At 47.3% G+C, this 141860-nt stretch overlaps 7 protein-coding genes across 10 annotated transcripts; 6 read left to right on the top strand and 1 right to left on the bottom strand.

Annotated features, from left to right (window-relative positions):
• Positions 1 to 1682: 1682 nt before the first annotated feature.
• LOC126533252 (xaa-Arg dipeptidase-like) lies at positions 1683 to 19829 on the top strand. The gene is made up of 7 exons (XM_050180526.3): positions 1683 to 2866; positions 3318 to 3578; positions 11836 to 11981; positions 13027 to 13176; positions 13497 to 13638; positions 14770 to 15012; positions 19295 to 19829. Exons 2-7 carry the CDS (start codon positions 3350 to 3352, stop codon positions 19615 to 19617), a joined length of 1233 nt encoding a protein of 410 aa, XP_050036483.1. The 5' UTR covers positions 1683 to 2866; positions 3318 to 3349; the 3' UTR covers positions 19618 to 19829.
• Positions 19830 to 37114: 17285 nt separating this feature from the next.
• Positions 37115 to 42946, top strand: LOC126533244 (probable chitinase 10). The gene is made up of 4 exons (XM_050180518.2): positions 37115 to 37467; positions 38534 to 38790; positions 39604 to 39718; positions 42605 to 42946. The coding sequence occupies exons 1-4, from the start codon at positions 37186 to 37188 to the stop codon at positions 42944 to 42946; spliced, it is 996 nt and encodes a 331-aa protein (XP_050036475.2). The 5' UTR covers positions 37115 to 37185.
• Positions 42947 to 52241: 9295 nt separating this feature from the next.
• On the top strand, positions 52242 to 64828 carry LOC129380091 (uncharacterized). Its single transcript, XM_050180484.2, has 5 exons — positions 52242 to 53054; positions 57463 to 57835; positions 59934 to 60193; positions 63758 to 63872; positions 64454 to 64828. Exons 1-5 carry the CDS (start codon positions 52618 to 52620, stop codon positions 64826 to 64828), a joined length of 1560 nt encoding a protein of 519 aa, XP_050036441.2. The 5' UTR covers positions 52242 to 52617.
• Positions 64829 to 69296: 4468 nt separating this feature from the next.
• LOC126533210 (xaa-Arg dipeptidase-like) lies at positions 69297 to 88797 on the top strand. 2 transcript variants are annotated; one of them, XM_055071834.2, is made up of 5 exons: positions 69297 to 70364; positions 71714 to 71863; positions 76192 to 76333; positions 77870 to 78112; positions 88430 to 88797. In XM_055071834.2, the coding sequence occupies exons 1-5, from the start codon at positions 70236 to 70238 to the stop codon at positions 88450 to 88452; spliced, it is 687 nt and encodes a 228-aa protein (XP_054927809.1). In that variant the 5' UTR covers positions 69297 to 70235; the 3' UTR covers positions 88453 to 88797. The 2 variants fall into 2 exon arrangements, with proteins under 2 accessions (XP_054927809.1, XP_050036442.2); XM_050180485.3 differs by lacking the exon at positions 88430 to 88797 and adding an exon at positions 82586 to 83042.
• On the top strand, positions 88476 to 107036 carry LOC126533310 (peptidase M20 domain-containing protein 2-like). Its single transcript, XM_072289549.1, has 6 exons — positions 88476 to 88704; positions 91154 to 91299; positions 93542 to 93691; positions 98591 to 98726; positions 103415 to 103657; positions 106481 to 107036. The coding sequence occupies exons 1-6, from the start codon at positions 88476 to 88478 to the stop codon at positions 106780 to 106782; spliced, it is 1206 nt and encodes a 401-aa protein (XP_072145650.1). The 3' UTR covers positions 106783 to 107036.
• Positions 107037 to 114344: 7308 nt separating this feature from the next.
• LOC126533232 (ribonuclease Oy-like) lies at positions 114345 to 129098 on the top strand. Of its 2 annotated transcripts, XM_055071835.2 has the most exons (10): positions 114345 to 114433; positions 116033 to 116243; positions 117819 to 118059; positions 120900 to 120946; positions 121694 to 121760; positions 122052 to 122122; positions 122927 to 123040; positions 123728 to 123776; positions 126071 to 126145; positions 128576 to 129098. In XM_055071835.2, the coding sequence occupies exons 2-10, from the start codon at positions 116173 to 116175 to the stop codon at positions 128699 to 128701; spliced, it is 861 nt and encodes a 286-aa protein (XP_054927810.1). In that variant the 5' UTR covers positions 114345 to 114433; positions 116033 to 116172; the 3' UTR covers positions 128702 to 129098. The 2 variants fall into 2 exon arrangements, with proteins under 2 accessions (XP_054927810.1, XP_050036464.1); XM_050180507.3 differs by lacking the exon at positions 114345 to 114433 and having other exon boundaries at positions 115055 to 116243.
• A 1359-nt stretch (positions 129099 to 130457) lies between these two features.
• On the bottom strand, positions 130458 to 138945 carry LOC126533250 (xaa-Arg dipeptidase-like). 2 transcript variants are annotated; one of them, XM_050180525.3, is made up of 3 exons: positions 138659 to 138945; positions 134417 to 134601; positions 130458 to 132538 (listed from the first exon to the last, which is right to left on the bottom strand). In XM_050180525.3, exons 2-3 carry the CDS (start codon positions 134582 to 134584, stop codon positions 132383 to 132385), a joined length of 324 nt encoding a protein of 107 aa, XP_050036482.1. In that variant the 5' UTR covers positions 134585 to 134601; positions 138659 to 138945; the 3' UTR covers positions 130458 to 132382. The 2 variants fall into 2 exon arrangements, with proteins under 2 accessions (XP_050036482.1, XP_072145236.1); XM_072289135.1 differs by lacking the exon at positions 138659 to 138945 and having other exon boundaries at positions 134417 to 134632.
• Between the last annotated feature and the right edge of the window lie 2915 nt (positions 138946 to 141860).

Genomic DNA, 141860 nt, shown 5'->3' with positions numbered 1-141860 from the left:
TGTTAAAGAACCCGAGGGGTCGAAATTATTCCGAAGTCCCCCAGTACGGCGTGCCTCATGATGAGATCATGGTTTCTGCACGTAAAACCCCATAGTTTATAATTTTTAGCATGCGGTGTGCGGCGACGATGTTGTCGCCCTGATACGGAAAATCACAGCGACGACGACGGCGGAAATGCGCCTGGAACGTCGATATAGTTGCTATCGGAATAAAGTTCAAGAAATGGGCACCATCTCCTCTGAACATACGTGCATGGCACGACGATATATCCTCGCGAAGGTACTTGGAACAGCCCCATTGAAAATTGGCCAGTTTGACATTAGGCCCGATGGTTTATGCACAAGTTTTACGAGTCATGGGGACGTTTTCACCAGCGATGGCGAGAACTTCTTCTCTGAACTGTCGCACGGGAGTACAGAGCCATGCACTGCAGCTTCTGCAATGCTTTTGCGCAGGTGTTCACACGCAATTACCACAGCCCAGAGGGCATTATGGCGATATTCGCTGAAAATATCCATAGTCTCAACGAAGCACACACTCGAAGTATTCATCAAGTTTTTCAACTTTTCTTGCACTGGCCCATAGCGAATTATGTGTCATACTTACGTAGAAACCACCGCCAATAACCAAATCGCTTAACCTGAGAATGGCCATCCTTCCAAGCAATGGTCCGAGAGTACAGCGGTCTCATTTTACCGTAGTTGGCTCTGAACAGAAATGCATTTTACGGGCCACATATAAGCTTTAGATTCGGTTCTAGCGTTCACCATGAAGCGCGGCTTGGACAGACTAACGAGCCTAGCACTTGGGCATTCATCCCCGCCTTCTTCTGAAGGCTACCAGACGGAGCGACCATGTGTGATTCCTTGCAGAGAATTTTTACTACGTCAGCGAGATCAACACCAAACTTTCTCACCAGTTATTTGCCTCCCTTTCCCCAGCGCTGGATAGCCAACCAGTCTTAGTCCTAATTAACCTCTCTGTCTTTCATTTATCATTCTCTCCTCTCCCCACCTTTTTGTCTTTCAATTTATCCTCAGTAAAGGAAGATTTAGCTCCAGGGCTCTTATGTCCCAATACTTGGGAACGGACAATTCATTTTTCTAATAAACCACTGCACCGATTTTGATGAAATTTGCTGCATTTAAAGAAAAAAGTTAAATTCTTGTTACGGTATTTAGTATATTTCTTATTTGCTCCGTCAATTTCAAAATAATGTCTTGAAAATCGGACAATTGCAAGCAATACTAAAACGTACAGTTTACAACTTTTCAGCTTATCATTCAAAAAGAATATCGCAAATTTATAAACTGCGTCTAGTGCATCAAAAGCGGATAAAATTCATGCGTTAGAGACAGCTCTAAAATATACCACTATTTTGATAACAGAATTTTTCAGAACAGAACTGTCTCTCGTACAGTGCCTAAATTTGTCAGACGGCCTTGCCCATTTGCCAGTGCTGCTCACCGACGAATTGTAACACAGGGGACCGGGCTTCGTCAAGCTGCAGTCAAGCAGGTTTTTCTTGCCACCTCCATGTTCTTCTTGAGATGAATAAGGTTTGATTGATTTGTAAAACCCTCGTAGACAATGTAACATTGTGACGTAAGCTTGTAAATTTATAAATCACATATGTCCGCATTAGATGCTCTAAGAGTGGCAGTTTATAGAACTGCGATGTGTATACTTTGTGCAGAGTTAGGGCATTTGTAAACTTCGTGGTTCAATTGTTTCGAACGTTAGCAATTTCCGGGAATTTTTGTAAAAACTGCCACGCCTAAGTAATACCTTTGCTTCTGACAGTCACTAGAAATTACCTTGTCACTCAAGTGCAATAAATTTAAATCAGATCTCTACTGTAGTTGTCTGATCAAAACGTTTCTGCCTTTTACATGAATTTAATTATGGATATCCTAGTTCACCCCGAGCTAAAGCTTCCTTTTAAAGCACAAGCTAACATGACTTCCGAACAAATATTTTCAACAATTAATATTTCCAGTGCTATTTTACTACGTTCGTTTTTTTTTTTTTTTTTTGCTTGAGACAAGGCCGCGCTCCACCTTTGACGGATCTGACAGATCATCAGGATCTGTGATGCGTGATGGTCGAGCTAGATTAGCCCCACCAAGCTCATACTGCCATGGTTGACATGCTCACTCTGATAGTTCAAAATGTTGGTTTAAGTGCGGGAAACCTATGTAAGACCCATATGAGCGTTTTTGACACGTTGGAGTGGAGTTTCATTCGTGGATTGCACAGCTAGCCATTTACTCTTCAGTATATTCCTTCGTGCATGGAGTTATTTATACCACAGATAACATTTTCTTGTTGTTGTTTTTTTCTTTCTTCTGCGAATGAACTTTCCATGGCCAGAAATAACGGTGATAAGTTGTTTCGATTTTCCTTCACAGGGAATCGGGCTTTCTGGGTTAAATGGAAAATACCACTGCGTAACAGCCGTCTGTGCTTCTAATGCCTGAATAGGTCACAGGAACTGACCCGAATCAGCGCTCTCGCGAACCTTCCGGCCCGTACGCAAGAACGCTGCACGCGGTTACGAGCCTCGCGAGCTTTCGAGCGATAGCAGAACAAGAAAACGCAGCCTCGGGGACAGACGGCAGTTTCCACTGCGGACACACGCTCGGCTCTGCGGCCAATGGACGTGCCAAGCCATGTTCTCCTCCGCTGTTGTCTGCTCGGCAAGCACCGGCGTTCCCACGTTGGAAGAAGGAAAAGGAAGGCATAACGAAGGCCCTTTCGCGTCTTCGCCGCCTCCTCAGCGCAGCTGCAGCCATCAAGCGACGCGTCTTGGCGGCTGTATATATATACCGCGCTCGTTGGCACTGTCGCGTGCTCGTTTTACAAGTGAGTATTGCATCGCTTCCGCCGTTGTAAGGCCGCACCAGATGTGTGGCCCACTTGCAGCGACGCTTCGTGCCAAGCGCAAGGTCGTGCGAGCCTGTTTGCTTGCGACGAACTGATGCCGTTGTTGTTTCTGCGAGATAACGTATCCAATTGAGGGCAATTAAGTTTTTTTTTTTTTTTTTGTATTCCACAGCTGCCTTGCATGGAAGGCCCCTCACAACCGTACTGGGAGGTCTCTAGGCTCTGGAAGTCGCTTAACGCGTCTCTCACTGCTTCATAACAGACGACCGTTCTAAACGCGCCAGACGCTCATCGCGTCATTCTCTGATGTTATTTCGTATGCTGTCCAACGCTTCGCGTAGCTGCAAACGCTGTCCGCGCACAACGGGAAATTGTTTCACGCAGCTTCTTTTAGAACGTAGTCAGTCGCTTCGCATCTACCTGCTCCCAGTTGCTTGAAACGGCGCACACTGAGGCGAGACCATGGACGGGGACTTCAGCAAAATCGTGAACAACGTAATCGAAGGAAAGTCCGTGGACTTCTGGACGCTGGCGCGGTTCATCTGGGAGCACCCGGAACTGGCCCTCAGCGAGGAGACGGCGCATGCCAAGCTGTCTGACTTCCTGGAAGAGCGAGGGTTCAAGGTCCAGAGGAAATATCTCCTGAGCACGGCGTTCAGGGCAGAGTTCAGCGCGCCCGGAGGAACCGATGGTGAGCAGAACATCAGCGCTTGCATGATGGAAACTATTGCATCGAAACCTCGTCTACTGTCAAATATCGACTAATTAGCCCCGATGTTGTGACTAGAATGAATTCTTGGGGCACGCAGGAAAAAACGCAGTGAGGTTCAGCGCAAGAAGTCAGTATAGGAGAACAACCCACCGTAAAAGGACACGAGTCGCACGTAGATAGACTTGGAGCAGTAAGATCTTTTCTTTTCAGCACAAACATTTCTCTATGTAGCGACTACTCTGCGACTTCGAAATGCTGTTACGTTCAAGCACAAAACCTTTAAGAATTAGTTCGGTTACATTTCTCGCATGTAACCGATGACTATGGCAGATGGCACTAACTTCAACACTGCCAGCCGTCAGCAAAGTGCTCAAGTTGTTTGCTTCCTGACACAAAATTTGGTTGCCAGCGAAGCTATAGCATAATGGTAACTGGCTTCGCGGAAAATTGCAGACAAAGAGTCGTGAGTGGGGAACGTGCTTTGTAGGCGCATTCTGCTTCGACATTAAGAACGTCCTCTTAATCTAGTTGCTCAGTCTGTAGCGCAGTGCTAAGGCACATATCTATAATGTGCAGAACATTCGTTGCATTGGCTCTATCTTCTTAAGGCCTACAACAACGTAAACTATCCAGTTGAAAAACACTGTTATGATGAAGACCTGCCCCAGCCATTATTTTTCTATGTACGGCAATACAAACCTGCGATGCCGCTTAGTGCTACTTGTTCTTACGAGTAGCATTTAGAAACCCGTGCGTCTGTTTTCGTGCCTTCCTGACTTCGCCGGGTCACACGACGGGTGTTATTGGCCCTTTAGCATCTGCGTTATACATTCATGACTCATGAACTCTAAGGGGTTCTCAAATAAGTGGCAAAAAGAAAATCAGCCGTTAAGCACAGAAAAGCCACCACGCTATAGACGTCACGGTCCGCTGGAACGCGAGAGACCATGCGCTTTCCAACCTACTCTTGATCCGTTTGACGAATGGTACAGCGGTTTGAAAGTGGTAGGCTGAAGGCGGTCATTAGAACACTGCCAGAAGGATAGGCGCACATCGACGAAGCTCACAATGGCAAATGTCAGAGAATGGAAGCACTGTTCAAGTAATCATGTCTACTGCTAAAATTACTAGAGGGAGCTTTGGCGCTGTGATCCCTCAGGTACCGTAGAAATTGTAGTTGGTACATGCATTCGTCTAATCATGGATTCAACATGGCTTCGCACTTTTGGCACCAAGCGTCCTTATGACGTTATTTCTTACACTCTTTATCTTTCTAAGTTTGCAAGCCCTCATATTTGCCTATGCGAAGCAAGGCAGTTAGCCTCTGCGCACGTACACGCATAATCGTGGCGAATTGCTCAATTCAAAACGCAAGAGTTCATTGAAAAGTGTACATTTTCGAAGTCGCAAAGCCGTTCGCAGCGAGAAGGATGAAGTTTAGGCAAATCCATCTACTGCCTATCACGCCGATGCTGGCCGAACCGTCATGCTTACAGCTTCTATTGATTGATTGATTGATTGATTGATTGATTGATTGATTGATTGATTGATTGATTGATTGATTGATTGATTGATTGATTGATTGATTGATTGATTGATTGATTGATTGATCCATCAATCGATAATTTCTATGTGCCGTATACTACGGATACGAGGACGAGCATTCAAGTGGGAGCCAATTAAAAAGGATGGTTATTTGATGCGCGCCGTTCTCCCGCGCGCCCCTGCTGGCTGCGTTCCTCACCAAGCCACCGTTAAGACAGCGAGCTAGTGCTCGCGGTCATCGAGTGAGATTTGCACGTGTTTTTTTCTATGTGCGTGTGACATGTCTGTTCAGTAAGTACGCGAATGCTTAAAAAGCTATTTTGTGTGGCTTAAGGAACCAAGAACCTAATTTCGCGTAATTTTCTAATACTTTGCTATCACTATCAGTGCTTCGCCTTTCGGGTGAAACAGCGACTTTTCATGACACTGCATACACTGCTTTGTTTCGCTGCTTTGTAGTGAAATGAGCAGCGTAGCAACGAGCATGAATGTGTCCTGTAGCGCTGTCAGAGCTAATTGAAAAGGAAAACCCTTGAAAGTATAACTGCGCAAATCTTTGATAGGCACAGCTTATGCACAGCTGCCCGGCAAGTCTGAAGCACGCCTCACCGGTCAGCCAGGTCACAAAAGGAGGAATTAATTGTTCGGCTACTTGGTCTTGCATTGCAGACGAGGAAGATTTCCGCAAAAATACAACTTTCGTGTGAGCTCTCTTTTTTATTTGTGCAAATTTTCCACGTCAGCAGAAAAGGATGATACTCGGAAGCACAGTATCCACAAGCGCGCATCTGTTAGCCATACACTGTACTACTTATGAAGGAATTAGGCAGGTTGTGCGACACGGAGTGACAATGCACGCGAGTGGCCGTTTTGCCTGCATTGATGCTTCTCGATTACTCTGTGAGGGCTTCACAACACATGTGTTCTCTCCGAACAACGCATGTAATGCTGAAACATGTTCTGTTATACAGTGAGGATATTGATGGTCACTGACGCGTGTGACGTATAGCTAGAGATACGCTGCCATCACCTACAGGGGTGTTTCTCCATTAGACACTACACTACATACTCGGACGCCGAATCATCGACGAATTACATTCCCTTATGAACCACCGAGAGAGAGAGAAATAAATCTATTGTGAGAAAGGCGGAGGCGCCCCGGATGAGCTTTGTGAGGAGTGGGCCAATATAGGACTTCCACAGGCGGCGTTAACCAATGTCTACGTCTACAGCATTGGGGATTGGGAAAGCATCAAGTACTAAATTGGCTACATGTAGGTGTTCGCTAGCGGAACGTGTAGCACGTAGGCATACTGCCTTCGCTGGCGGCATGTAGAAGCTTCCGTTAGGCTCGAAAAAAAAAAAGAATTCACATGTAGATTTCCTTCGTCATAACCACTTCGCTAATGCACAATTCTGATACATTTGTTTGCGGCATGAGATTCGTGATACGATCTCTGTTTCGTACCAAAGCATTTTGAAACTTCGTTAAAAAGCAGCCTGGGGTAACTGCGCTGACGAAGAAACTTATCAGACATATATTCTGTGCCAGGGCCCGCAGTCCTGTGCTCAGAGACTCTCACTCACGGCGATGCCCAAGAAGTTGGACAACCTGCCTTTGTCAAAGGAGATAATACTACTACAACGACATAACTTATCATCGCATCAGAAAGCCGTGCAGTAGATCGTGGTGGTGTTCCTTTCGATTTACCAGCGTATGTCAATATCTATGCAGTATACTTCTTGCTTGGTACTTGAGAGAGGTATTGTAAGTAAAAAAAAAGAGTAGAACAATTTATTTTGACGATACGGCGAGTACAAACTTTGCGTGATTGAAGATTATTAGACTGCTTTACACAAAATTTCGTAAACTCATCGACCACGTAGTCCTGGGGTGTGTGGACGCAGTGAGAAGAAAGATTACGTTGTGTCCGTTTCGCTCAGGTACAGTCGCTCAGCAGGCCCAAACTGATCGTGCCAGATGCCGCGATAAGCGCCAACGATGGTCGACCGCCAAGAAAACGCATCAGTGAGAAGCGGAATGTGCGCCTGGAATGGTAGGGGGAAATGAAAAAAGAAAGAAAGAAAGCTAAAGGATTGACAATTCAGTATCGCAGCCAGAGGTTGCAAATTTAGCGAAGTAAGAAAGACCCTGCTTGCGACAATTGAGTTGTCTACATATTATGTATAAACTCCCAAGAGCGTTTATGAGATTATTGTAATGTGCCAATTCAGAAAAAACAATCCACAGAGGAGGTGCCGGATTTGAGACATAATTGCCGCTAAATGGACAGAGACGAAACATAGACGCACATACAAAAAAAAAATATCTACGACATGGTCGGCAATAATGACACGGTTGGCAGTGGCAGATTTCCTTCGCGTCTGTGGTTCGTGTGCGTTCTTTTAACGACAATTATCTCCCAAGCAAGTACCAACTAGGTCAACAACAAGATCTTCCGCAGGTGCCGGTGTTGGGGTCAAAGCGGCGGCCGGAACTGCGAGAGAAAAACCCTCTGTCCCGAATAAAAGTGGGCCAGATGTCGGCTCTACACGCAGCTGCCCTCCTGACTGACTACGGGCTGGTTCCTTTTACGTAGAACTCAGCAACTGTGCGTTTAGGAGCAGCACATGTGTTGCAAGCAGAAGTGCACAGCTTGAATGCACTCATTCTGTCACGCGGCAAGAAGGACAGGGCGTACGCAGGGCCCGTACTGCGTAGGACAGGTGTCAACAAACTCGGCAGCACACGCATCCCTATAGCGAGATGGTTTTCTCACTTTGTTTTGCGTTTCTGCTTGAACAAGAGAGAGAGAGAGAGAGAAAATTCTGTGCTGAAAAGCAGAAAATTCTGCAGGCATATACATAAGGGCCTACTGCTACTCTGCAAATAGGGAAGGGTTTCGGGACTGAAAGTCTCTTCGAGGAGGAGGGGTTGGAAACCAACAAAAAGTTTCTCTAGTTGTGGTATGTATATATAGTTGAGGCAAAGGTGGTGGTGTTGACGTGAACAGGCTAGAGCTTGCCGATTAAGGCAATGTCATCAAGAAATAACAAAAGAATTTTTAAACCTTACCGTTGCTTTTAACAAGAAGGCATGGGACCTAGTATTCTTTCCTAGATCTATATAGTCTTTCTTGGGAAGCAGAACCCGTCCTATTGAAATAACAAGATCTCTCGTCTCTGTAACCTGGAACTTGTTACAAAATTTGTTCCACAGTCCCTAACGCACCACAGTTATCACAATACGGTTTGGCGGTCACTCCAAGGCGGTACAGGTAACTATTGGTGAATGTGGAATTGAGACGAATTCGATTATGTATCGCCTCTATGGGACCGAGAATCCGATGTGGAAGTCTTGATTTCAGGAAGGGATCTATTGAGCGTACATTGCCGCTAAAGCGACAGTATTTGCAGGCGATTCCTTTCCGCGTGCTTATATTTTTTGCCGTTGAGAATGCTTCGGATTTTCTCAAATGCATTCGCCGGAAATTTCCTAATTCTTGGCCTCTTCAGGCAGCTATATCCGCTGTTTTCTTCTGTATGTACCATGGTCTCCGGGAATCCACTGGAATAGAGTTCTTTGGCCAGCGACAGTGGCCATATGATGAATCCAACCAATGTATCAAGTCACTGCATGTGGGTTACGAGCCCTGGTCCCATTGCGCACGTTCTATAGGGCCGTGTTTGCGTCCGTGAAGATGACCCAGCACCCTGGTGATTGCCGAAGGATTTGAAGAACGGCTTTGTATTGTGCCGTGAAGTTCATCCTACATGAACGGTGCGCGTAGCCGGGCTACTTGGTGATGCACGACGCAAGTTGACATTGCGAAAACTAGACAAGGACGAGAAGCGCGTAAAACGAGGGCAACCGCTGACTTCCAACTGAATTTTATTTCTTGAAAGTACAAGAAATCTTTACGCTAACACACACGTTGGAACGAGCAAGATAAAAAGCAGCCGCGCCCCGTGAGTATTGCTTTTCGCAAAATCGTGTTGACAGCGGCGTGCGGGCGTGCATGCTTGCAAGCGCTTTGTTCCGAGCACTTCAAAGCCACCACATTTTATCAAGCACTGAATCTCTGCGGTTATTTCTTCAGAGTAATCTGATCAGTCCAACCATTCTTTCAACTGCAGCGTGAGTCAGACAGGGACACGATGATGTAAAAACGCAAGAACACAAGAAAGAATAACAGCGCCCCTGGTTTGTATCTTTAGCACTAAGCATGTCCCTTGTTTTTAAGAAATACACATAATATCGCTGACTAACAACTGAGGACTGAGAAGCAACATGCCGAAGCACGTGTAAGAACACTGAGAAAAAGATAGAGCAGCCGCCACCTCGACACAGACGTGACCGCAGCACGAATCATACAACGAATACATGTGCGGGAGATGAAGTTCCTTCTCCGATAAAGCCCGCGAAGACGGCGCTAACGCAAGGGCTTTGTAATCTTCTACTCTCAGTTCAATAAATAACATCGTCACTGTTGTAAGTGGTCATTGAACTATATTCTACAAGCTCTCGCTTTATTATTCAAGCGCTCCGAGCCTACACAAACATGCCGTTTCTCTTCTCTACTCGGCGAAAAACACGGCCTTTACGACGGCTCTTTCCTTACTTTCTCCCTTTTTACAACGTGGCTATTTACGCGATCAGCTTTCCTCTTGCTTCTTATCGCTTGTTTGCCAAACCAGTCGGCAGCGAGTATTTTTTTTCTCTCTCTCGTACCTTGCTTGGTTCAACCTGAGAACTTACTTGCATGAACTAACTTACTGTTGAATGCGGGAATACTCTCACTTTACTGCCATTGAATATATTTTAATCGAACAAGAAATACAGAGAAGTCAGGCTCTCGCAACTGTAAGAAATAAATATTGTATATTTGTTCAGGTTGTGTTGTTACGAAAGCTTCAGTTTATAAATGTTCTTCACTTCTCTTAATAACAAAAGTTGTCCATAACTATTGCATTCAAAAGAGGTTGAATCCAGTTTACAACATCGTTAACTCTGCCACTAAAAACAAACACCACCTATTTGTTTGCCGCATACAAAATTAGCTCTGAATGTTTAGTGGAATTTGTCGCGACTGGATTCTCCTTTTCTCGTTGCAAGGGCTTGTTTCACAATTCGTGAAGGTGATGATGATGTGACGCTTGTTCGGGGAACATTCTGTAGTTTCGTTATCTCCACAGTGTGGCAACATTAGCTTTATTAGCCATAGTAAAAAAAATAAACAGAGGCTTCCGCCATGCAAGAACAGTTAATCCCTGGCACCTCGTTCGCCCTCTCGCCATACAGTTTTGAAGAAGGTGAGGACCTCAGAGTTCGCGTTTGCATACGGGAGTGCGTCCGGCTTTAGTGCCTTGGGTGGCGGCAGAGTTCTTGGGTGCAATAATAAGCACAGACTTTAGACTGAACAGTGAGACAGATAAGAGACAGGCGTTAATCCTCTCAGGCATCAGTTACGATTAAAACCTTACTTTCACCACATTTCTCGCATCTTCGGGATCGTAACAAAGCTTACAGCTGCAGAACCGACTCGTTCATGTACCCTAAAGGCCCTTTTACAGGCTGTGTATCTTCAATCTTTTAGTGAGTTTTGTCAAGCTTAGGGAATGTGGCACCCGTGCGAAAACTCGCTGCAAGGACATCAGATATGAGAACATCAACAACTCAATCTCTCTATTAGGGTTGAAAAGTACTTGTCTAGCCACTTAAAAATTATGCTTCGAGAAACACATTGTCAAAACTAAGAAGTACATTAACCGGCTGTATACAACGACAAACTGTCATTGAGCTAAAAGAAGCACACAGTCGTCTACATTTCCACTCATTTTACTACAGCATTGTGCACATATTATTCAACCTTTCAGCCTAAGTTCAATGAGAAGTGTTTCAAGATACATGCGACACATTTTGAATGGGATTACTTTCTTCATTATTTATCCTGTTCATGCAACATCCTGTCGTACACAATTCTGTTCATGCGCCTGAACGGGTTAAATCGCAAATGCGAGTCAGCGCGTCTCCCTTGCCTGTCTCGCTGTCTCGTGAAAAAGCTGGCGCTTAATATACCACACGAGAATGAACCAACTAGCCTAACAACATATTCTATTGTTGATGGAGTTCACTGCACCTGAGAGATGCACGATATGTGGTGACGAAGCGACCGCCGGGAAACACTGTGTGGCAGGCAATGTGCAACATGAGCAACAAGTAAGCGCGAACGTATAATCAAATAACGTATCGCATCGAATAATTCTAATGGCTAGCAGTGCAGATCGCCACCGCCACAAACCGTTTCGTGGCATAGCTGGTCCGACCGCCATCGCCAGAGGAAAGGGAGAGGCGTGGGGATGACAGCACAGGTAAACGCCCGCGCAATGGTACCGCAGCGTACCTCAATCCCCAAAAATTAGAACAGCGCTAAATATTGGCGGAAAAAATGAGTAGAGGACAGTGAAAGTGATTTCGGTCTTTTCATTTCCGCCAACATTTCGCACCGCTTCAAGCCCTGAAGGTCGCATATAAATCAATTCGCATTAACAGCAGCATGTAAAGAAGAGTGCTACCATACGTTTATGTTCTTTTTCTGTATACGTTCTCGAACAAAAAAGAAAAATGCAGATTTGTGCATCTCTCTTGATACGCTGCATTTAATTCCTTCGATGTGCGTGGTCTTCGCAGGCCCGACGGTAGCGTTTTTGTGTGAGTATGACGCCCTGCCCGAGATCGGCCACGCGTGCGGCCACAACCTGATCGCCGAACTGGCCGTGGCAGCCGCCATCGCCGTCAGAGACGCCATGAAGTTCTCGCCCACGCTGCGCGGAAAGGTGAGCGCTCGCACGAGGGGGCGCGCGACAGCAGCCACTGCTATTCGCGGTCTCTCGAAACAAAATAATGAAGCAAGAAAGTTGGGTCATTATAGCGAAATAAAATGTACTGACGCCCCGTAGCATAGATAGTATACATTTTGCTTGGTTCATGATAATCTTAGCAATATGGACTTCAAATTAGTACGCCGCTACGATGACAGAGTTTCCTTGCGTCCCGTGCTGCGGAACAGGTGGCGGGTTCGGTTCCCAACCGCTGCGGCTGCATTATAATGAGGGTGGGATGCAGCAGCTCTCGTGTGCCCATGATGTGCATGCGCATTCAAGAGCCCCCAGCTGGACGAAATTTATCCGGAGGGTTTTTCTACCGCAACTCTCAGAGCCTGTCGATCGCTGGCGTTAGAACAGCGAAGCTACTGGCAACTCGTAACATTTCGTCAATTTTGTAATTGCCAATTATACTTACAAAATTTCATGTCTGCGCTGATCAAATGAATCCGGAATACAGTTGGCGCTAATAATACAGTAAGCCTTCATTAGCAAGTTGTAACGACTCCTGGTGTTTTGTATCAAAAACTAGTTACCACGTTCTTCCTGCTTTTCTCGCAGCAAATATACACGGCCAATACAAAACACACCTACTCAATTGTCGGTTACTGACTAAGATTATGTTCACCACATACCTTCGAAAAACAATGTACATGTGTGCACGGGGCTAACAGCCGCCATGCGCTTCTTTGTTCTTTCCGCCTTCATGTCCCCGTTTTGAGGTTCGCTGTTCTTACTCTATCACCCTTTTCCATGTGCTCGACTGAAAAAAACATTGGACCATGCTTCAATGGTTAGCGTGCCCGGTACGTGCACGAGTCCATAGCATCAGGTCAGCGTGGACATAGAACCAGGGTTACGAGTCCTATGCGACGTCGCATTTAGCAAAAGTGTCAATGTTTGTATGAGTACACAAGGCACTGTCCACGTGGTTGCATGCGCAGTGCTAGCTATGTAATGAAGCACCGTTGGGATTGCTTGCCTTGCTGTGATGCAGGTAGTCGTGCTGGGCACTCCCGGTGAAGAGAACTGCGGTGGAAAGCAGATACTCATCGACAAGGGTGCCTTCAGGGACATCGACATCGCACTCATGTCGCACCCTTTCCCGTATGAGGCCCTCCGGACAGGCTTCACTGCAAGGCAGCAGGCGAGCTATAGTACCGTTACATACGCTGTCATTTTCAGCGAGCTACCGTCATTCAAACTAGACAGATGTTCACGAGGAAGATTGATGCTTGCAGTGATCAGTAGAGCTAACTACTGTCGCTGGAACCAACGTTACGGCTAGGGGAGTTGTCTCTGTCAGGGAACCAACTGCTCTGACGAACACAATTCCCCCTTGCCTTCCTTCGACAGTAGGTTGAAGTAGTGCCGTTGATGCCTCAAAGACGTGGTCTCTAAGGTAGTTACGTATCAGCGCGGTGTTAAGCGTATGTGGTCCTTCCATCTCTGCCGCTGGCACTGCAGGTGACCGTCCGCTTTCGCGGCAGGTCAGCCCACGCCGCCGAGTCCCCGTACAAGGGTCTCAACGCTCTGGACGCGGCGGTGGCCTCCTACATGAACATCTCCCTGCTGCGTCAGCAGATCAGCCCCACCAGCAGGGTTCACGGTATGGACATTTCTTCGTACTTCGTTACTTGCTTTTACACCTTTCCATGCGAAGCCCGTTAGAACGCAAGGGTCTCAAAGTAGATAGAAGTGTGTGTGAAGCCGGTCACGTGGAGGAGGTAAACAGGGAATCCTTTCTCTACCTCTTCCGCGTGAGCGTTTTTCCATACTTCAGGCACTTTTTCGTCCTCTTTCATTATATATATATATATATATATATATATATATATATATATATATATATATATATATATATATATATATATATATCAGTAGTGTCAGTACCACTTTACTCCTCGAAGAGGGGCAGGACGTGTCTTGCGTGAGCTCTTGAACAACACTTTTCAATGTGGGGAACGTGGTTTAAATTATGGATCAGGGAGGTACGACGTCAGGCTAACGTATTTATCTCGCATTGTATGCCGCTATATTGCCACTCAATTTTTGTTCGTTCCAATGGTTCACGGGCATCAGCGCCCATACATAATGACAAAGAGCACAAGACCAGTAATAGCATAATAATCAGAAATCACAACATTTTACGCACGCATCTTAACAAGTCACTGTACAAGTGTGCTCAACAAGAAATCAACTGGTTATGCGCATCAACTAATCGGGACAGGAACTAGTGAAGATGTAGTAATTTACTGCACAAAATCTACAAAAACAAATATATAAGCTTTTCACAAATACAGACAAGGAGTAAAAATATGATTACATACAACCACCCTCAATATATATACAGCAGACAGTATATTCTTGAAAAAAGGGGCGTTCTGAAACCGGGGCAAAATTGACTTGAGCATCATCAAACCCTGATTGGTTCAGCTTTTATTCTTCTTATTTTTTATCTCTATTCTGTTGGAAGGTGTTGAGGAAGCGAGAAGAATTGCAACTTTGAACATTGCAATGCGAAGGATGAGGTATATGTGTTGCCCTGCTAAGGCGAAAAAATAAGTCATCTTCGGAGGTTGTGCGCTTAAAAATTAAAAGTGAATCTGTAATGAAAAAAAGAGCTACGTTACGCAGCGTCCAGCTGACTCCCACCGAGAGAGGGCTCTAGGCGTCTCGTGCGCCTCGTGCCCCGCATTTCTAGCGATGCAAGTTCCAGAACAAACTGAAAACTGCGCAGGCGTGATCATCCGGGCGGGCACCTACCCCAATCTGATTCCGGAATTGAGCGAGCTGAGCTACCACATCCGCGCTGTGAACATCACCGAGCTGGAGGAGCTGGTGGCCCGCGTCGAAGGCTGCTTCCGCGCCGCCGCCTTGGCCACCGGCTGCGTCATGAGCCTCGAGTGGGGCATCCGCTACAAGAACCTGGTGCACAATGTGGCGCTCACCGAGGTGTACCGAAAGCATGGACAGGCACTAGGTACGCCGAGCCTGGCACTCTGGGCCAGTAACGTGGCCAGCTTGGGCAATTTGGTTTTGCATTTTAAGGCGACTGACGCAGGAAAGGGGCGATGACGACAGCGCGATTTATTGTGAGCATGTGCGTCGCGTTATCTTATGTATTTATATCTCTTAACGTCCTTAAGCGGCATTCTGACTTGAAAGGAAGCTTGGAGGCTCCTATCAAAGTACATTGGAAAGGAGAAATATTTTTTTCTCGGAAACGAATGAGCCAGTTTCATTGGTATTGTTGCATTTAAAAAAAGAAGTTACAATCTAGTGACTTCTAAGCGGAGATCTTTTTTATTTAGGCCGTCGGTGGATTTATAAAAAATCTTGAAAATTCGTAAACTTCAGAAAACGAAACTATAAAGTGTACAACTCTGTAACTCAGCAACGTAAAAGGGTATCACAATTCCGACTATAAATGCAAGTAAGGAAACACTTTACAAAGCAGACACCGTCAAATGCCATGACGTCACGGCGGCATGCTGCGAGGACATCAAACCGGTCGCCACCCGTCCTGCGTTAGTTCGTTTGTTCTGCCTTATACTCTTTCTTTCCTCTTTCCTCCCCCCCCCCCCCGTCCTCTCTTCCATTCCTATGTTTCTGTCTCCTCCTGCCTGAAAAGTAGGCAGGCGTTGTGCCCCTTCCGGTGGCAGTTGCCAGCCAGCTCCTCGCTTTCCCTTTCCTGTCAAATGTGCATATGTTTTGAAAACAAATAAATTAATAAACAAATTACCCTACTCTTCTAACGGTAAGGGTGGATAGGACGGTAATTTACTAACACAGCTCAAAACTATGTTTCTTTTCGGTGTCCCTTCAAGATTCTCACGATGGTCGCACAAAGAAATAATGGGGTGTAAAAGGAGACCAATGCGAACAACGGAACGAATGAGAGCGGACAAATAACGGCGCGACTTGCAAATGATTTTTTTCGCTACCCTTAGTTGCCCGACTCGACCATTCGCCTGGACCCGCTGTTGGCGTCGTTTTTTGTTGCACATTTCATTCACGTATCCACTACTTTTGGCGCTCGTTTTTTCATGTGTCCTTGCTGCGCCTATTTCGGTGCGTACTGAAAGAGACAAAGTTTCACCTGAAAGGCGAAGTGTCGATTGCGATAGAAAATTATTAGCCAGCTATACGAATTAAGGATAATAGTTTTACCGGCCGTATGAACTTGCAACCACTGGCTTACAAACTTAACAACCATGGTGTTACGCGCCCACAGGCAAACATGAACACATCTCATTCAATGACCGCGGAAACCCTGTCAAAACACTTGCATGAGGAAGGCTGGCAGCAGCAACGTACGAATCCGCCTTTTTTTATTTTCCTGTGCTGCCCTCTGCCGCACGCCGCTGGAAACGTTTTGGAAGGGTGCCAAGGCTTTGGCCGGTTGATTTGCGTACCTGCGCCCACGTTGAGTGCGCGTTAGTTGTGCGTTTCAGGGATCGTGAATCATTGTTAATGGCTTCTCTGGGGCAGCATGTCGTTCCTGGAAGCCATGTAGCACTCAATGACTACTGGGGGAGCAGGCTTGAGTACGCTGTTGTGCAAACAGTGCGGCCGATACAGGCACGCTGAGTTGCCTTTGCAGACACGGCTGCCTTGGTGTTTGTTGTCGCCGATTTCTGCACTTGGAGCTCGCGTTTTGTATTCTTTTTGAACATTATTTTGACATTTCGCACATTCAAGAAGTATTCGAGCGCAGCCTTCCACGCTGGATTTATCAAAGCGGTGCACTTGTTTACATCGAAATCTACAGACGCAGATCGTTGTGAGCGTCAAATATTGTTGAAGAGGTGCATCGCTGATATGAAATAATGTCAAAACGTAGCAAAACCTACATGTCTACGCATTACGAGCTCTTAATTTATTTCTGATTCTCACTTTTCCTTAACTCCATCATACTTACATTTTGCGCGTGCCATGAAACATTGTTAGAGAAAACTGTGCTGGCATAAATTAACTGCTAATTCATAGACCGTGTTGTCCTTTCGCGAAAACGCTGGTACCATCACTGACACCGTTGGTGTAACTGAGCGAGACGGCTGCCCTGCTGAATACCGAATGCACCGTCTCTTGTTTCCCGTTTGACGCAGAGGTAAACAGTACGTCTCTGGAATTGATAAATGTGTCAGCATAACAACACGTACAGACTCACCCATCTACGTAGTGAATGCGACCGGCAGCCTACGGGTACGGTGACGTACAGATGTTGGCACAGCGCTGTGTCGCCGCTTTCCGCTTATTGTGTACATGCCGTGCGAAGCGAACTGTAGTTGATTTCAAATCGCTAAGGACTGAACTGAACTATAAAAGTAGCTTCATTCGTTCTAACTGCTTACATTTCACTTGAAGTCCGACGGTAGTGGGTGCACAAACATGACGGCGCCAGGCCTAACCTTCGCTGAACAGGATCAACATTGGCTCAAACCTCATGTGCAGGGCTTGAGAGGGTTGAAGCTTGTGCATTTCAACTTCGTAGGCATTTTTACTGACTTTGAGCGTGATGAAATATATATGCAAGCGGAGGTGCTGTCGCTATGTCGCGTTGTCAGTTCGATAGCCTATCGCGCAGGGTTCGGTGGATCGATGGTCGTCATGCTGATTTCGGTGCCGTTGACAAGAAAGCCCGTCGCAGTGCGACAGCTCGCGCTTGTCGGTTGCATCGTTGGCGGCCTGGTATGGTAAAATGCTTTCAGTGACGCACTGTACTGAATAGTTGGTCAATCGTTAACGTGAGCGTCTTGCTGGTCTCGTATCGGCCCAGTGTTACGGCGCCTTAAACAAGTACGTGAAGCCTATTGGCATGCGCTGCCACCACCAGCAAGTGAGGGCGGAGGCTACAAGAAGACTTCATCGACAACCTGATTTTTTTTAGTGTCGCCCAAGTGTAACGCAAGGGTTTTTCGTTAAACTTGCTAGCCATCAGTGAAAGGCGGCAACTACCTGGCTCACGGTGCAGTCCGAACCACTCGGACGAAGCCCTGGCCGCTTTCTGTTTTAAAGTGTAGTGACAGTCTTACGCTACGCACGCTTTCGGCACCTCAAAGACGTCGAGCTACTAGTGGAGTTTCAACGCGGTACATAGCACGAGTGTTTGCACCAGCGTGCGTCCGAGCACTTTTTTTTTTTTCGAGGGACTTGCCTGCGCGTGGCGACGCACACGGCCTTTCCAAAACGTCTCGCGACTAATCTGCTGGGGCAGGGTGCATGCGCCGTCCCGCCGCGAGAAAGGCGGAGTGACCTTTCGTTCTGTCTCTCGCTTCAACGCAACTAAGCGGCGAGAACGCAGCGCACTCGAAGCAATCAGCTCTCGGTGCGATTATAATATGTCCCCCATCGCATATCGCTTTCAAAATAGGGCCTGCGCGGCCGCTCTCAGTCACGCTATACGCCGCCGCCGCCGCCAGACTAGAACGGCCACCCGGCGGTGTCTTGTGTGCGATTGAAGACGGCGCGCTTCTTTCCCGCCTACCCTCGCCCACTTTCGCTCGCACGCACAGCGTACGGCACGCGGCCGTGATGTTATCGCTCGTGCACTCGATACAGGACATCACGGCGTATCACGGACACATCACGACAACATCACGGATATCACGGCGTACATGAACACGTGCATCGGCCCCTTAAATATAAGTAAATGCATATTGTTAATCGTTCCGCACGCAGATGGCAGCGACGACGGCATAAATGCGCCTGGGGTATCCATATAATGCGCCGCTTGTTTATCATGGTTATCCCCTCAGATACGTTGTGTGCTGCCAAATATGAGGGATAGGTACATCGAGCGCATATTGTTGAGCTAATGCTTGCAAAATTCATTGGCTCATCATAACGGTTTTCGGTTGCGCTGTTCGGCGGTTCATGGCACGACAAATTCAGCAGCTGACACGAACAGAGACTGCAGAAAAAAACGTGCACAGCATAGCGTTATCTAGTAAATGGACGACTATTTAACGCATCATGCATAGCACAGGCAAAACAAGAAAGGTCGCTGGAAGCCACGTTTAGGCAAGCGGACTAGCCTTCGCCCTGACGAAGTCGAGTGCCATTGTCGAAACATTGGCTCAAGCGACGTATTCCTCGTTCGACCATTCTTAAACCACGTTAAGCCTACATCATCCTGTGAACCATTCTTTTGTTTTCAGTTTTTGTTTCTTGTTCAAAGCATCGACACGAGACACATCAACACGTGCAATGGCCCCATACAAAAATAAGCAAATGCTCATTGTTAATCGTTCCGCTATCAGGTGTCGTGTTCGAGGACGCTGACATGAAGGAGGTGGTGCCCACCGGTGCAGCGACTGACGCCGGCAACGTTTCGCACTGCATACCGACGCTGCACACTGTGTACGCGGTGGGCGGCGGCGTTCGGAATCACACCCGTGGCTTCGCCGAGATGGCGGGCACCATCGACGCCCAAGGCCCGACGCGACGAACGGCCAAGGTGCTGGCGCACACGGCCATCGAGCTGTTCTCCGACCCCGCGCTGGTGCAGAAGGTCAAGGCCGAGTTCGCCGACTGGCGCTGCCGCACGTCGTCACCCCCGACGGGCGCGAAAGCCAAGAAATGAACGGTGCAAGTGACGGGTGCTCCTCTTGTGTCTCCGGAAACAAAACCGTCGTGTGTGCACCTCACCGACATTGCACGGGGATGAGGACTGCACTTACGGATTACAGGGCTATGTATATTTTGAGCGTCGCGTTTGCTAGTTTCTTGCTTCTTTGTTTTTCTTTTTTGGCACAGTAAAGCGGCGGCGCATGGTCGGTCGCAGTATGTTACGCACCTGTTTTGTCTGACAGTGTGAATTCTCGTGACAGGTCCCGCCGGGGAAAGAGCCACGCGTGAAGTGTCACTCCGATGTTCCAAACCTGGCATGTTATTTTAGTTGCTTCAGTCTTTGTTGAGGAAACTGTGTCATCTTCCACGTATACTAAATGCCCTACCTTTCACTGTTCTTCGCGCAGATCATGCGCTACAAGTTGAAGCTAAATGTGCCGACCTTTTAGGACGTTCCCAGACGGACGACTGCTTGACCGGAGCTGCTTTTCTGTTCCAGAGCAACACGTATATATCTCAAAGGCCTGTGAGCTTTCGACCATGACGTCACGTGAGAAGGGGTATTACTTCCGATGCTGCATTCAAACAATGGACCAAATTATGTGCAAGAGCATTACAAGGTTCAGTGCCGCTCAATTACGCTGCACGCAAGGACGAAACAGATAAGCAGCTAGCGGTGCAATTTGTTGCGGTGAAGCCACATCAGGCTTGTTCGCGGTGGGAGAAAGGGGGAGAGAGGGAGACACATGAACACGTGCATCGGCGCCTTGAATATAAGTAAATGCTTATTGTTAATCGTTCCGTAGGCAGGAGAGGAGAGGGGGGGGGGGGCAAGCCTTTTATTAAATGTTTGTGGGGAGGCCCAGCTCCACAAACCACCCTCCATTCTCCGTCCTAGCACGCCCACAAATTGCCTCAATAAGAAACGTCACGGCTCGACTAGGGCGTCTTATGCCGAGCGAAAAATCGATAGCAGTGATAAACCGGCGAAAAACAATCATAGTCAAAAAGCAAAACGATGTATACGCATTAATATGATGCATTGACGTCATCACGCCCGCCATTTTCGGTAATAGTGTAGAATATGTTACTCTCTCACAACTATTCAGAGCAAGCGCACTCGATCACATGCGCCAGCCTTCAGCACGGCCCGTGCTGGGATGGCTCTTTAAAGGAGGTCTTGAATCAACCCTCTAGCTTAGTGAAAGAACAGTCCGCGGATAGCACAGGCTACTGTGAACATGTCAGCGAAACCTTGCAGCTTTGAGCAGCGCGAAGTCACCTTTCTCAAGCGAAGCTTGTATTGCCTCGCTCGTGTCGGCGTTGGTGTTGGTATTACCGTATGAAAAAAGCCCAAACCGCGCGAAAATAGTAATTGCTTGTCAGGCTGCGGATTCAAACCACCGGCCTACCTCCAGATTGCAAGACCGTCGCGTTAACCGATTCAGCCACTGTCGGCTCATCATACGTGCCTTTAAAGCGGGGTTTTAAATGCATGTAGAAGTAGACGCAGCGCAAGGCGCGAGCCAGTCACAGGCGTCCCCTCCCTGCAGAGTAGGGAAAGGGTGTGATCGCGTATTCGCTCGCCTCGCGCCCGTCGTTTCCCGCTAGTTCAGGCCCAGCAGTCAGATGGGGTGACCGCATTTTGTTCGTTCTGCCGAAGAGCAGGCTGCGTTGAAGGAACGGCAGCAGGAGCGGGCCGCGCGTCGTGCGTTCTGCTGAAGAACAGGCAGTGTTTGCTGAACGCCGCCTGTAACTCGCTCGAGAAAGGCCTCGTCGTGGACATGCCGACCTCCCAGTGAGGGAGCGCGAAGCTGAGGCGTTACGACAACGAAGAGTCGAAGATACCGAGCTTCGCTTGCACCCCTCTTCACAGTAGCGGAAAGACGATGACCTTTCTTCTTTTTTTTGAACACACTCCTTTCGACAGAAGCGGCGAATCAATCCATCCCTTGCAGGTGGATTCACCGAGCTTCACTCTCGGCCTGACCTGCTAGCGTTTACATGAACACAACGATCGGCCCGACTCCCTTCAAACCGACTTCGTTGCGTTCATTTAAACGTAGGTATTTTGGCGCACAATCTCTTAAAAATTTGATCAACAAGCAGCGTCGAAGGAACTGCAGAATGCTGAACGGTTTGACATAGAGAAGGCACATTGGATACAAAGCTGTTCATTGATAAAATGTTAGAGCTTCGTCTTGCTGACTGAACGTTCTTCATATTAGCAGAAACAGCACACATGAAGGGCACAATGAATACGCTTCGTGCTGACACCCGAGAAAGCTAAGAAAGAAAGCTATATTTAAATATAAGGACCACTTATGAGCAGATAGGTACCACCTCGCAAGAAAAGTAAATCGATCGCCTTCAATTAGCGATGAACCTGCCATTCGTTCAAAGATGCCATGACTTCATCGGAAGCGCCATTCAAACTGTAATGGCCTTAGTTGCCTTTGTGCCATTAAACTCAAGTTAACCAACCAACCAAACTCTAATGAATCACTAGTGACGCCATGCATGAGTGCCCAAGGGACATATTTCTCATGGCTTCCCATCAGTTTCCTCACTGCACTGAAAAGGTAAATGGTATCAAGAGAGCTGCAAGCACTCTCTTCGCAGCAAGAAATTTTATTTTCGCCCACAATTTGAGGGCATGCTGACGGGTCATGCTTCTTCATATGACCTTATAGTGCGCACATGAGGCTTAACACTACCCTTCCACCGAGGTAAGCGTGCAACAGCGGAGTGGCATACAGAACTTAACCTCCTCACTCTTCTCCTACAATCTGGAAGTCTGCCTGAAAACTCGCATGGGATTGAGGTTGTCGCACATATTCGACGGGTGCTTCTCAAAATGTGCGAAGGCCTTACTCTATGGCCGAGCAACCGTATTGACTGCATTCCTGTGCTTGGCTTATTTCAGCCAGATAGGGGAGGAACTATTCTCTTAAATCCCGGCTGACTTCTGTCCGCTGAGCGTTACGGGCATTTTCTTGATCACGTGTGTTTGTGTTTGCGTGCGTTTGTGTTTGACTAAGTGTGCGGGTGCACGAGCATGAGTATCTGTCTGTGCGTGTGTATCTGTGAAAGTGCGCCCGTCGGGAACGACGCGCAAATTAAATGCGGAAAACTTCCCTCGATATGTCGAAGCGCGTGCCTAACTTTTCTAGCGTGAACCAGACTGAGGAGCGTGAGACGGCGTGAAACGGCGTGAGCCAGCATGAGCATGCGCAGTCATGGCGCAGTGACGAGCTATTGAGCCCAGATCAGAAAGGGGGCAGTTTGGATGAATTGGTGCCAAATTCTGCCCCTTCGTGTTTCCCACTGCCGCAGGTATACAGTCGACCACAAAAGCTTGCAGACCACGGGATCTCATGAAACGTTGAATTTTCGAGCACCCTCTTGCAGTAGCCAGTAACACCATACACCGCAATGTTCTTATACTAGTAGAGGCTGGGCTTTGAGGACGTGGAGATATTCCGTTCTTTTTTTTTTTTTCTTCTTCTTAGATCGCATGGTCAGGAAACACTTACGGTCGACTGTGAATTGAACATAGAGCCGCAGCAGGCGTGCATCAAGCAAAACTGAAATTACGTTCACCGTTAAATTGAACTGAATAATGCGATGAGGCGGCCACATTACTTCTACGAAAAATAAGTACGCGGAATTTAATAATTACCATAACAATAATAACCTTCAATTAATTACATTATGACGCATTCGCTACGCGTATCCACCTGGAACGAATTATGAGGACTACACAAGTCTTGGGATATCAATTTTCAATGTGTCGAAGGAAATGCATTAGCGTTCCAGTTACTTCAGTGCTTCAATGCAGAAAACTTCGTTTTCTTAAAAAAGTAAGTGGAACAGGGCACATTTGCCGCAAGTTTGACGGCGTATATCTCGAAACCGGTACCCTCCTAAGAATTCGTTCCAAGTCGATATGCATTGTAAGCTCGCTAGCTGCAATTCTTAGATGGAAATATGCGGCGTAAAGTAATTACTTAGAAATGTAATTAGTGCAAATATGGTACTTATTTAATTAAGCACTTTCATTTCTCGTCGAAGTAATGGCGACCGCCTCGAGTAACTTAGCTCCAAGATTGGGATGGTGCTGTCTACCGCAGGCAATTTTTTAATTTTGCGTTGAATTCAATGGAATTCTTGTGCTTTACGTGCCAGAACCACGATTTGATTATGATGCGCGCCGTAATGGGAGACTGCAGAATAATTTTGACCACCAGGGGATCTTTAACGTGCTCCCAGTGCAGGGAATACGGGCATTCTTGCGTTTCACCCCCATCAAAATGCGGCCGCCGCGACCGGGATTTGATCCCGCTACCTCGTGCTTAGCAGTGCTACACCATACCCACTAAGCCACCGCGGCGGGTCATAAAAGTTTGGTGCAACTATAAAAATGACACGTGGTAACATGATGGAATGTTATCTATTCAAGAACAAAGATTCTTTTTCATGCAGCGCAATCCAAAGAAAAATACGCGTGCGTGTCATCCATCAACGTTTTGCCTGTTTCTGATTAACGTTTCAGTTGAGAGTCGGCGCTTGCGTCCACCACGTCTACGTTTGCTGTCTTCGTTTACATTGCGTAGCCCCATTGCACTGGTTCTGAAGTTAAACCGGCCTCCGTTGATGTCGTCCTCCGGCGGGAGTTGTGTGTTTTTTACCCCCGCCCTTTGTGCTTTCGGGCCCCATCCGAAAGAGCCCTTCGACTCCGGGCATCGCAACGAGGTTCTAGCAGTTAGCCGCCTACCACACCGGTGCACACTAATCGTGAGTGGCTGTGACACCCTGCGCCTCTCGCAGAAGATTGGTTGTGGCAGTATTTCCTACTTTTCATGGTCGCCATTACGCTTACGTTCTGCTTGTAGTTAGTCATGTAGTGCAGTCAATAAGAGCATACTAATTTTATCTTTTTCCGCAAGGCAATGTGCGATAAACGGTAATTAAACACTGCTTTCATTTTTTTTCCTGAGCGTTTTCCCTAAACCGTGAGCGGTCATTGATGCCACTCTTTATTTTTCTGTGTAGCACTTCTGTAAGGGGGCCGCCTGGTCATTACCGTTAATATTTCCTTCTAATCTGCTAAATAGCATCCATTTTGTTAACGACGCCCTGGTATTTGTAAAGAACAGGCAGTAGGCACATGATGCGGAACGTCCCGCTCAAAGGTTATCTTAAAAACACGTCGTTGTTGTTTATCATGTATATGTATTTTCACTCTGGTTTTATTCCAGTAAGCTAGCTTACATTGGATAATGTGTACACCACTGTTTTAATTCGTGAGCTTACGTTTATTCAGTTTGTGCAAATGTTGTAGATGCTTATGCCAGCAGTGACAGGTATCGGTAAGGCAAGAACTTGGGTCACTTAGTGTGGCGTAATTCACCTATTGTACGACTAGCGATTATTAGAACCACACGAAAAGGGACACACACATTGCGCGGTGTGTCTAGAGAAATTGTTCAGCCCAATGTGCGTGTCTTTTTTGCGTATGCTCCGTCTAAGTCCTGGCCCTAAAGCATCTGAACTGTAACAGGCAGTTCGCCGCATGTTTGTATACCATGACGACGACGCAGTAAAACGCGAACAGCGGACCGCGTGGTTGTCAGTACAGTGCCGTCCACTCCTGTGTAGAGCGCGCGAATGGCTGGCTTTGCTCTGCGGGACGACACCTGGCGCCGGTCGCTGGGCCCCAGATAGCGTGCCCAGGAGCATGCGCGCCCTGATAAAGATGCAAACTTGCGCGTAGTGCGTTTAACCAGCGGTCATGTCCGTATAAGCGTCTTAGTTATCTCGGAGCGCGTTTCATTCGTTGCGGAAGGACCGGCGCCCGTTATAAGTCCATACGCTTCATTCTATGGTATTTGCCCTGCCGCAAGCGCCCTCAGATCGAGTGAAGATTAGGGTAAACAAAGGCGCTTTTCAACGTCGCCACTCATCGAAAGCACTTCTGCATGTCTGATAGGCCGCACATGCTCGAGGGCACACTATCTCGGACCCAGGTACTGCCGCCAGATGTCGCCCTGGAGAGCAAAGCCGGCTGCTCGCGCGCTCTACACAGCAGCGCATGGCACTGTACATGCAGCGCCGTCTAACGTGGCCCGCGATGAACTATACACACGCGCAGTTAATTTACGGTGTTCGTGACTTGGCGGCCCGATCTCATCATCGCGACTGTAGCTCACATTATCACAAGTTCATCATCCTCCCCCACGGGGCCACGGCATGCTTCTCCTTTCTGTACCAATTCGTATACAATACCCATCGGTGGATGCGAACGGACAGAGATAGTGTATGAAAGCCGAGGCTTGCAGCGCTCTGGAAGCACGATTTCGAAATTTCGACAAGGTCAGCCAAGTTGAATAGGTGATGGTGTGGCGCCTTATCGCGAACACCGGGAGCCAAATGCACATGGACAGAGTTTGTCCGGGGCCGAGGTTAGACAGCGCTGAATGTACGGATAGCCACGCAGTCCGCGTTTCCCGTTTCACTGCGTCGCGATACGACAGTCCGAAGAAGCTCTATGGAAGTAAACGCGGAAGTGCGTGCCCCTCGGGGTACAGGCAAAGCAACGTGGCGAGCAGGCTGGCACAGTTTCGTAGGTTTGCCGGATACAACCCCTAGTTGCAGATATTCTACATCGTAATAAGTAATAATAAATATTACTAACATTAAAAAGGCATTTGATAACGTTAAACACGAAGCAATCTTAAAAACAATTAGAAAATTAGAACTTGGCCAAAGAACGTATAATTACGTTAGAGATTTCCTCGCGTGCAGGCGTGCATGCATCGTCGTTGGCGACGAGGAATCAACGAAATTTGAGACGGGTCCGTCCGGCACGCCGCGAGGATCCGTCATATCACCATTACTCTTTAATTTAGGTCTACTCGGTCTACCTGAGAAATTAACAGAAGTAGAAGGATTGCATCATAGTCTATACGCGGATGACATCACCCTCTGGGTTCCCGGGGGAGGATGTGACGGTCACGTCGAGCGAACGCTACAGGCAGGAGTAGATGCGGTCCAGAATTAGTTGCGTGGAACGGGCCTCGAGTGCTCGGCTACCAAGTCCGAACTGTTAATCTACAGACCCACTAGGAGAGGTCGTAAAATACTGCGCGACGAAGAACGGGAATACTCCAAAGTATGTATTATATTGTCAGATGATACTCCCGTACCGCACGTAGACAAAATTAGAATCCTGGGGTTACACCTGCAGGCAAATGGCCATAACGGAGAGACGGTGTAAAGACTTCGTCGTTCGGTAGATGACACGATCCGACTCTTGCGTAGCATCACGAATAGAGGCAATGGTATGCGTGAAGACTGCGCGATCCGTCTCGTGCAGGCGTACGCGATAAGCCGCATAACGTATGTTGCCCCCTACCTTAAGTGGATAGGGTGCGAAAAAAACAAGGTCGAATGCATGATACGAAAGGCTTTTAAGAGGGCGGTCGGCGTTCCACTCAACGCGAGCACCGACAAGTTTCTGGAGCTCGGGCTTCACAACTCACTTGACGAGTTAATCGAGGCGCACGACATTGCGCAGTACGAACGATTATCGAGGTCAAAGGCAGGTCGATGCATCCTCGAGTCGCTCGGCATCGCGTACCACACTCAGCAGGGAGAAAAGACGGCGGTTCCCGCCCCTGTTCGCGACCGCCTGATCATCCCGCCGCTTCCCAAGAACATGCACCCGATGCACCACGCCGGGAGACGCAACAAAAGAGCAAGCGACCTTCAGAAGAAATTTGGTATGAGCAACGAGGCGGTGTACGTAGACGCGGCGCGATATGGAGGAGGGAGAAGCGCACACGCGATAGCGGTTGTAGACCGCACGAGTAAGTGCCTCGCGAGCGCTGCAGTGACCACGGGACACACGGAGGCGGCCGAAGAAGCCGCAATAGCCCTAGCACTGGCCACGGTGCCAAGCGCTGCGATCGTGATCAGCGACTCGCAGGCGGCAATCCGCGGCTTCGCGCGCGGTCGCGTCTCGCGGGAAGCGGTCCGCATACTCCAAATTTGTGACGACGGCGACTCGTCATCGCCCTCGCAACCCCAAAATTCTACAGTCTTCTTCCTCTGGACCCCGGCACACACCGATGTCCCGCTCGCGGGCAACGAGGCGGCCCACGCCACGGCTCGAGGTCTCGCACGCCGAGCCGCCGCAGATTATGTGACCGCCGCCCCCGCCCCCGAGAGCGGGGCATCGGATCTGCCTGATCGGGACACTACAACAGAAATGCGGCAACAAGAATCACAATGGTCGTGGGGCGATCGCCTGACCACGTTCAGAGACCTCACCCAACACTACAGACTCCAAAGACGCACATTCCCGCCACCACACGACAAGTTAAACAGGAATGAGGCCGTAACTTTACGCTTGCTCCAGCCACACAGCTACCCTATCCCCGCGGTCCTACATTACTTCTACCCAGGTTTATATCCAACAGATGCCTGTAAAGCTTGCGGACAACGAGCAACGCTGCGACACATGCTCTGGGAATGTGCCGGCAACCACGGTAATGGGACCACATCCGTTCGCGACGCGTCCGTAATCGCGGCCGTTACCACAGTACGGGAAGCCTCGAGCTCGCTTCTCCCCGACGCCGCCCCACCTGCGGGGGCCGCCGGGGCCTTCTCCATCGGCATCGCCGCCGCTGGGAGGCGGCTCTCAAAAGTTCAGAGTTGGCAGACCAGCTCTGGGCCGTCCGGCAAGCCAAAGGTGCCGCCCGAGTCCAAGGACTTCGAGCCGCCACCTGAGGCCACCACAACGAAACTGCCGGCCATTCATTAATAAAGTTTCTTCTCTCTCTCTCTCTAATATGTTTATTACCTCCTTTTATGTATCCGTTGAACTTCTATCTGTTGAATATTGCAATAGTTCAACGCATCTTTTTCTTACCTTTCTTTTCATTTTTTTGGTCTCCTGTACTTGGTTGCGTCTATTTACGTGAGACCTACCGGCCAAACAAGCGACTGCTTCTTTTCCTTTTCCTTTTCCAGCATTGAAATTCCTTCTGTTCGCCGCCACCGCCCAGCCCCCCCCCCCCCCCCCCCCCCCACCGCAGACTGGATACTAAACAGGTTCTTCTTATTATCCCTCTATGTTTAAGTAAATCTTCTTGTAAAATAATATTATTACTTTTGTCACGCTTCTTTATTTTCATTCTATCACTACTATTTCTCTGCCCCGCATCTTCTCTTATTGTTGGCAAATCGCTATCGCCCCCTGTGGGAGCGTACCTTTCATTGTGGCAGAAAAGCCTTGGCCACACGTAGGCAGTTGTCAAGACATTCGAAGCGAAATATGCCTTGTTCGTACGTGCGCCTGCCTGTGTGGCCTTGTACAACTCATGTGACCTCCTGAATTAACCCGTTTCCTTTCTACAACGAGCAGTGCCTATCGCGATGTCGAATACATTATTGATCGACCATCCGCGTCTTGGAATGTTCGCGCCTGAAGAACACTACCACCGCCACATAATGCCCCCCCCCCCCCCCTACCCCCCGCAAGAGGAAGCCGGAGTACGACGGAGACTCCAAAGATATATCCACACTTCAGTCTGTACCACCATATATATATATGTATACAACCGTGTGTTGCATCCTTAAATATGCCCACACTACCGCGAATGCGCAACGCTCTACCACATGGTATGCGCGTGCACATCAGAGCTCACCCCACCACACGGCAATCGGAGGAAGCGCTGTCCAGCTCCGATTCGACTAACCAGGTCAAACTGTTGAGCCCGAGAGCGAAGGGCAGTTGAGGCCGCTGGACTGAAGGGGCCACTCACTGCAGAGCGGAAGAGTTACGTACTCCCTCACTTCGCTCACGTGCTTTTCTGTATAAAGCTTATTCTCTCTCTATCTCTATCTCTACATATATACGTCTTAGACAAACCCCATTAGTGGGGACGTGCCAGTATCTAGAGTCAGTATCACCATCAGCAACTCACGCGCCACGGTTCCGCTCGAGCAGACCCGGGTGCGGCCAACCGATCTCGTCGATCGCAGCCTCATTTCTCCCTAGAAACCTGCGCTCTTGTCTAGCAGCGCGCTTCTTACCGACTCGTCCGTCGGACCCAGTCTCGCTAGGGTTCGGAAACGAAGACGACCTAAGCCTCGCGCCAACCAGTGCAGCGATGGCCTGGAGCGGCTTTCCCTTCCTGGACTTGAAGAAGTGGTACCGTTACTCGCCGAGCCGGAATGACGAGCCCGCCTTTTCCACCACCATCGAAAAAAGGAGCGCCACACCGAAGAAGCTCAAGAAACGGCCCCCGAAACGGAATTCGACGAAGCCGGCCTCCAATCCGGCGGCCCGCGCCGCGTCACTGGGAACAGCGCAGGAAAAGCAGCCGCGTGCAGGGGGATTGCAGGTACGGACATACATGCACCTCGCAGTTCCAGGTGACAGCGAAGAAACAGCACAGACAGCAAGCAAAGTAGCACAGATCTTTAGACGGGACACGGATGTATCTATAAGCTCGACATAGCAACCGCGAACGGTAACGTCTATACATGCAAAAACATGGCAATTTCGTGTGTTCATGCGTTGCTGCTGGTCTAAGCGACAATGTTATTGGCGGAATTGTAATCGTGGATTACCCACATTTGGGCAGGATCCGGGCATTGTGTAAAGTTCCGCTACGTAGAGACGATTTGATTATTCTTACTTGTGGTTGCGTAAGGTTCGATGAGCGTACACGCAAGGTCTTAGACGTGTTTGGAAACTGCTTTGCTCGGCTAAAGCAGTGACGCATAAAATTCCGTGTGGTAGCTTCATTGGCTGTTCTGGATTTCAGGCTGTCTCTCGCAAACAGCAAAGCAGGCGTGTCGCAAGGGCTGTTTCGCATGGCGCGATTTTCGCTCGGCGACGCAGCGATTTCCCTTCCTCTGAGACCGTCAAGACCCTCGCAGCTCCCCGCGACTAGATCCCACCAAGTTGTGCGCTACCACCGAGCCGTAGCGATCGGCGAAATTTTTTTATTTTTTTTTTTGGGGGGGGGGGGGGGCAGTTGATGGCAAACGCCGTCGAAATGGGGTCCTTTCTACCAACGTCTACAGGGTTTTTCAAGGAACACTTTCAAAAATTTTTTAAGGGTTGCCTGTTGCAGATATCACAATTTAGTTCATGAACTGGTCTAATCGAAGAGGCGTACATTACTTGCACAAAAGATTGTAACCTATAATCGACTAATTAGGCTTTTAACTAGTTACCTTGCGGCCCATATTGCGATTTACAAACTCTAGCTGTTGAGTACGCAAGGCGGATCCACTTGGAACGAATTCTCAGGATGACACCAGTTTCGAAATTAGTTCCCGAACTTTGCGGAGAGATGCATTGGCGTTCCAGTTACTTTTGTGATCGCATGTATAAAAGGACGTTTTGTTCAGAAAGATGGAGATATGTTCGTGCTGGAAAAATAAAGCCCCGGGAACTACTCGTTGTATTCGAATGGAATGCCAAGATATTCACCAAGCAAGATCCGTAGGTAACGTCCACTGTCCACAAGCGCCGGGATTCAACGCGGCAGGAAGGATTATCTGATCAGCAGTCAAAATAAGACTTGTTTAGAGTATTGGTTGAAGAAAAGCACGGAAGTGATTGATAGAAATGAAGTTGTTACAAGCCTAAATAATAGTACGCTATCGAGATAGAGGATTTAATGAAGAAAGAAAAGATCAAAAATGATTCCCAAAATGCTAGACTGTGGTATTTTTGAAGTAAAACCTGATTTGCTCAAGCAGGCTAGGATACTAATTGTCGCAGCCCCATTTTAAAGGGGGTGCCAATAAACGTCATCATCGTCACTGAAACCGAAACTCTGAACTAGCCATTACACCCCAAAAGAAGCAACGGGACCGGTACTGGACTGTCTGTTTACGCTGTCGTTTCTGAAAATGTACCTACTGGCCCAAATTTCGATTCTGTTATAGTAGGCGGGATCGAATAGCGAGGTTTTCAAATGGAATAGTCAAGAAAAATGCGGTGTTGCACTGTCGAATCAAATGTCGGAAGTGGTACGACCTACCTTCGTCATTACGTCTTCCACATGTATTTCTACAAGGAGACTACAATGACACCGTGTTATGCACACGGATGTATAGTGACACGTATGATCCACACAGGTTGACAACCAAGAACGGAATACGTTACCGGGACATAGAACCAGGCCCGGCATGTATTGTTTCATGACAAGACGGCGCCAGCATTCAGAAGCCATTTACAATGCACAGCAGTATTTGTAAAGGCAAGGGTGTCTGTGTTGACCTAAAGACAAGTATCCTTGACCAGGCAAACATAAGCCTCCGTGTCGAAATTTTGGCTCTGGTTCCCTTATTCGACCACTGTTGATCAAATCAACTCTCCGACTTCCGGTGATTGCATTTGTGTCGTAGCAAATACAGAATGCGCTATGGCATTTAAACTTAAAGATGTAATGCGAGACGTGCCGACTAACGCAGCCTTGCGTAAAACGAAACTTTGTGAATTCGGCTCCAGATTTAGTACTCTCGTTTCACATCAAGATTGAGCGACCAGCACTACTGCCCACGCGCTTCAGTGGTAATGTTGAAACGTTTAATTTCAGCGTCGCATTGCAAAACGAGCGGAAACAAGCTCGGAAAAATTTTTAAGATGACTGCTAGAAGTCATTTCTCCCGTCGCACATTAAGCGCTGGTAGCTGTCCTGACGAAAGCAACATGACGGCCACGTCACGGCGACTCGCGTGCCCGGGAACGAATTCACAGGAGCGAGGAACATCGGAGCTTTCTTTCTAAACTGACGCTGGGGTGAAAGTTATGATGGTGGCTGTGCCATACGCCATAAATATGCATGACGTGCTTTACGACACTGAAAACTCAGTGGTGATTTAGCGGTATATGCTACGTCGTACCTCTCAGTTCCCGAACCGTGTCCACGACATTGCTCAGTGTTGTTTCGGGAGCTCACTCGATGAACGTCCTGCCTCTTCGAGGAGCGGAGTGCAAATGAAGGTGGTCCACAGCACACGACCATCTGTTGCACTAATATATATATATATATATATATATATATATATATATATATATATATATATATATATATATATATATATATATATACTTCCAGTTGCATCCGTATATTGTTCTTGTGTCTTCTCCAGCTTAACAATATTCTTCTCGTGATAAGACGGGATTTTTAATGAGTTAGCATCGGGAGTTTCAAAGTGGGAAAAAGTGCATGTCTGTGAATTGTGGAAATATATATCTTATCGTCTTATCGCGAGAGGAATATTGTTAAGCTGGAGAAGACACAAGAACAATATACGGATGGCAACGCCACAATCAAGTTTTCGCACTATGTCATCGTGGCGTAATCGATGTTGACGGCGTCCACTGCTACTTTGCTAACTTGTTTACCTGTTAAGACGGCACTATATGTATTGTATTCTATATGAGCCAAATACTGAACTTGGGAAGTTTAGAAATCTTTTCCTGCGCCAAAGCTGGTCCAAGTACGAGAACATACTTCGAAATTCGTGTACGTACTTTACAATTACGTGCCGGAGCTGTGGTTTTAATTTTAAATTTAAAAAATAAATGGGAGTGCCACCTTTTTTTTTTTTTCCTAGCAGTTAACCTCTCGCCACTACATACCTAAAAACGAGCTTTAAATACAAACTTGTTTAGCGTTTCTTTTTAGTGTCCCTCTAACCGTGTAATAAAAGGCGAATTTCCGACAGTAAGAAAAGCTATTCGCAAACTTTCTTCACTGACTGCACTCTGGTATAACGTGTGCTGCCTCCAACACGCAGGCCGAGAATGTTGCCGCCCAAGGGCCGAAGCAAGCACAACCGCAAGCTCAGGCTTTTCCCTGGATTCCCTTACAAGCGCCTGACCCTGCCGCGGTGCCAGAGCGCGTCGACGAGCAGCAGGAATGGCCCGCCCAAGCCGCGTTCTACCAGGAGTCGCGCTTCGCATTTAATCAGGTGGGTGGACACCGTTGCGGTGGCAGAGTGAAGGAATGGATGAAGGTATTATTCAGTGGAAATATACGGTGGACTCTTCGCTTACCGCAACCTCAAGGGACCAGGGAAATAATTTCCGTTTCTCTGGAATCACAATTACCGAGATATTGAGCTCGGGGGTACACAAGATGAGATTTCGAAACGGGCAGCTACTTTGTTGCTAACAGCTGATAATAGATGCAGCGTATCTTATTGCAAAGCTGCTTCTTACAATGTTGTTACTTGCACGCAGCCGCTGACTCTAGCGGCACAAAGCGCATATGCACAAAAAGAATAACCGAGTCGTTTAGCCAGGAAAAAAAAATAACCGCGTGCCTCGTAATCAACTAGATTGTGCTATTTTAATAAATTTTATCTGGTTCTTTTAAGGCGCATGAAAAGTTTTTGATTTCCTTTATTGGAATCGGAATACCATTCTATACAACATAATATGGTATAATGTAGGCGGGCAAAAGCATTCGAGACGTTCGAATAACAAATTGAACATTCTGCTATTGAATTCGGTCGTTGAATTGAACGGTCACAGTTCGTAAATTCGAAGATCGTTTGAATAGCTTTTGAAGTTTTCAGCTCTGCAACTGGACGAAATGACGCCTGAGATTGAAGCAAAATTTTGATTAGTTTCATCTCGGTAGCCGTATTAGACATAAAACGTAAGGAGTTGCGTAGTGGGGCACTCTACGTCACTCAGGCAGCCACACATTTTCGGCTAAACCGCAGTTGTTCACCCACACCGATGCGTCTTGATTATGGGAATAAACTGCTTATCGGCTCCTAATACTGCATTTGTGCTATTCATAAGGAACGCTTCATACCGCGAAATGTAGTGACAATATTACTAGCGTAGTGTATATGCCAGGATGTGAAGATCGTTTTAAGTGAATACTAAAAACAGCTGCTTACTGTTCGAAAAGCATTAGGTATTCGCATCGCTTCTGACACTATTCGGTCAGTATTCAATTCCGCCTCAAATATTACTATACGCGCAACCTTAGAATAAAGACGCCCTCGCATGCAGGGAGTTCCCCTCAAAGCCTTGCTTACACTATCACCTCTTAAAAATTGGCGCCACTGTCAATGCGAGTTATCTGTTGGGTGCTCTGCCACAATTTGCATGCCAGTATGCGGGTGCCGTTCTGGACATCCGCGAGTTCCGCCATATTGTCATATTCTGTAGCGCTGGCATTTGGAGCCAATCGGAGCGGCTGTAACAGCTCTTTGGGCCTGTTCGAGCTGACAAGATGGCTTATTCGACAATATGGCGAAATTCGCCAATGTCCGGAATAGCCCGCTGTGTATCGATTGTGTGAGGCTTGCCTTAAAACGCAGTCATTCTACCCAGATTAAGCTTTCTTTTTTTAGAATGAAATGATCGTATAATGTCAGCTTTGCCCGTAATGCATATTTGGTCATTGTTTACTTCAATACATTCAATGCAACATCTAAGTGAACGAAACACAAATACACGACAAATGTTGGCGCACCGCGAGAACTGTCCTTGTAGTTTTGCCTCCAACTTCAGCCTCTGCGGTACTGTTCACGTTTGATTTAATTGCTCGGCCAAGCGCAAGCTCTCAAGGCTTAATATCTATTGACAGACGAAACTATACGGACATGCACGCTTACTGCGCTAGCCAGACGCGTCTTCAGGCTGTCTCGTCTCTGCGATAGAGAGATGCCAGTCTGAAGCCGCCACATGCCGGCATTCCGATGCGTACAACAGCGCGGCAGCGCCAGTTTTTTCGTATGGGTAGTTTAATATACTCTATGAAATTTCCGACTAAATTCACAAGACGGAAAACCTGGCGCTGCGATCGTTTAGCTATCGTGGAAACGACGAACAGTGCATGGATTATTGTAACCTTCCCGCTTGCGGGTTTTGGCTTTATTTTGGGGCGTTGTAGTAGCGAAGTGGGACGCCCGTCCAAACGGATGCAACGCGCGTGCGCGTGAGTCGCATGGGTCACGTGGGTGACATGGTTGGGAGAACATGGGTAAGGCTCAGCACGCAACAAACCCGCACTGCTAATCTGTCAATGCGTCGACGGTCAGGATAAACTGCGATATCCTCTGCTGTTCTTGTCGTCGTCGTCTTTGCTGTTTCGTATCTTGGAGCATTCTCTGTGTTTTTTTCGATCGGGAACGAACTCTGCTCTACGATTCCAGGACGCCGGCACCCTCGGCCAGGTCCCCGACACCGCTTACCTCGAGGTTGACTGGGAGCAGATGCAAGAGCAGCAGCGATCTTCCCAAAAAGAAACGTTCCCTGAAGCGGACGGAGGCGAACCGCAGTGCATCCGGGCCTGCACGCTGGTCGCCCTCTTTCTGATTAACGCAAGCATCGTGGTATCGATCATGGTGCTGATCTTGAGCGACGTCGTGCTTTCCTGGACGTCTGTATTGTCGACGGAGCCGACGGACACCGAGACGATCGTGCACAAGCTTTACGTCACATCGTCGACCAATGCGACCGCACTACCAGCGGGGAACCAGTGGCACGAGGCACGTGTGAAAAATGCTCGACGCGCCCTTGTGTTGGCTCGCCGAAATGACTTGTCAGAAGGGAGTTTTTGGCTGTAAACATATTACCGTTTGCGGAATACCGTGTCTAAGGAATATTTCATGTCAGGTACAACGCTGGTATCGACATCATGTGACGCAGAGGGCACATAAAGCTAATTAATACTGCAGTTACCTAGCACATTCTACTGAAGCGCTGGTGTGAAACGTCGACCACGCCATAATTTTCTGACGTTTGCAGTCGTACCGTGCGTTTCAGAGCCAAGAATGTTAGTGAATCATTTTCGCACACCAAAAAATAATAATAAAGACTGGTAAGCGTGACACAAGAAATTATCCACCGTAAAAGGTCTGGTGGAAGATCATTTATAGCTTATATTCACAAAAAAGTAAGAAAACGTTTTGAACTAGAAATATAAAGCCTAAACTATACAAATAAATCATAAAACAATAATCCGCAGATGCATGCCCACCTGAGCAATTGATACATCAAGCACGGTGAAGCTGTATAAGCCACTTCTCATACTTTTCAAAAGCGCTACGCGTTGGTTTGTGGGTTCAAAAAAATAATGGATTTCTGGTTAAGGAACCGCGTATATAAGGTGCTGTCTATTCGAATCAAATACACACAAGGTAACTTTTATGCTTTCATCATTGACCATTAAATTTCAACGCAAATTCTGGGCTCCGACACACGTTGAGTGGCATGTATGCTTGACATAGACCAAGCTGTCGCGCGCTCACCTTCGCCGCTGCCGCGAGAACTGTTGCAGAACTTTCGGGATCGCTTGTTTGGGCAGTGCGGTGAACTTCGACAAATTTGTCACGATGTCGCACAACATGACCGAATTTCACGCTTTGAGAGAGAATCTTGAGCCGAGCCGTCGCAGACGGTTACATTCTGTAAAGACACCGTCGCCATTGTGCCACGTTCCAGGGGGTGGACGACAGCGACACCCGATACACGGACCCCCACCACCAGACGGCCTGCGTGTTCCACGCATCTGCCGACGGGATGGCCAGCGACCCCCGCGTCCGCTTCGGCGTCTCCGGGTTTCCGTTCGGGCTGTGCCGCTTGGCGCTGTTCTGCTGCCCGCCGCTGGCCGCCAACCTGGAGCCGCGTCGCACCGACGCCCGGATGTCGGAGTTCGCCACCCGAGCCCGGCGGGTCAACCGGTTCGTGCAGCCCCTCATGATGCTGGGCGACGGATCGGCCGCCAGCTGGACGCCAATCATCGCTCTGCTGAGCGACGTAGCCGCGGGAAGACTGGCTCGCGACGTGGGCGACTGGTACAAGGTTCGCGTTTCCCACGTTGTCCTTCGAAAAAAAATCTATGAGCACTTCGCTGAGCTAAACTGCAATAGGCGAAAGCCTATCTATGACTGCCTCTGTTGCTGTTGTCTGAAATGTTCAGCGAACGGACGCCGCCGTGATTGATCACCGCTTTCCTGCGTCCACTACGGACCGTGCACGGACACTGATGAGCCACTAAAGGCGTACGCCTTTAAAGAAAATTGTTTGGCGCTGAGGGCACTACATTCCTTCTTTGGAGATGATTGGCCATTTTAATGCGATTAGTAATATATCTTCCGATGGGTTTGCGATTGATGTTTTACGCGATGATTGTCATAAAAACGGCACAGACCACATGACGCACACTCAATGGCAGTATTTGGCCCGACGTTTAGTTTTGAGCACAATCCGTCAGCGCAGCAGCCCGGTGCCCTAACCCATTTGACCATGGAATACCCAGTCATCCAAATTGGCGTGAAGAAGGTTAGGCGCGGAAAATCGATCTCCGAATAGCTTAAGCGCTACGTTTAAGCGCCTTGCGGTCTCTTTCAATGCGTCCTCTTTCGGGCGAAACGGCAAGCTTACTTCTTCGTGCAGTTACGAATTTGTGCAGCTCCACATTTCGGAAATTTCTGTAAAACGAAATGAGATCCTATATCAAAATTCTGGTACAATCAGATGGTCTGATTCGGCTTTCTCTCTTCATTTCAGAAATGTTATGCAAACTAGTTCTGCAGTTGTTTAACGAAACGTCATCACGTGTATTTGAAACGGAAAATTCGAAGTTTGTCCCGAGTTTTTATTCTGGAATGTCACGAATTGCCCGCGGACATGCGGCCTTACACTTTGTTTTAAACTCGTGTAAAATTGTTTTAAACTTCGTGTTACCCTGATTGGACTAGAGAAATATGCTTGTTGACGATTTCCCATGAACCCGCGCAAGCTCACGCTGCGGCATGCGTTTCGCGGTTCGTGACGTTCTTTTACATTCCGCTACGTCCGTTGAATCGAAATGAAGCGACCAGCTTGGCCACAGAGCTTCGTAATCGCCGAGCTACCGCGTTTCTAGGCTCACAACTACACGGGCGTTGTCCTGCGCTGGCCAGAGGCCACGCTCACCACCCCGTGGCGCATCGTGGCACCGCTGCTGCGAGGGCTTGCACAGCGACTCGACTCGGCGAGGCGCCACATTCGCCTGGGAGTCGCGCTGCGCCAGGACAGCTACGGACCGGACTTGAAGCACATCGTCTCCAGCCTTGGCAAGGTGTCCATCTTCCTTTTGCCGCCCGCCATGCCCCAGAACAAGTTTTACGGGCACACGATACGGTACGTGCTCTCTGTCATCGCAGCAAAGTAGTAGTAAGAGTAGTAGTGCAATTAACAGTAGTGTGCAGTGGTGTTGGCGGTCAGGGTATAGTAGTGTAGCAGTTGCGGTAGGATAGCAGCAGTGTAGTAGTCATGAACAGTGCTAGTGCAATGAATGTCGCTGTCGCCGAGTAGTAGTAGTAGTTTAGCGATGATGTAGTTGTAGTGCATTACTAGCGTAGTAGTACGTGTAGAATTAATACACTAGTATAGTAGTAGTAATTGTTGTTAATACGCTATAAGGAAAGAGAAAAAATGAAAATTACAGGCTACCACGATGCAACGGTCTACATCACTCTGCTAACACGTCTATGGTGGTCACCAGAGAGGAGCTGGAATGGGGGTAGCGGAGTAAAAGAATCTGGAGGGAGGAGATAAAGAAACGCAAGGAAAGTATTTACCTGAATATAAAATACAATGACTAGGTTGGTCTGTATCCATCGTTCGCTTGGAAAGTCATTTCCTAAAGAGTCACCCGGCCCCTCGCTCCTGCATTGTTTATAGTTCACGTAGAGCACCTGGGTTGCCAAGCCTGACTGCTCGAGGAACTAGCACGGCGTTTTGCGAGCTATCTCCACTGCACAAGAGAGACTACATTGGCCATAGAAGCACCTCGACGCTACCGGCCGATAGCCGGTGCGCCTCCAGGGCCGGATCAAGGTCGCCATTAGCGTCAATAGATCAATAGTCGCCATTAGCGTCAATAGATTTCCTCTGTATTATAAGCTAAGCCGGGGCTTGCCATATTGTGTTTCCATTGTTTCCTTTCCGCAGCTTCTACAGCCAGACAACATTGGACACCTTGTATAGCCTCAACCTTCGCTTCCTCAGCCGTAACGTCGCCGACCACCTGTGTTACCTGTTCCCGGCCGACACTTACACTTACCGGGTAAGGCGCAGCAATATCGCGGCTGCCATCAATGTTTAGGTTATCTGACTAAGACATTTAAATCCATGGAGGAAGGTCAAACTGGGAGGGAGGTGTAGCAGGATAAATTGAAGCCAGAAAAAAATCGACCTGACAGGTGCTCGGGTCGCGGTAAGATTTAGTGTCTTCCACCGCCGCGCCAGCCGCGCTCAGCGCACGCTCTTCAGGGTGTTACGATCGGCCTTCGAGCGTGGGCGATCTTCGGAGAAGCGACATCCGAACTCTTCCCAGCCCACTGCGACGACTCGCTTTGTAAAGACAACAATGCGCCGCCTCAACAGCCCGACGGCGCCGGCATGTCTAGTCGCGTTCGGCGGGCTTTGTATTGTTAGTCGATTCGCTGTCGCCTTCACGGTTTGCTTGGAGCGGGGGAACTCCTGGAAGGGGATGTTTTGCGGTGCTTTCCCACGGGCCCCAAGAGTCTTCACAGTCAATGGAGAGACGCGGCGGCCACTGACTGCGAGGTCAGCTCTGGGATCAGGAGGCGTCTGCTCGGGTCAAGACCTCTGTCTACGAGAACCCTCAGTGAAACCAAAGTGCGGAAGTGAGTGTGTGAACCCTCCCCCTCAAAGGCGGGTCGGCTGCGATGACTTTGGACGCTCCCATTGGTCGAAGTTGAACGGCAGTTTTCCCTCACCTAGGGATCTAGGGAGGACAGTGTTTTTAAGCAGCCGTTTGCGGCTGCTTGGGGTGCATTCTCTTTCAGTCATGCTAGACTGATGAAATGTAACGTTCTCCACCCTTCATGTAGATATTGTAAAGAAATACGATATTCCTCGTTCTCAATGAGAACAAGTCTCTCCCTTCAACAACGTCCTCAGCGTGGATGAGTCGGGCGACGACATGGGCCAGCTGCTATTTCATGCCCGACCCCAATCCTTACGCGGGAAGAAAACGGGTGTGGCAGCGACATACCGCTGCCAAAGCCACACGTTGCGACGAATACGGTAAACGTACACGCTACAATAAACGACCCGAAGTATACACAAACATATCGGGCGAAAATGTGCTCAGAGTGTTTGGCACAGCGCCCAAACCAAGTAGGCATCGGTTACAAGCTACCGGAAACCAGCACATGCTGGCTCGAGGCCGCCGAGCGCAGGGTTACGTTTTAAGGCAATTTTGTAGTTTGTGGAGCAAGGAAAAGCGAATGAGAGTGCTTCATGGAGAGTTGGCTTACGGCTGATTTCGTGACGTCATGATACCTCTTGTTCTCTTTCCTTCCTAAATTAAGAAATTCACTTTTCCGCCCGAGACACGTCGTCAATGCAGCACATCACCGGAACCGTACTCCCTCTTGTCCTACTGGAAATGAAAATATCTAGCCAGCGTACTGCACGATCTCTGGGTCTGCCCCATTACCCCATCACGTTCCTTGCAGCAGGCTAGAGACACGCTTTCTAGGCCGACCCCTCCTCCTTTCTCTTCATTAAAATCTACTCTTGTGGCTGTTTATGCTACATAGAAACTGCGATGTTCTGCCAATTCCATTATCACCCAAGTTAATCATGTCTTAAAATTTATTTGCTGGAGGACAAATGTCATCGTCATTTTAACGTATACGCCCAAGTGACATAATCATAGGTACGTATTACTGTGTGACTCGTATTTTTGTTGGTGACGCCGCGATCGGTGTTTCTCTCGCTCACGCTCGTCCGCTATCAACGTAGAACCCAACAATCGTCATGACGTAAGCTCGCGGCTGGCGCGTCTGGCGTAGATTTGACGCGGCTGGCGTAGATTACGAGTAATCTACGATTCGTCGACCAGCTGTCGTTACACACACGCAGGTACGCTCGCTACCCACGCACACACACACGCAGCTACTTAATTTACCCGAACACGTTGTTTCACCTGGCAACGGTTTGCAGAATCCGAAACAATGCTGGATAGCCACGTACCTGCTAAATGCCTCGCGTAACATCGTTTCCCACAGTCCGCGGGATCTGCACTTCTTTTTTCTCTTCATGTCAACCACAGTATCAACTACCCATGTTTGCTTTCTAATACACACCGCTCTCTTCCTATCTCTTTAATTTTCCGCGTAACATTTTTGGTTCCATCGCTAGTTGCGTGGTCATTAATTTCTTCTCAAGCTCATTAGTCAACCTCCCAATTTGTGCTCCGTATGTTCACACCGGTAGGATGCAATAAATATATGGTTTTTATTTCAAGGATAGAGCTAAGCTGCCGGTTATGTCTTGTTAATGCCTGCTGTAGCGCTCTAACCCATTTTTATACTTCTGTAAAGTTACTTCTCAAGTTCCGAGTGACCAATGACTCATAGGTCTCGATGTATATGTACTCTTTCACCGATTCCCGAGGCCGACTGTCAATTGCGAATTGTCATTCTCTTGAAAGGCTATTGCACATTACCTAAGTGTTTGGAATTTTAATCTTCAAACCTAGCGTTCCACTTTGCAGGCTGAGGTTCTCAGTAATTTTTTTTCTTTGCAAGTCATATGTCACGTTACCGAACAGGACAATGCCATCTGCGAACCGCAAGGTATTTACCGCTGATCCTCAATCTTAATCATTCCCACTGTAACAGCTTTAATACATCGGAGCATGCACTGGATATTATTGGATGTATTGTCTCCTTGCCAGACCCCTATCTTGGTCGGTAATTTTTCCTGTTTTTCTTGTAGAAAATCAAGATAGCTCTAGAGAGCCTTCATAGATACTTGCTTAGTTATTCACGTATGCTTCCTGTACTCCTGGGCAATGCGATTGGTATCTCTGCTGAATGAATTTCTTTTTTAGAAAGGCAGTGTTTTTGACTCCACCATTACGCGTTTGTTTTGGTTTTTTTTACCGATAACGCACCGTCGCGTTCCCTGCTGGCAGGTGAAGCCGCCCGACACGACTCAATCTCTCGGTCCCGGCATCCAAGGTGACGTGACCAAGCACGCCGGACGCATTGCGTACTTCGAGACGTGCCTCATTGCGAGCACGTACTCGAAACACGTCACCGACTACGGCGTCGAGGCACTCCGGGCCGATTCCTTTCTGGCGTACACGGAACCGCAGCTGCTGGGGCGCTTCGTCGACGACATGCACAAGAAGGCGTCGGCCACTTGCGTGGGCATCTGGAATCCGCAGATGGACGACTTTGGCGGCCTCTGTGGTTTAGGGAAATACCCGCTCACTAGCGCCACCTTCCGCTTCTACAACGACACCCATCACTAGCTTTGGGGCCCACCACGATGCCAGGACGGGGCTTTCTCGTTGCCACCGTTAATTTTATTTGATCCTTTGTTTAGCTTTTGCGACGCGTGGCACAGCTTTTTTAAAGCATGTCCTATTGAGCATGTCGCCGTCGGGTAGTATCTCCACCGAGCTTCGGCCGACGAAACGACGCTGGAGGCTACAAAGCCCGGTTCGCTTTCGGGCCTTGGCTTACGTTGCACGTAATATTGTTTAGAAATATTGATGTTTAAATTTGGCTTTTTTCTTTGCGAACCTCTTGCCCTACCTAATGCTTGTTTGTACTTCTGGGCAATGTCCTTGAGATGCGTTGGCTACGATACGCATGCAGTATGCTTGAGTTAACGTTAGATTCGTTTGCATGCATGGCAATAGAAAGCCTATCTTCAAGGCTATCTCATTGCTGCCATTGATTTTTTTCTCTTTCTCACGTACGTGCCAAGGTGTCGCTGTGCTCTTCGAAACCATCTACAGTACCGATATAGACCACATTCACCATTGGCATCTCTTGCCGTCCTCGGGAAGCCATCTGTGTATACAAGCAGAACTCGCCCGTTATGAATTTAGCACCAGAATGGTGACGAAGTCTTTGTGCGTAAAACTGTCCGCTTCGCTACCGCATTACGGTCGTTTGCCTCACCACTGTCGCTCGGGCATCCCATACTGATGCTCAGAAAGACAACGGGGGCATTCGGTCGTGTGGAATAGTCCACCGATTGTTTCAGGCGAAGAAAGTAGCTTCGAGTCAACTCGAAGCGGGCATTAAGTTGTTGGCGAATTTCATCCGGGAGCAAACCTATGAAACACCACTACTAGGTTCTTTATTTCAATATTTTAAATAGCCGACGCCGGAGTCTTCACATGAATCACTGAATTTTGTGAATTTTGTACATGGTCGGCCGTTCGAAACTTTCTGAGGAGGCTCTTCGCCCGCTCCACACTCTATCATGTCACATGGGAATGTAAACACAATCATTCCACCAACACAATAACCCGAGTGCGGAGCAATGGGAGAGTCTGCTTACCAGCTACAAGCTCACGGCCCAAAGGGCCTTAGTGCAGCACGCTAGTGAGGTAGCTAGGCTCAGTGGAGCCTTAGGGTAGGGGCCCACCCTTGTCGGAAGAGGCTCCAAGTCGCCTGCGCCCAAGAAGACGACGCAGACCGAGACGCTAAATCCTTGAAAGAACCAAATAAAGTTTTTTTTTTCTCTCTCTCTCGCCCGCTGTAGCAAAGATCATCGCGAGTTTGGTAAACGCTCCTTTGAGAAGAACGAACCTCGTAAAGCTGGCATGGATTTTGAAGAGGCATATAAAGTCAGAAACTCAGTCATTTAAGGCTGACGAGAAAATCTTTCTAAGCTATACTTCAAAGTGCACTGCAGTCTACAGACAAGGACTCACAACTATGGGCCGTCCAGCAGGCCCGGGGTGCGCTCGAAAAGCACAAGCCTCGTGACCCACTACGAACGGGCCCAACGGGGCTAGTGCAGAGTAGAGTATAACCCCGGGTCGACGCTTGGCCAGCGTCACGACTCGTTAAATCGTCGTTTGCCGGCACTTTATTAAAGTTATTCTTATCCTTATCCTTAAGCTATACTTTTCTTAATCATGCGGCAATGGGTCATCAGAAAACAAATGGTAAAGTTCCATTTTATTTTTATTTTTTGCGGAAATTTCTCTGCCGGTCCATCAGTGTGACGTCACAAACTTCAAGGTATGTTTTGCGTTGTAGATCGGTGAAATTTTTGAAACTTGAACGAGCAAACGCCGGTATAATCCATGACGTCGTCACCGTCGCATCACCACCACGTTTAAAGCAGCTGTTCTTTTTCTAATAGAAAGGTGGAGCTAACATTCGGAATTTCAGATACAAATCGAATAGTCTTCGCAATTGTATTCGAGAATTCACTGTTCGAAATTGTTGAACATTTATTTCGTTCGAATAGTATATGTAAGGGACAACAACAGTTCTTGCAGTATACTGCGAGAACTATACATTCAATTCGAGGCTCTTCTGTATGATTGTGCTGCAGGATACCGGCGGTGGTTCTTCAGATGATTCAGTTCCTGAACAAACACATGGACGACTTAGAACGATAGTTACCAGTCATTGAGTAAGCATGTGTAGCCACCCACCGGCATCCACAACCCTTTCCTCATACTATAAACGTTCAAATAGGTAGCGTAAGTACTCGCTGTTAGAATTTACAGTGGTCAACCTATTTTTGCCACTATCACCAGGTTTCGATTCTTTGAAAACTGTGTGGTGCTTTAGAATTGCAGTAGATATGTCAACCGGCACTCCACTCCACTAAATACGTCCGGTTGAGGTGTGCGTGTGTTTTTATTTTTCGATAGCAAGTATACGGACACTCCAGGCAGGCTGGGCTGTCCAGAGAGACCACGATGCGGCGGTTAGGCTCGGCCTACCAGTCCCCACGTGGGAGCGGCCCGCAGCTCTGCTCTAGGGCAAAGCTTCTCAGGACCTTGTAATTAAACTTCTTTGTCGGTCGGTCGGTCGGTCACATTTCCGCTGACTCGTCGTCGCCGTCGACGTCTACGTGGTGTTCGGTATCAAGCCCAAGTGCCATAACATCGTGGGCGCGCGCCGTATGCTATGGGTGCGAGTGAAAGCGCGTGAGGATGAGCCGAGCATGGTAGCTCGATCTCACGCACGCAAGGGAGGAAGGAGAGGAGTAAGAGCACAGTCTTTCATCGCGCGCAAGGCACCTTGGGAGCAAGGAGGATGTGGGGGGGGGGGGGGGGGGCGGCTTCGTACGGCGTGGCTGAGCACGGCCGCGTGAGCCCTAAGTTGAAAGCGATCTGCGATGAGTGCAGAGTTAAGCAGGAGACACACGGTACGATTCGGCGTCCGATCCGACGAGCGACGCCGCATGCTCCGGCATGCGGCATACGACGATTGGGGGCACACGATGCGTGCATCCGAAAGATTGAGCGGCGCTTAAGCTCCGCCCAGATCCAGCCCCCCAGCTTGACTTCATAGCCACGTCGAGAAACGCTATATAAACAACTCTGCACAACACTGCTACGCTTTACACGAACACTGTCAATAAAATCGTGCCCCTGCAACTGACAGAACACTTCACGACGGCGCGTTGTCCACTGACGACTCCGCTAACAGCCAGCGATAGGGCCGGTAGGCCTAGCTAGGCAGACGGCGCTTACGATCCAACCCGAGCTCATCAAAGAGCGCTTATGTTTGTCAAAACAATTAAGACTGTACACTTAGGTTGCCCGTAATTAACTACAATTGGTTTACTCGACGCAGTCGTTGCGAAGGGCAAACGTGCAAGCGAAGCGAGCAGCCTCGCTCGGACGGTCGGTGTGGGATGTCTGCCCGTGAAATGCTCTCGCGTCGCGGCTCCCGATCTCGCCAGTAGCTTAGTGCTAGTGTACTAGGCGCTGCTTTGGATAACAGGCACACGTTCGAGATAATTTTACTGAACTGGTAACTATTTCTTGTCGGAAACAAACTGCAGCAGGCAAGGAAGAAAAAGAACACTGCGAGAAACCGGCCAGCCAGCGCCGCCTCCGTGGAGGGAACGTCGCAGAACGTCACATGCCAGCCGCGCTGTCATTGGCTGCGGCCAGACGACGATGCGGTTGCCGGACGCGTCGGACGATGAAAATCTGCCCGGCTTGCCGCACGCCGAACGTCCGATCTGGCGCTTCGGCATGGCAAAACACCTCGATTCCGGCTGCCGTTCCGGCGCGTCGGACGCCGGATCGGACACCGAATCGGACCGTGTGTCTCCCGCTTTAAGGTGCACCCACGGCTTATGGCGTCGTGTAAGCTGTGTTCTACCCGCTTAGCTCGCGTTGGAGGGAAATGCAGCACGAAGGTCAATTCGCTCGCTGCTTCTGCCACTCTTACTCATGTCAGCGTTTTGACAGCGACTGTCCACGGTCATTGAGTGAGATGTGGTTATGCTTTCCTCTACGAGCGTAACACCATGCTTGTTTAGTTAGTAAACCAATGTCTAGAAGTTTATACGGCCGATAACACTTCTCTCCTTAATTCGCATACCTGTCCGTGATTTGCTATTGATGCTTTGCCTTTAGGGCGAAAGTGTGACTTCTTATTTTCTTTCGTGGCTGTCATTGTCCTGGAGCACCACATATGACAGCACTTTCTTTTTTTTTGTCATTGATAAACATTTAAGTTGACCTGAAATGTAGTTCACGACGGCGTTACAAGCATCAAACAAAGCAAACAATCCCTTTGACGACAAACACACTCTATGGAACTTTTATTAACATTTTCTTTAGAAATTTTGAATATTCATTTAGAATATTCATATGTTTCTCGAATGGCCTTATTTAGATAGATTGAATAATTTCTCTATCTGAACCCGAATTTAATATTACAGCTCAATTTTCTTTTTCTGGTCAGTGGCCCTTTTTTGTGCAATGTCAGACTTGGACAGTCCGCCTGCCAATGCTTCTCTCTGCCATTTGTCAGTTTGCCAAATCAATTTTCCAGAGGAAACACAAGAAAAGTGCGCGGGATTATGTCACATGTTTCTAAAATTTAAACAAGACACCAAGCATATATTTCTTTCCCGACAAGAGAGAGAAACAAAAGAGGGGAGATGTACGGAGGTTCAGATAACTAGTAAAGACTCAAAGGCGAGGTCGCAGAAAAAAGGTGAACGGAGCAGCGGTGTCCAGGCTGCTAGCTATTGAGACCCTTGACAAATGCGACGATATTGAGGTCGAGTTATTACGTGTATCTTTGCACGAAATCAGACCTCCAGCGTTTATCCGCGGCATATGCATCGCGATATCCATCATCGAATTTGCGACCTCGCTGATCATGATCATGATTTCTATTGACATCCGTTTCTATTGACAAACGTGACGGAGGCAAGTAGTCGCCTTACCTGCTTGAGCTAATCAGGTTATACTACATCTACTGCAGCCTAGCATATTGCTTTTTCGTTGTACTTTAAGTCCTTTCTCTTCCTAAAATCATCTTTCTGTATATTTGTAATGTTGCCTATTCCTGTAGCGACCCCAGCTCCATTCTTCCGCGGATTTTCTAATGTTATTGGCATTCTTAGGATACCCTACGCATTTTCCGGTATCTGTGCCGGTATCTCAGAGTTTTCTTCACGCCAACTTGTGTCACTGGATTTCTGTTACTCGATGTGTGCCGCTCTTGAATGACGAAAAGATCATTTAACATTTATCGCATGGGCATAGGTATGGGTAAGGTTACGTGAATGAGTGAAGAATTTGGCAGAGCGGAGTGTACTACATTGCTTCAGTGGTCATCGCATTAACGTCGACAAGCATGCCGAGATGGTTCTTACCGGTTTTTTTTTTTTTTTTCTCAGCGACACTACATACGTTCCTCCTTATCTCGATCGCTAACCAGTTAACGATCATGGTAAAACTGCAGCGCCCGCCCAAATAACGAAATAGGCGGGTAGTGTTTTACCATGATTAAAAACCAACTCGAGAGGCCTTCAGTTCCTTTGCAGCTTTGAACCGTAACGTTTCTGGAAAGGGAATATCCCCAGCAGTTGTGTCTCGGGTGACTACCTTGAATCCCATTACCATTCGGCTGAGTCACCTCCCGATTTTGCGTTCTGCCGCAGACACGTGACTCGTGCTTCGCACGTGGACGACGTAGGGTCATCGCGATCGGTACGTGAAGAGGGGCAGAGTATATGTATAGGTACTCACAAAATCGGTGTTATCAGCTAATTGCCAAATGACTCGTTCTAAATATTCGCCCTTAGCCCTTTCGGTATGTTGTCAGGTGCTCGCTTCATTCTATACAGGGTGGCCAATCCCCCTCGTGGGTACGAGCCATGTTTTGAGGCAACAAAAACAACAACAGAGTGAGGCGAGGAGGAGAAAGAAGAACTTTGCTTCGGCCTGTCCGCCCATACCTATGCCCACATAAATTTAATTAGATTGCTTTGGGTGCCTGGACATAAAGGATTAGTCATGAACGAAATGGCTGACAGTCTCGCGAGAGAGGCCCTCAGTGGCCCTGTATTACCATTACTTCCTACAATAGCTTACCTGACGACTACAAGATTCCGGAGATATACAATTACTCAAGACTTTTTGAACCCAGCTGTAGCTAATTTTTCAGAATATCGACACCTCCTATTCCCTTGGCCCAAAAATTCCTTTCACACCAGAAAAACTGAAGTCATCTTTACCCGATTACGTTGTCGAATACCAAAATTAAACTTCTATCGTCACAGGGCTGGTCTGGTGCCCTCCCCTCTGTGCCCAGTCTGTGGAGAAGATGAAACAATAGATCATTTTTTTCATATTCTGCCGCCGTTTCACTTCTTTAAGAAAAAATCTAGAATCAAGATTTACGCAGCTTGGTTTGAGCTTTTCAATTATAAATATCCTTTCTCTAGGAGCCTCCTCTCTTGGAAAGTGCCACAGGGATATTTGCTCAACCGTGGAGGATTTTATAAGTGCTACAAAGAGATTGTCTTGAATTCTTAAACATTTTCTTTTGTTCATTTTCTCCAGTTAGCTTTACCAATTTCAGTCTTTTAATGAAGATAGCCTAATTTCACCCAATTCTTGGCCAATCCCCCACAGTGGGTGTGCGCCATCGCATAAGGACTACCATACCATACCATACCTGTCCGCCGCGGTCGATTCGCTCGATGTGTACTATGGACAGGTCTCGGTGCCCAGACCCACGTAAGCGCCACAGAACAGCGTCCGCTTTCGAAAATGCAGAGCTCGGTGACGACAAAGCTGCAGACGTAACGACGTACACGGCCAGATCGAACAAGATGATGCCACGAGACACACATTGTGTTTCCACGCCCGCTGCGACCGATGCTGGGACGTTCGACGCCGTCATGCAGACGGAGCACCCGGAATCGCCGCCTCGCCAACCACCGTCTGCGCCTGTACGGGACGCGTCTGGTCCGATCCAAAAAGAAGGTAACGCCGTGACTCGCAGTGGCATTCATTCCTGTACCTTCGATTTTTTATAACAGCAAGTGGGGCGCCCTCGAAAGGAAGGGAGCGCTAGCTTTCCTTGGAAACCTGAGCTGTTTTCGGGCCGCGCAACGAATTGATAGTTTGCAAATACAGTCGTCAGTGTGCGTGCTATGCACCGCGCTTGTCTGTTTACAATGCTCAAGCCAGAAGACGGATGCTTTACCATTCACGTCTCGTACTCGCAAACATACTTCCTGATTCCTCAGCGGATTGATACTTTGCAAACGCAATCGTCAATGTACGTTCTACGTTGAAACCAGGTGACGAATAATTAACGCAGAAAGTTGGGCTAGTTGGTGTTGATAGTTGCTAGCGCTAACAAGACCAAAGGAAAGAAAAGGTGGGACAGGACACTAGCGCTCTGTCCTGTCCGACCTTTTTTTTTTTTTTAGTTAGCCTTGTTAGCACTAGCAACGATGTCACAGCAAGGAGACGAGTGCTTCAGCACCCATTTTTCGTACTTCAGTACATACTTCCGTACTTCCTGAGTGGATTAGTACATTGTAGACACAATCGTCAATGTGCCTTCTACGCACCGCGCTTGTCTTTTCACAATGCTCTAAGCGCGTAACGGGTGCTTTACCGACCATGTCTCGAACTTCAGGACATACTTCTATACTTCCGCAACGGATTGATACTCTACAGACACAAACGTCGATGCGCATTCTACGCACTGCGCTTGTCTGTTTCCAATGCTCGCACCAGGTGACGGGTGCTCTACCGACCGTATCTCGTAAATACCTGCGTATATCCACTGCGGATTGATACTTTGCTGACACCATCGTGAATGCGCCTTCTACGCACCGCGCTTGTTTATTTACAAGGCTGAAACCAGGTGACGGGTGGTTTGCCGACCATGTCTCCTACTTCTGGGCGTGCTTCTGTACTTCCGCAGTGGAGTGATACTTTACAAACGCAATCATCAATGCGCCTTCTACGCAAAGCGGTCGCCTGTTCACAGTGCTCAAACCAGGCGAGGGGTCCTTCAACGATCATGTGTCGCACTTGCACGTTCATTGCAGAACCGCAGAACGCCGCTCTCCAAGTCGCCGACCCTGCGCGTAACAGGCACCACTGGCACCACCATCACCACCGATACCTTTCGCCAGCCAAGTCCAGGCGCGGCCATCATCACGCCCTGTGTGGTAGCAGCAGGCAAACATCAGCAGCGCCTGCAGCGCCACCGTACCCTTCGGCCTGTCATGATCGCCAGCAGTACCCAGTAGCGACACGGGGAATGCCCCGGATGACAAAGTTCGGCAGGCCACCCATGCCCTGCGGACGTGTGCAGACTGCGGCTGGCGCCATGCACCAACCACCCAGAGTGATCGGTCCTCGTCTCTACAACTCAAGGGTAACGAATGAGTTCTATAATCAGCAATAGTCATTCAATTAATGTGAAAGTGCGTTTTAGTTGGTTATTCCAACGTTCATGCGTTCTGGCAGCTAGCGTGAAAGAAGTACTAGAGATGCAAGTAAACCGTATACCAGATACATCTGGAAGTAAACCAGGTATTTTCATCCCAAAGTGGAAAAAAAAAGGAAGTCGCAGTCTGCAGAACCGATTACATGCGATTTTCTGTCAGACCGTTAGCCTATGTGAAGGTTTTTGTGAAGGTGACTTGTCATTTGGTGCGCTCATTTCTCTGTATAACATTTGGAGGAAGCGCATGGCCTTGAATAATGCAGGTGTTGATATTCAATTCATCTATCGGTATTTCTAACTTATCACAACAATTGTTTTAAATTTGAAGAACATTGCAAGAACCTCTGCCATAATGGTTCAACCAGTTGGATCCGCTAGAATTTCTGATGGAATGGTAAGATTTGCGCCGTGTCCAATCACTGACTGTCAATCTTGAACGTCTTATCAAATTTTACATATTTCTGCATTCTATATAAAAACAGACGATAAAGAAAAAAAATTTGGCCCAGCGGCTACAGCATCGGTTTGTTGTGCTGGGAGGTACGATCCCACCACTAGGGCAAATCAACGTCTTATTTTCTCTCAATAAGGCATTTCGGCAAGACAGTAACAGCAGCTCCCAGTAACAGCAGCAGCCGCATGCAGCTACAGCCAATCAGCAAAATTTTGGGAGGGTTTGCTAAGACCATTTCGTTTTAAATGTCACAGCGTACTTGGCCAAATATACCGCACTCAGCTAAAATGAAGAATACCGTATTTATTAGAATATAGGTCGACCTTTTTCTTTTTCAAAAATATTTCCAAATATAAGTTATCAACCTATAGTTCTGACCAAGCATTTCAAACGATATTCCAGAACAAAACCAAAATAAGTACCAAGCTAACGGACTTCCTCCGATGCGCCCGCCGTAAGACCAATCTGGAGATTATCGAGACTGACTTTAAGAAATGCAACATATCAAACGCATTCGACGACACGGAGTACGACGTTGTTTGGGGTGCCGAGGACGACTGTGAAGCACCTGTAGAGGATGAATTCTTTGAAAGTTCCGAGGAGGATCCACTGTCTAGCGAGATTTAGTAGCCGAGCTTACGGTAAATAGAGATTCTTTATGTTCAAAGGTTTTCGTTTTTCTAAAGAAAATAGGAGTCCTCCTGTACCGAATTAATTTCCTCATTTTTTTTTTTTTTTGCTTTTTGGTGAATTCAAGGTATGGGGTGTTATTTAAATTCGGGGTCGACTTATGCTCGAACAAGTACGGTAGCGCTTGAATTCGCACGCAACAGCAGTTCAAGGTTCCGTAACCCCCCCCCCCCCTTATTACGGGGTCTCTACCCTCTCCGCAAAAGCAACATGCGGTGGCGATCATTTGCGAACCCCTGCCGCAACGCTCCACAGATGGCGCTACTCTGGCAACAGGATGACTATGGAAAAGGACAGCCAGATGGGGCCGAGGGGTGCTGCAACCGGCCCTGCGTCATGGTAACCATGATGGTGATGGTGGCGTTCATCGCAGTGGGCCTAGTCATATCCTCGGAAGGCTTCTACAAATTTCTCAGCTCCGACACCACCTCTCCGCCGAAAGTCGTACCCTGGGCACTCCCAGAGTTCAGGCCATGGACGGCGCCTGCCAACGCTGTCCTGCCTTGGTATGTCCACTGGAGCTTGTTTTGGTGACCGCCTTTCCGCCAATTTTTACAGCGAAGCTGTATATTTCTACTGTCCAAGGAAATTTTCGTGCCGTAAGCAAAATCTCCCTATACGTGGGCGGATCCCGAAGATAGTGCAATGCCGTGTGGACCCGCGGTGGAGGTGCAGTTCGCCATTAAGGGGCCCACATACACAGCTTCGCTGAGCATCCTTCTTCACCCAGTGGAAGGGCACTGACATTTTTTTTATTTATTTATTTACGTTGTACCCATAGGGCCTCGCGGCATTACAGTGGGGGGAAAGGAGAAAACAATTACAAAACATACAGGGTGGTAACAAGCACAGGCAGCATAAGTAACAGATCGTATGCATCATCATCATCATCAGCAGCAGCAGCAGTAGCAGCCCATCTTATGTCCACTGCAGGACGAAGGCCTCTGCCTGCGATCTCCAATTATCCCTGTCCTGCGCCAACCATTTCCAACTAGCACCCACAAATTTCCTATTTCATCGCACCACCTAGTCTTTGGCCGTCCTCTACGGCGCTTGCCTTCTCTTGGTACCCATTTTGTCCCCCTAATGGTCCAACGGTTATCTAATCTACGCATTACGTGACCTGCCAAGCGGCATTTTTTTTTCGATTAATGTCAATTAGACTTGTAGTGTTATCGGTTCTCTGATCTGACTCAGCACTCATGTGCGCAGGCTGTGACGTCATTGAGCAAAAGGGATAAAAAGCGGCTGTCTAATAAACACGGGGCTTTTTGGGTTCGTGGCTACATCGGAGGGGCGTCAGTCTTTTGCTTGCATCACCGCTCCGGCAGCGGACACGACAAGAATATCGTCTATACCCGTTTTATCTCCGATCCAAACCGCTCTCTTTCTGTCTCTTAAAGTTATACCTAGCATTGTTCGTTCCATCGCTTCTTGCGCGATCCTTAACTTGTTCTCAAGCTTCTTTGTCAGTCTGCAAGTCTCTGCCCTATATGTCAGCACAGATAAAGTGCACTGATTGTATAACTTCCTTTTCACTGATAACGGTAAGCTTCCAGTCAGGAACTCACGATGTCTGTCGTATGCGATCCAACGCATTCTTATTCTTCTGTGAATTTCCTTTTCATTGTCAGGGTTCCGTGTGATTAGTTGACCTAGGTAAACGTACTCCTTCACAGACTAACATTGGAGAAAAGCATCTTCACAATCGATCAAGACGGGTGAATATACTCTAGTGCTTTAATAATATGTATACAGCAATAAACGTGCAATAAACTCACTAATTTAGAAGGAAAGTGTAAATTAGTGCTGAACAAAAGTTTACTGTGTACCAGCAGCTATAAACACAAATAAATCACAAGAAAAAAACCTAATAAATAGAGTAGGGATCACGAGGAGCAGCACAAATGCTCACTTAATCAAAATCAGGCAGAATTATTTCACAAGTGCAAAAAAAGACATTTCATTAGACGATGTAATTGCCACAGACTTATCTAATCGATTCCATTCACGCATTCTTTTATGAAGAAAAGCGCATGCGAAATAAGTCAGTTCTGCACGCGAATTCCAATACCTTATACTCGTGGTCTACTCTGTGAGAATGATAGTTAGGTTCCTGCATGTAAATATGCCTGTCAATACCAACTTTTCCATGATACATATTGTGAAAAATGTTCAATCAAAGTCTGCGTTGTTGATAATCTAGTGTTTTCCATTGGAATTATTCTCTCATGCGCGTAGGACTGAAGTTTCTATCATAACGTCCAGAAACAAACTGAACAGCTAAGTTCTGTACCTTTTCAAGTTTTACTCTGTCGCACGCACACGCATACTCAAGAACAGAACGCACATATTTTTATAAGGCAATTCTTTAGTTAGCATATTAAAGTTCTTGGCATTCCGGCGAAGGAACCCTAGTGTCTGCCCTGCCTTGCCAGTTAGATAATCAACGAGTCGCTGCCAATTTAAAGTAGACGTAAAATAAACTCCTAAATATTTGTATTTAGTAACCTTAATTATATTGGCATTGTTAATCGTGTATGAAGTTTCAAAGCGTAGCTTTTTAAGAGGGATTTCCAAGTAAACTCTCTTCTTTACGTTCAACTGCATGTGCCAACGGGCGCACGAACCGCTGATTTTAGCCAAGTCTCCGAATAAAAAGTTTGTACTGTGCAACACCAACTTCCCTGCACAAAACGCAATCATCCGCAAACAGCCGTATGTGAGATTTCATACCTTCAGTTATGTCAGTTATATATTTTAGGAATAAAATCGGTCTGCAACGCCGAGCCTTTGGTGATCCCCGACGTTACCTGCGCTGAACAGCACCGGGTACCCTTAACAATAACGAACTTCTGGCGCAATGTTAAGTAATCGGCGACCCATGAAATGGATCGAGGATTAATGCTGTACGTGGTCATTTCTTCAAGAAATAAGCAGTGTGGTTCAGTGTCGAACGCCTTTTGAAATTAAAAAAAAATGCGATCTATTGTTTCTCTTTTGTCTAACGCGTACGCTATAGTCATGCGCAAATTCGTTCAATTCTGTAGTACATGAGAATCACCGGCGAAACGCATGTTGCCGTGGCGTAAATAATGAATTCTTAGTAATGAGTTCAACTATACTAGCATATATAATACATGTTCAAGAATTTTGTATGCTACAAGTGAGGGATGTTGGCCGGTAATTAAAAACATCGCTCCGTGGGCCAGATGTATGAATTGGAACTACCATTGCTTCTTTCCAGTCTGAGGGAAAAGGCTGATTTGTCGAAAAGTACTCTTAAGTAATGTGTCACTGTTGGTGCGCAAAGCTTCAGAAACGCATCGATGAAACCGTCAGGACCGCACTTATTTGAGTTATCTAACCTTTGCAGGTATACCTGAATGCCCCACGTGCTGATACTAATACTTTCTGTAGTGTTAAGTCCTGGTCTAACTGGTCTAACTGGTGACTCGTCTAACTGATGACGGTCGTCTCTGAGTGCGATCAAAGGTGTAAAAACAGAACTGAAATACCGATTAAGACGCTCTGCTTTATCGATGTCGTCGTGGAATACGCCATCACCTAAAACAAGCGATGTGATAGACACGCTGCCTTTACGGTTTCTTTTAACGTGTTTCCAAAACTCTGTTAGTTTATCTTTGAGACAGGGTTGTAAAAATTCAGTGTAACCATCTTTTGTTTTACGGGTGCATGTTCTGACTTCTTGATTTTTTAGTCGTCGTGAACGGTGCAGGGCCTGTGACATGCCCATCTCCTTCATCGTGGAAGTGTCGTTGGGCTGCACCGACTCGGCCAACAACACGTCTATCTCCCCGCAGCATGTCTATCTATTTGTTGTATAGAGCGTGTCAAGAAAAAACAGCAGACGTGAACTTTCCTGTCTTTTTCTGTTGCTGGTAAAATACTATCTAAAATAATCACAGTGCATTTGCAACCAATCATATCAACACAAAACAATACATTCACGAGACAAATACACAGACGTTAGACTCCAGTCCGTAATGTCTAAACGTTAAGTTTGTTACACGACTCATTTGACCTTACCAATATAACGGACCTTAAGCTCAAGTCATAACTAGTTTCGACAAATGCGTGCCAGTGATACCAAATTTCATCCCGCCCTCTGTTTCCACTCAGTGTCAAAGATTTCAAAACACTTCTCTTAGCTAGCGGAAAAGCCGCTATCTTCGTTAGAGCAAGTTAGGCGTGTGGGAATGTCTGCTTGCAGAGGTTTGCGTGTAATCCATTGTGCGCGCTTTCCCAGTTTTTGTGCTTTTGTTTAACCACGACAGGGCCAACAAACAATATTTTCCAGATAGGGCCAAGATGCGCCGGCTTGTGGACATTGACTGAAAGGGACGAGGAGAAAGACTTAATCACTTTATATTGATAAAGTATTCTTGAATACGTCTACTTTCATTGAGTTTGCCTTAATCAGTTCATTATTGGAAGGGAAAATGACGGTCAACGTTTTGCACTTGAATTTCGCGACGGTATCTTCGGGTCGGTACATCAGTGTGACGTCACGCATTCCACAATTGCTTTCGTTTTTTTGCATTTTGGTTGTTGTGGTTGTGTAAACATTCGTGAAGCTTCCCAAGTTGAGCCTTTCGCTCTTTTAGAATACAGTGTAGCGTATTATTACCGATAAACTTTTCTAAATATAGCTACGCCTTAGCAGAGGCGCCATGATCCGCGACGTCACGTCGGGCTGGTGCGAGAAGTTGAAACCGGCGTCGCTGACCGTCTTTCGCTGCTGCGTCTTTTCTGAAGCACCAAGCGTGATCTCGCGATAAGAGTGACTTTTTTGGCTACTGTAGCAGGGCAATATCCAAGCACAGCTGAGACCATTTGTTTTTCTCGTTGGTGTTCCTTCAAATAGCCGCCCTCGCAACCTACGCACCGCAGGTACCAGGTCGTGAACGCCAACGACACCCTGTTCACGGACCACCGGCATCGGTTCGCATGCGTCTTCCACGCCGACTCGGAGGGTCTCGTCGCCCCCTACGCAGCTGCTTCGTTCAGCCTGGCGCGCTTCCCGTTCGCCCTGTGCACCGCGGTGTTGTTCTGCTGCCCATCGCTGGCCGCCAACATGGAGCCCGGCACCGACTATCCGGAGATTCTGGAGCAGGAATTTCTCAGACGCGTGCTGAAAAACCGGTTCCCGCGCCCTCTCCTTATGCTGGGCAACGGCTCTGGCTTAGACTCGCCGCAATTTGATGACTTGATCAGACAGGCGGAAGGCGGAGACCTGCCTCCTACGATCGGGGCCTGGTACCAGGTAAGTGCTTATATTGACATTTTAAAGGAGTATGCTGGCATGATATTTTAGACGGTATCTTTCTGTTTTTTTTATTGCGATAGCAATTATTTGGACGCGCCAGGGTAATTTCTGCCGTCGTCGTCGTCGTCACCGTCGGCATCGCCGTAACGTTCCGTATAAGGTCCAATGGTGATAACATCGTAGCCACGCGCCGTATGCTGTACGTGCGAGTAAAAGCATGTTAGGGCGAGCCGACGGTGGGCTCTCAGTCAAGCGCGCGCAAGGGAGGAAAGCGGGTAGGAAGCGTGCCGTCTTCTGTGGCACTCAAGGCACGGGCAGGAGGAAGCGGAGGATAGGAGGCGTTCTACTCCGGCGGCGGCTGCGTATGGCGCGGCGGCCACACGCGGCCACGCGGGCCCTATCGTAAGAGCGATCTGCCATGGGGCAGTGCGCCGACTGCTGCTAGCTTCGCGTGCGCTGTGTTTTCGCAGCTTAGTACACGTTGAAGCGAAGCGAGAGGCAGCACGAAGGTCAATTCGCTCGCTGCTGCTACCGCGGTTCCTCGCTCGAGCATTCTGACAGCGAGTTTCCGCGGTCATCGAGCTCATGCGCGCGTGACACCACCCTTGTTAATTTTGTTAGTAAGCAAATGTTTACGAGTTTAAATGGCCGATAAAACTGCTATCCTTACTTCATTAGCTGTCCACTAATGCGCTATCGCAATCGATGATTCGCCTTGCGGGCGAAACTGCGAATGTTTTGTTAAATGGTGGTCCTTCTCGAAACGTTAAATAAAATGCTTGCAATTAGCATCACAGCAACTTACACAGCGTATCGCAGTGTACTATAGCAGCATTTCTACGAACTAGATTCGGTTTCCTTTTCCTAGGTGCGGCATCTGGTGCGGCACTAGGTGCGGCATCTGTGTCCTTACTTCATTTTGAAGAATGGGGTCGCGTAAGGGGTGGGACATCATTGCTCTCTGACTCTCACTCTTGCTTTCTAGGTCGTCGGCTACGCTGCTACTCATCGCACGGTCTGATATGGCCATATAAAAGGTCGCAGAGCTTCAAAAAGGAAGCTAGAGAGAACTCTGGCGCTAGTATTTACGGGAGCTACAAGCATGGTGGTTAGGCCAGTATGGGAATGATGGCTATTGGTTAGTGCAATGACTTGCCCATACTTCGTCTTTCGGGCTTGTAATGGCATTCTGACTTTGCAAACTGATTCTTTTCAGCAATATACTGTATTATAAAAGCCACAATTCGAAGCGCCGTTTATGGATGTGCGCCTATTTTTATTGCCTTCCGCGTTAATGAAAATTGGATTGCTTTGAAATTTGGGCCCAAAAATCAAATAAAGCATATTAAATAAAGTCCCAAGAACGTCTGATGCCACAAGCACGAAGACCAGACAAATCCATGTAGTAACCGTTGTCCGCATTAAATGATGGTTGGCATCATGGAACTCTATAGAAACTCCATAAAACTCAATAGAAGTTTCAAACATGAATTTCAACGAACTAGACCGGCTCTCCATCTTGCGGCATTCTATGGCACCGAGCTAGCTGCAGCGAGACCACCTACTGTGTCATGCATGAATACGCGATACATGCACCCCCAAGGGAACGAAATCGAAGCTGGTTTGTAGAAAAGCTTTTACATGGAATTATTTAAGCCTTTCTGAGGTTTGCTTATATACATGTGTACGGTTTCATATCCAGGAGCTTAATTTAATGAAAATTTTTTTGAATATTGCCTGCCACTACTTATTTAATGATTTGACACTTTACGTGTTGACTGGTGGACGTCGAGCGAGCAATAACACGGATGTTAATGTGCGTGTGAAATGCATGCCCAGAATTGCGTATGTATTCTCAATAAAGAAGATGCATATAGCGAGAGGATGGGGAAGGGGTGGAGGGTAAGTCAGGAAGAGCACCCGGACACCTACGCAAGATGTAATCAGCATACCGTAGGCTTACCAGTTCGTCAGCACAATGCGAAAACTAGTACCTCATTTTACAATAAAGTGAGGTCAACTGATGACGAGAATGAAAACGCATCCAGTACCCTCCCAACTGACCTACAGGTGCTCTGCCTTCACTCTGTTGTAGGATCGGGCATTCGATGGCGTAGTTCTTCATTGGCCCGACTCCGCGTTGACTCCGTCGACCTGGTCAAAGCTTCCTGGGGCGTTGATCCAGCTGCGCGCGCACTTATCAAGCGTCCGCCACCTGAGCCTCGCTGTTGCCATGGGCCAACACGTGGCCAGCGGGACACGCTTGCGCTCGCTGGCAGCGGCACTGGGTGCGGCCTCTGTGTACCTGCTGCCACCAGTACTCGAGCCCGCCGACTACTTTGGCCTCACCTTCAGGTCGGTGAGCACGTGTGGGAACGCACAGATGCAATCAAAGTTATGTTGAGCACTGGAGTAATACACCGAAGAGCTTCTTGGCAGAATCTACCCCTCGCAGTGCCTCTATGTACGCGGCGCTTGCATGCGCAGTGCTGTTAAGCGTCCTGTTGCTCCACACGATCTCGTTTAGGGGCTGCTGAAGGATCGAACAGCTGCCGCGACTTTCCCTTTTCGGTAGCAGTAAAAAAAGGCATGGGGGAGATAGAGAGAATTAGAAGACGCAGAAGAAATTGTGAATAATTTCACATGATTAGATGCCGGAGTAGAATTCGTACTTGGCTTCAAAAACGTAACTCTGCGAAGAGAACACCATGTCTTCACTCGGTGTTTTTCAAGTGTTGCACCAACTGGCCCGAATCCAACTCCTCCTTCATACTTGCAGAAGATAGGTGGCGCTGGGCGAAACATGTAGCACGGTAGGCAGCAATTGGTCATCGGCTCTGTAAATGTTACGGGTCACGCTTGCACATATATATATAGGCCTTGTACGCTACGCACCTTGCGTGGTTTATTTCGAAGATTTGGCTATCGGATGAAATGCAGTACTTTGAACAATTTCAGCAAGGCGGTTACTGGAGCCAAGTAGAGGGTCCGAAGAAAACCAAAATGCTGCAAAATATAAACAGGCGCAACACATCGCTCTGCTGAAAACAACCGTTCGCTCACATTCATAGGGTGTAGCATGTTTTCATTTCGCGTAGGTGGTTTTAACCTTCATGCCCATTCGGAAGTTGAAATAAATTGGAGGACGCTTAAACTTCGCCTTTAAGAGTTGAACGCGATAGCATTCAAAGATTCCTGACTGCTTCTCTCACTTCCCGGCAACTGGAGCGTATGTAACCATAACATTTACCGGAAAACGCAGGTCGCGAACGCTAAGCGCGAAGGCCGGCTTTGCGATAGAAACACGGCCTCTTAGTGGGCCGCGATGCGGCGGAGGCGAGCACCAGCTGGAGGTATTGCAAGGAACCGGGCGTGCCGCTCCGTGGCCCCCGAGACGTCTACGCGCCGGCATGCGCAAATGGTGGATGCCGCGGTCGGTGTGCGACTTGTGGAAACGCTAGAAAAGGTTTTTTTTTTTTTAGTTTTCGAGTAACAGAATTATGTTTTCTCGTATAGTCAAATTACATTACAAGAGCCATCACATTTGTAGGTTCTGTGTATGTCGTAGTTTACTATTTTTCCATGTATTTGAGCTTGAGAAATTCAATTCTTTCAGTAAATTCCTTGCGTCACATGGACGGCCTGGGTATGGGTGGTTCAAAAAATCTTTTTGGTGGAACGACGTCGGACGCCGACGCCGGATTTCTGCGACACGGGTTCCGTAACGCTACCGCATCAATAAATGGAGTAGCGGGAATCAGTTTTCCGAAATCCCCACCTTGTCGCCACCGGCACATGAACTTTACCGGAGGCCGTGAAACTTTCCTTTTCGGATTGCAACATTCTTACAAATTTACAACAATGTATGCGGTTTTGTTAATATAAAAACACGTGTATTTGTATTCATTGTGAGCGTCATATAGACCGTTTTTTCGTAGGCGCCGCCATATTGTGAGCGCAGTGGCGCCGCCTATGAGCAGCGCCATACTGGCTTGGGTGAAAGCGGTCTTTTGCATGGCAGGTGTACGCTCGGCGGTAGGTTTTGGCGTTTGTTTTCGCGGTCGTGCGGTCTGTTGAGTATGACGTGCGTCTTCTACGTGGTAAACGGTTCTGTGAGACGTGCTGAAGTGGTTTTAGGCGTGATGGCCGGAATTTCTGCTGGCGTTGAGGTGGACGGAACACGCAGCGCAATGTGTGCGCGCATATTTGAGCCTACGATCAGCTTAGATCAATTGTGTATTTCTGAATATTCCAATCACTAATGTTACCTTATTGAAGTATTATCCTGTATTTCTAAGCTGCGGTTTAGGAGCCATGAAACATACGCGACGATCGTTCTGTTACAATAGGAGCTGTGCTGTTATACTTTGACAAGCGTTCAAACTGTTCGCTGTAGGTTACATTGCGTGACTACTTGCATGGTTGGATGGATGAGGTTTCCACCCATGAATAAAATAGTTTTGTCTGGTAATAGCAGCATACCTTACAGTCTGAATTAAGCTTGTCCAGCAAAGCGACCGTTTACGAACTGCGCGAGCGTCCTAAGCAGTAGTAGGTGCTGGATTACAGATATCTCTGTTCTATATAGCGCATGGTGCAAGCATACGGCATCAGCGGGTATATATTTATAAACGTTGTGCGGCGTTAGCCCGTTTTCTCTTGCTTTTTAGAGAAAGAGGATGATAACCGAATTTTTTTTTCGGTTATGTTCGTTAATTTCTCTACCACGCACTGACACTTATTACGGAAATTTTGCGCTCAAAAATAGCCATCGCATTTTTTTTATGCGAGCCCTCTCATATATTATGGCTGTATATAGGCCAAAAAGGCAATGCCGAAGCACACAGCTTATATATGTATCGTGCTGGCTCACCAACCGCAGTGATCGCTATGTTGAGCAGCGCCATGGGCCTCATGCAGCAAGGCTAGCGTAGACATAATTTCAAGCATACTAGACTTGAAATGCGTGAGAACGATGCCAGTGTACCACAAATATTTGATAGCGCCTGCCGCTCAGCTCTTTCGTGGTTGCCTCAGGTTGGCCGTGCAGGAGCATGCGCTCTTATGTTTTATGTTTTACTCCCTACGCCAATCGATCAGACAGTGAGCTGATTTACCATTTAATGCTGGTGATACAGAGACGCCGGTTTTCTTTGTTTAATTAAAATCGATATAAGCAAAATAGTAAACAACACATACACGTACCGCGACTGATAATGCGCGTACACCGCGGCTGATTATGCGCGTCACATTTTTACGCCCCCAAGACATATTTCTGCCCACAGTAGTTACCGATGCACTGAAAGGCTTCCCTGACGACCTTATATGAACGAACATGGCGTAAATTTCACAAAGTACGATCTAAAACATCTCGAAATCGTTCCGCAGCACGCGACAGCAATACTTTCAAGCAGCGCCACGCCGGATCGCCCAAGCCAGAGAGGAGGAAAGGCTCTCCACGCGCCCTATCCTCCTCGCCCGATGAAACGGTCTATACTCAGGACCTTCGAAAATTCTAAAAATTTATACTGTGTTAAGCGTCAAATGGGCAACACATCCAGGTGCTCCCTCTTGCGGTGGAACCGAAGACACCTGACAGCGGCAGTAGAGCGTTACACGTGACGCCGCAATCCCACCGTGTCACGTGGCTTGTTCCACGTAGCTCCATAGTCCTAATGCGCTGCGATGTTACCCTTTAAATTCTCTTTGGTCGCATCCCGCTATTTACAAGCGGTGGGCGGGCAAGCGAAGCCTCAGTCCAGATTAGATTCAAAAAGACAACCTGTCTTCCTCGTCGCAACAGCTGTTGCACAGCTGTCTGAGCTGTGTTATTTGTTGCTCTAACAAAGAGAAGTTTTCCTTTTGGAACTGCTAATCAATTCCACGTCTGCATCTCTCTGAGGGTCCCGTCGCATGCAGCTACTATGACGAATCAACCCTGGAAATGCTGTGGCGCCACGTCGGTGCGTTTCTCGGCCAAGAGGAGCAGGGCAGCATCTGCTACATGCTGCCCGCGGATGTACTGAGCTTCCGGGTAAGCGCCCGACACCCAAGTATAGGCGTACCGAAATTACAATAAATGTATGTTGTGACTCGGAACGCATGTTCTCACACTCAAGTATAGGCTGCCGGAAAGTTTTCCTTGACCTGTATAGTTCGGCATTGCTGTACTGCTAAATTACTGCCAATAGACTGCACAACACAGGTGCACGAGGTGGTGGTCACAAGCGTTCGGCTCTTCCTCTCACCTCTCCTAAACCGTCGTTCCTTGTCACGCGACTAAATACCCGTCGCTCTCTACTAAAGCCCACCCGCTTGAAATGTACAGCGTCAATTTGTGTTCCGTAAATTTAACCTGTACGGCGATCTATGAGTTTACGACCGCAGTTATCATGCGAAGGCTAATGCGCTACATCTACATTCTGACCCAGACGGGTAAAACGCTGCGGCTTAATTTGTCTGCACAAGGTACATTGGTACAAGGAGTCGCAACCATCGCGAGAGACATCATGCACGTCGACGAAAGCACATGACACTAATTACGATTCGGTAAATATATGACGTGACTTCTGCCGCCTCGCAAACGCGGTGGTGCTCGTGTTTCGTTTGCATCAGGTGGCTCGAGGTTATGACGGGAACGTCTCGGACTCTGTGCTTCCAAGCGAGGAAGGCCTCGGTTTCGGCCCCGCCGGAAACGCGACGGGCTTGCCAGGCCGCATGGCCTACTTCGAGGCTTGCCGCTTGGTCCGGGACGGCTTCAGCGTGCTCGACCTCGAGTACGGCGTCGTGGCGTCTCGAGACGACGTCTGGCTGTCGTACACGACTCCACGGCAGATGGCGCGCTTCGCCGACGCCCTACGCGACAACCTGACGGCGGGGTGTCTCGGTCTGTGGAACCCGCAGTGGGACGATTTCGCGGCTGCCTGCGGCGGCCTTGAATACCCACTCGTCAGGGCTCTCTTTCGCCGCCGAAATGGCACACTCCCATAATTTTTGAAGCCCGCGCAACAAACGCGGTTTGAGCCGCGTTTGTTCGACACGGGGTATACTTGACCGGAGCCCGAATGCGGCACCGTAATTAATGGAAGAAAGTCGTAACCACGACCCCACGAAAACAATGGTTCTCATAACTTCAATTCCAATTTCTGCCGCTTTGATGCTAACATTGTACTTTGAACGCTGTTGGAACAATTAAAGAACACAGCCCTTGGACATTGCATTTCAACACATTTTCAGCCATGACCGACTTTGCGTGTTACTTTTGTTTGTCCAATAATGGTGGCTTCTATGCATCTTCTGTGCACTAGTGTGTGAGCTTGTGACAATGTAAAGGCTAGCATCCAGTCAAACTACACGAGTATTTTACCAGGGAGTTAGCGGTTATCAACAAGAGTAATCAATCAATCACTCAGAAAGTTCAGAACAGTGTACAGAAGTCTATGTCGTTGAAAGTCGTCAAAGACTGCAACATGATCAGTTTGATTGGCCAAATAAAATCTACTTTTACTCGATAAGTACGCCCAGCATGGATTTCCCTACATTTACAAGCTTGTAGAGTACGTTTACGCGTGTGGAAAAACATTATTGTAGTCCTTCCTGCCCTTTTCCACGCTCGCAACAACGCATAGAAGTTTCCGTATATCAGTTTCCGCAAAACAAGTGATGTTTCGAGCGCCCATGGCCCGCCGATATAAAACATGGCCCGCCCTTTTTTGCAAGACGCATGCAATAGAGTTTTTCTGTTGTTTGTACTCGCGGCTACATGTAGGAGCGGTGGATATCAAAGTAGACGCGCAGCCCGACAACAAACCCGGCGGACGAAAGTTAAATATCCGGCGGGGTAGCCATGGTTTACGGAGAATGTGTAAGAAGCAGGCTAACTGAGGCGCGGCTTCCGCTATTTGGTTCGCGGAAGCAGCGTCGTTGCTTTGAAGTCTCCCCATCGCCTCTTGACCGCACCCCTGCCGAAACTTTCCGCGAACGGTCCAGATGCTCCACTGAGCGTGAAAGTGTTTTTCTTCGGTGTCTGCGTCTTCCGAGGTGGTGAGACAAGAGGCCCATTGCGTAGCAAGGATGTGTGGCAATGACATTGGGAACTGCGGATTGTGTCACCCTGGAGGGTCGTTGTGTGCGCACTGCAGTGCGCGCAGTGTCATTGCACGAACAGTGGGGTGAGGGTGATGTCGGTGAAGCTTTTTGAGTGCGTGCAGGGCTGTCGGAACGGATTCGGTGGAGATTCGACTAAGATTGAAAGAAGGCCAAAATTGTAACATCATTGTAACTCGTAATCCTTTGATGTCTGTGTAAACAGTTACTATTCTATCGCTTGCACATTCCGTCTTGCCAAACAGTTAACCCTTTGCAATCAGCGTCACAGCCTTGCATATACTGTAATGTGACTCCGCAACATCCACAGTCCCTTCAAGTTTTCCTCACCGACACCGAGATGAATATCAACTCATGCCATTATAGAACCTAATGGCATCAAGGCGCGAAAGTCAATATGTGCAATTATTTATGAAATTGCGTACATTTTTACCAAGCTTTCCCATCGGATGCATTTATGTTCTATTGTTCTATTTCTTTGGCCCTATAGTGAACCAAGTTTGATCAAGGCGTCCAACGTATTTAACTTTTTCTTATTACCACTGAACTTGGTTTTTCGTACACAGTCAGGGGCGCGCACCCTCTTTCAATCAGCCGAAGACAACGCCGCTCGCGAGAGCTCCAGAGCGCTCGGCAACGACCAGCCGAAAATGGCATTAGATTCTGCAACCGTTTCGAACTGGCTACACTTATTTCGGTGAGTTGCAGAGCTAGTTCTTGGTGCAGCTAATAATGCGTGCCTCACAGGGACGTGGTGGTATAGCTTCACTTAATCACGGTTCCACCGATAGTCGGTTCACAGTACACCACAGGGTTTCGAACCCGCCGCCACCAAAGGAAGAAGCGTTCATTGCGTCTGGCCCCGAAGCTGGTGACTGCGCATTAGCTTACGGAGATGCATGTGCTGTTCGATGTGTCATCGGCATCATAGAAAACGACAGTGCATTGCGACAGCAGCAGTGGTCCCTCACCCTGGCTGCACAACAGCTAAGCTGCGCCTGTACAACTAGTGACCTGGGTCGGCCGAACGCAAATGGTAGACAAATGTGTAGGCATGCTACATTGAAGGGGGCTACGTCACGACTCTTGAACGAGGTGACAATACATTTTAATGCGAAAACATTATATGGCCCAGGACGTGGAAAACACGGCGTTGGCGTCGCCGCACAATGATTCAAAGAGGCTACGAAGCCTCGATGATTGGTGGAATTACAACCCACGACCTTTGGTGTTAAGACGCAGTAAGACGATGGAAAGATCATATCCATCGCCGCAAGGGTTTCTGATTCAACCACATAGAGATAAATAAGTGCCTCTTCAATTGTTTATTTTTTATACACTCGTGACGTGACGCCTCCTCCTGCACATTGCCTGAGCCGTCGCGTGCTCAATGACGCGCGCACTATGCCATACGTTTAATCGGCCAGGTGGCTGCGACGTGGCGTGTGTACGGACGCACGCACTATAGGCACACCTTTAGTCGATCAGAACCGTGCAGCTGCCGTGGCGTCGGAGAAGCGTGCTTGTCTCGGACCCCGGATTTCCGGGCTCGATTCTCACCCAGGCCGAAATTTAGCAAATTGTATTTACTTCGTTTACAGGAACCCCCCTGAGAAATTTGACGTCATTCGGAGCACTTTCTGACGTGTTTTTACTCTTTGCGCCGTCAGCCGTGTTTGGTGCCATCATTCGATCACGCCGCCGACGAGGACTGATTTTCGCGTAATGGGGCATTTAATGCTTTCGCCTTAATAGGTCGCCACAGGTACACAGGTGAGCATAAATCTCACATGTAGGGTAGCCGATTCCGACGCCCCCAGGCCACGGCAGTAGTCGAGGAAATGCACGGGCGTCTCTTCACGATTCGAAACAATTGTCTTGAAACAAAACTATACGTCGGCACATCTGCGGTTTTATGCTCTTGCCAAAGCACTTGCGCATGTGAGATGCTTTGTTACGCTTTGCTACGCAGGCACAAACGAACCGCGTTGGCGCCTGGCAAGCTTAAACCCAGTAAGCAAGATTGGAGATGAAGAAACGAATATTTAATTAAAAGAAACAAGCGCGAGCGCTGTCGAGACACTTCTATACTTTTGTTATGCAGCTCGCTCAGGTGCCGCTGCATAGTAAAATGAACAATAACAATACAATCAGGAGCGCGGTGTATGAAATCTGATCTAGCCTTCTTTTTTTTTTTTTTTTGCTAGACTCGACCATATATGGTTTTCTGGGTTCGTGACTTGAGCAGAAACAGCAGGAAAATTCAAGTCGTAAGAAAGCGACAGACAACGGCGCCACCGAACAACCACGTTTATTTTTTGAAGCAGCATATCCAGAGTAGTGATTTGCTAGAACGCAAAAGGCGGTACAAGAGCGCGCGTGATCGTAACATCCAACAAAAGCAAGCCAGAGGACGTTCTCTACGAGTCTTTGCTCACAGTATGTATGAGCCACGGTTGAGATGAAAAAAATATAAAAACAAACACTTTGTGACGTGTTTTTGTGCAAGGCAGACCACTGTATTGCTCAATATTTTATTTGGTTTTTAACAAGTTCCTTTAACATTTTCATTTATGTGTTGGCTATTCAAATACCACCTGGTTCCTATTCTCGCTCCCCCCTGCAGTGGGTCTGTGTCATTGTTCAAAGAATCGCCATCATCGCCATTTGACACGATCCTTTTCCTGTCAGCACTCTCGGCTTTTCTCGCATTCTGATTCCAGTCTCTAAAATATCATCGCTAATCGATCAACGCTCCTCGACATGGCCAGCTCAGAGTTCTCACCGACTGTCCACAAAGCTATCGAAGAAAACGCCACCCAACTGTGCGAGCTGAGCAAGGGCATCTGGATGAATCCCGAGTTGGCGTACAAGGAGGTGAAGGCTCACGATCTCCTGACGCGCTTCCTTGAAGAGCGAGGATTTGATGTTCAGAGGAAGTACCTTCTGGACACGGCGTTTAGGGCAGAGGCTCTCGCGCCTGGTGGCAGCGATGGTAAGTTGGAGCGGCGGTCTTACTGACGTGCGCAGCACGATAACGTTAAGCGAAAGTCTAAACGCTTTAGAAGTTGGGAAAACGAAAATATGTTTCGGCTCGTAGTAGCAGCGCGGCATGAGCTCCGTTTCTTCGAGAACTGCGCAGGCCATGGCTTGTTGATATGGTATTACTGAAAGTCTTAGCTTCATAAATCAATTAGGCAATGTAAAAGAAAAGAAGTAGCTGCCGCGTACTTGTACAGAGTGTTGATTGGTATCGCTTGATGCAGAAATGTGCAACGTAAAAAAAAAACACCTTGTTTTTTTCTTTTTTTTCCCTTTCTTTCCTTCCTTCTTGTCCTTCTTTTGCATTGCTTGGAGGCAAGCAATGTGGTTAGAGTATATATATTAGAGTGATATGACAAAACGGTGGCAATTAGTCACCAGCATCCACTCGATGTCTCCCTCACAATATGCGACGGGCGCCTAATCAACTGATTCATCATTTTACATCTCGTTGTGAACGAGGCTCAGGTGTCGGAGCCAAAACATTAACCTTTCACTTTTCTTTTTGTCGGCCTTTGTCTTGATATTTCAGCGTTATCCATAGTGACCCGACGGGATCCCGTCATACTCTTGATAACATTTTGAGAGCGATCCTCTTTTCAATATTTGTCGACACCAGTGTCGTGTCAAAATTCCCCCCGAATTCACCAGTACGGTTGCTAGCAAACGCACGTGTGTGCTGTCTGCTTTATGCCTCGTAGAAATGCGCTTCTTTATTTATTACCTTAGGTACCTATAGTTTCGTTTGCCTGTAAAAACTGGCCAGCAGTACTCGGATTCGGAACGGAGGCTAAATGCCATAGAGATGCCGTAGACCGTAGACGTAGAAAAATACCTGAGGCGGACTTTTTCACAAAGCGTCCCGCATTGCTTGCTAAAGAGGTGCAATTTCAGGGACTATGATGGGCGCGGCGACTTTTCCTGTTTAGGCCTTTGTGCAAGCAAGTCACACGCTCGTTGTACGAACGAACGCATCAAAATATTTGCATCGATCCGTAGGTTACTAGGGTTGCGATGTGTTTATTGTTTGTCATGGTCTCATTTTGTTATTCCTTGTTTTTTCTTACCCACTGATCCGTTTCTCGTTTGGTGTCACGTTTTCTTTTTTTCGTTAAGCTAAAAATAAATTTTAGCTCGTTGCCACCTTCGTTTACTCCGCTGTCTTATGCTCGGAAACAGAGGCATCTCATAGTCTATTTTTCTTGCTCCTTCACCGGGCGCCGTCGTCTAAGGTCCCACAGTTTGCCTGATGGCCGAGTACGACGCACTTCCGGACATCGGCCACGGCTGCGGCCACAACCTGATAGCAGAGGCGGCCATGGGCGCTGCAGTGGCCGCCCTGGAGGCTATGAAAAAGTTCGGCACCGTCCGGGGCAAGGTATATATAGGCTCCCTGGTTAAGAGAGATGGCCTGCGGCGAAGTCGCAGTCGGTGTGTTTGCTTAATAAGCGCGCCAACGTAATGCAGTCTGCAATAACAGTTCAGTGCGTTCGCTAGCGCTGCTCACCTGTGCGGCTTTTGGATTAACCACGCTATGTGAGGGTTCTGAATTTGACTGTCTGGCTTACATGCAACAAAGCGTACAGCACGTGTGACCAGACAGCTACGTCATGCGAACAGGACACCTGTGCTAGCCATCAGCTGATCTTTTTTTTTTTTTATACGGAGTCGTCCGCTATTAAATCTTACTACACAAAAAGCACAACGCTGGAAGTTGCCCGGCCGGCCGTAAAGAAAACACATCAAAACCAACATATAGAGGGTGAGGGGAAAAATTGTATGAATGACGACTTGACTGACGTAAAGCTGAGTCAATTGACTATCCTTGTCTAGTTTTGCAGCACTTGCGGCGTGAGTTGCCAACGAGCCTGCATTTCTAACGAATGTCCAATGAGCCTGCATTCCCAACGCGACGGAGTGTCCAGCAAGAGGGACTGTGTCCAATATATATATATAGCAGACACTCGACTCGGAGGTGTCCCACCTTCGCCGGGACACCTCCTTTGTGAAAATGAAGTTTTCATCCATTCATTCATTCGACTCGTGAGACATTTCGTTTTGCCTCGGACGTGAGCCGTTCGACGTTCGGTCTCGTTCGACAATCACGTTCTGAATCGTTCTACGCCTGGTTAATTGTGATTCCCTCCTCTGGGGGACCTTGGCCCCTGAATATTTTGTTTTCGCTTCGTTTACTTGCCGGCCAGTCGAGCGGCTTAATTATGGCGCCGTGCTTTTATGTCATGTGCCTTATATACTGTGAGACTGAATTCACTAGCTAGTCAACGTATCTGTCCTGTTCGTGTCGCTTGCCTTGTGCGCGCCGTTCACCGGGTTCACTGTGGCGTACATCTACAGTAAAGCGTAGCCATCGCGATAAATTGTTCTGTTTGGTCCTTGACAAAGTGACCGCTCAACGAGTCATGGAGCGAAAAACGATAGGTGTAACGTTAAGAGACACAAAGACAGCGATGTGCATTAAGAAGTAGAAATGGAGCTGTACAGCACAAGTGACGCGTTAGGCAGGTAACCAGTGGTCTGAGATACAGATTATGTGCCAAGGGAATGGAAGCATAATCATGAAATGGTAGAGAAACAGAGTAGGCAAGGGGTAATTTGATATCGCTTGGAGAGGCCTTCTTCCTGCAAAGGACATAAAGATGATGATGACGTTGATAACGATGACGACGATAGTGAAAACGACCCTGCGGAAATGCTTTCGCTTCCTAGCTGGTCGTGTTGGGAACGCCGGCCGAAGAAGGCGCTGGTGGAAAGGTGCTGCTGCTCGAGAAGGGAGCCTTCAAGGACGTCGACGCGGCCCTCATGGCGCACCCTAGTTGCCAGGATACGCTCAAGCTGCGCGTCAACGCACGGCGTCAAGTGAGGATCAGCGTGTCTCGCATACCTAGCTAGTGGTGGCTGGTTGATTACGCGACCGATTACTCGTCCCTACAGTAAGATTCTGAGTCGCGGAAGGATGACTAATGATTTAAATGAACAGTCGTGTAAGTATATGTTATTGATGATGGCGTTAGGATGGTGTTTCCTTACAAGCCACAGCCGCAAAAATGCTCCTACTGCGACAACAATTAACCTATTCCAATCAAGGCTGTAACATCCTAAATACAAGTTCACTTCTCGTGACTGTTAGAAAAAAATGCTTAATTCGGGTCACCAATTTTTACTTGCGAAATTGCAAAAAAAAAAAGAATCAACTTGTTTCAATTACGTATCAAGCTTGCATCTCTTCAAATCCGTGATGAACATAGATATCACAATACTGTCAACTACGTGATTTGGGACGTTCGATAAAAATAATGCCGCAAGAACATCTCTGGGAGTTGTCTAAGTATGTGTAAGCATTGTACCGCTTGGTCATCTCAACGCCACCGGGTGACAGTGCCAGTGTTACGACACTTGGTATGACCAGCATAAACGACAGGGCTGCCGCGACACGAACTGCTGCGGACGGCGGCGCAAGGTGAATTGATGACGCAATCAAACTACTGTAGGCGGCGGCGCCAGGTGCGCTGATCATGTTCCTGTTGTCGCGTAGTAGCGAAGCTGAAGAAGACAGCAAAACTGTGATTAACGAAACTGGCGTTTTACTGGGCGAACTCGTGCCCTCAGAAGCAACGATAGCGGCGAACACACTCGGTGGTCGTAGAAAATCTGATCAGCGGGTCAAGCGCGTCGGCTTTTATACATCAGTCGTCGAACGCTCCAGAGTAATCGCTGGCACCCGCGTGTCTTCCACAAAGTTCTTCATTATTCGCGTCGCGCGCACATGCAATCAGATTACAGAAGGTTCGGTCACAGACAGCGGATGGAACCATCGATAAGATTCCAGAAACTTCCTCTACATGCAGGCGCGTCCTGCGCTGTGCGATAATATTTGTTAGGCGCGGTGAAAGGTGGTCACCCGATATAGATGTACATGTGTCACTATTGTAAGCTGTTATCACTTTTTAGCGCCTTACGCATCCGCATCAAAACATTATCAATCGTGATCAACCATACTCCGGCGGCGGCTGCGTATGGCGCGTCCCCGCGGACTTACGTTCTCGCCGCTTATTTCGCGTTGAAGCTAGGCGCGCGAGCCCGATCGGGAAAGCGACATGCGATGAGGACACAGTACGCCGAGTGCTCGTAGCTTCATATGCTCCGTGTTCTCGGCATTCAGTTCGTGTTGAAGCGAGAGGCATCACGAAGCTGAATTCGCTCGCTGCTTTGAGCTCTATCTTGAAGGTAGGGCCCACGTCTTACGTGACGGACGGATGGGTTTTCTCGCTGGGTAGGCGTAGAAATGCTTAAAGGGACACTAAAGCGAAACCATAGATCAGTTTAGACTAATGAAGCATTGTTTGAGAACCCTGCAGGCAGTCATTTCAAAAATATAGTTCATTAGATGAGAAAATGAAGGTCCCAGTATCAGTATTGAATTTTGCGCCGAAACCCCAGCGCCGGTACGTCAGCGTGACGTCAGTGATTCCAAAGTATGTTTTCGCAATTGGGCTGCGTTGGCTGAATAAAGGTTCTCGAAACTTGCCATGTTTAATATTTGGTTCCTTTAGAACAATATGTAGTCAATCGGTACCGCTATATCGCTATATATAATTAGTAGGCCTTAGAAGATGCCATCAATATCCAAGGCGTCACAGCCCCCAGGTGCGGGAACTTAAGTAGGCGTCGCCACCCGTATTTCGTTCTTGCGCTTTTTTTGGCTTACCAAACTTCTTAGCGTTGCAAGAGTGGTGTTTTTGGTGTTGTAGAACGGTAATTTACTGATGCAGAAGAAATCATTTTTCACTTTAGTGTCCCTATAAGCATTTGAAATAAATTTGGCAGATTGTGTATTGTTATGAAACGAATCGCAGTAACTTGAAAGGTTTTTGCAACGCTCTCGTAAGCCATATGAAGCCGTGTTTACATTCGCTGTAAACCAGTGCATCATAGTCGTCGCGGTAGACGCTCCAATAGGGGCATATCACGTGATTTTAATGTCAGTTTCCTGTAGTACCTGTTTTTGGAGCAAAGTTACGTCGTCGTAAAAGTGACGCTTCAAATTTCTTCTCACCCATTTAGAGCCGTTTCTGTAAACATTTTAGGCAAAAATTCAGGATTGCGCTTCCAGAAGCCATCTGAATCTGCCTTTATTTTGCCGTATGCAATTCATTTCAACTGAATCGGCTGTGTGGTCGCCCGAAGTGAGAAGAAAACTATAGTGTAATTTTTTATCCCTAGAAACTATATTCCGTGTCCTTACTAGCGCGTATCCTCACTGCGGGCAGTTGTGCCGTATCATACGGTAAGTAACGACAACAGTGAAAGGATGCTTGCATAGTCCCACAGCCATGGTCATACGCTAGAGCCAGTAGAAGCGCTGGAGATTTTCAGCCCTAAAGGTTTGTAGAGTGTTTATAAACTTTTAGTTTGCCATTCGGCTTTACGAAGTTCATGTGTTGCCTACAGGGAAACGCATAGCTGACGTTTATTTTCTTTTGTTTAAGTTAACCGACTGACTTCCGCACGAGCTGCCTGCTGCGAAGTTATGGACACGAGGCGAGAAAAATTTAAGGCTGTAATAGGCAGGCAACTGACAAACATTAGAAACTTCCCAGAAAAATTATGGATACATTTTTTGGACTGTCTAAATTTTTTGAACGGATGACGCAACCTTACGCATAGTGTCGGCTGTATTGCGCACGGTCGGTTGAGAAATATGTAAAATTCTTACTTCTGTAGGTTTTCGGATTTTCTTTGACAAAACCATTATTACTGGCGGTTTGCACTCAGAGCACGACTGCAGACCGTCTGCAAAAGGCTGCTTGTGTGCTCGCAGCAACCGACACTTCTCGGAACACTGCGATGCTTAGCGCCAAAAAGTACTTCGGCGCACATGTCTCGTAACAGCAGATAGCTTTTTGCCATGTCCCTACTATTCAATATCTGCCGTCACAGTGGTGATGTGCCCGTGATCTGTTTTCAGGGCCATTGTAAAGCGCATCCCTTTGTTCCCTTTGCTACAGTCGGTTTCTTTCTGAACTTGCAGGAAACATAACACCCGGATATGCTGGCACATTTGCGAATTATGGCGCCAAATGCTTCCCAGGTGTTTGCTATCTCTGCGATCATAGAGTTTCATACAATAATTACTAGAGCGAACTATAGTAATCACAGCGGTTGTACCAGCATGGGAATTATGGGAAATGCATGGATTTGCCTAAACTTCGTCCTTCTGGCTTCAAACGGCTTTGTGACTTTGAAAACTCGTCATTTTCAACAATGTACTGCGTAATAAATAATTAAATATGCAGTATTAAAATTGTCCGACGGCAGGATTCGAGTACAGGACCTCTAGCACAGAAGCCTGATATTGAAACCATTAAGCCACAGACGCATGTATCGACAAGTTATGTGAAACGCCCTTATGAATTTATGGCGGGCATGCCAGTGCCTTGAGACGCGTGGTGCGTTTCGATTTCGCTACCTCGATAAGCTCCATCGCTGCAATTAGTAGTGAGTGCGCGTGTTCGCGGAGACTTCTGTACTTCGAAGAGTATAGATTGCTCTGAAATTCACGACAGTAAGATTTATATAGTGTAATAAACAACGCCACAACAACGTCTGAATCCACAAGCACGAAGGTCAGACACACCCATGTACTTCTCATCATTCCCACGTTGGGCCAACGACTACAGCGCCAGAGTTCCCTCTAGGACATTGTAGGAAACTGCATGTCTGCGATCGCTTCCAAAGGAATACGTTAAGCCGCAATTGTTAGCCTGCTATTTGCATACATATGTTACTTAGTTTGATAGTTGGTTATGTGTTTTATTAATAGTATGGTGTCTCTTTAGCAAACATAAGTGCAGTTCATGTGACGCCTCTTAAGACACTTGGTTTTCACTTCCTTGTTGTTTTCCTGAAATTAAATAATGCGGTTACTGCTCGTGATGTATGTGCCTCTTTCGTGTTTCTGTGTATAACGCACGACCTACGCTTAATGCGCACTTCCTGTACCACCGTCTAAAGGGCGTCATCACGTGCAATGCCGTGTGCACTTTCGCACGGTATTAAACGAAATGGGAGCCGCGGCCGTGTCAGACTGGCAAGCCATCAGTCCCTGCTTCTTCGTTTCGGAGAAGCACGATAAACTTCGCTTCCCTTCAAATGCAAATTTCCAACGCGACTCTCTCTCCTCTCAGGTGAACGTCCGGTACGAAGGTAAGGCAGCGCACGCCGCCCACTCGCCGTGGAAAGGCGTGAACGCCCAGGACGCGGCGGTCGCCGCGTACATCAACCTGGCCCTGATGCGTCAGCACATCAACCCAGCCGCCAGGGTTCTTGGTGAGCACTGGATTGCCGGAGCGGGGTGCATTGCGGTGTCGAACGTTCCTAAGCGATTCAGTGGCTACGAGACGCACCGTAGTGTGTCGCAACCTTAATACGCACACAGTGAAGCCAGAGAAGCCGTAGAACAATCGACCCTTATATTATATCGGAATGTGAAAATGAGGGCACTTGAAATGAAACTGGCTGGAAAAAACAATTTGCCTCTGGTGGAAGCTGAACCGCGCTATTAGAGGCCGGCTGCAACGAAATTTTCGACCGCGAAAAAAGTCTAGGCTGAATATTAACCAACTCACCCAAATCAAAGATTTACTTCTTTCGAAACAACAATGTGCGAGTAGTGCAAAGTAATTTAGCGCCTGCTTTTCCTATCTACTAAATCATGCCTTAAATGGCTATGTTTGCGGTTCATTCTGCTCGGCAGCCATTTGGTCCTAAACACTACGGGACTCTCCGGGCGAAATAAATGAATGGTGACTAAGCGGTAACTGCGAGACAACTGCGTTAGCAGTAAAAGGTGAGGCGTGCAGACAGGACACATGAAAAGAGAAGTGGACAACACGAACACTTCTCTTGTGTCCTGTCTGCACGCCTCACGTTTTCTTGCATAATGAATCCTTACCAACTAGCTCAGCTTTCTGTCGTTCTATGCGTTAGCAGTATGTTGCACCTCTCTGAGGTCCTGCATCTATGATTTAAACCGCGTTCACCACATTGCAAATTGCTGCTCAGGAGCTCACTCGACGTGAAGTGTGGAACTTAGTGTGGTCCGGAGCAGGCTGCTGTCAGTTGTGTGTGTGTGTGTGTGTGTGCGCATATATATATATATATATATATATATATATATATATATATACACATATACATACATAGCACTCTAAGACGACCACCTGAATATGTTTTTGTGCCGTCCTCACGTGTTTCTACTGTCACCCTCAGCCACGTCTTGTCCTGCTCAGACCATTCCGACGCTATCCGCTCACTTGAACCTGGGTCGCCCTCTGACACGTGTATATAAATGATCGCAACTCTGCAGTACACACTTTTTCCCCAATGCAATAGTTGACTGGAATCATTTGCAAGACTATGTTATTTGCATCGACAGCGAAGCTTTCGCTGAGGAACTAGCTACTCATTGTATGAACATATTCACTGCCGCCTCAACTCTGGCCGCGCTTCTGCTACGCATATTCACGTTTTCTTCCACGTATACCGCTTCAACTTTTTTTTTTCGATTGCCAATTATGAACACCGTTTGTTTTACGCTGTACAGTGCTGTATAGAGGCAATGTAAATTTTTGTTTGTTAGTGTTGTTGTCGTGGGCTATTTCTGAACCACTGCTGATTTTTGAATGTTCTATTGTTCTCTAAACCATACATAATGATTACTACGCAACTTGCTTGCGTGCTCCCCTCCCTCCCCTTACTTAATGCCTCTGGGCGCCTAAGGGTTTAATAAATCAAATGAAATATATGATACTGACGTCACAACTTGATAAGATAGTAATTCATTTGACTCGCGACACGACGCAGGCGTGGTGAAACAATGTGGCGGGCAAGCAAACGTGATTTCCGAGTCCAGCAGCCTCGTCTGCCACATCCGGGCTCCCGACGATGCCGAGAAGCACTCGCTCGTTGCACGAGCGGAGAAGGGCTTCCAGGCGGCCGCCAAGGCCACGGGCTGCGGTATCGACCTCGAGTTGGGCCTGGAATACAAAGAGGTCATCCACAACGAGGCTCTCGTCGAGACCTACAGGAAGCACAGCGAGGCTCTCGGTAAGAAGCGTTCACCTCCGCGCAATGCCGGCCGGCCCGTTAAAAGAGGAAACGGTCGCCGTAAATTGCGCGTTTAACGGCAGCGATGCTTCAGCGCTTCGAGAGGGATTTCTGGAACTGGCGGAAGTCACATTCATGAAACGCTCAGTGTCCAGGTAGACAATTTAAAATAAGCAAGAGTCGTTTAGTTCAGGTTATCGGTGGGGAAAAAAGTGGGGAAGAAATGGATGGAGCGTCGCAACAGGCGTGGTTAATTTTACAAGTACAGATAGGCAAAATGCCAGACTGCAATATAAAGCCTGGCTAGCGTCAACGAGGCTAGGTGGCTATTTGTTGCCGCCCCGTACCGAAGGAAATATCATTAGAAATCATTATTCAACATCAATAAAATAATGCCACCTGGTGTTATCAGCCAGCGACCATTCAGCATTGCGTACCCAGCAAAACGGCGAAGAAGACGACGAGGTCAAGGATCCCGCGCCAGCTGGAGAACCGTCGCTTAGTGCTTGGCATTTTTCGTCTCTGGCTGCTCGTACTGTCACTTACTCCTGTGTTAGCGCGTGACAAACTGGTGGAGGTGCGGGGTAATCTAATCTATGCACAACACCCCTCCGAGCAGCAGGAGCTCCAGCCCCGTACCGGTGGTTACGCCTGTACACCGCGCCAGCAGAAGGATCCGTGGACAATTCGAACATTTGCTGAACGTTCGCGTAGGGAGCGTATTGCGTTGCCGCCGCCGAGTTTAGGGTGCTTCGACCGCACCGGAGCACCCTGGTCGACTCTGAAGCGCATGGTCCCTATAAGGAGGCAAAATTGTCTGCGAAAGAAAAGGTAGAGTCGGCGTTAATGTTGTTGCCAAGTGGAAGTTGAGCAAAGTCACGTCTGCTTAGAACGAATTCTACATCTTAAGAATTGCGTCGCTTTCCAAATATTCTTTCTGAAGATGTGGTTTCGAAATAAATGTTGACGGTTCTAGCTAAACGTTTCCAAAACGCGTAACCCTTGCAGTTCGTGGTGGTTTTAACTGGAACACCGGCGCACTCCCTTCAGCAGATTTCAGGGAAGGGTAACACGAGAGTGTGGTGCCATTGTTAACATTTCTGGTGAGCAAGCGTGACTTCACCGCTCTTCTGCGTGTATTAATTTCGCAATTGCAACGTAAAGCATAACAAGAATAATCAAGTTAATTAGATAATGTTCTGATGTTCTAGCCTGAAAATTGCGTTTTGTCGCGAAGGTAATGCCCACCTCTTTCAGTAATCCAGGTAAACCAGCTAAATTTCACTATATGCACCTGGTCGGTGGTGGTACAATTTTCACCGCGGTTATACACCAACGCAAAGGACGTGTGCTCTGGAACATGCGAGTTGCGAGGCACGTTTCACCTCCTGTCGCCAACTATGATGGCCCTCTGAGACGCACGTGCTGCCTCGTGAGAGCTTTGCGGCGTCTGAAGATTTGTACTTGCAGTGACGCTGTGGTGAACCGCTCAGCAAGGACAGCATTCTCCCACCGCCCACTTCCCCTGTGGTGTCTGCGGGAGAGTGAGAGAGTTGTGGCTCTAAAAAACATCGCTGTCTCCCACACTGGTGGAAACCTCAACCGTAGTGTTTGGGGAAGGGAAATGGGAGGGGAAAAAAAGAGAGAAAGTAGAAGGAGGAGGCTAAATGTAAGTGCATGCGCGTGGCATGTTCGACAACAGGGAACGTAACGGACAGGAATAGTTATTGCTCGTGCAGCACCGCGGTTTTGGGCGAGTCTACGGACCATGTATGCTCAGACGTCGCCGTGGGGGTCGGTGTCCTCCGCAAAGCCTTGTGGAACCTATAATGCACTGCTGCGCAGTGCCCGTGGCCTCGGAGGAAACGCTAGAGGTCCTGAAGGCTCGCCTTCCGGAAGTTGAGACGTCGGCACGTAGACATCATACGGGTGTCCATTCGTCGTTGTGAGTTCAACATTCTAGGAGAATGTGAGCTACGGTCTCATCTGCCTGACACTCTAGCGGCAGAGGGCTGCGACGGCGGGAGAGGAGGATTGCAGTCGCCTTCCACGCCGGCGCTCGCGCTGCTGTAGGCAACACACATGTAAGGAGTAGGCTTATGTGTACAGCCGCCTCTCATACACCGCTAGGGAGAGCGAAATCACGTTATGCTACGATAAAAAATAAATGCATTAGTGCCCTCAGTCCAGGGACTTGCTTGTGGCTTGCTTTAGCGCTAGGTCAATAAAGTCCGCAAGGAATTGTTGGTCCTGAAGGGTGGTTGTGGCGGTCAGCCACTCGGCGGAAAGGATAGGTGGGACAGATGAGGGTTTGGTAAAGGAGGTAGTTTTTGATGGCATTGCCATAGGATGTGCGACATCTTGGGAGGATGCACCCACAGTGGCTACAGCGAGGGAGGTATTCAGTAAGCGGGCCTTGGAAGAGATGTTTCCGTGCTGGAATGAGCAGGGTGTTCGTCTGAGCTTGTCGGATGAGTGTGCCCGGTGGCCTTGTAATTTATTGGCGTAGCTTAAGGTATACGCTGCGCTCTTCCCTAAATGGGGGTTATAGTAGTTGGTGAGGCGAATAGATTTGGTCGCGGGATGTTGGGAGTCTGGAGTATCATATCGCAGGCAAGCTGGTTAGCTCTTTCGTTGCCCAACATCCCCTCATGACCTGTAATTCGGACAACCTCTACTTATCGATGGACATATTCTTGCACCTCTTTTATGCTATGTTTAGGTAAGTAGTCGTGTGTGAGGTTTCTGCATACTGACATTGAATGAGTAAATATGATGGGTGTAGCGATAAGCGTCACTCACTTGGAGTTGTATCGCTGCTATTACAGCTTGTAGTTCTGCTGTGGTCGTATTAGTGTTTGAAATTAATTCACTGTATATCGTCGGAAGGGTGTGATCCACCACCGCTATAGCAGTGCCTTTGTCTTAGACGCTAGCATACGGGTAGTAATATGTCCCATGTGGATAGCGCCCTATGTGTATTTGAAGATATCCTACCCTCCGTGTCCGCCTAGCCTTATTTATCGCAAGGTACATGTGCATGGGGAGTGGTGCGATTTTGAGGAGTCACCTTTGCGGTGCAAGTAATAAGGTGGCTGGTACGGGTGTAGGCGATGGTTGAAAGTATACACTATGAAGCATGTGCCTACCCTGCGCAGTCTGTTGGAATCTTTGTTCTTGCATCCGTTTTTCCGTGGTAATTATTTCGGTGATGGTATTGTGAAATCCCGTGTCGACAAGCAGTAGTGTGCTTGCTCTGACGGGGAGTCCCATTGCTAGCTTGGTAGCCTTGCGAATTAACGCATCGATGCGTGCCGTTTCTTGTTTGCGGAGATTGGTATAAAGCAACTGGTATCTGAGTCTGGATATAAGTAGCGCGTCGCGAAGGCATACGTAGCACGCCTGCTTCTTTTAGTTCAGTTTTTTCGCATCACGTGAAAAACTTGCTCTCCTTGTCCAAGTAAGTGTTGTAGCGGTGGGGCCACCGTCTTGCTGTACATGGAGCCCTAGAATACTTAAATATTTGAGCTGGGGTATGGGTGTGTTCTCACACATAATCGTGATGCACGGGGTTTTCCACCTGGGGTTATGTACTAGAAGTCCTGATTTTTGAGGAGCACATCGGAGCCAAATTTGTGCCGCCGCAGCCTAGACGTTGTTGAAAGCCTGTTGACCAGATTACTTGTCAATTTGTGTGGACAAGATTACTCTTGCGTGTATTGCGTCTACAGTGCGTATCCGCATATTGGACAACGTGTATATAGTATCTCATTGTACCATAACAATCACGCGCCACCTATACCTCTCCCTGTATTTCTCACTTCCCTTTCCCCAGTGAGGAGTAGGAGGCTAGAGACACGCTCTCCAGGCCGACCCCTCCTCCTTTCTCTTCATTAAAATCTACTCCTCCTCCTGTTGAAGGGTGTCTTTGTATGAGACATGGGGATCCTCTTTTTATCCAGGTCGTGATATCAGCTACATAAATTATGTATTTGATGTCTTGAACTTGTTGTACTGCCCTGTGTATTCTGCATCTAGCTAGGTTGAACAGTATAAGAGCTGCTTGCTGGGCCAGTTGGTTTATGTTTATATTGAGAAATCCAGCGAAAAAATTGAGACGCGGACACGACAGAAAGAAGAGACACCACATCGCTGGACTAGCAACTGACATATATTCGAAACACGAATAACCTTCGAACATCAAACCGCCATCGCAAGCGCAATGCTCTTAGCAAGGTGCAAAATCTTCAAAATTCGTTTAATCGCCTTCGCGCATAGTGTTCGCCGCCAGCGTATCCCGGTATACATTACGGTTACGTAAGCGGCGGTTGCCTGAAGCGTGAGAAGAAGCAGTGAGGGATCTTTGAATGCTATCGCATTCCACTCTTTTTGAGGCGAAGCTTCAGCGTGCTCCAAGATTTTGTTCTTTTCTCCGGGATCTCGCTTAAATGTAGAGTTGTGCAACGGGCGCAGGTGCCGTATTTGCGGACGCCGATCCGGGTGTGACCCTCAGGACTGCCGGTTCTACGGACGTCGGGAACGTGTCGTACGTGCTGCCCGCCATGCACCCTTCCTTCGACATCGGGGCCCCGTCGATGATCCACACGAAGGCGTTCGCCGAGGCCGCGGCGACCGACAGAGCGCACCGGTCAGCGCTGCGCGTCGCCGAGGCCCTCGCCCTCACGGCGCTGGACCTGATGTCGGACGCGGGACTCATGGCGCGGGTGCGGAGTGACTTCGCGACGTGGAAGAACAGTCGCGTGCCGTCCAAGTGAAAGCTGCGATAGAGTGCACACGAACACATTGCTCGTCCCTGGCGGTGCGCGATGAACCAAACGCGGGGCTAATCGTATCAGCGCCTCCCTCGTGGGATCGTGTTTTCAGTGTACGCTTTTGTTTTATGTGATAACAATAAAAGGAATGAAGGTGTCGTCCGCTTACGTTGGTAACAACTATAGCTGCTCCCTTTCAAGCTACATAGAATAAAAACCCTGTATGCGCAAACTCCGCTCGATCAAAGCACTTCTAGGCTATTCCCACCGTCCCTCTTTTGTCACGCAAAACCTATTCAGGGGGGACCTTTATTGGGGCATGTGTGCGATTTCTATAGGTAAGTAATTGAGCCTTTTAAAAGCGCTATTTACCTAGCCTCAACGTCGCGATTGTGTTTTTTGAAGAACTAGCAGCCATTAATGATTGTAAGCGTGCATTTACTTCTCGTCACAAACTGAATACAACAGCGATTGAACGACTTACTATACTGGCAGGCTCAGTTCCACTTTCCTGACCACAGGAGTAGTGCGTAAGTGCATGGTCAGAATTACTGAAACAAAATTATGATTGAAGTATTCAGAAACGATATAAAAGGTACCCGTTAGTGAAGAATTTTCAGAACTAATTTCACCGAAATGATCATCGAACCGAGGAGAATTGCCGTAGATAGACATTGCACCGCTGTTATTCACTGTCAATGAATGCTGCCGGTTACGAATTTACTGCCTTTTTTTATTGCGGAGCTTGTGTCCTTTTTTTTTTTCGCCTCTAAAGCTAGTATTGGAAATACTACGTACTTCCCCGGGTGATCACCCGATGTGTTGTTTCCCATAATTACTGAAGGTTACGTAAATCAAAAGCATGCATTTGGCTTCGGTCCTTACTACTATTAACAGCCCCCAGAAACGTCGTTGTCGTTATTGTTCCTTGGTGAAATGGGCGCAATCCGCTCTGTGGTATATTGGCCATGAAGCTGGTGATGCAAAGGCTATTTTTTAGAGGAAACTAAGTTGAAATAAAATTAGTAACCTGTATTTGTGAAATAAAGTCGCAACTCTTACGGATATGAAGGCTAAATATCACAATATTGCTGTATATATGCATATGATCATAAAACAGGAAAAATAACCATTTTAGTAAGCAATTTTTTTTTTATTGTGCAGTAAACTGCAGAGGGCTTCCCAAACGTTCCTGTGTCTGTAGACCAGTTGGGTAGCACCAAAGGAAGTAGTTACCGGAACAGCCCTACTCAAGCCAAGGTTTCAGGATGGTTCGTCTAAAAATATTTTGCGCGCTAAAGGCAGTTTGGCAGAGATTCACTTTCATTGCATAAGGGACACAAAGGTGGGGAAGGCAGACCAGGCTTGTCAATGTTGTTGTTGTTGGTGGTGGTGATGATGATGATGATGAATCCTCAACAAATGGCACAAACCCACTAGGGGGGATAGGCCACGAATCGGGTGGTAATATGATTGAATGAATAAAAGAATTTGGTTAATAAATAACGAACACAAAAAGTAAAATAAATATGTAATCCAAGATGAAAAATAAACTGTGAATACCTGAGTAAAACTAGTGATCAATACTATAGTAAACCTTGCGTTGATAGGAATACTAAATTATTAAAAGAAACATATACTTGGACTTGGGTAAGCTAAATTTTTGAACAATACTAGAAGGATTTAAACTGTGTATTTGTGCTTTTATATTTTTTGAATTTCGTAGACTGAAGTAGAAGTAAATCAATTGTGGAAACTAAGAACTATTAACAAGGCATTCTTTTTGTGCCACATAGAAAATTATAAATTGCTAGGCATATGTTCCTGTGGCTGTATCCCAATACTGTTGCTCCAAGGGAGAGAATAGTACTGCTGTTTAAAGGTAATCCTAAATTTTGAAGTGGGATTTCTAGACATAGTTTTCGGTGAACAGAAAATCGCCGACAAGATAATAAAAAATGATCTATAGATTCGGCTTCATTGCAGAGGTAGCATAGAGGGGATACCGCCAGACCACACCTGTGCAAGTAAAAATTAAGTGTTGGAATACGGCAACGCAGCCTAGTAAATGAAACTTCGAATTTCCGGTTAGGACACCATTTTCGGTTCCAAGAATAATTTAGATGCGAAAAATCTGTGCATTTTGCTAATGACAGGGCTTTTTTGTCATCGCTCAAAGAAAATTGTCTATATCTGGCTGCAGTGACGTGCGCCGTTGCCGGCAGCAGAGACAACACAGGGCCTGTTAAAGAAGCTCTGGCCAAGGAATCGGCTATTTCATTAATATGAATATCTCGGTGGCCAGGGACCCATACCATATGAACTAAGCTTAAATGAGGCGGAGCTAATGGGGTGGTGGTGGTGGTGCCGTCGTCGTCGTCGTCACCCGCCGTAGTTGCTTAGTAGCTATGGTGTTGGGCTGCTAAGCACGAGGTCGTGGGATCGAATCCCAGGCCACGGCTGCCGCATTTCGATGGAAGTGAAATGCGATAACACCAGTGTACTTAGATTAAGTTGCACGTTAAAGAATCCCAGGCGGTACAAATTTCCGGAGTGCCCCACTGCGGCGTGCCTCATGATCAAATCGTGGTTTTGGATAGTAAAACGCCATTATTTAATTTTGTTGTTGTTGTTTTCTATCAAGTATGTGGCTCCTACCCACTGTGGGCGATTGTCCAAGAAGCAAGATAAAAAGTACGTAACGGCCCGAACTAGTGCGCCTCTTCATCTTCGATAAGCCCTACCGATGCGCACCTTCAGTCCACTATAAAAGAGATACACTGGCCACTCGCGCACCCAGAAAAACAGTGTTGCATGGGGTGCAATAGTAAAAAGTATTGTGGTTGAATAGCGTAACCGTAACTGTGCGAACTGCGGACAGCAGATAGTCAACACCGGTGAAGAAGGCGACAGATGGCGTACGCTGCTTACCACTGCTAGGGCTTCTCAATGTCAGCGCCAGGCACCGCAGCCATAAACGTCCGCAGCTGTAGATAAAGCTGTGCCATGTTCCTCCCATGAAAAGTTAAAAAAAAGAAAGAAAATTGGAGCACGCTTAAGCTTCGCCTTCAAGAGTAGAACGCGAAAGTGTTATCGCACCCCGTTCGCACCGCCCACTCATTCGCTCGGCATGCTTTTGACGAGACGAAGGGGAGAAGCGGGCGAGTGGCGCGCCACCTGTCGGGGCAGCGCCGTACATTGCGAGAAGGGGGTCTTCTGTGTTTGCCGCAAGATGGCTCTGCGTGTGCGCCAAGCGCAGAAGAAATGTAGCGGAAACGTACTTCGCTACTCGTTTAACTGGGACTTCTGTAATTTACATGCTCATAATTACCGATATACACCGCAGTATAACTTTCTACGGCACGTTTCTAAAGCAACACCGTATTCACTAGAGTCGCTTTTGTCCCGCTTTGAATCATGTAACTCATGGCTGAGTGGTAGCGTCTCCGTCTCACACTCCGGAGACCCTGGTTCGATTACCACCCAGCCCGTCTTGCAAGTTGTTTTTATTTATGAATTGCCTTCCGGGATTTTTCGCTCACGACCAACGCCTCCAACACCGGCTTTTCTGCGACACGAGCTGCTTAACGCTGTCGCGTTAAAATCCTCACTCGACACGCTTTTTTCGACGGGATTGTCCCCGCTCCGTGCTTGACCATGAGGGGTCGCTGCGCACAGTGCGGGTTTCTGGAAAGGAGTACTGGCGCCAACGATAACGTTCTCAAATTCCATTCTGTGTTTAAAATCGGGACGTCTTGTCAAGGTTGGAAGTTAACCAAAGATTGGTAGGCCCGTTGGCTTTGGAAGCCCACGGTAAAACCGCAAATGAGGCAATGCAGGGTGACATGGGTTAGGCGTCTTTTGAAGCTGAACGAGTACAGGCAAACGAAGTTTCGGAGAAAAACTAAGGAACATGGATAAAAAGTATATCTGCACCTGAAAAGTATCGACACAGAATGGAGGAAGAGGTCAAGAAAGTTGCAACCAAAGTACAGGGTAGTTGAAAGAGTAAATTGACAACTAGGGGTCATCAAAAAGAAAGTGAGAGAAAAAGAGACGTCTAAGTGCATCCAAAGAATGGAGACAAAGAAGATTTACAAGAATTGCAAGAAAGAAATTATAACGGGAAATCTGTACCAGATCCGTTACAGGCATAGGTAGCGGTGCAAGGTAGGCATAGAAGTGTTGAATAAGAGGAGAATTATTAAGGAGATGTATACAAAAATGCCAGAATGAAAAGCATGTATGGCAAACGCCTTGATAGTTGAGGCTCAGCACATCCTAATGACAGAACAACGACTCAGCACATCCTAATGGAAAGCGAAGGTCTACACGTCTCACCCAGTGATACGTGTAGGTAACGTACACCTTCCAGAAGTGCTTGGATTTAGCGTGGGCTGAAGCATCAACCAATCACTAGTCGAGATAAGTAAGAGACGTTTAGTGTACAGGAGGGAAAAAAGTAGCAAAGAGATTGATACGACTAGATCCGTTACAGGCATAGGTATCGGTACAAGGTAGATATAGATGTTTTGAATGGGAGAAAAAAACATTAAGGAGATGTATACAAACATTTCAGAATGAAAAGCATGTATGGCATACCTGAATAACTCAAGCAAACTAAGTCACCATTTGTCACCGCCTCTTTTTTAAGGGGGTGCCGATAAATGATCATCATCACCATCATCATTGTTTCAAGGAAATTATGGGACGCTATTGTTGCTCTGCCGCACGCTTCTTGCCGTTTCCCCGTTGTGGGCATGTGCCATTGTCGGGGTTCATCATCATCATGCGCAGCTTCTCATCATTGCAGCCTTCTTGCCGTCGTAATTCGGGGTGGAGAATGAAAATGACCTCTACACATTCATTCCCACATAAACTTCTCCGCGAAGCTCTCATCACTTACGGCGTTTGCAGATAACATCGTGCGTGTCATGTACGCTCACTTGGTGGCACATGAGAGTGGGAGACCAGGCATCGACGGAAGCATTAACACTGGGAAAGGTTCCAGGAAGAACTGATCACGTCCACCGAGTCGAAGTTCTTTCTATTTATTCTTGTGGTGCAAGGCTGACAACCGTAATACGCACAGTTTTATTTGGTTTAGGTTTCGTTTCCTTTGTGTTCTTATTTACGTTATTGTTATAGCGCCACCTCGTTCTTGGCCTATCCCCCCAGTTGGTTTGTGTGCCACTGAGGTAGAAATCACCCTCATCCTCATGTCATTGAACACCAACGTATGGCCGAGTTTCTCGCTCACTTACTCCGCCGCTTGCTTGTTGGCCAATCCCCCGCTTCGAGTATGTGACATGTCATGATCATCATCGTGACTTATATCTTGCGAAGGGCCAGGAAGGGTCGAACGAGCGTGCGAGAGAGCCCCGGTCTCAAGAGAGTCGGGGAGGAACTCTGTCTGTCGTAAAGCGTCTAGTAGACGGACGCGTCTACCAATTAATAGTGGCAGACAGTGCGAAAGCTACGCGAACGTTTAGGCTGCACAAAGACTCCGAAAGTTGTACCCGTGACGATCCTGCACTGGTTCCAGAAGACTGTTCCTGCGGAACCTGACAGCATATCGCGGTATTGGCGTGATGGCTCTCGCACTGGACGCGACGGTGCATCAGGCGGTCGAGACCAGTGCCGGAGACCTGTGGGATCTGAGTCAGTTCCTGTGGGCCAACCCGGAGACCTCGCTGAAGGAGGCCACGGCCCACGAGAGGCTCTGCGATTTCCTTGAGCGCAGGGGCTTCAACGTCAGGCGTCGGTACCTTATGGACACCGCCTTCAGAGCGGAGTTCGCGGCACCTGGAGGATTGGACGGTCAGTACGTGCTTCGAGTGACGTTCTCAAGTGCGGCGTAGCTCTTTGCTTTCCGAGCGTGTGCTGGCAGATTGGTTGCGAAAGCACCTGAATCTAACCGCTACATCACTGATGCGTACGTAGTTACGTGTAGCCTTTTTTAAATTCATTGAGTTTAACTTGGGGTCAGGTAGCGAGCGACAAGATATCAGCTCTCGAAGACGCGTTTTTACCACTCCCCCACTGCTCGCTTTTTTTTTTCTTCTCGGTCTCAAAAGTCTCACTGAGCCCGGCCTAATCGTCTGTTATCTTAGAAGGTCTGTTAACAAATACATAATAGTAAATTTACTCAAAACGCATGTCACAACTAAGATATGTCGCCACAGCCTGCTTGAATTCGAACTATCGTCTTGCTTATCTAAAGCACGGTGCTGTTACACAGCGCTATACAGCACCGTAAAGAAATGCAGCTAAAAAATTAAATAAAGTGTGAGGATTTACGACCCAAAAACACGATATGATTACGAGGAAAGCCGTAGTGGGGGACTCCGGATTAATTTTGACCACCGGGGGTTAACGTTCCCCCAATGCACGATAGACAGGTGTTTTCCATTTCGCCCCCATCGAAATGCGGCCGCAGCAGCCAGGACTCGATCGCAACACTAAGGTCACTTCGGAGGGTAAGAAATGCAGCAAATAAATTAATGTAACGTGGCTCCCATTTCTTACCACGGATGGTAATAAATGCATATTGACATCATGGTGCTGCAATCCACAGTAAATGGCACTGGCGCTGCTAGCTGCCACGGTACGGCGCCGTAACCACTGGCTCGCTTAAATCCCCCCCCCCCCCCCCCGGTCTTCGAAAGGTAGCCGAATGCTTTTATCTCGCTGGTGAGCTACACGATAGGAAGATATCATCACGCCCTGTGGTTTGTGCTAGGAGCAGCTGGTATACGAGACTCGCATCCTGAGCATCGTTCTCCGGTCTCGACCGGCACGCAAGTTCGCGCCTGTACATTGCCTTTGTTATGATATTTATTTGATATCACGATAATTGCTTCTGCAGTTGCTGCGTTCTTCTCCGTTTCTTCACGCAAAGGGAAAAGGAGCGAATGGGTTCAAAAGAGACGCCAAATCCCCGCATTTGCCGCCTAGTGCCATACAACCGCATAATGTAACGAGGCTCCCATGGCTCGCGCAAATAATTTTTTCTTCCGGGGCACAAACCAGGAGGCGCTGCCCGCACTTGTCGCTACTCCTTGCAGATGCAGGGGTTTTAGGCTGGCTTGATAGCGTACGCCTCCTGGACCCTATCGTAGGGATCGGGTAGCAAAGTGATGGCTCCAAAGGTCAGGGAACCCAAACGCACGGTTTACCTGATTCTATGGGGCTTTGAGGAGGCGAATGTTTTATAGCAGCCATAACACGCCGCTCGAGAAAAGATGAGGGGTTTCTAATATTAGAAAACACAATGTTGCTGCTATAACCAGTTCTCGGTTCCATGTATAGTCTACGTGCACGAAAGCGAAACAACGCTGCGGGCAGGTCACAAGAGCAGGAATAAACAGGCATCACATGTGAATCTGCGGACTCCACATCTCTCTAGATATATTATGGTGCGTGAACCTTCTTGCCAGCTTCACCTGCGTGTACACATGTGGTGGTGGGCGTAATATATTCAATCGTGCTCAGCGTGATCAGCATGGTGCCGGACCTATGATCGTTGAGAGAGAGAACATATTTTATTCCAGGTCGGACTAATACCTTTAGATATTCCCCTGCTAGGACGACCATGGCCAGCTGGTCGGCAAAAGCCTATGACACCAACCACACCCGCCAGTGGGGAGAAAGGGGGATTATGGTAGCGAGGAGATTGTAGGGCTACGGGAAAAGAGAAAAGGATGTCTCCTACATTTGCTTACGTAGCGGGGCAGTTGGGATACGAAGTGTTGGAGCGGTGATGACAAAAGTATAGGCACGCTGGCGTGATCAAGGATTTAAGCTGGATGGCCCTGAAGATGGATCCATCTATCCAAAATGGCCATCCGTTCATGCATCCCTCCATCCATCGCATGTGACCGCATGGTCATCAGGGACAAATGTCCCTCAGGGCAGGTAACCGGTCGTCTACTAGGAGTTGCCGAATAAGGGCCAAGGGAAGGCAAGCGCAGTCGATGACTCCTTAGAATTTGGTGGTTTGATGAAATTAGGAAATACGCGGGCATAACTTGGAATCAGCTATAGCGCGAGACATGGGTAATTGGAAGCCTATTCAACCAATAATAGGCTTCTGTTGATTACGATGACGTTAATGATGACACAGTATCTGTCAAAATAATTGCATTCATTCATTCATTCATTTATTTATTCATTCGTTCGTTCATTCGTTCGTTCGTTCATCCAGTAATTAATTCATTTATATTTTGGCAAAAGCAATTGCTTTCCCGTCGTCGTCGACACGGTGCAGGACCAACGATTGCGTTCCTCTGCGAGTACGATGCCCTGCCCGAGATCGGCCATGCCTGTGGCCACAATCTGGTCGCGGAGTGCGCCGTCGGTGCCGCCATCGCCGTCAAGGAGGTCATGAACGAGTTCAAGAACATTCACGGGAAGGTAAGAGCAGACGGAAGAGCGACGGTAACTTGCATCTGCTCTCACGGAAGCACCTCGACTAGTTGTTCTCCTCATAATCAGCGAAGTGTACCAAGGTCAATGCCACTTCACGATTGAAGAAGCATCCGCCCCTCAGTAATGGACTTCCGCAAGTTCCTGCAAGAAGGAGTTAAAGCTTGAGCGGCACGCTTGCATTTTGTGAACTGCTTCCGAGTGTATTCTCGGAGTGTGGTTGCAGAATTATAGCTCGGAAATGGCCCAGGAGCGTTTATCGAGGAGCCGCGACTCCCTTCATTTTCTCTACAGTAGGTGGAGCACAAAACCAGCGCACGTGTTCGCAGAAAACTGTTACGCAGTAGTTGTTCATAAGAACATATTCTTGTCAATCTTGTACTGGACGTATTATTAGCTCAAAGCCGCAGTCCAATGGCAAGGAGCTATTACTAACGAAGATTTTTGCGAATTCGGCCCCAGTTTCAGCGAGTAACACTGATAGTGTGCTTGTGAACATGAGCCTCAGGTCATCAAACTAAAAATATGTAGGTAGCTGAAGCTGCGGCAGGATTCACCTGACGGAATTGATGACTGATTTACTCTCCACACACAAGGGTGACCAGGCTCAGCTGCAATGAGTCGCGCAGATAACAGCTCATCTGGGCCCATATTCACGAAATGTTCTCACGCTACAATTGTTCCTAAGAGCAAATTTCAGCCAAATGTGAAGCTGGACACATCATTAGCGAGGACGGTCGGCCAACGGCAAACATCACTGCCGAACAACAAGCCTTGTGAATTCAGCCCCTGAAGCGTCTTTGTGTCCGGCATGATTTGGCTGCATCGGGCTACGTCAGGTTGGCCCGCCAGCTGAACCAGCGTCATTTCGTGGAAATGCAGCTTCACTAAGAAAGCCGTAGTGGAATGAACGTTGTTTCAAGCCCGCATGCAATTCTTTTTTCTTTTTTTTTTTTTGCAGTGAGGTCCCTGGGACAGCGTCTTGTCCATATACACTTCGCCACTTTGCACTGGAAATCTGTCTGGTAAAACGTTAAAGGAAATGTGCATAACTGCCGTCAGTGACTTCGGGATCTGAACGACGCCTCATTACTGACGACAGTGTCGTTGGTTGCGGAAAATTTGGCAAAAAGAATACGTGTACTTGGTGAATTTAAATGAGACCCACTCCTACCCTTGCCTCTTCAGTTTGTTCTCACACGCACCAAAACTGGCGGCCGCGCCAACGCAACTTCCTGACGTCAGACTTTGCACCTTGTGTAAGGCTGCGTGTCAAGTGGCTGCCAGCCGCATTGAAAACTTCAGTACAGCATCTCTATGCAAAATTTGTGTTGCAAATGTGAGGACAGCTGGCCACGTTTGCGTGGCATCATGAGAGAACTGCGCAAGAGATAATGCAATTTTCAATGACAAATGGAAGGAGCAAGGAGGCATGCCGTGTTGCTGCTTTGCCGTGTTTCTGTTTGTGACAGCCAGGTAACGAAAATAAAAGGATGTATGCCCTGAAAATTAGATACAAAAGATGAAAAAATAAGGGCGATGAACATTTACAAAGACAACAAGACTGAGAATAGGAGAGAAAATTTGTACCATAGCACAAAAGGGCGGTGCCTTGATGGAAAACCACTGAAGACAATAACGTACCGGAGAAAATATTTGCAACAAGTTGAGGCTTGCCTCTGCTGCAGCTAAAATCCGGAGATAGTTTAGCAGCACATTGTAATGGAATACCAAGATATTCAGCCAGCAAGGACTAGACAACACGGCACGATATGTCCACCTTCCGAAAGCGCTGGGGCAAGAATCTGATGGGATGCTTACCTAGTGAGTAGTCGAGATAAGCAAAAGATGTTTCGAGTAATGGTAAAAAAAAGCAGGGACGAGATCGGTAGAACCGGTGTCATTACAGGCATAAGGAAAAGTACAGTATATAGATAGATCTTTAATAAAAAAATTATCAAGGAAAGAGAGGCAAAATGCTAGACTGCTTAAGCTAATCAGATTTTACTACACTGTAGCAAAATCACATTAGCTCAAACAGGCTAGGTGACTATTTTTCACCACCCCGTTTCAATGAGGACGCCATAAAAGCCATTATCGCCACGTACATGCGGTTTTTCACTAAACATTTTTATCTGAGGGTCGGCGCTCCGTCTTGGTGTTTCTTGCGTTTAGTCTTTGGCACTGCATCGTATTGCTACCGGTCATTCCATGTACCCGTCACCTCTAGGTGGTGGTACTGGGCACTCCAGGTCAGGAAAACTATGGCGGCAAGGAGGCCCTCCTGCAGAAGGGCGCCTTCAAGGAAATGGACGCAGCTCTCCTGGCGCACCCGGCAATGTTTGACGCTGTCAAGCTCCCACTTGCCGCCAGGCAGCAGGTAAGCCCGCATCACCCACTCCACATCACCATAGCCGTGCTTGTGGCTCATTTATGTATCTATATTGTTTTGGTGATGGCTCAAGGGTTCGTGCAACGCCTCCGGAAGAACGTTGGTTCCGGGCTTGACCTGCAGACAACGAATAATTTTTTTTTTTTTACTGAGAACCTTTCTTTCTGAGAAACCTATATAAGTTTGGTTAGTAGCTTCCTGCTGCATTCGAACGGGTGCCATTTTTCCTTTCGTGGACGACTTGTGTCGCTGAGTTGATGTGCTGTAGAGCTCGAAGTAGGGAGACGGAATCGTTTGTCTGTTGTGGACGCATGCAGGTCATAGTCATTAGAGTGCTTGAAAACTCACTGTTCTGCAGTTTGTAACGTTAATTTTTTTTTTGTTGAAGCAGGGAAGTTCTGGCAGTAGGGCCGTCGCGAGAGTCTTAACATTTCTGAGTGCTGCATTTATTCATCGGAGAGCGAACCTAAGCTTTTTTTTTTTTTTCACGGCTCGTAGTTTATTCTATCTCAAAAAGTTTCTCATTAATAATTCATTGTTCCTTAATCGGTTAGTTGATTCACTGGTTGAGATGTCAAATTTTGTTAGAGGAGGCTGCACGAACCCTTGATTCGGGATTAAAAAGACTATTGCACGTTGAAATCTTCAGAACGGGACACATACGACCGTGCAGAATAACATACTAGTGAGAACCTTGCAATTAATTCGCCATTAACCGGTGTGTGTAAATGAGCCCTACAGTTAAATTATGCCTGTTAAATAAACCTGTCTAGAATGATTACATGTTCTCCATATTGAGGCCGTTTCTGCAAGAGGAATCTCTATACTCAGAATTCAATCAATAGAATTATGACAGAACTGGATGATAAGCTCATTAGTCAAGCGACATATGGTGGAAAGTTGAAAGCCACTCCTGCTGCAACAAAAATACGTTCCCAAATGAAAACCCGAAGTTGTCTATACGGATCTGATATCAAATACCGTCTTCGGATCCCCGCAGTTCAGTCACACGGAGGCGATAAAATTCTTGTGAGCACGAATGAGCTCCACATGATACGGAAGAACCCGGCCGTCAAACTTTGGAACCTTGGCCTTACACCCCCTCCGCTTTCGTAAAACTGGAGAGGCACACATCGTAAATCTAATAATTACGCAGGAGGTTTAGCAGAAAGCATTGGAATATGTTCAGGTGCGTCAGTATAGCTGAAGTTGTGCTGTAACGCTTTGATTTCTTCAGGAGCACGGTGAGGTGTGAAGAAAGAGATAGTAGAAATGGGAAGAGGGCGCCAGGCACAGCCAGAAATAAGGGACGACAAATTGGCGCAAACTGCAGAATTAGCCATAGACCGCAGCGCAGGTATTTCAGCAAGAAAGCATTTGCAGTTTCACCCATAACGCAAAACAGTGACGCGACAGCAAGCTCTTGCACCATCTCGCGCGGTATCGGTTGGGGTTAACATTCGCAGCTGAACGAGAGCAGTCTGCTTTTGAAGAGAACAATAAAGCTTTAGTCAGTGATACTGCCGTATAGTTGGAGGCGGCTAGGGTTGCGCAAGTATAGAGATCCCCTGTAGAGGAGTGGAGGAGAGACGCAACCCTGTATTCCTTGTCTTTTCTACCCTGCGTTTAGCTTCTCGCTGTTGGCATCGTTTTATTCCTTGACCTCGCCACTCCTTTATAAGTAAGCAGCTGAGCTTGCCGTAAACCAATTATTTTAACCAGTGCTCAAAAAGGTCGGGCGCCGTTTAATCGTCCAGCCGCATTATTTGCTGCTGCATCGGCAGAGTAGCTGAGAGGTAGAATCTCCGACTCAGAGACTGTGAGGCTGGTTCCAAATCCTGACGGGGCACTCGGTTTTTACAGCGCAGCTGTTAAGGGCAGTTTCGCAGCCGTTCTCGTGCAGCGCAGAAGGCTACAGTGCGGCTGCCAGCTCGTTATCAAATGTCAGTCAAAGAACAGCCAGTAGCGACACCTATGTTGCAGTCCCAAATTGCAGCTTCGAAACGGAATTATCAATCATTGAAAAAGTTACCTTGCTTATAGCTGAATTAAATGGCCATTTTGTGTGCTTCTTTAGCCAGTAATCTGTAATTTTTGTTTCCCAAGCGGCGTTTAACCGATTTCACATGGGACATCGGCCATGAGTTTTTTTTTTTTTTTTTTTTTTTTCGGCTCGGACGGTGAAAACTGACGGCGTGTTTCAGCAACGCAACATGCATGCATGAGATCTCTAAAACGGCCGTATAACCAGGCCAAGAACAGCCGCCAAACAAATCCCTAGCACATCCGAAGGGTTGAGAACTCGTTGGTATTGCATCGCTTTCTATAATGTATTAGTTGTTCAGATCAGCAAACACTTGGGAGTTATTTATTTTTCGTTTCTTCTTAAAATTCTGTCTACGCACTTTGGCATTCCACCGGGGGACATCAAAGTGTGCGCCCACGACACTCATCATTATAAAAGACATAACGTGCGCCTACGCACACCGCGCGCTACCGCGCACCTAATTTCTACAGCGAAGCTGTATAACCCTAACCTCCAGTGCACTTGTCGCGTCCCTGGATAAAAATAACCTCTCTCGTGGGCCGATCCTAGAGGTCCTGTAATCGTAGGCTATAATTGAAGCGAAAAGTGTGCATATCCATTTTCAGTCACAGATACAGTGCATACCACATAGGTCGTTTCGATAAAGAAAAGCATCAAGCACGTCTCGTGTCAACGTGATGAATGATAAGGCGATCGTTAACAATGGGAAAGCACACAATGATTAATAATGACATCCGCTTGTAACAGGGGGCGTGACGTCAGTACCCATATTATTGGTTTGTAGCGCGAAGGGACGCAGATGAAGACTAGAAGAATACAAGACGAGCGCTAACTCATGACTAGATCTTTATTGAAACGATCAACATATATATAAGTGATTGCCAAAAACCGCAGCAAACAAGCATGACATGGTCTAAAGACCATCAGTTAAGAGATAAACATATCACAAGGTAGGGAAGCCATAAAAACCAAACAGAAAAGGGCACTACTTGAGATTAACGCACGTGCTGAGGATATACTGAAGTTCGTTTTCTAACAGTAATATTGATGCTTGCCTAACACAAGTCTTTCGTAATCTTTTAATGTGAAATGCCTCAATTATCTCGCGTGTTGTTTTGGCATTTATACCTTGAAAGAACTTTTTTGTCCTCAAACAATGGTTTCCAACCGCAATTAGAACAATGCGACGCTAGATGTAAAGCATTAGGGTTATTAAGTGAATGTTTATGTTCGTTTGGTCTGATGTTGAGACACCTGCCGCTCTCTCCATTAGAAGCCTTCGCGCACTTGAATGGAATCTGATAATCAATACCAGTGTTATTCATTACACAAGGTACTATAGGGGACGCATGCATAACGCCACGGTCATTTTTCTTCTTCCGCCCCTCTGCTCAAGTTTTCTTTTTATTATAGGAAACATCATTGACAACTTGCTGTGGAGCCGGAAAAACCGTATTGACGTCATATCTACTGGTCACGTTCCGTAAACTGTGTGGCAACCTATGCACATGGGGCATCACAGCAAACCTTCTTTTTTCCTTTTTCTGCTTATCTTGTAGGTTCTATTGCTGCAGCTTTTACCCATTTTGTAAGCTTTTCACAAGTTAGTATAACAAATGAGCAGGATAGCCAGCCTTCTCTAGCCTATATGTTGCGAAAAACTTTTTTGTATACTGTGCGGGCATGACTTAACGATGGCAGACCTATAGCGCTGAGTAAGCTATCCCCTCTTTTACACGTTTGGAACTGCAAAAACAAAAATCAAGCACTGTTTTATTTATTTATTTTCTTTTCTTGCCCTTAGCGAATAATACCAAGAGACATGTTCTTGTTGGAAAGTTACGCACAAATCTAAAAACTGTAATTTATTGTTCTGATTAAGCTGAAGCATACCTCAAGACCCCACCACATTCCCACAAAACATTTAAATATCCGTAGCTTCCTTGGTGTAGTTATCGCTGCACCAGAACACCAGGTAATCATCTACGTAATCATCTACGCGCTACAAGCCAAGAATATTTTGCCGTACCAACTCGCCCAATTGTCCATCCTTTCGCGTCAATACCGATATCAAATATAAGTTAAAGGGCAGGTTTGTGACAGCAAGGTTTATAACACAGAACGTGACGTCATTACATAACATATATACGAAGACGGCCCGTCTAGTAAGGCATTGCATTTGTGTTGTGAGAGTGCTATGGGAAGGCCACGTGTAGTGAGAACTCCTAAAAAGCGGCGCGCATGCGAGGAGCGGCGAAGCAAACAGAGACCATCACACTTTGTTGGTGAAGCCTGCAGCGCACTGACACGGACACAGTGAAGACACACAAGAAAAGACGACACTCGCTGCTCGCAGCGAGTGTCGTCTTTTCTTGTGTAACTTCACTGTGTCCGTATCAGTGCGCTGCTTCACCAGCAAGGTGTGATGATTAATCACCAACTAGCCCAACTTCTCACATTATACCTAACAGAGACCACAGTGTGAACAACGGCGTCATGCTCGTGCCACGGATGAACATTGTGTCCAGGACGCTCAGCGTCCGGCGCGGCAAGATGATGATTAATGACGTCAAGCCGAAAACGCGACCAAGCGACGAAGGTACAATGCAATCAATCGTTTCGAGGGTGTGCATTCTTTTTTTCGAGTGGGTGCCTCTAGTTACGCCGCAGAAGCCACTATTGTTTCTGAGTTGATTCGATGGGCTTGATAGGTCGTTAATTGCATAAAATAAAACATAAAGTTCAGTCGGTGCCACTGGTTCTGTTCGCTCTTGGAGTTTTCTAGATCGGTACTTTCCTTTAAAGACAAACTTCGCTTTCACGGCTTCGTCTCTACGTAGATCACGGTGCAGTTCCAGTGCAGCCCGCGCTTCAGGTCACCCTGGGAAGCGTCCAGCGCTCTGGACGCCGCAGTCGCGTCCTACGTGAACCTGGCGCTCCTCCGCCAGCAGGCTAGGCCTTCCTGCAGGATAATAGGTGAGAATCTGTTCACGCTTCCATCACAGGTATGAATTGCCACTGCCTTATCGATTTTCATGACCCGTCAGCGCAAGGACTAGAAACGAGCGAAAAAGAAGAGACAATCACTTGACGATAAGTGTTCCACAAATCTCTGGCCCATGCTGTCAGCACCTTGGCATCTCATAACATTCCTCTTGCTATGTAAAGCTTATAGACTGCCAATCGAAAGAGGCATTAGCGATACAATTTTGATGCAGTATCAGTTGATACACGTATTGCCGAAAGCGTTTTTCGATTCACGTTAACCGATGAACAATATGAGGTCGTGATTTCAAAAGGTTTCTATTACAGTTTAGAAGAGTTAACTGCTGGGCTAGTGTGCGATCTTGCATACTAAAAAGATTTTGCGCCAAAACAACGCACACAAGAAAGATGACGAAGTTTTTGTTCACCGCCTGTGCTGCCTTCTCTCTATACATGGTTCCAGGCAAAAATACGAAGCCGCATATCTTATCTGCCTGCAACATGCTGAGTTCATTATCCTTGAAGAATTTCACTAGGGAACGCAAAGGGTCTTTAGAGCAGTTCTGTTCAGTCCGCGTGACATTCTTGGCAAGGCAGTTCACTCCGTCCTGAAGGCAGCGCTCCCGATCTTGTTGAGGGGCCTTTTTCGCCATAGCCCTGTTTAGGGCCATCAGTTCGTGGGGTGGGACCAAAGGCTCAAGTCCAAACTTGGGGCCTTTCTGAAGAACATTTGAAATGCTGGAGGGAATGAAGGCGTCGTCGTCTTTCTTGTGTGTGTTGTTTTGGCGCAAAATCTTTTTTCTATTACAGTCCCACGATTTTGTGACCCGTGTCACGAACAAAGTTCGTTATTGAAAATTACTCGCGGTTATACATACCAGGGAGGGGGGGGGGAGGGGGGGAAGAAAACAAAAATTAAGATTATGGGGTTTTACGTGCCAAAACCACTTTCTGATTATGAGGCACGCCGTAGTGGAGGACTCCGAAAATTTCGACCACCTGAGGTTCTTTAACGTGCACCTAAATCTAAGTACACGGGTGTTATCGCATTTCGCCCCCATCGAAATGCGGCCGCCGTGGCCGGGATTCGATCCCGCGACCTCGTGCTCAGCAGCCCAACACCATAGCCACTGAGCAACCACGGCGGGTAGGGGGGGGGGGGGGGTGGAAGAGAGACCCACTGGAACATACTGGTGAAGTTCCACTCACGTGCCTCAAAACACGCAGGTTCCCAAGGCATTTGAATAAATTTTCTTAGTAGCTTAGTAGTTCTTGCTTTGCCCGTTTTCATTACAGCATTGCGTGTCTTCGGTTTATCGCTTATCAGGCAGCATTTATTCTGCGCGCTCAAGGAAAAAAGTTGACAGGCGCTTTACATACGCGAAACAGGATGAAGGCGAAAGCCTGCACGCTCACGAGAGATTCAGTGAATTACTTGGACATTCTCATTCGAATGCGGTTTTACTTCCTATTGTTTCCTCCTACCAAAGGTCGTGGGTTCGAGTGCCTTTATGAACTCTACCTTAATTCACTGTGCCTTAATTAACTTCTCCCTAATTACTACACAAGGTCGATGGTTCGACTCCCACCTAAGGTCGTGGCTTCGAGTGTCCTAATTACCTCTCTATTAACTTTCCCTTGAAGGGCCCCTAAACCACCCAGACGTCGAACTTTAGTTGTGGTGTTGCAATTCTCCACGAATAATAATAATAATAATAATAATAAAATAATAATAATAATAATAATAATACTTTATTCCACAAAGTTAGTAAAGGAAGCAGCGTAGATATCAGGCCTGCCAAAGCCACATAGGGCTTAAGTGGCAGTGCCTGGCAGGCAGTGGAAACCAAACACTTTCTGCAACGAATCTGCAACGAACAACCGAGAGCCGAGACAATTTTTCGAAATGGTGCAGTATAGAAGCGGAGTAACACGCGTTTGGTGATTGAAACGCGGCCCTAGCTCGTTTAGCTCTCCGCTACCTTGCGTTCGTCGGCTGAGCTCCTCCTCGCCCAGTGCTCCTCCAAATGTCACGTGACATACGTCATCGCTAACGGGCTTGTCAAAACACTGTCCACTTCCGGTTACCGCGACTCTGCCCTCGGCGACCCGCTGTTGCTACCGTGCCGGCGGCCCGTGCTCCTGCGAAGCGTACCGCTATGCACTCTGTGTTACGCACACGTCTTGAAAGGCTCGCCAGCATACGATGGATCCGTACGGTGACGCGACGTACCGAAGCACCTCCGCTGGAGACGAAACAGCCGCCGTCGCCGCCTTCGCTATATCGTGGCGACGATACGGGTTGGTATACGTTCTGCTGTTTTCGCCCACTGGCTGTTATGTCCGTTCCGCGCTAATGGCACAATGAGTGCAGCTGCGTATGCGGCACAGAAGTGACGCCCACGTACACGTAAATCGCCGTTGCGCTTTGATTCCGCCAGAACTCCAACGTGCTCAAGCCTAACATTGCGCAGGCGTCATCATGAAGCAGCCGGTGTCGTGTCGTTTCGTTTTTCCAGTCGGCGCCCTTGAAGCGAAACACCGCACACGGATGCCATCGCAAAACACTGTAGGACTCCGTTCGCGCAGCTAATCGGACCGTTAAGCAAGACTGGGTTGGAACGCGAGCGATTTGGCACTTGCGTTGCGGGCCGTGGTAGCAGATTCGCAAGTGCGCGCACAAGCGAGCAACACGACGAGGAAGAGCAGGGAGCCCAGGGAGCGGGCCTACTTGCTAGCAGACTAACCGGAAGTCGTAGATTCTTGTTCGACCAATATACAGCGTGTGCTCCTGGTGACATCACCATATGCATCCTAGTGACCTCACGACGAGTGCTGGGGATTCTGGAAAGGCCCGGAGAGGAGCACGGGATTGTTCTTTTCTTTTTTGTGGCGCGCCCACTGCGCCTAGCGCTGCCGCGTTTCGCATCGTTGATCGTGACGGCATTCTGAATTCGATGTGCGTGTTTATTCAAATGTTTAAAATATTTCGGAGGTAGTCTAGGGGCACTTTAATTAAGTTTGCTGTAACTAACACTAAATGTCGAGGGTTCGACTACCTGTGAATTTTGATGCCGAAACGCGGGACGGAGTAATGCTGGACATCGCATTTTTCGTCCCACAAGCCGTCTAAGGCTTTTGCGTTAATGTACTTTCCGTTGTTAGTGTGCCGGCCGATCGTCTCGTGCCCCGTGATTGTCTCTAGTGCTTTCTGGCGCCGTTTGCAAGCACGTGGTAAGCAACGGTGTTTTTTTCCGATAGCAATTATATGGACACTCCAACCTAATTTTCTCCGTCGCCGTCGCCGTGATGTTCTGTGTAATGTCCAAGTGCAGAAAGTGTAAAAATGGTAGGCGACCCTAATCCTTGACTTGGGTGTCTCTTCGTGATAGTCCCACCTCGGCGTTGGTGTTCTTTAGGTTAACTTTAGGCGAACGCAACACACGAACTGAACTTGGCGCCAACTGTTTTCCATTAATTAGCCGGTAAAATATCATGCCACCTTCTTACACGTGACGTCATTAGTGATTTCATTACTTCCGCTTTCTACTCGTGCTCACGTGGCGGGTCTCGAAAGTCCGATTCTGTGCTTTTGTGTGCGGTAATCAATGATTTCTAATTAATTCTAATTATTTCAGACACTTCACTAACTCAGCTTGTAATTTAACTTCTGCTCTGATATCATATCTATAATGAAAACCGTGACTCCTGTACTGTACTATTTTTTCTGTTTTTCTTATTTCTTTTGGATTTCCTCCCTGGTCGTCTCGGGAGGTGAACCGGAAGTGCTGCGCAAGGAGCAAGAGTGTCGCTCGATGGTCGTGCCACTAATAAGATAGCAGCTGTGCTCCATATGCTGTAGGTGCAAAGGTGAGGGTTAGCCGAGATGGACATGGCCTCGCGCGTCCAAGGGAGGATGGTTAGGAATGTCCGTGCTGTCTTCTCACACGCTCAAAAGGGAAGGGCGCCGCTGCGAGATGTGCGCACGCTCGGAAGGAGGGGGGGGGGGGGGGGGATATTAGCACGCTGTTCTTCTACTCCGGCCATGGCTGTGCCCTATCTTGGAGAATTTCCGGTAGTTGCATAGGCTAAGCAAACGGAGATTGATGATATCTTCGTCTGTGCTGTGTTCTCGCACTCCTAGTTCACGTGCAAACTAGATGCAGCAGGAAGGGCAATTCGCTCGCCGCTGCTGGCACTCTTCACAAAGTGGCGTCCTGATGCTGAGTGTCCGGGGTCATCGAGTGAGATGTGTCCATGTTCGCCTGTGTGCGCGTGACACCATGCTTGTTAATTTAGTTAGTAAGCAAATGTTTACAAGTTTATACGGCCGATAAAGGTACTGCCCTTGATAATACGTACAGGTGTCCTAAAATTTTGACATGGCAATTAAGTATTTGTCTTTCGAGTAAAACTGCAACTTTTCTTTTTTTTTCTGGCAGCCGAATACGCGAAGAGCGCGGAGAAACCCATGGGTGTGTTTTGATTTTGACGAGCATCGGAGACACCCACGTTAACAGCTAGTAAGACAACTTCAAGCCCAAGTAATGGAACGCGTAAGGAGCCGTCTCAGAACCATCACCGCGATGTGAGGCCGACTCGCGTCAACAAGAAAAAGAAAGCCAAGAAAACTACATATCATAGCTGTATTTTAACTCTTTGCGTGTTGGCGCTCGCAGGCATCCTGCTGGAGTGCGGGCGGAGCGACATTGTGACGCCAGAGACGAGCCGGATGGTGTTTCACGTGTGCGCCCCGACGGTACCCGAACTGACCAACCTGATGACGCGCGTCGAGGCGTGCTTCGAGGCAGCGGGTCAGGCCACCGACTGCTCCCTAGTGCAAGAGAAGAGCATCGTCTACAAGAACTTCGTCCACAACAGCGTCTTCAACGCGGCCTACGCCAAGCATGCACGTCACATGGGTGAGCAACTCTCGAGGAACTGTACGAAATTGATTTTAAAAGAAAAACTGCGAAAAAAATCGGCGCAAGAAAGAAAGGACTGGACTTCGTGTAGCTGTCTGAACTGGCCGTCCGTGATTTGTCGACCCATTCTGCGTGCTGTTTGCCTGTCATGAAGCTGCAGTTCAAGTCAAGTCAAAGTATTTTATTTAGGCATCAGAAAACGGTTGCCTAGGAGGCAGACATAAATGCAATTAATGCCTGACAGAGTGTCAACCCCCTTCCCCCCACTCCCCAAAGGTCTCACCCAACATCACTGTAATAATTGCTACATTGCCTGTCGACAAATCTTTCAATGTAAATTAGTGGAAAGCACTGCCAACAATGCATCAAAATGAAAACATTTGAAGCAAGAGTATACTGTATCGCGAGAAATGCGCAACTAAGAACGAATGACATTTGTGACATGAAATACATGAAAATCGGCCAAAGCAATGAAACAGGAACAATGAAAACAAAGTCACAACTGAAACCAACATTTAGTGCTAACTTGTCACACCGAGAGAAAAAAGCATTTCAGAATTGTGTGCCAAGAAGGTATCTGCTTATGCTCTTTTTAAATGTTTGCGCTGAGACGCTGTCTGTAACAACGGTCATAACTGTTTTGTGTCTATTCAAGAAGTCGGGAATCTGGTATGATAATTTCGACACTATTGTACAAAATGGACCTGCCGTGACGGCTTGCTGCTGGCCATCTCGCCTTGGTGCTGACTATTAGGTTGCGGTTTGGAGAGCTCTGGATTGGCGATGGAAGTGGAATTCATAAAACTGAAATATGTATATATAGGTGCACAGGCAAGCCCTTAGGGTTTCTTCGGCGTCATGCGACAACTTTCAGTATGGCTTCAAAAGGACTGCTCTACAAAACGTTCGTGAGGTTAATTTTACAGCATGTACGGGACTCACTGAAGGTTGGTGTCAAGGAACGTCTCGAAAGGGCACAATTTTTTTTTGTTACTGGAAATTAGTTTTAGCTTTAGCGCGACACAAGCGAAGAGTAATCAATAGTGGGAGTCCTTGAAGACTGCAAGGGAAAAGAACTTCGTTCTGTATTTTTTTAAAGAGTTGGACTTTGTTTCATAGCGTCTTTCACTCCACAATTGGTGCTGGCAAGCTCAAATATATACTTGAGCCTGATTATACACCAGCGCGAGACGATTGTATCCATAAAGTGCGCAAAATATCTACTGAGACAAAAGTCCTTAAAATGATTTTCCTTCCGGAGAACAATACGGGAATTGAATAGACTGTTATTTTCAGGGGTCGATGTAATATCGAACGATACGTTTTATTATTCGTTAGACTAATGAGATATTACTATCCACTGTAATTTGTTCTGCGTGCTAACAGTTTGGTATTCTTGCCTTTTTTATTATTTCCTTGATCTCGTTGCTTACTTTTTGTACTTTAATGTTTAGTTCTTTGCCATAGTGCATAGATCCGCTCGGTGTTACCTACTGCCCTCCTGTAACTCCCGTAAAGGCGCCGTGGGCACTGCTAAAGAAAATGAACGGCGGTCAATCGAGGTTAGCACCGAGCTTTACAGTACAATGTCTTTCATAGCATGGGCTGTTTTGGTATTCGTTGAACTTGTTTTGGCACTTGAAAACAGCGGCTTCTTTTGAAACACCTGATTTTTGCTTAGAATAGTGGTTCGGCATGAACTCAAAAATGTAGGTGCCTCAGCAACGGAAAAACTATGAATATTGAACAATTAGCATCTGTATTTTTAACCACGTAAGCCGTGTCTTCTTCAAACAGAGGACCAAAGAAGTTTCAAAGAGCGGACAATTCGTTTTATACACAAGAGATATACTGCATCATTGTGTTTGTGAGGTGGTCCCCCCCAGCGCGTGACTTACTAACAAAAAAAATAGAGCTAAAACGGGTAAAGTGGAAGAACTCGACCAAGAAAGTGTTGCATTGTGTGATTTCCTCACACTTTGTCCACTCATCGCGTAGTTGTTATCCCAAGGAGGGTCGCTGTGGTCTGCGACTCGAGCCGCTGAGGAAGCGAGCAGAAAATGACATGTGGGCCTCTCTGTACTAGATAATCTTTCACATGGCGCATAGAACGATGCACAAGTCGAAGAAGGGCGACAAGGCATGCGACTCCTCCTACTGGGCGCTCATTGGCGAAAAGCAGAAGGTGCGAAATAAATATAAAAAGACAGAGCACATACATCACTTGCCCACAGCGCCCTCACTCGCTCTACTTTACGTGATTGATTCGACTCGTTTTGGTTGTTGCCCGCCTTGGTGGCGTAGGGGCATTGGCGCTGCGCTGCTAAGCCCGAGGGCGCGGGGTCGAATCCCGGCCGCGGAAAGGCGCCCGTGTACCGTGCATACGGTGTATGATAAAGAACCCAAGGTGGTCGAAAAGAACACGGAATCACCCACTAGAGCGTGCCTCACAATCATATCGTGGTTTCGGCATGTAATACGGCAGAATTTCTTGCGCCATATTTCACCTATCGTATACGGTAGCTGGAGTGAGGGCCAAGGGATGTCTGGGTGGCTCATGTGCACAGTCTTTGCGTGTTCTTTTCACACCTTGTTCAATTTCCAGTAAATGCTCTGTTGTAGTCGGGACATGCGTCCTGGCTTCCTTCACCGGCTTGTCCCTCGTTGTAAGTGCCTTTTCAAAAAAGAAGCGAGCGAGACACGGCATTCCTCCCTAGACGTCGAAACGTCCGGCATGCCTCAAATGTTACCCGCGGGTATGGTAGCTAGCACAGAGGTGCCGTAGACAAACATGTCGGCGTCGCAACACTTGTTCTGCAGGTGTAACGTTCGCCAAGGGCGACGAGGCGCTCTTGGTGCCGTCGGGCGCTGCCTCGGACGCGGGCAACGCATCGCAAGCGCTGCCGTGCCTGCATGCCATGTTCGCCATCGCCAGCGCGGGCACAAACCACTCGCGAAGCTTCGCCGCCGCAGCGGGATCCCGCGAGGCGCAGACGTCCGTGCGGAAGGCGGCCAAGATGCTGGCCCTGACCGCGCTGGACCTGTACACGGACCCCAACCTCCTGGCGCGCATCAAGCAGGAGTTCCAGAACTGGAAAGCCAAGCAGCATCCGCAGCTGTGACAAGGTTCAACAATGGCATTAGACATGGCGACGAAAGTAGCAACGACAGCAGTAGCAACAACTAGTGTGCACCGGCAAAGGACAGCGTCTGCAACAACGACTTCAACCGCAGCAACTGCGCTGAAGCTGTTGTTGCAGTAACAGCTACGGAAGCGACACGAAGAAGACCGGATGCAAGACGAACTGCCAACCAATACAGCTGTCTCCTGGGGCATTGCTGAATCAAGTGTTCTCGGGGGGGGGGGGGGGGGGGGGGGGTTATACTTTAAGTTTCCATTGTAGTAGACGTGTCCACTTCATCTGCTGCTGAAGTTCTGATTGGCTTGGGTACCCGTGAGGAGGGCACAGGCGAAACCAGCCAATCAGCACTTCAGCAGCAGACGAAATGGACATGTTCACTAGGAGGACACTTACAGAATACACACTCCCGTCTAGTGTCGCTAAGGTTCCTATGTGTCGCTGCCTAAAAGCTCCATCGTGGCACGATCCTGTTCGCGGCCGACTGTACGACTTCCGAAATGCTATCGTTTCAACTGGCCGAACTGCATCTGTGTCCATTCTTTCGTCTGCTACAGTGCACATTCCTCTCTGCATCCTAAACTGTGAAAGCTTGCGCGATGTTAAATGCGTTTTGACGCAGGAGATCACTGAAAGCTATGACGTCCACACAACGGTGATGAGGATTAGTCTAATGGCACAATGCCACGGTTTAATATGCATGTAATTAGTCATACATTGATGAAAGCGGTTGATCCTGCATCATGATTAGGTCCCGTAATTTCGAAGCCTGGCAGCATTCTGGCACGTATACGGTGAAATGTTAAGCTGCATGCTTTCTGGGCTGTCCGATTTAAAAATTTTAAGTATACTCTGTCGTGCAAGCTTGATAATTTGACTTCACGGAGTGTGCTTATTTCGCACGCTGCTCGTGTTCTTATACATATCTGTTTGCTCCTTTAACTTCTCCGAATTGTAATTCATGACCTTATTATTACCCCAATCACTAGAGCTGGATTTTGCAACCAAAATATTGGTATTAAATTTAAGTGTGTGCGTCTGGGGCAGCATTCGGAAATTAGCGTTATTTTTTTTTCTACCTTCTTAAAGCAGGGCCTAATGTTTATGTACTAATCGGCACAGTTGTATAACTAATACAGTAATAACTAATTTACTAATCTGAATAGGTGAGTTGTGTACTCGTTCACTCAACAGGAGGGCAAATCAATTCATTCGCACATCCACCCTACAGTCTGAAGTAGCAACCGCAGTCTCGTCATTCGCTGGACACCAGGCCGAGCCTCAGTAGACAGCCTAGAAAAAATGGCCGCGATGCTGTGGCAGTGCAGACCGCCAAGAGAGAAAGAGAGAAGAACAACTTTATTGGCCCATAGTGAAATGGAGCGCGTTGAGCGCCTGATGGGGTGGCTCCCTTTTCAGTGATTCCACATGCTTCCAGGGCTGCCTGGCCCCTGTAAATCAGTCGGAGCTGGTCTTGCAGGGCGGGGCTGGATAGCATGATCTCCCATTGCTCGTAAAGGGTGGGGGTAGTAGGGGGGTTAGTTATGGGTATAGGTGGTGGGTGATGTTTGAAAAAATTTGACTCTCCTATGACGTGCCGAAAGGTGCGTAGTGCATTGTAGTCAGGACATGTGTTCTTGTATCTTTCTTGGTATATTTTGTTCTGGAGGCAGGGCTGGGGAAAGGATCCTGCCTGGATTCGCCTGTATATCATTTGTTCGGCTCAGGCCAAGGAGTGTTGGGGGTGCGGGAATGTGTTCCTACCGTCCCTGTAATACTTGACTATATCTATGTAACTGGTGATCGGTTGCCATCCCCTTGCCTCGTCCTCAGTGGCCCGGGAGTTGAGCGCTCGGGCCTGTTGATGAGCGTATTCGTTGCCTTCAATTGAGGAGTGGGCCGGGACCCAAACTAGTTCGATTGTTTGTTTAGGAGGCGTAGCTTTTCTGGCAACCACTCATCCGGTAACTGTAGGCTTAGCGCAGTGGAAAACGCGTTGAAAAATTGCTGCACTTATTTCCTGGTTCTCCAGGGGGCCATAGTATGTGCAGGAGAGGGGGCATGCGTCACATTGTCCAGAAAGCGAAGTGGGACATACAGTTTCCATGCGTCTGCTGCTGTGTTCGTTTAAGTTTACATGCGAGCAGGGGGATGGCTACATCAGTTGCAGCTCTTGTTCAAGGACTTGTGGTATGGCAACGACAAGCGCTGGGGCTGCTTATCTTTTCAACGCCGCTTACCTCGTGGGTCCCATTCGCGAGCGTGAGCCTTCCCGGCCGAGTAATTGCCGTCAGACAGTCCCGCCTGCACTAAAGCGGATGACCAACCCTTTCAGCACGCAGCCGTCTTGGAGATACTGCGGGGTGCTGTCAGCATATAGTGCACTCGACTGGAATCTTCAATGCGACGAGCTTTCACTGCTCAAGGCCGGGTGACTCCGTGATATATAGCAGTGCAGATAATTTTCGATGGCCGCAGCAAAATTTTACGCAACCGATTTCGCAAGGAGCGCCTGCCATAGCGACGAGGGGAAATACAGATTATTACGGTATTAAGTTCTACGCCTGCGCACCATTGAGGTGTAAGAATATCGCGCGTTCTCCCTCGCTATCGCGTCGCGCCCATTTAGCACAGCGCCCGTCTATCACCGTCCGTCGATAAGAGTCCACTCCGCTAATTGCGCATGGGGCGAGGCCAAGGACCTCACACTGAGCAGATAACTTTTGCTGGCTGTTTCTTTATGTGAGAGGCCAACTGCAGTGTTTTCTTACGGCGACAGCCGTGAAGCGCTCTTTCTCCAAATTTCATGGCATCTGTTGCAGGTACCATCTGTCCAAGTACCCCATCTACACATTTTTTTAATGTGCTCTGCAAGGATGCAGGTCGACCTTTGCTTTTGCTAATTATGTCATTCGCCTACCCATACTTACAGGTATTTTAACAAAAAACGTAAACTGGAAGATTAAACCTTTATTATAATAACAATCTGAGTCCCAGCCCACTTTCTCCTGTATGTACTGTTCACCACGCGTCTTAGGTTTTTTACAAAAAGAAAGCACGCCTACTCAGTTGTCGAAAGTCTCGTTGTGGTGATTACCTCAAAGATTGTGCCGCATGATTAATAAAGTAGTTTGACCACGAACCTGGACCTACAAGTGAAAGAGATAATTGAAGATACCTTTCTCAGCTCAGTGAAAACGCGAAGAGGAGAGAATAATTCTTTTCTCTCTCTCTCGCTCCTTTAAGATATTCTTTTACCTTTTCCTTGCATTTATTTATTTATATATTAAGTTATTCCAGAAAAAAATGTGCACCTTCTGATGGCAGTTGCCAGTTTGCCGTTTTTGTTTCTTCATTACATATGTTTCTGTCTTATCCGAACTTAATAAAATAGCAACAGTAATATTATCCCTAATCCCCGTCGTTTACTGCGCTCGGCGCCAACCACGTACGCTTTCTTTTTATGCCTAGAAATGTTTTCCTTCCACGCGCAAGCGTTACAAGGAATGGTTCAAAATGTCTTGTTTTTCGAAGGGCACTTGAGCTGTGCACTAATCGTCTTCCACCAGAAAGAAACAGGAAGGAGCGGGTCCGAGTGGGCTATACTTACGCGTGGTACAGAGAACCATGCTGGAGTTTGGCTTCTCTGCTGTTGCCTTGACGTTGACGGGGGCTGTCTTTTGAGCTCAATATCCCAATATTAAGAAACCCACATGGAAATTCCGATCCTGGATTCAACTTAGCAGAGGTGCAGCTATGTCATTACGGGTTTTTAAGAGAATTTCCGCCCAATTCCGGTAGGTATGTGATTGAGTCCCCGCCTGCGTTGTCGCCAGCACCCTCCACCGCTGTTGTGCGACAGTTGTTGTTGTTGTAGTTGTCCTGAGTGGCCGTGGCACATACCCACAGTGGGGGATTGGCCAAGAATCGGGCGTTTTAATTAGGTGCATAAGCGCATCCCCACAACATGCTTTCTTTTTCTTCTTTCTTTCTTTTCTTTTTGTAGACTACAAACAGCGCAAGAAAGGACAACGGACGGTGAAGGACACAACACGGACGCTGACTCACAACTGAAATTTTATTAGGAAAAAAGCATCATGGTGTGTACAAAATAACAACACGCGTGCACTAGGCAATGAGAAAAGAAAGAAGCAACATAAGTGTAGGGCACTAATCACCGATCAAGGTACAAAACCTCAGCGCCGTGCAAACTGAATGCCGTCCTACTTGCGTTTATATCCTTATCGGCATTTTTCTGTATATGATATTCCTCAATGACCAGTCGCGCATGTCTACTGTTACCGTGGGAAAAAAAAAATTCTGCAAAGGCCTGCACCCACGCTGACCCCATTGTGCTTGCAAGAAGCGCGAAGGGAGATTTTCACTGCGCTATCTTCGATGCTCACTTAATCTTGTAATAACGCAACGCTGCCTTCGCCCAGTGTAAATAATTCTGCACACGGTATAGTACTGGCAGGCAATCCTAACTGAGCATGAAACAAACGGATTCCTGTCGTTTACCAAGCAAATCTTCTTCTGTACTTGTTTCCGGAATTTCCTAGTGTCCTGTACAACAAGGGGCAGACATAGCCTACTTTCTTCTCCGAGACGTCAGAGAACAAAAAACGACGTCGATTCCGAACTTTATTCCTACTTTCCTTAGCCCATACAAAACATTTACGTACGGCACCACAGCAATGTTATCGTGATTCTTTTTTTTCTTCTTCTTCCAGACAGCTGATGCTGCTTAGCTTCAGCCTTTTTTCTGTTACTTTGCTACAAGCAAACAGTATCACATCATTTGTGTATCCGGCACCCTTAATTCGTGACAGCTTCCTATTGAAGCTGTTCCCGATTTTGTGGAAGCCCGATTTCGTTAACGCTGAGGAAATACACGAAACAGCAATACCATTCTTCTGCCAGCTTTGAGTGGCCTGAAGAAAAAGTCAAAATTAATTTCGGAGATCTTGTGTTGTATGTCCAGCAAACATCTCAAGTCTAAAATATAAGTTTAGGTATAAAAACAGTAATTCGTTATCCTTTTGCGTTTCATACGTAAACATCAAGACTAAGCCTCTCTGCCTAAACATTTTTAGCATATCAGCTGTACTTCGATCAGGATAGAACTTTTAAATAAATATCAAATAATCACCAAATAACGAAAACAAAAACCGTACAACACCAGTTGTATTACAATCAACAAAACGCTCCAGTTGGTTAACAAAAACATCACCGAGTTCAGGTGCCTCTTTCCGTCTTATGCAGACGCCCGACTTCTCTACATGAAGGTTACCCTCCCATCCGATAATAGTTGAAGCTAAAGCTTCTAAAAGGGCGATGAAATTTTCTACAGAGGTTTTGTAACTGTCAACGAATTTCTTTTCCTCGTTATCCTAGGTAATACCTTTCTTGGCAGTCTTCAAGACAGCTCAGAACCCGCAACAACCTACTGACTTCGGTATTTTCAAGAAGTCAACAATAACATCTGAGTAGGGTACCAGAAATGGATCTGCAATGTTCAATTCGGAGATATGGGTGTGCAAGACGCTTGAAACAGCATGATGCCAAATGGCTCGTTCCGTAACAATAGCAAGGTATGGCAGGCTGCTGTACATGTCTTAAAGGTAAACAAAATATCAAGCTGATCTTTCGTTGACTTTTTGAATGCAGATAACACACCTTGAAGATCCTGCAGACTGAATGCCTCCTATTTTCCACCCACCGCGTCATGTGTCACACGCTTAAAGCATCCTTGTTGTCTTAGTAACAGATAAAGTAATAGATCAAGCAGACAGCTTACCACAGGCTGGTGCAATTCGGCATTATTAGACGAATATAATGGGAAAATAAAAAAAATGCACGTCAGGTGGACAGATTCAGTAAGCTTCGTTCTTCGCGCAGCACCGTATTCGAGGCAGTGTTAAACCATTAACGAGGTGAAAAAAAGTGCAGTCTCTTTTTTTTCTTTAGATAATATTACCCCCAATTCGTGTGTGGTAATCTGGCACAACCCCACAGTGGGTTTGTGCCGTTAACTAAGGCATCATTATCATCATCAGTTGTCCAAATTTAAATTACATCACCACACACTTTGATTTAGCCTTAAAGACAGCCATACGCAATGCCCCCGATCGTTTCTGGGCCACAGTTACTGAGGCCATTTTCATCGATATCTATGGTGTGCAATGACAAAACGATTTTCAGATTTCGCTGAATTTTCTACAGCCTAAAAGCGATCTGACTTTTGAATTTACTTTGCTTGTCCTCAAACGGCCCTCTTCTTAATCATTCGTCAGCCATTGACAGCGGGTATATGCCATAGTCTAAGGAACGGCCGTGGTGCCGGGTAAGCAGCAACTCACGCACCACCGTACAGTTTTGTTTGTGTCTCTGACTACCGTAATGCATAAGGTTCTGACAACTCTGACTCGCATATATAAAACGCACGTACAAGAGCTCAAACACGAGCGTTTTCGTATTGGCAACTGCACGCATTTCGCGATTTGGAAGAAAGTGTGGTAACTGTGTGGAAAGACATGATCAAAAACATTTCTAGCCCTCCATTTCAATGCGCGTTGTATCCCGCTGTGCAGGTGAGGGACTTAAAATCTCACAAGGAGTAGTAGCAAGCTTTAATTATAAAAATGAGCCGACGGTAGAATCGTCCGAGATGGTCGGATTCATTAGTCACACGAGCTAATTTTAGTATTTTTTGAAGTGGCGACTTTAGGGTCTCTGTAATGCTTGTGTCGACTGATGGGCACATGGTGACTTCCACTTCCTTGGCCATTCCATTCCTATGCTCTAAACACGTGCACTTTTATAAAGCTACGATTGCAAATTTTCGCTCTTCGAGGCAGCAGCGGCTCTTTCATTTGTTGTTGTTAGAGTATTTTTAGGTAACCTCACTGTTTTTGCTATTGTCGCTCCTAATAAGGTTATCGCGCCATGTTGTACGCGTTTTAAAGTGACACCTGGTGTCTGTAGCTTGCTTCTACGCATTTTACTTCGATAAATGCTAGTATGGGGCTGATGAAAACTGACGAGAGCTTGACAATCACGCAACTCTTACCGTTAATTTAGATAATAGAACGCCCGGTGCCTTGAAACGTCTTCATTCGCAATCATTTAAAAGCTGCCGTGAAATTCTTTCTGTAGACTCATTTCTGATCACCTTCGACCATCACTGCGCATGTCACTGCGTTTCTTCACAGCTTGTGCAGTCCTCCCGGTTAAATTCCAAGGTATCGTGCTATAATATCGTAACGAACGTCTGCAGCATTATTTACGTAAAGGGCTGCTATGTGCACGTGCGCTATTTTTCCGCGCGCTCTTCGCCTATCATTTCACTGATTTTTCCCAGCGGCAAGATGACGCAGTAGCACGCCACCTCATTGTTCAAGTGATGTGTTTGCGATAGGTCGGTTATGCAAGCAGTATGTCGCAAAACCTTCGCTTGTAGCTGACAACAATGACTGTTCTAAGGCGCCTTATCCTCTCTTATCTCTCCCTGGCGAGGCGTAGATGTAACAAGTTGTCAAAGGTCCTTGGCCAGAAACGAATTCACGGACGTGCTGTATCGGGGCGCTCGTCAGAGACGGGAATTCCAGGATACCAGCGCAATCAGCAGCAGGTAAGGGAGAAACGAACCTCCTGGGAGAACTATTGTCGAGACCAGAATTAGAACTACCATAATGCAGCAATGCTTCAGACGACGTTAAACAAATTAATGAGGTCCTCTGTTCCTGTTCCTCTCTGTGTCCTCTTCCGTCGCGGCGCTGTTTGGATATTGTATTTACTAGCTCACGCCAACCCGATCATCTCGGGAAAACGCGAGCGCTACCTGGCTTGTTGCAGCCTGTAGGCACAATATTTCGAAAATACAAGTGTTGCGTGTACTGGTGTATGCAACCGTCACCATGTGTCACCCAACCTGCATGCTGCGCGTGTTAGTCTGCCTTCAGTCGAGCTACAGCGGCTCACAGCGACAACGTCTCGTACACAGAGAGGACGGGGTTCTTCTAGTGAATGAATAAAAGGAAAATCCTTCCCACCATAGACGCCGTAGCTGTTTCACTCGCGGCAGACACCTGAACTATTCTTTAGCTGAAGACGAGCCACTACGTAAAGTGTTCATTGGTGGTCTGTTTCCTGAGTGGCCAAACCCTCTGCTGCTTGCTTGACTTTGGAAGGGGGCAAACAGTGCAAAAGAAGGAAAGAAAGAAAGGAAGAAAGAAAGAAAAAAAGAAAAGAAAGAAAGAGAGAAAGAAAAGACAGAAAGAAAGAAAGAAAGAAAGAAAGAAAGAAAGAAAGAAAGAAAGAAAGAAAGAAAGAAAGAAAGAAAGAAAGAAAGAAAGAAAGAAAGAAAGAAAGAAAGAAAGAAAGAAAGAAAGAAAGAAAGAAGACCGAGACGAAGAATAACACAACACGCGTGCACTGTACTAAGTGTCGTCCATGTTGCTTGCGTTGGTGGTGAGTTCAACGCCACCAGTGGCATTTGTGGCACCGGTTGGCCTCCCTTAATTAAGGGGTGGGGGCCAGGCATGAACTGTACGCCAAGTGTTTGTGACGCGATGTTTGACCCTTCCGTGTGATGAAGGAGCTGGCCCAACGTCGCGCCCTTTCGCTTAACCTCGGTGATCTGACGGCAGCCGGCTGGTTCACCCAATGTGCCTTCTACAGAGAGCTTTAGTCAAGCCTGGCCCGTGGCCATTTGTGCCAGAACTGCATAGTCTCTGCCTGTCTTTACGAGCAAAGCACAGAACCACATGGGAACGTCGCTGTTCCGCTATGTTCGTTGTCCATTGATTCGTTTCCGCCAGCACGAGCGCACGTGCTGAGAAGTTTGTCGGGGAAGCCCCTGCAGCTCCTCCCTCTTCCGTTCTTTTTTTTTTTTTTTAATCGACGCTCGCGCTCGTCGAGGGAGGCCTCGGGCCCACCGGCGTTGGCTGAACGAGTTGGATGTGGTGAAACCGGATCCCCCTCTCTCGAGTACCCTCGCTTCTCTTTTGTGCGTTACTTGTTTCCTGCACTCTGGCATCTAGATTAGGCGTGAAGGTCGCGCAGAAGCAGCCGTCTCGAGAGTGGGGGTTGAGCGACAGCTCCTTGTGTTGATTATTTTCTTGTTACTTGGCCATTCTCTAAGTGATCCCTATGTCAGGCTTCTCATCCCTTTCTCATATCAGCTTACCCCTCCCTCGTAATGTGCTGTTCGCTTTGCGGGCCCTTGTAGTTTCTGCGTCGACGCTGCGCCGCTAGGGAGAAAGGAACGACGCTTTCAAACGAGGCCGTTCGCCGGGTAGCGAACAGTCAAGGCAGCCGCATCCAGGAAAGCGTCGTCTGACAGAGGACCCTGCCCGGTAGCTCCGAAACATGGCGTTGACACGTCGAACCCTGGTTACGGCGGTGCTGCTGGTCGTCCTCGCCTCGATGGCCGCACAGAGGTATGCTCTTGAATTTCATTCCTGGTCAGGGCGAAGCGATGCGTGATGGCTGGAGAACAATGTCAATGTTGATGAAAACGATAGTGCTGCTGGCATCAAACTCCCTGGTTTGCATCAAACTCCCTGGCATCAACTCCCTGGTTTTAGAGAAGGACGATGTTCTGATAGATACTCAATTCTGCGATTATTGTGCTCGTTCCTTAGTTTAACGTTCGCAAGATAACCGAAACAGTTCCGTCGAATTGGTGATTTCCGTGAGTTGGTTATGCATAGCGAAATCGTTTTCCGCTAGACTATTTTTACGTGCACGCAGCGAAAACATAATAAAAACAGCTTATGTTCTCAAATTACATTTGGTCTGTACACATGAAGAGAAGAAATGGAGTAACATTGCAATGGTGCCTCAAGTAGCTCCACTTTAAAATAAGTTTCACAATTTCTTATCAGTGAAGTAACTGCTCTGAAGTGTTTATTGTGTTTGATCCGCAGTAAGTGACCCATAGTATCGTAGCGTTCATCCTTGCTGTTTTGTCAACGTGTATTTCTTGTTCTATATGCCTCAGCTTGGGCCTACTACCTCGTGAGGTCCATTATGCTATCGTACCATGCTTGCACGTATCGACAATATATGTACCAGCCAGCTAAATTCACTGTATATTAAGTGTACCGAAAAATTTACGACGCTGTAGCAGTGTTCTGAAATTTCATTTACGTCAAGTGATAGCCAAACTGACTGCATTACCATCTTAGTTTCGGATGGTGGTCAGTGTCATCTTCGAATGATCTTGTTCGTAAGCAGTATCCGCATAAAAGCCCGATATGGGCTGTAATACGCCGGTTGTTTCATTTGTTCGTTTGGTAGCTTGTATCTAATGCGCTAGTGAACTGTACTAGTATGTATGGCAGTACTTTAGTGCGTGAAAGTGCAGTTATAACTTATAACCATGGTTTGGTCATTATAATCCGAAAACGCCCGTATTAAAGGCACATAACAGGGGCAGTACAGTGGTGTGACGAAATAGTATACAAGCCCCACTGCAACAAACACGCACATTACTAGCAAGAGCAAAGTGAACTGCCAAATTATGCCTGTTTTTTGTTGGAACTTTGCGTATACCTCTTGGGTTATAAATGAATGCTAATACTTCACTGTGCTTTCCCAATCTAGCATAACACATTTCGTGGCTATCTTCGCGCACGATTTGACGATCGAATCCACGGGCTTACTACAAGAGCTGAACTGGACTCACTGTCAGTGTCCCTGATTCACGTTTAAAGTTTGCTGTGTTCAAGCGGGCTTGAGTCAATCCAACTCATCCCTGAAATGACAAACTTCAAGTAGTTGGTGAGGATTCCCGAGTTTAAAAGCAGGTTTTCAGCAAAGGAACACAAGATAAGTGAAAACGAAGATACACAACACATTTCGTCGGTCTGTGTTTGTCACTAATGTGATGCGCATCGCACTCGGTGTGCCACTAGGTAGTGTCCGTATTGAATCACGCATAACGTCGGACCTTGGTTTTGCTGTGCTTCGCGTCCTCTTACGTGTTCCTTCTCACCCTCGCACAAACGAAGCTGGGCGCAGAACGCTCAACGAGCTCCCAGCCCAGCGAGGCCCGCGCACAGTGGAGGTCCGTCGTCCAACACCCGGTCGCATTCGCCGACTCGCGGTGGCTCTGGCGCTGCCGACGCCCGGACGGACCGTCGGAGGCGGCCCGACCGACCGCGCACTCCGGCCGGTTTGCCCAACGCCACTTACGACTACTTCATCCTCAGTCAGCAGTGGAGCCCCGGGATATGTGCCGCTGAACCACAAGTATGCAGAGTTTGAACTGATTTATTTCATCGCATTAGAGCGTACAAAACGTGAATAGGGGGCAAAGGATAGTGGCATGAAAGCTGCGTTACAGCAACTTGGCTAGCCCCACTACCCTGTTAAAGAAAAGTCACCAGAAAGCAACGATGCGGCAATGTCCACATAGCGCCCTCCTCAAAACACACATTGACAACTCTAACATATTCCATCAAATACAAAGAATGTGCATTCAAAACAGCATTTGCAATATTCCATAGCTTGACAAGATATGCACATTTTCATCTGTCTAAATCTGTTCAGTGTATTTGCGTGAGGATAGCAAAGCCATCTGAAAGCCGTAATTTCAAGGTCATTTCAATACAGTCAAGATCGGCTCAATGAGACTGACGTCAAGGTTAGTTGACAGTCCTAATTCTTCAAGCATTCTTTCTAACAGGGGACAGAGGAGGATGTGCATATGCATGCCAGAATCGGAACTCGACATTGAAAATCAGAACTATGCGAATTATTGTATCGCCTTTGCATTTTTTTTTCTTTTCTTTTTTTTTGCTGATAGTAAATGTCATCTAAGGGTCATTGTTGTCCTTCAGAACACTGACGTTGTGAGATTTCATCAAAGATGAGGCCGCTTGCACAAATATATTTTCAGTGGTCCTGAATTTCATTTACCATGTACAAGACTTGGACAGGGGTGGGACAAGTGGGACGATCAGTTGACCACAGTTACATTGGTATCTGCAAGAGAAAACTAAACGAGGTAATGCAACGAAGGGAACAAGGAAAGTCGATGAAGCTACGGCAGACAGCAACAATTATTTTTCAGGAACTCTTTCTTTCAACTAGTCGATATCTACTCAACTTTATTAACGGAAAGGTTCTATGCGCCTCTTCTATAGCCCTCTTGATCTACTCACGTCTGTCAGAGTTTGTTAAAATAAATTCTGCTCTTATTTAATCTAACCCTTTTCAACATTCGACACGAAATCTGGAAGTTTTTATCTAGATTCCCTCCTCGGCAACCGCTGCACCAATTTTGATGAGGTTTGTTGCAATTAAAAGAAAATGTTAAAATGAATCAACTCGAGAAAATTGATTTTTATTTTGTACCATCAACTTTGTAGAAAGACGGCAAAATTTAAGAAAAAGGAGGAAACAAGTTTACAACTCAGTAATTAAGCAATAAATGACCAGAAATTCTGTTTACTCCGCCTAATAACACACCTAAAGCAAACAATATTGATGTATTATACACGGTTCTGAAATATGCTGCTGATTCCTCAGAAGCACTTTTGCCGAACCCTTGTAGACGTTCTAAAAATTTCACTTAATGTGTAAATTTACAAATTACATTTATCCGCACGAGCTGTTCTTACAGATGCAGCTTATAGAACTAAGATATCTGTTTGTTGTTCATAGTTACGGATTTGTAAACTTAGTGCTCAATTTCTTAAGTGAAAATTGATTTTTGTTAAAATTTGGGAGAAAGTTGAGGCACGAAATCAAAATTTTGTTTCTACAGTTGCTAGAATTCAATTTAATCTTTTGATTCATGGGAAGCTTTTCCACAAAAGTTTTTTATGTACATCGGAACAAGGAAATTGTTATTCTCGGCTACCACTCACCAGTTTTGATAAAGCGTGTTGCATTTAAACGCAAATGTTAAAATCTTGGAACTGTAGAAAATGAACTATCGATTTGTGCTATAATTCGTTAAAGAAACATTATTGAAGATTGTTGTACTGCCGTACAGGATTGGTACGTTATACGTCGCTCTGAAATGTGCCCCTAATCTGTCAGGAAGGCTTTTGCAGAACCCTCGTAAACTTTGTAACAATTTCGCGTAAATTATAAATTCATAAATCATACTTGGCCAATTGAACTGCACTAACACACGCAGTTTAACTAATTGAGATATGTTTCTCGTTTAGTGTTACTGGTCTGTAAAATTCGTGCTTCTATTATTGGGAAACCTATCAATTTTTGGGCAGACATCTCTGTGAAAATTTAGAGGTCCTAAATCAAAGTTATTCTTCCTAGAGTTGCTACAATTTAACTTTCTCTTTCAAATACCGCACATTTCCTTCAACTTAGTCCAGCAGCTCTCTCATAAAAGGATTTTTTTTCATTTTACTAGCATTTGAAAAGGGAAATCAGAACTGGTCCCAAGCTTAAACTTCATAAAAGCTGAAGTAGAGCAGTGTAAATGTTTCTCAGGGACCTCTTCTTCTTCTACCTCTCCCCCACCCCTTCCTCTCTGACTTAGCTACACTGCTGTCGTGTACCCCCTTATTCTGCTCGCTTATGGTTAACGAGTGTATTATTTCGAACCCCTGACCTAAATGTCTAGGTAATTTTGTACAGGAATATCCAAATGTCCTCCTCAAGGACGAAACTTGCCAAGGACGAAACTCCTCAAGGAAAGGCTCGAGCTTGTCGATTTTTGCGCATACGACTATTGCTTTTGCTCTGGAAAATGTCGCCCAAGGTGCCATTGTTATGGCCTCACGAATAAAAGGATGCTTTCAAAGCATTCCTTAGTAATCGTGGGTACCTTTCCGGCGTAATAGCACTCAGATTAGTGTGTGGCTTCGCAACAATCCACTGCTTCACCTAACGTCGATAGTCACTATATATCGCACAAATCAGAATAATTTTATCTCTCACTGCTATATTTTCACGCAGAAGGTCTGTAAATATTGCGAATGCGAAGCGAAGCCGAGTTTACTATCGAAAACTTTTTTTGTCAAATACATCGGAGAGCATTCAAAACAAGCTAAAGTGCGATGGTGGCAGTCCGAGTTGTCACTGTATTGCCAGAAATGCGCATTTGTTTTGTGCAGTGCGTCTCAACCAGCAAGAAAAACTACTGGACCATCCACGGCCTTTGGTGAGTGGAACTTTCGCGCGGGAAGCTGCGCAACCGCATTTCGCGTGAGTATAGCCGCGGTCTCACTTGACGCCAATAAGATCCCGTGACCCGGCTCTCCCATAATGTGTCGCGGCAACAGGTTGTGACAGCCGGAAACTTCTACGTCCTTTGAAAGTGATCCCACGGCTGTTCCAATATACCATAGTTGTTGCGACGACGTGTATATCCCTTAACAGGGAGCGTTACGACACGCGGTGTTGTTGCAGATCATTGCACAAGGCTCAGAGTACTATAGTGAAGGACGACAACGAGGAACTGAGCGGAGTGTGAACTCGTGCGACAGTGCGACGGGATGGGACCAGCGGGACAGGAAGGAAACGTGACAAGAGAGATATAAGCACGAGCTTTGACCTGTCTTTTTGTTCTTTGTGTTGTGGTGTTTCCGTTCGACTATTCCAGAACTGCATGAGCGAGTTCCCTGTCCCCGATATTCTGCTCAAATGTTGATACATTAAAGTACTGGGAACTTTTACTGATTGGACATTTCAAAATTAATGCGTAATATATACAAGTTTGTGCCCTTATATGCCTGCTTATTTGCGTAATGTGGCGTAATGATATCGGCTTCGACGACGCGGTTATGTATTTGAGAGTTAATTCCGTTTAACAGGCACAGCGTACGTAAAAACTAAAGGTCAACTACGATATACTTCCTTGCTCTTAAGTACAGACCATTCGTTCATCCTCTCATTCATTCATGTGCAGGCCTGCCGGTGACAACACTTCGCCAAGCTTCTGCGTAGACGAACAGTTCAACGGCCGTGTCCTTGACGTGAGTCGGGTCGAAATCTTGGAAACATGACGCTCGTTCCTTTCCTTTTATTTGCGAGCAAAACAAAATAGGACACATGTACAAACCTAGGTGATTCTGAAAGTCACATCACAACATTTTCATAATATGGCGTAGTCTACAGTAATGTGTGCTGTAGGAACTTCTTTTTCGAGAACAGTGGGAAGGGCGGGCAAGGAGAAAGCGGAAACTTTTGCCTTGCTGCAGCACATTCAGCAGAAGATATATATATATATATATATATATCGTCTCTTTTCCATAATTTACTTGCAGCCCATTAAGAGGGACCTCAACAAGTACTGGCCTTCACTGACCAGTGCCGAAGCACGATACTTCACGTTTTGGTGAGTCAGCTAGCCACTTTGTCCTCGTTCTACTGCGAATGCATGCTGCTTCTTTATGTCGCCTTTCGGGTAGCTTTAAAGGCACAAAAGTGCAATGAATCGTCGGGCATATTCTACAAGTCGTTTGAGAGTGCTCCGACGGTAGTACGAAGTCGTGCCAGACAGCTTTGAAGCTGTTTTACGAGCATAGACGGGTGTATTACAGCGATAATATGGTTTGATTATCGCTAGTTGAGTCCTTTTCTTCTCGCACTAAAGTTTAATTGTCGGTTTGCATTACATTTGTAGAGCTGCCAATGCTGGAGCACTCAGAAACTAGTCGATGTCCTTACAAGTTGCAATCCACCTTACTAAGCTTTGATACTCGAACGAGTATCAAAAACGTAGTATCAATGACCCTAACCGATTCATTCGGTTAGTGTAATTGCAGCACTTTGCGTGTAAGCAAGACGGGTGAAAGAGTCAACGTCAAATCGAGATAGACATTAATGGTAGCACAGTGTGTTCAACGAGAATGCGCTTCGGGTGTTCACATCTCACATGATAAGCAAACGGAGCAAAACATACTTTCACTTGAACTATATCGCTGCTTACCACCTTTAAGTGAGCACACAAGTAGAACATTGCTGGTCATCGCAAAACCCTGCGCACTTTGGTTGGGCCCGTCATCGCATGACGTCGCCATTTGCACCGATATCCCGCACTGTGCTTACGTATGATCTATACACCATACTCGATGCTACCGCGCACCCATGGCTGCTCACTGGTGAGCAAGAAAAACGTTGTCTTTTTTTTATTTTCCAGGCGCCACCAGTGGCAGAAGCACGGCACCTGCGCCGGCGACGTTCCCGCACTGAATGGCCTGTTCAACTTCTTCAACTCCACGCTCGCTGTCTACAAAAAGTACAACATATTCCAGTGAGTTGATGAAGCAGCAGCGGGAGGTGCGCCACCGTTCTCGTCGGCCCATCTCTCTCTGCTATACTTCTAGCTCCATTCGCTCACCTTTTCTTTAATCAATTTCTGTTCATTCGTTGCCATTTCGCGAACTCTTCTTCCTTACGCAATTTAATTTCGTAATTTCCCCGTCACTTGTTCTTGTTTGTCAAATTTCGTATCTTTCTCGTATGCTTTTTTTTTTCCTTCTTAATCTTTTCCTCTTTGGTTCTCTTACTGAAGAAAGCCGCTTTTGTTCTTTCTCTGGCAGACGCTGCATTACAATTGTTTTATTTGACGTTCCGTTGCCAATTCACTTACTAAAATGACGTTGAACTGTAATTCTACTCATAGACAGTGAGTTTAATGCCTTGAACGTCGTTCATCAACTTCAGCATTGAGTGATGTCACGAAAAATTATTTTTAAAGTTTTTACAGCAGCTCTTTCGTTGTGCGAGGTGTGGTTGAACTTGTAACCTAAATTTCACAAAATCCTGTGCTTCCCCTTGGCAATATCTGCACCACCGTGTCAAGGTTTAGACCTATGCGAGTAAACGCTACTATTGGCACACTACCGTTGACAGCCATGTGCATTACTCGGCTAACTTACCTTTGACATGACTTTCCTCCGTGAGCTTTTGCTAATTTGCCAATCTCTTTTTTGCGCAGATTTCTCTCGAACAGCCTTATTAGGCCCAGCGTCGTCAGAACGTACTCGGTGAGTGTAGGCGACCTAATTTACACGTACTGCGAATATTTTGCGTGCGAAATGTAACTGAAGTAAACTGAAATGGTTATCGTGAGCAGCGCATTGTCTGGCTGCATGCAAAGGATGCACTGAACAACTGAGCTACCACTTCACCGATGGTTATCTTGTGCAAGAATTATCACACAAAATACCCAATGTTGTGTCAATAAGCGAACCCAGTGCAATGAATTTTCCGTCTAGATTATTGGCTCGCTAGCGCAAAAATTTACCTCAGAGATAACACATAGGAGTGCATTTTGTATGGCACTATTATTGGACACACAGTGTTCAGAACATATGAGTGTGCTGGCATGGTCTGCAGCGACGCCGGTTTAGAATTGCTCTCTCTTTAGGAAGGGTGTGGGGTGAGGGGGGAAGGGGACGGGGGGGTGATAATGGCAGTGGCGCTATCTATTGCCGCGGCCGCGCAAGCGCTTTTAATATTCGGTCTTCGCGTCAAGCGTTTTTGCACACGTAGCAGGGACGGTGCCACCTATGCTTCCGCAGAGAGAATGTTTTCTGATCTGGCATTGCCATAGACGACGATTATTCTTATTTATACTTTCCAAAGCATCCAAGTCCTTCATCAACAAGACATTGAACAACATGCACGGGGAAATATCACGTTTTGTGCGACGCCTGAGCACAAACTAGCTTTATCCTAGAGGGGAACTTACACCGAATTTCCTTATGAACGCGGAATTACGTATGTTGTGCGTAGCAGACGAAGTGAAGTTGTGAAACGTGGTTTGCCGCTCATCTGGAAGATAATGAACAGGGTGTGAGCGCCGATCATGAAGAGAACCTAAAGCTAGCTTGGGAAACCTGTATTTCTTTAGCTACATGTAGGTTTAATGGGGTTGAACTCCGGTATTTCGGTCTACTAAAGCGATACATGACTTGCCTAGCTCTATTTGCTTCTTATAACTAACACTGTTACGTGGGTCAGTTAGATTTGAAATTGTTAAACACGTAACCTGAGCAAAACCGAATGGGACAGGAAAAACAGGCAATGACAGCAAATGCTGGCTAATCCAATTCAGGTTCGTGTGTTTCTAATTACTAAACTTTCTCCTGAAATTGGTTGCAGAAATCGTTACCATGTAAGTGCTTCCATTATATAAAGGAAGTTCAGAGAGTGAGAGAACGATTATCGAAAGGAAAAAGTTCAGCTTAATAGACCTTAAAGGGACACCTAATGAAAATCTGAAGTTGGTCTAGATTAAGGGATTTGAATTCTGTATTCTATAATACAGAAGTCAACTTCCTTTCGTCAATCGTAAGTTATTGTATATTGTAAGTTAAAAACATTATGAAAATTATAAATTGTAGTTGTGCCGTGCACCTATTTTGGGTCCTCTCATGTGACGTCAGCACTGGCCGATTCACAGAGAAAGGCAGAGACAGATTTCACGTGGGGATTGCATCAACTCGTCCGTTTTGGCACAGGCGATTCAAGTTGAGGAGCAGCAGCGCAACCTTCGTTGACAATTTTCTACACATCAAAGTCGTATATTGGCATTTCGAAAACGATTACAGACTGCTGCACGAATACTTTGTGGATATAACTCGACTTATTATTTTCCTTTACCATCCCTTTAAGCCTTCTCAAAATGACCTCCGCATTTCATGTGGTTGATTTTTGCAAGCAGTTCATCGGGGAATCCGATTTCCTATCCGCGTTCCTGGCAAGCGAAAATAATTAAATTCAATAAGCGCATGACAAGGCTGGGCAAACAGCTCTCACCGTGTTCAAAATTCGTAAAATAGAGCATGTTCGCTTCGAATAGACAACTGGCTATGAGGATCGTCACACTTTATTCCTAGATAAATGGAAGTCCATACAAAGGCTTGCTAGGACTCTGGAGAACGTACTGAAATTGGGGACAGTCCCACAATATCTGAGCAGTTGACAACGGTAGCAATGTTTAGTTAACTCGGGTGAAATTTAAGACAGTTACTCATGCATGAAGTTTCCGTGCATGGTTGCCACACTTCAGAAAGCGCGTGTCTTCAGTGCCACTTACTAACAGTGCTTCGCAACGACAGTCGGACATTGCAGGCTTCCGTGGACTTGCGGCGACGTGGTGTTCAACATTTATTTCTTGCATGAAAAAGCATGCAAATTTTAGCTTTGGCGTACACGAGAGGTGTAAATTTTGTTTATTTTAGAAGTTTTGTAGGTTGAAAAAAAAGACAATATCCGCTGCTATCGACAATTTTATGTAGTGTCGTTAACATCAATGTTCGTAAATCGTTTGCAGGCCGCAGAAATCCGTAACGCCCTCTCAGACGACATTCGAGAGAAGGTCAACATCGTCTGCAGCCAAAGAGTTCCGGTGAGTTTTACCTTTAGCTTTTTGACACCCGTGTAGAATTGTAATTTTACTATCATATACGTCACTCCATGGTCTACAAAATTGTAATTGACCATTGCTTCTCTCGCTTGAGTCGGAAGCAGCATTAAATGTAAGGCGAGAGTCTACGAAAAGTTGTAATTCTTAAATATCCCATGCATTCGAAAAGATGTGGCTTCGGCCAGGCGGTCTAGATATGCCTTCTCTAAATAAGTATTAGCACTGCACTCACATAGACAAGAGATGCCTCCTCCGCTAAGTGGGATTTCTGAAGTGAAGGCGCTAAAAAGACGGAGGACAAAGAAGAAACACACACACCGTCCTCCGTCTTTTTAGCGCCTTCACTTCAGAAATCATGCTTAACCAACACGCCCAACTATCCATCCTAAAACCGCTAAGTGGAGGAGGTACCAAGTGAACTAGCCTTCAAAGGAACCACATTACCAACTCAAGACGCGTAAAATTACAAAGTGAGGCAACTTAGTCTAAGAGTACATGCTTCGCATCGACTACGCAACATTATGCAAGCCTACTAAGCTTCGAGCCGAAGTTCGCCCGAAGCTATTCCGGGAACGAACACATGTGAGCGGACAATCTGGACATTCCAAAAATGAGCTGGGATGTCTATTGAAGTTTCTCGCGGAAACGGGTCCTTGAGATGTAGCTCCGACAATCATATTATTTAGAACACGCGAAGGCAAAGTGCCATCGTGCAATTAGAACACATTTAATCCATTATTCAAGGGTATGTTATTTTAAACCAACTGTGAGAATGGATTCCGAGGGAAGGGAAGCGTAGCAGGGGGCGACAAAAAGTTAGGTGGGCAGATGAGATTAGGAAGTTTGGAGGGTCAACATGGCCACAATTAGTACATGACCGGGGTAGTTGGAGAAGTATGGGAGAGGCCTTTGCCCTGCAGTGGGCGTAATCAGGCTGATGATGATGATGATGAGAATGGTGCGCATACAGCTTTACTGTCTCATGTATTTACTTCCGCGCTTCCTTTGGTATTTCGTTTTCTTGTTTTGTGCGTTTCTACTCGCAACGCTTTCATATGAGCCCGTTATAGCATCCATTTCATAGACATCATGAGTATTCTTTTTATCTCGAGAGGGGTATGTTTCATTCCCTTTGCATTGCACTGTATTCTACAGGTGCTAACGGCAACTTTACACGCTTAGCGTGAATGAATAGATTGGCTGTGTTACACGCACGAATTTGTTTTCACAGTGTAGAAGATGCAAACGCTACAGACATATTAGGAAAAATGTAAGTACACTTGGACATGATGCGTTTAAGTCCACCTTGTAGCCACTCAAGCGCATTAGTGCAATATCATGAATTACGAGCTCTAACTTCATAAAATGTCACCTGCATGCCCAAATTTGTCTTTTACAGTTTATAAGAAGCTTTAAAAGATATAGCGCTCAAAAGCAAGCCGTAAGTACAAATCCAAACGATTTTGTTCCATTCAGATTGCTTCTCCCAGAAAGGAAAGATGGGAGTTCTCAAAAGAATTCAGTTAGCAGGCAATCTAGCAACCCCGAAGCCAGTGAAAGCATACCGAAATTATGATGCTTATCGAGTTGTTAGAAGGGCGATATATGTTAAGTAAAGTGAAGAGTGTGAATAATTTATATACATTCATGTTTACGCATTTAAGTGTGTTACTCTAGATAACAAAGGGACTAACTGACCCATGAAATTAGTACTTTGTGATGGTGAGTGAACTTTACTGCGTTTGTTCGCCGGTATAGCACACTTAACGCGCGCGCATCAAAGGCAGATCGGTACTTACACTGGAGAAAAGCGTAAGTTCAACACGCAGCCGGCAGCTACCAAATCTGCATCTTCAAATAGCGGGTTGCATGTGCGGCTGTACATTATGAGCGTCATCTGCGCACCTGTGAATGAATTTGCTGAACTTGAAGGCTAGCATCGCATAAGATGTAAAAAGCCGATGCGTCAAGTAAGGAAAGAACGAGGTGGGAGCAAGCCAGAAAGAGGTGACCCAGCACGCGATTATGTAATGGCATTTCATGACACGGTGATAATGTCACGGGTATAATGATACACAATGGAACAAACGTCGAAGGCTAATAACAGCAGAAAAGCGTTCATTGTCAGTTGAAAAAGCTTTTTTGACACGAACGTCATCCACTTTTCCATCATGAAACTAGACCGGCTCGCAATGTTAGGCATTATGTTGAGATCAACGTGTTTCACCGAGTAGAAAGGAGCGATTCCTATCCGCGCTATTCTGTGGAATATATAGAATTTCTATAATGTCCTTGGCACAACGTCTTTGCACTGCTTGCTGTCGCACTTCCGAAGCGTTTCCGCCGAAGGCTTCGGGATTGAAATGTGCTCAATAGTGTTGACGTGGCTGCCCCTATTTCTTTATTTTTCAGAATAGGGACGCGCCTGTTCTGACCGAGATTCGCTTCTGCCTCAACAAGAATCTGGAGACGGTCAACTGCCAAGGAAGGAACGGTGGCTGCGGACGTCGGAACTACTACCTGCCGGCGCGGCCGTAGAACCATTTCATCATCATCGGCGAAGACCAAAGACAAAGGCCACGAGACGAGAACGGACCGTTGTTTGCTGGAAGAAGCCAACGCTTTTTCCAAAGAACTATTCTTGGTGTCGCGAAGAGGGAGCGGTGCTCACGGCTCTCAAAAGAATGAGCTGGCGACAGTAAGGGTTGAAATTTATGTCGGCGCTTAACTTAGCCAGGAATCTTAATCGCTCTCCGGCGTCGATTAGAAGGACACCAGTTATTATGGTTCCATCATAGACACGCTCGTGAAGCAATTCATTGATTCATGGGACTCTGTTATCGTAAAATGCCTTTTTTTTTTCATCTCGCAGCCGTGTTTACCTTTCTCCATTACGATTCTACCTCTGCCTGATCAATAAATCATATTCTTATAATTTCTTGCGAGTGATAAGTACAATGTGGACCTTACATAACGGACTGCCTCAGTTCTTCCCGCTCAACAAACTTGGTACGGCTCCCTGAAAGCATGCAATACGCTGATTTATCTGCCGTATTTCCTCTATTTTATCGTCTTTAGGTTCAGTTTGTGTCTCCGCCCCCATGCATGCAGCAACCTTTATGACGCGAAACATGTTACCAGGCCAAATGCGATTATATAAGGTTTAGACACAGACGCCACGGATACCATTAGTTAATCTTTGTGGCGCGTCTCCTTCAGGCCATGCGTTGTGTGTCTGCGCGTTTGACCGGGGACAGGAAATGGAGGAGTCTGGGCAGGCGGACTCCTGTTACAGAGAAATTTCGGGCAGAGGCACGGGCCCCGTGTGCCCCACCCTCAGTCCCCATGGCTATACGCCCCTGCATGGCGAGTTTTATGACGGAACCGGTGGCGAAAACTTTTTGATGCAAAGTCATTCACTGCCAGCCACATCGCTCCCATGCTGTGGTTAGAAATGACATATAATAATGGCACTAGCCGTAGAAGCAAAGCTCGTTCCAACTGCGATACTGTAACACCTGCACTTTGAACGTAAATTTCTACCAGCGCACGCAGCATTTTTGTTTCATACAACTGGAAGTTGAGCAAATTGGTGGGGATTCATATTGCTGAGAGGCAGGCGAGAGTACGTGGACACAGAAAGCAGCAAACAGAGCATGTATCTGAGTGGTCTTGTTCGATTCATTTGTCTGCGCTTGCATGCCTGCCGAGTGGTAGAATTTCCGCTTACGCCGGCTCGCGCAGGACGCCATTTATTGAAACATTCATTGGGCTGGTGCTTCCAGAAAAAGATATATATTTCGCGACGAGCTAGTGAACCTGTGGCCCGTTCCTCTGTGTTAGCGCAGTACTACAAAAAGAATTACTTTAACAAAGACAAAGCTTGGGCCATGAAAACTGACACCAGGCACGGTAAAATTTCTAGGTGAAAAAGCATCATTTCGGCTTCCATTCGGGATACGCGACGCAGGTTTCTCCTAAAGGGGAGCCGAAGCGTCGTGATAAATTTGTCTGAATGTTTCTGTGCTTGAGGTCTTTATGATCCATGAGCCATGCTCACTGTTAGTACGATGTATTTACAGCGAACAGATGTCTTTCGCATGCTCAGCGCAAATCCCGTCCACCTTTCCTCCGTGTCCGTAAACTCCACCTGATCTCTGGGGTCGTATTCTGCAACGATCACTTTCGGCGATAGTATCGCCATCAGGCGCGCGCGCTGATTGGCTGGTTGAGCACTACGTCATGCAAAGGCGACAATATCGCTGGAGATACAGTCGCAAACTACGTCCTCTGGTCTTGCTGTGAAAACGTGTCGCTCACCTGCCGATGACAGCCGCCACGCACATGCGTGGCCCAGTTGACTGGGAACTCGGTGCGAAGGTCTGATACGCACGGCAGAGAAGAAGAGGAGATTGTGACCAGCCTGATGCCTACAGCGATAACGAATTATTTGACAATTAAGCTAGTTAACACACTGGTGTGAAATTCCCCATCAAAGTCAACCTTCTGCCTATCGGGGAAAAGCTTCCGCGCCCTTAATTTCCCTTTTCAAAATAAGTTTCATTGCTTCATCATCTCATGCGGCAGTGAACCGATGCATATGCTATGTAGACGTGACACAACGTAAAAAGATTCGACGACTTCCGATCTTCTTGCGTGTTACAAGCACGATGGTTTGGTGCACATTCATCTTCAGCACGTGCCGTATATCTCAGCGGCGGCTGCCCTGCTAGATCTGCTGAAGAGTGCGTTCGAGTGCAGCGATAACTGCGCATGCCCATTCATTCTTTTGTGACCGTGCAGCAGCAGAAGCGCGCGCACAAGTGTGGTGCTCGACGTGTGAAATAGACGCGGCGAGGTTGGACATTTTCTGGAGTGCGTCAGAGTTTCAGTGCCTCGACCGGTAGCGCCTGCCCTGCCTTCGGATGATGGGCGGCCCGGGATGAACACCGCAGACCTGCATTTTACATCAGCGCTATGGCGCGACATTCTTCTTCTATGGAGCTGCGTGGAGGACAGTGGTACCCGGTATTTCCTGAACTATGTAGCGCTGCGCGAACGTCGCTTCCACGCGCGCTTCTTTTTTTCTGCAAGTACAAGCTGTTCTTGACGCATGCGAATCGACAATGTTAGCGTGTAGTTTTTTTTTTTTTTTTCCCTGGCTCTTGCTTGCTTGCTCAGCTCATTCTGCGTATTCGAGGTGCTGAACACGTAACGCGCGTGTTGTGGGACGCCTTGCCTTGCCCTGTGAATGCAGGGCGCATGGCAAGTTCACTATTTACGGAGTACACCGGTTTTATTGCTCTTTAATTGGTATCTGCATTTCCCTTCGAGAAATACCGGACTTGCGACCTCTGCCAACTGGAAGACGAGACCTTCAATGTCATATCGTGCTCCTTTCAACCTACATAACATCCTCAAGCGGTAGCAATTAATTAAACTGCTAAAGTTTAACGCCCTGCAACTTCACGGTGGTCCATGAGGTACGCCGTAGTCTAGAACTCTCGAATAATTCTGGCCACCTGGGGTTCGTCAACGTGCACTCAAAAAACGGTACACGAGGATTTTTTTTTTTTTTTATTGTATTCCGCCCACATCGGAAGATGGCCGCTGTGGTTGAAATCAAAGGCTCGAAATCGTGCTCCACAGCACAACGCTATGCTTAGTGCGCTACCGCGGCAGGTTCCAAAGCAACACGTGGACTACATTAGATATGTGGTTGCAGAATGCTATCGTACGTACGTGGCCGCTCAAGTTCCTTGCACGTCATTTACAGTGCACGAGCGTTAATTCTTGCACTCCGCTTCAATCGGCATATAGCCGCCGGGCCAGTCAGTATAAGTAGTCCAGCTACCTTGGTCTCAGCCGCAGATGGCCGCTGAGTCGAACAGAAACAGACGGTAGTGTCCAAACCGTGGCACCTATGGCGTGTTTTTCGGCTCCGCAGTCTCTTCCGGCGCACGTAGTTAACAGAAGCATGGTCTTCGCGATAAGCTTCTGTTACTCGGAGAAAGCCGCCGCTGGGTTGCGGACTTGGACATCACCTATGACAACTTTGCTAGTTAAAAGCAAAATTGAGTACAGAAAATTTCTGATCAAGAAATAGCGTATTTCATTTGCATATGGCAGATATGGTAATACAGCAGAGGTCGATCGCCGGCATTTCAGCCGGCGCTCTGCAGTACGTCAGCTGAAATTCAGATTGCATTCTCGGCGTCCTCAGACAGCCTTCGAGCCAGAGCCCGCCATCGTGGGGCAGGTGCATGGAGACCGCCTGGCCGCCTTCCATTCCGCGAGGTCCTTGCGTGCCCTGGGCAGCAGCTGGGGGTCGGCGAATACGTCCAGAGCTGTTAGCGCCAGCATCTGGCTCGCCCTCTGCACGAGTCCCAGTGAATTTGTTAGAAGTCGCAGCTACTGCATTCTTTAAAACGTTTGTACCCTTTGGGGACTTGTCTTGCTCCACAGCAATAATCGTCGTCTTGCGCGCCTTTCCTTTCATAACGCTGCGCGCCTGGTACTTCCAAGCCACGGTTGACATGCGCGTCATCAGCGTGACATAACATTCTCGGCAGGAAAGTAGCGAGCGCAGAGTTTTCAAGAAAGGAAACGCAAGCAAGGCAGATGGCGATTATTGTTATTGGACAAGATAAGCCCCGGGTGCACTTTAAGAGTCGTTGCTTTTTTTTTTTCTCTGCTCCATTTCTTGGTAAAGTGACCCTTTAAGGCCCAATCACAGTTGCACATTAAGAGAAATTGAAACAACTCGTGCACCTTTATCTCTGGTCATATGTATAAAAAAACAATGAAATTTTACTTGAGCTATAATGAACCGAATCAGCGTAGTAATTACTTCGCTTTTGGTCTGCTGAGCTATCCACAACAGAAAACTCGCTCCAGTCTATCGAAAACGCTACTGTAGGCTTTCAGTTACGGCGCGTTCACTCTCTCGTTGCGTGCGACGAGACGCTCGTTTCCGGCGGCCAACTCTCACGAAATGCGCTGAAACTCACCAGGTCACTTCTCGTAGTTATTTTTTTCTGAATTCATGGTTAATGCAAGAGTATTCGTAGGTGTCTATCGAAATACACTACACACACAACATACGCAGACACTGTATTACGTAGGTCAAATACGGTGACGAGCTTCCATGACAAGAATCTCACTCCCGTCTAGTTTAGCTGGCTCCATGCCGTTTCAGCGTCGCAAACACTCGCACTGTAACTACAACGATGGTATGCTAGCCGACAACACCACGTTGGCTGTGTTCACAGCTATACAGCACGTTCACGACTACACAGCGGGTCTCGGCTATTGGCTACGTAGAGCAAGACGTGATTAGCGCTCACAAATTGCATTGTACCACACTTACATACACAGCGCAGCATAAACCTCGTTCTTATTCGCAGACCAATGAATTTCACAACGGGCTCGAATGATCCCGTTTTCGTAAACGCAACACAAAAGAAAATGCTACGTGCTTACGGACAAAGCTGTGTAATTCCCAGCTATTTCAACGCACATAACGTCCATGTGTACATTTGTCCTGGAGGCTTCACATGAAGCACAGCATAAATACACACCAGAAAATATACCTGCAAACAACGTGACCGGCCACGGCCATGCGTGCGCCATTTTAAAAATAGCTAGCCGGATATTTACAATCGAGAGCAGCTTCCGCCCCTATTCCCTCCATTCTCTCATAATCCCGCGTTCTGGTTGGCTTGCAACAAGCGATTAATTACTTTTTTTCTGTGACTAAAATCTGTTGCGGACCAATCGGCGTTATATGCGACGGCTTTTCTTTTTCTGTCGTGCGACGTAGATTTTCCGGTCACTGAAGTAGCCACCAACTAGAAATTTGTCATGTTGTGCGGGGGGTCGATTCCTGTAGTTGTCAGAAATTTCAGGTCTCAAAACAATGTAGCTTATATGATACGCTGGGCATCGCGGTATTGTAACGTTCGTAAAGTATCCAAGTACAAAGGCTTTAAATATTATATCGGTGGCTTGTTTGCGGTAAAATTATGCGCAGACACGGCATTTCGTACGGGCGTTTTGGATATGGGGGTCACGACCCAGATCTTGTCTAGAAAATTTCAGACCTGCTGAACGAGAGTGCCTGAGCCATAATGGAGACACGGGCTTGGTTTTCGGCAGTTAGCCAGTAAATTCAGTATGTGGTATAGGGACGTCGGAACGGATGGGTCGCCCTGATATGCGGCGATTCTCGGGGCCGTGTGAACGCTGTCGTACCCGAGTGGGAGCCTGGGCGCTTTCGGATCCCGCGGCTTGTGCGAACTCCCGCGTGTGGCTGTCTTGCACCGAGCCGATGGCGAACTCTGGCAGCAGCGTGGGCACCTCGTGGGACACGTTGGAGGCGTCGCTGGCGCCTCCTGTTGGCACCGCGCGGGTCAAGTCCATGTCCACGAAGTGGACGCCTGCGCCGTTTTAAAGGGCCCATCACCAGGTCTCGCCATTTTTGAGCTGACAAGCGCAGAACGTACAATATACGATAACGATCGTATTTGCAAAGTATTACATCGCTACGCGCCGCGGAAAGGTCTGAAATTTCAATCCGAAGGCCGTTTATTCTTTCTTTCGCGGCGACGACGTTCCAACAACACCACCTAGAGGGTGTTGGCTCCAAGCCGGACGGTGACGTACACGTCTCCCTGCGCCTACATACTCGTCTTTGCAGTGTGACGTCAATCATCGAGACACATGACTTCGAGAATTATTGAAGGGAACTTATGTTATTTGTGTGATCTGTTGCTTGAACGACGAAGTGAAGTTTAGAGAAATAATGAAACACACAAACGGAATGTCTGCGCGTGTTTTTTTTTCTTTTACTTCGCACCGAAGCAAGAGAGATGTACTTCCGCTCGTCTGCATGTTCCCAAGGTAGTGCAGTCACGCGCGCAGGTACCGAAACTATGCTATTTTCTACCGTGTTTTAGCGCGTGATCATGCTCTGCGATCCGCTTGTGTCTGCCTCAGTATTCGTATAGCACTGAATTACACCGCTAGTCATGTGTCCTCGTGCACAGCGCACAGAATCGTGCGCTGCGCGAAACGGAACAATCACAACAGCTCGAGCGCGACGCCGTCAGCGGAAGTGCGCGGCGCCGCAAAAAGAAAAGCGAGGACAAAAAAGGAAAGAAGGCGGGGCCCGTGACACATGCGCCACGCGATCCTCGAGGTCCGGTATGGGAGAACGCAGGGAAGCAATTTCGATTGCAGAGGCTAGACGGGGCGAGTGGAGAGAGCGTCTCGCTTGGCAGTGGAGCTCGCCTGCTGAAATCATGGGTTCGCCGCACTGAAATATTTCCCTATAGGCTATTAATGAGCCGATTTGAAAAATTTCTGCGGCAGAACGCTTCCTAGAGGCCACGTAACAGCTTTCAGCGTGTAACCCAATTTTGCTGTGGGGCCTGGTGAGGGGCCCTTTAAGGCACGCAACATTCCTTGTGAACCATACAGTACCAGACTATGCTGGCCGTGGATGCTGCTAGGTGCTCCTCCCGTCTTGCCGAGTAACTCGAACACAGGACAGCACTCGCAAAAGTATGTTGTAAAAGGAAGGACGAAGGGGGGTAGAAAATTAAGGGCAGCAAGCAACGTAACTGTTCCACTTCCCAGTGGATACCTGTCCTGTCCCACAGCCACGGGAGAAATACAGGCTAATAAAAAAGTAGTGGAGAGAAAAGATACAATAAAATAAGACATACAGAAAATAGAAAGGAGATAAAATGGGGAATTGTGAATTGAATAGAATTTTGCAGTTTGATGTGCCAAAGCTACGATTTGATTATGGGGCGCGCCGTAGTGGGGTACTCGGGATTTACTTCTAACTACCAGGGGGTCCTTACCGTGCCCCTAACGCACCGGACACGGGCGTTTTTTTTTTTTTTTTTTCGCTCCCATCGACGTGCAGCCGCCGCTGCCGCGATGTGATTCCACGACTTCGTGCTTAGCAACGCATCCCCATAGCCGCTAAACCACCGCGAAAGGTAGGGAAAAGGGGAACACTTATACATACATGGCTATAGATGAAGTACATTATTTAAACGCAGAAAGGTATATAAGCAGCGATTAACAGCACGGCGCTGTGCACTGTCACTAAGCCACGGCACTCGTGCATAACAAACAAACAGATATATTATATTATGTCATATAGCATACTGTACTATAATGTTATATTCTATGTTATATATTGCAGTATATTATATATATAGCTATCGGTACTACCCCTACCGAAGTGTCGTTAACTGGCTCTGTTCGCTATACGGAATCGCGCACTGAAACTATAAATGGTACGTAAACATCCTCACTGCAACAAATATGCACATGCGAGCACGTAAGTCCTTTATTAAAGCGAGCCCTTCTATGCCTTCTTCACTGGAGTTTGGCGCGTCTGCTCAGTCGGCTTCTCGTCAGGTAATGTGGGCTAGACCTGGGGACAGTGCAATAAGAAAGGGGACCGATTCCGGATATTGTATAATGAGCAGTGAGATCATTCGCGGAGATATAGTAATGTGCGGTCGCACGGGTGTTGTGGTTCGCCTGGTGGGGGGGTCTCCGCACCTTGCGTGTTGCCCAGTAAGCGTGTAATCATAATCATCATCATCATCAGCCTGGCTACGCCCACTGCAGGGCAAAGGCCTCTCCCATAATTCTTCAACTACCCCGGCCATGTGCTAATTGTGGCCACGTTGTCCCTGCAAACTTCTTAATTTCATCCGCCCACCTAACTGTCTGCCGCCCCCTGCTACGTTTCCCTTCCCTTGGAATCCAGTCCGTAACCCTTAAGGACCACCGGTTATCTTCCCTCATTACATGTCTTGCCCATGCCCACTTCTTTTTCTTGATTTCAACTAAGATGTAATTCACACGCGTTTGTTCCCTCACCCAATCTGCTCTTTTCGTACCCCTTCACGTTACACCCGTCATTCTTTTTTCCATAGCTCGTTGCGTCGTCCTCAATTTAAGTAGAACCCTTTTCGTAAGCCTCCAGATTTCTGCCCCGTAGGTGAGTACTGGTAAGACACAAGCATGTAATCGCTCCTATAAGAATAAAAAAGAAGCATGTAATCGCTATGCTGCAAAAAAAAGCACCGCGGAAGATGAACGTTTCTATAGCATTTAATTACCCACTCCACGAAATGTTTGCTTCGATAAATTTCAACTCGCGCGTTAGATCCGCATAGCCTTTTTTCGGTTAGTGATGGGATGCCGATGGCAGAGTACTGAATGGTGGTTAGACGCGTTTCCTTAACTTTCTTTAGTTATTGATTGATTATATACCCACAGCTCTACGAGGCATTACCATGGAGAGGGTTAATACAAATACTCAATGATAAGATGTGGAAGGTATACATGCTAGCAAGAATGAAGCACGGTTGGATGCGTAGACGCCACAGCAATTATCTATCGTCAGCGGCACTATGTATGGCTAGCATTTGTCGAAAGTTGGGGGCGTTCTATATATAACAAAATTTACGAATAGAACCGTATACTAACCTACTAAAAATGCGGCCCTTGAATGTCTAGTGTCTAATAACGACTATTTATTTTTTGTAAGATTAGAAAAAGGATGACTTATTAACAATCTAGCGAAACTTCTGCCCTATTTCGTTAGGCGGGGCTCAATGCCGTTTAGAAGTGCTTTGAAATGAGTAGCTTGCAAGTGACCACAAAGTTTCAGTTCACCCTTGTTTCTAAAGGGCTTATACAATGGCAGTTGAAGCGGCCGATGGGCCATATGCATGAGCCATTTTGCAGGCAGGATCCCCACTACACTAGAAAGAGAGGGAAGGGGGAAGCGAGAGAGGGTGGGAGGTTAACTAGACTGTCCAGTTCGTTGCCCGACAGTGGACAGCGGGAGGGGGTACGAAAGAGAGAGTGAAATAACACGAGTCCAGATCACTCGCACGCATTAAGCAAGCTGCAGCGTATCAACAGCCGGGCACTCAAGCCTGTCGCTTTCGTGCTCTGTTGGCTTCCCTGGCTGATGGGGCAGTATATTCTCATTTGCAGGGCACATTCGGCAATTGTCGAATATCTCGAGTAGGTGAACACGAAGGCCAGGAAGGGAAGGGACACACTGCTGTCAAACGACTCTCGTTGGCGAGAGACTTATCCCTCCCCCCCCCCGTCTTGTCTCGCAGTCAGTCCGGTAGTACACTAATGGGTGAGGGAACAAACGCGAGTTAAGGACATCTTAGTTGAAATCAAGAAAAAGAAATGGGCATGGGCAGGACATGTAATGAGGAGGGAAGATAACCGATGGTCATTAAGGGGTACGGACTGGATTCCAAGGGAAGAGAAGCGTAGCAAGGGGCGGCAGAAAGTTAGGTGGGCGGAAGACATTAAGAAGTTTGCAGTGACAACATGGCCACAATTAGTACATGACCGGGGTAGTTGCAGTATGGGAGAGGCCTTTCTTTGCCCTGCAGTGGGCATAGCCAGGATGATGATGATGACGACGACACTCACCGAGCTTCTTTCCGTGACTCCTGTAGGCCCTCACGAGCGCGTCGTTGTGCGCAAACAGCCTGCAGCGGCGGCCTCGGGCGATGGTCGCCTTGCAGCCGGTGGCGTGCGCGGCCGCGCAGAGACAGCGCTCGGCGCGCGCCTGCAGCGCGTCCAGCTCCTCCTCGGGGTCCAGCGTCAGCACGTGGCACACCAGCCGGCTCGACTCGGTGATGATGTTCGGGTACTGGCCGCCGTCCTCGATCAGGGCTGCGCGCGACGCACGCACGGGTTGTCAGGAAAGGTGTGCGAAGGTGAAGTGGCTTCAGGCGGCACTTGCCCACATATTCGCGCGTGGTCGCAGGCCCTGCGTGGGGGCTGCGCCTTGGGTTCGGCCCAAGGCGCAGCCCCCGATTTGTTGATTTGTTGATCTCAACGAAATCCTCAGCCGCATAAGGCTTCTAGCCCGCGAGACAAGTCGAAGTTGACTTTGGGCATGCCGCAAAAAAACTAGTACAAAGGAGGTGAAGTACAGAGTGGCGACGCTTCTCTCGCAGCACCTCAACGCAAATGATGAGACTACGGTAATTGCCTTGGTCTCCTTTGTACAGACCGTGGCAGAAATATACAAGCTGCAGAAACTGGCGTCACGAAAATGTGGCGGTGAATTAGCTCGGAAATCGAGAGTGGTAGACATGGTCAAGTTTTGCTTTGCCAAGATCTTGGTCAATTCGGCGAACAGCGAGTCAGTGTGCATAGTCGTCTGAGCGTACCACAGTAATTGGTGACCATGGCGGAAGAAAAAAAAAGACTAGGATGGAGAATGACATCAGACCACTAGCTTCAGCAAGGCAACCTCTTCACACACAAGGAGGGGTTCCTTTCATTCGAGGCCCCACTGCGCATTGACACTTAGGAAATAAATCCTCCTTTATTATCGGACATTTCGAGGCATTGTTTGTGGTAGCTCTTAGTGATGCCCTCGTTCACGTTCGAACCTCGCTACCCGCTCTTCTCTCCCCATAATAGGTCACTGTACCTGCGCCCTTCACGGTCTCGTCGTTTAGAAATTACAACTTGCCTACCGCGCGATGAGCGCCTATTTCCCGTAAGCCTTTCCTTTATATTTTTATTACTATACTTCAAGACTGTCACGTGATGCTCCCTACCATACTTCTTCCTTCCTCCATAGCCAAGGCATTTCATGCATGCTTCACATTCGGTTAACTAACGTAGGCGCTTCTGTTTCGACAAAAGAGATCAATTAGTAAGCCAGATCGCACATTTAATTCTTTCTGCCAGAGGACGAGATCGTCTTCCCGTAGGCCGAAATCACTTGGATATATTTCCACGTCATCTTGCCTAACTGACTTCTTCCTCAACAGCTAATGGCAGCATGGCGCTGGCACCTCTCCGGCATGAATAAACGATCCGGTGGGATTACAAGGCGACATTTGTTCGCAACGGTCTGATAATTGTGGTCAGAGGCTAGGCGATAGTGCGGTATATTCACAATTGACGCCAGTAAGGCTTCTCAAAGGTATCAAGCAGTTGCCACCGATGAAATGTCTCGCCTTTTTTGTGCTTTCTGCTCTTTGCCATTGGCTTGCACGCCGCTGCGCCGCTCTTGCCACGCCGACCAATCACCCAACAGGTATGATTGTAATTGACTAGAATGCACGCAAAAGAATCCGCACAAAATGCGGTCATGGTAGTATTCACAACATTGATTGATTGATTGATTGATTGATTGATTGATTGATTGATTGATTGATTGATTGATTGATTGATTGATTGATTGATTGATTGATTGATTGATTGATTGATTGATTGATTGATTGATTGATTGATAAGCACTACAACAACGCTATAACACGCCACAGTGAAAGACCCCCTATTATTTGGCCACATGGAATCCTCTATACCGTGCACCGAGAGCACAGTGCACGAGCGTTCTTGTAGTCTGCCATGATCACAATGGGGATAAAGTATTCGCGGATATCGAATCCGCAATGCTGCGCTCAACGGCACAAGGTCATAACCATTCGGCCATTGTGGCTTGTAGAATAGTGCTCGTCCCTCAATGTCCAGTGGCAATTTGGGGACAAACGCCAACTTCTCAGCAGCCTCGAGATCATAGATGGCCCTTGACAGGAAATGCTTTACTTGCCGAGTATCCTGGACGTGTCCTTGATGCGATGCCTGAGCATCGCCAGACTGAAGTAGGCCGACACGGCCGCGTCTGCAGCGTTCACGCCGTCCCACGGGCTGACGGCTGCGTGCGCCGCCTTGCCCGTGTACGTCACCGTCAGCTGCGGAACACATATGGGCACGTGGAACATCAATGCCGTCCAGATTTCTCTTAAAGCGAAACGTTCTGGCCGAGCACACGCGCACTCTGCTGACCTTGGCGGTGATGCAGGCCCCGTATGTAAATTGTCCTGCAGATGTGCCGCCATTTGCCAGCTCTGTGCTCTACGGAATTACGCAATGAAACCACAAATGGTACCTAAGTGTCCCGACGGCAACAAATATATAGCTTGCTGTGTTTCTTTGTTTGTTTCTTTGTTTGTTTGTTTGTTTGTTTGTTTGTTTGTTTGTTTGTTTGTTTGTTTGTTTGTTTGTTTGTTTGTTTGTTTGTTTGTTTGTTTGTTTGTTTGTTTGTTTGTTTGTTTGTTTGTTTGTTTGTTTGTTTGTTTGTTTGTTTGTTGTGCGCCTATTTCGTGAAGTTAGCCTTAACTGATACTTTCCGAGGGTTTGGCGGCGTCTGGTTGGTTGAGTTCATAGCCACTAGGGTGGGCCAGTCCTGGAGATAGTGCAATATGAAATTGGGCTGATCCCTGAGACATTGTAAACAAAGTGCAATACACCGCTGCGTGGTAAGGGGTTGCCGTATTTTGGCGATTTGCCGGGCCCGCACGTATAACCACTATTACGCAAAACGCGCTGCAGGAGGTTGATGTTACAAAAGAAGCTTACGCAAGTGGCTTAGCGTACGCAAAAACCCAAACATTGAGTTCTTCCGCAGTACTTTTGCGTTTTATTTTTTGGGAGGGGGGGGGGGGGACTTCAGGTCGCCTAGCTTCAATAACCTCATTAATTGTAGGTGTGTGCGATTGAACGGCCCGAGATCGCTATTTACAGATATCCGAGGCGCTCGTCGACTCTTTTGCGTGTATATTCGGTATAGAGTACCTAGTTAGATATCTATTTGCCACAGACAGAC

This window comes from Dermacentor andersoni, chromosome 7 (genome assembly GCF_023375885.2).
Source record: "Dermacentor andersoni chromosome 7, qqDerAnde1_hic_scaffold, whole genome shotgun sequence".
Lineage (NCBI taxonomy): Eukaryota > Metazoa > Arthropoda > Arachnida > Ixodida > Ixodidae > Dermacentor > Dermacentor andersoni.
This window is presented reverse-complemented; position numbering and strand designations above follow the sequence as displayed.

Excerpts from the sequence above, each read along its gene's own strand:
- LOC126533252 (XM_050180526.3), top strand. The coding sequence starts at position 3,350 with ATGGACGGGGACTTCAGCAAAATCGTGAACAACGTAATCGAAGGAAAG. Across the intron at positions 13,177-13,496 it reads GCTTCACTGCAAGGCAGCAG|GTGACCGTCCGCTTTCGCGG; the intron begins GCGAGCTATAGT and ends CTGGCACTGCAG. Across the intron at positions 13,639-14,769 it reads CCCCACCAGCAGGGTTCACG|GCGTGATCATCCGGGCGGGC; the intron begins GTATGGACATTT and ends AAAACTGCGCAG.
- LOC126533250 (XM_050180525.3), bottom strand. The coding sequence starts at position 134,584 with ATGGACTTGACCCGCGCGGTGCCAACAGGAGGCGCCAGCGACGCCTCC. Across the intron at positions 132,539-134,416 it reads GCGCCCAGGCTCCCACTCGG|AGGGCGAGCCAGATGCTGGC; the intron begins GTACGACAGCGT and ends GGACTCGTGCAG.
- LOC126533210 (XM_050180485.3), top strand. The coding sequence starts at position 70,236 with ATGGCCGAGTACGACGCACTTCCGGACATCGGCCACGGCTGCGGCCAC. Across the intron at positions 70,365-71,713 it reads TCGGCACCGTCCGGGGCAAG|CTGGTCGTGTTGGGAACGCC; the intron begins GTATATATAGGC and ends TTCGCTTCCTAG. Across the intron at positions 76,334-77,869 it reads CCCAGCCGCCAGGGTTCTTG|GCGTGGTGAAACAATGTGGC; the intron begins GTGAGCACTGGA and ends GACACGACGCAG.
- LOC126533232 (XM_055071835.2), top strand. The coding sequence starts at position 116,173 with ATGGCGTTGACACGTCGAACCCTGGTTACGGCGGTGCTGCTGGTCGTC. Across the intron at positions 118,060-120,899 it reads TATGTGCCGCTGAACCACAA|TGCGTCTCAACCAGCAAGAA; the intron begins GTATGCAGAGTT and ends TGTTTTGTGCAG. Across the intron at positions 120,947-121,693 it reads TGGACCATCCACGGCCTTTG|GCCTGCCGGTGACAACACTT; the intron begins GTGAGTGGAACT and ends ATTCATGTGCAG.
- LOC126533310 (XM_072289549.1), top strand. The coding sequence starts at position 88,476 with ATGGCTCTCGCACTGGACGCGACGGTGCATCAGGCGGTCGAGACCAGT. Across the intron at positions 88,705-91,153 it reads GGCACCTGGAGGATTGGACG|GACCAACGATTGCGTTCCTC; the intron begins GTCAGTACGTGC and ends GACACGGTGCAG. Across the intron at positions 93,692-98,590 it reads CACTTGCCGCCAGGCAGCAG|ATCACGGTGCAGTTCCAGTG; the intron begins GTAAGCCCGCAT and ends GTCTCTACGTAG.
- LOC126533244 (XM_050180518.2), top strand. The coding sequence starts at position 37,186 with ATGGCCAGCGACCCCCGCGTCCGCTTCGGCGTCTCCGGGTTTCCGTTC. Across the intron at positions 38,791-39,603 it reads TTTTACGGGCACACGATACG|CTTCTACAGCCAGACAACAT; the intron begins GTACGTGCTCTC and ends TCCTTTCCGCAG. Across the intron at positions 39,719-42,604 it reads CCGACACTTACACTTACCGG|GTGAAGCCGCCCGACACGAC; the intron begins GTAAGGCGCAGC and ends CCCTGCTGGCAG.
- LOC129380091 (XM_050180484.2), top strand. The coding sequence starts at position 52,618 with ATGGGGTGTTATTTAAATTCGGGGTCGACTTATGCTCGAACAAGTACG. Across the intron at positions 57,836-59,933 it reads CGATCGGGGCCTGGTACCAG|GATCGGGCATTCGATGGCGT; the intron begins GTAAGTGCTTAT and ends ACTCTGTTGTAG. Across the intron at positions 63,873-64,453 it reads CGGATGTACTGAGCTTCCGG|GTGGCTCGAGGTTATGACGG; the intron begins GTAAGCGCCCGA and ends CGTTTGCATCAG.